General features: G+C 35.2%; 1 protein-coding gene across 1 annotated transcript; it reads right to left on the bottom strand.

Moving 5' to 3' along the window:
- Positions 1 to 28,310: 28,310 nt before the first annotated feature.
- Positions 28,311 to 106,347, bottom strand: LOC115222473 (AT-rich interactive domain-containing protein 4B). The gene is made up of 25 exons (XM_036511618.1): positions 105,833 to 106,347; positions 74,716 to 74,826; positions 61,965 to 62,030; positions 57,823 to 57,916; positions 57,014 to 57,093; positions 56,523 to 56,617; positions 55,199 to 55,423; positions 53,652 to 53,731; positions 52,612 to 52,718; positions 51,348 to 51,420; positions 50,731 to 50,825; positions 49,482 to 49,576; positions 48,539 to 48,710; positions 47,062 to 47,463; positions 45,332 to 45,582; positions 43,451 to 43,619; positions 42,918 to 42,985; positions 41,431 to 41,533; positions 39,724 to 40,513; positions 37,996 to 38,055; positions 34,984 to 35,741; positions 33,513 to 34,917; positions 33,018 to 33,182; positions 32,242 to 32,388; positions 28,311 to 28,606 (listed from the first exon to the last, which is right to left on the bottom strand). Exons 1-25 carry the CDS (start codon positions 105,833 to 105,835, stop codon positions 28,509 to 28,511), a joined length of 5,712 nt encoding a protein of 1,903 aa, XP_036367511.1. The 5' UTR covers positions 105,836 to 106,347; the 3' UTR covers positions 28,311 to 28,508.
- Positions 106,348 to 116,043: the final 9,696 nt, after the last annotated feature.

Genomic DNA, 116,043 nt, shown 5'->3' with positions numbered 1-116,043 from the left:
TATATATATATATATATAATATATATATATATATATATATATATATATATATAATATATAATGGGCATTAAATAATGATGATGATGATAATGTTGATGATATATATATCATCAACATTATCATCATCATCATCATCATCATCATCATCATTATCATCATTTAACGCCCATTGTCCATACTGGCATAAGTTGGACGGTTTCACCAGACCTGGCAAGATGAGGGGCTGCAAGAGACTCTACTCTGATTTGGCATGGTCTCTATGGCTGGATGCCCTTCCTAACACCAACCTCTTTACAAAGTGTGCTGGGTGCTTTTACATGGTACTGCACAGGCACTTTTACAAGGCATCACATGGATGTTTTTATGTGGAACCACATGGGTGCTTTTGCATGGTACCATTACAAGTGTTTTTCACCACCAGAGGGACTGGTCTTAATGTTTCTGCTGTTGAGTATGTAATTGACCAGCCTCTTCAAAACTTTATTCTATCATTAGTTTCAGCCAAAGGCTGTAGCCATGTAGGGGCATTGTCATTGGCACTTATCATACCTTTGGGATTGAAAGCTATACTTATTGCTAGTCTGGACGCCACTGCATACTACCAAATATTCCACCAACTTCATCCAGAGTAAGAATCCAATACTGTAACAACTTAGGGTTCAACAGCCCACAACTTTTCAATACCTTGCCAAAAAGCTTTACAAATTTACGAGTGGGGTTGTGTTTAAAAAACAATTAGTAAAGTTTTTATCTGACATACCTGATGAACCCACATCATGACACAAAACAAACTTACTATTTAACCAGGATTGATTCCAGAAACAGACCCAGGACATGAGTCTAAAATAAACAAGCATAAGTGCCAATGACAATGCTCCAGCATGGCTACAGTCTTTGGCTGAAACCAATGATAGAATAAAGTTTTGAAGTGACTCGTCAATTACATTGGTCCTCAGAGCACGACCCAAAATGATGAGAGGTGGAATTATTTGAACTCAAAACGTAATGAACTGAAAGAAATGCCACTAAGCATTTTGACCGATGTGCTAACAATCTTGCCAGTGCACCGCCTTAGAATAATAGACAACTATGAGTTCACGAGAGAAAGTGAAAATTATTCCTAAATAATGCAAGGGAGAGGACTCTTGAAATTTCAGCAGACCAAAACTTAAAAATTACTATAGCTACCGAAAATCAAATTTACCACCTCAACCTCATTCAATATAGTTAAATGAAATTTTACTCCCATGTCTTTTTGGGGGGATTTTGGTGGTTGGTAGGCATTGTGGGTGGAGAAAATTTTTATTAATTCTAATTACCTATTTTCTCATTACAATTATAAATTTCAACTAAGAATAACAAATTATATTTGGTTCATCACCAGCATTTAAATATGCTTACCATGCAGAAACATCCATGGGAATATTTTCCAATATCAATTTGCCTAGCCAGTGAGCTATTTCCATACAAAAACAAATTTATGACCTTGGATGTGATATGCTTTTCAGGGATGTCTCATAATGCTGAATCATAGGCAAAGATGTCGCCTTGGTGACCAAAGTTCAGACTTAATACCTATTTCTTTATGTAAAAATGGGCAAAATACCTATTTCTTTATTACCCACAAGGGGCTAAACACAGAGGGGAGAAACAAGGACAGACATAGGTATTAAGTCGATTACATCGACTCCAGTGCATAACTGATACTTAATTTATCGACCCTGAAAGGATGAAAGGCAAAGTCGACTTCGGCGGAATTTGAACTCACAACGTAACGCAGACGAAATACCGCTAAGCATTTCTCTCGGCATGCTAACGATTCTGTCAGCTCACGCAAGTTACACACTCATCATGTCTTAATTTTATGTTTGAGCAACTAAAATTTATTGAGTTCCCTCCCTTAGCAGTTCTTCCCTGTGAAAAGAAATTTTCATTGAAGCTTATTCAATTTCTTTTCCTTTGCAGTTTATCATTTCAATGGATTAAAAAATATTTCTGATTAACCTCATTAAGTATAGTAACTTGCATATCTTTCTTTTATCTTCTACTTCTTTCACTCATTAGACTGCTCTTTGAAGGATTTTAGTTGAAATCATTTTTTTTTTCTCTTAAGATGTGGTACTTATTCTATCAGTTTGTTTTGCCAAAGTGCCAAGATACGAGGACATCAACACAGCAACACCAGTTGTAAAGTAGTGATGATGATAAACACAGGCAAATACACACATATATATATATCTGACAGGCTTCTTTCAGTTTCCATCTACCAGATCCACTCACAAGACTTGGTTAGGCCCAAGGCTATAGTAGAAGACACTTGCTGAAAGTGACATGCAGTGGGACTGAACCCAGAACCATATTGTTGGGAAGCAAGCTTCTTACTACACAGACACGCCAGAGTGGAAGCAATATTATCGGTAATGGCACGAAATTGCACTTGACCCCTGGCCAATAACTAATGAGGAGTTGGTAACATTTTGTGTTTGTTTTTCTGTTTGTCTGTGCATTTAGTATATGTTTTTCATCTTGACCTTCTGTGTCTTTTTTCCAACCGTTTGTTTATTACTATATGTGTTTGAGTTCTGAAAAAAAAATATATATATATATTTCTTGATGTTACTTTGTCAATAGGCACAGTAGCAGTTCAGCAAAAGAGATCAATAGAATAAGTACTAGGCTTACAAAGAATAAATCCTGGGGTCAATTTGTTCAACTAAAGATGGTGCTCCAACATGGCCACAGTCAAATGACTGAGACAAATAAAAGAATAAAAAGATATATATATGTATATATATATAAGAAATATTGAATTTCTAAATCTCTCATAGAGACATGTACGGTGGTGGTGGGGCGATAGAATGGTTGTATACTGTCAATCTAACAAGAAGTGACAGTAGGGGGTACACCACCGTTGTATAGCCCTAGGAGGCATCGAACGCCTCCTGACAGCTTCGACACATTTTTTTCCCTGTGTCCTTTATACATATACGAAGGGAGACAAACACCCCCAACTGCGGAACTGCATCTAGGGACACCGTGTTTCAGGATCATTGTCCTTCATCGGCCTAGAGTTTACATATATACAGATACGAAGTCCAGCAAATATCACCAGCCGACCGGTGTCTGCTACTCTAGGCCGAGTGTGAAAAAGTAAAAAAACAGGCACAAAAAACAACTGAAGTGCCTCCCCAACAATACCAACAAGAGGAAAAACGACAGAAGAAGAATGAGGAAAAGGAAACAGGAAAAATACAAGAAACAAGGAAAGAACAAGAAGAGGCAGAAGGAAAACAAAACACAGATTACACATTGGTAACTAACAACAAAAAAAGAAAAAAACACCCCCGCCCTGGACTCCCCTCCTCCAAACAGAAAAAAAGAAAAAACAACGCAGAACACAAACAAAAAAACAGCCCCATCCACCTCCAAACCAAACCCTCCACAAGGAGAAAAAAATAGTTGCATATAATACGAATAACATAGTGGTACAAACATTAATACAAGAGAAAAAGTACGCAATGTGGGGACCGATAGAAGGTAAACCGCCACATTTATGGATGGCAAGAGTAAACATTAATGACTTTAAAAGTTTTAAAAAAAGATGTCCGAAAGATATTTTAGATGTAAGTGAGAGCATAGAAAAAGAAAAAAATTGTGCTGAGACCAGTGACTGCACCAGAAGGAGTGGGGAAAGGACAATTGTGGACAGTACCTCCCCAAGATTAAAAAGTATGTACATTTTAAACTTTTACCATGGACATTAAGTTAGGGTGTGTAAATGCCCGTGGCCTGGGATCGAAATGGAAGCAAACATGCCTCCTAGACGATCTCAGGTTGCAAAAATTAGACATATGTGTTGTGACTGAGTCCAAGCTGAACAGAACACAGGCGTTCTCGTCTTTTCTAAATGACTACAAGAACTTTATCTGTCCTAGTCAGGGAGGAAGCAGGGGCATAGTCGTGCTGTTCAAGAAACGCTTGGATGTACAGATAAGTACAATCTTTCTAGACCCAGAATGTAGGCTGGTCGTCGTAGATGCAATGCACGTGAGTATGCAGTCCTTCAGGTTGGTGGCAATCTATGCTCCAAAAGAGAATAGACAAACGGTTTTTTTTCGAGACCTGGAGAACTTTCTAGTAACATCGAAAACTGTAGTTTTAACAGGAAACATCAAAACTCTTCTCGATGCACAAGTGGATAATGTAGGCTCAAACAATAGAAAAGGAAGTCCTGGCCTAAAAAAGCTACTGGCAAACTATAACCTAGCAGACCGGTACAGACTTGACGAACCGCTCGTTCCACAGTGGACATGGTCTAATAACAACGGTTCGCTCAGGTCTTACTTAGATAGGATAATTATAAGAAATAGGGATAAACATATAGTTAGTTGTCCACACTTTTACTGTACCTCCGACACAGATCACAAATTCGTGACGTGTGAGATACACCTGGCTAAGTGCCATAAACAGGAACTAGGATATTGGAAGATGAACAAGTCTATTTTGACTAGTAAAGTCTTCCGTACCCGGGTTAAGGAGTTAGTTCAGAGGGCATTATGCAAAGCCATCGTGAATAATAGATGGTGGTGTGCCCTCAAGTGAACCATTCGTTCAGAGTCTCTTAGATTTAGTAGAGAGCTAAGTTTAGAGAAGACTAGAAAAAAGGGACAGTTAATTAAGGAACTAGAGGAAACCATGGCATCTGGCTCAGCATCCAGAGTATTGGTGGCGAGAATGGTATTACACCGTCATCTCCAAGCCAAACAGGAAGAGGGCAGAGTCAGGGCTAAGCTATGTGCAGTGGGTAGAGAAGGTATTAATGTTGCCGGATGGGCCCGTCATGTGGAGAGTTGGAGAGGCAGAGAAGGCTCTGTACAGTCTTTAATTGATGAACAGGGGCATACAATCAAAGGACAAGAAGAGATGCAGAAGGCCTTTCACCAGCATTTCGCCCAGCTGTTTGAGACAAGCGAGGTGTTTGATCATGGGGAGCCCTTAAGGGAATTCCTGGCCAACGGGCAGTGACTCTCAGGATGCAAGGTGTTGTGAAGGGCCAATTACAGCCACAGCAGTCAAGGAGGTGCTGGCCGAATGCATCCGGGACAAGTCGCCGGGGTTGGATGGTCTGCTCTATGAGTTTTACAGTAGTATGCCAGACTTGTTTGGACACTTGCTGGCTTGCATATACATGAACTAGCAACAGAATGGGAGAATTCCCAGCTCTGTAAGACGGGGAGTAGTGATGCTAGTCAGAAAAGACCCAAGCAAGGGGTATCATATTAGTAACTTCAGGCCCATAACTCTACTAAATGTAGAGTTAAAGATTTTGGCCAAGGTATTAGCATAAAGGTTGATGCATGTCACGGAGAAACTTGTAGGGGAGGTGCAAACATGTGCCATTCCTGGCAAGTCAATCCAGGATAATCTTCATCTCTTATGCTACACCTTAGACAGGGTGGGTAAAGTATCCGGTAAAGGTGGGGCTCTGGTCCATTTAGACCAAAGTAAGGCTTATGATAGGGTTGACCATCAGTACCTGGAGGCAGTTCTTGAGGCGGCTGGGCTAGGCCCAGATTTCCCTGATTGGATCAAGGCCATGTATGGTGGCATCAAATCCACAGTTCAATTGAATGGCTACCTGTCGGAACCATTCGAGGTCAAACGTTCAGTTCGTCATGGATGTCCCCTGTCTTCGCTTCTGTATGTGCTGACTCTCGAGCCATTACTGCTGAAGTTGGAGAATTTGGGAAGCATCCCTATTGAAATCAGATGTGGTAAGAGTGTCTTTGCATATGCGGATGATGTTACCATCACCATATCCAAGATGACTCAGCTACTTCGTGTGTTGGAGGCAATCAGAAGATACAAGGCAGTGGCAGGAGCAAAAGTTAACAAGAATAAGTCCATCGGATTGCAGCTCAGTACCTGGAGTAGCAAGTCAATAACATCCAGTATCGTAGGACACTGGTCAGATGGTCCTGTTAAGTTGCTTGGAGTTTGGTTTGGTTTGGTCTGGACTCCCAGACGGAGAAGAATTTGGGTGAGGTGATGGACAAGATAGAAGCGCTAACCTGGACCTTCCATGAAAGGAAGGGCAGAGGTGGTGCAGATGTTTACTGTGTCTGTTATCACCTACCATTAGACCATCGTCCCTTGCCCCAATTCGTGACTATGCAAGCTGGTGTGAATTCTCTTCCGCTTTTTGTGAAAGGGAAAACCGCTTGTGAGGCGCTCCGTGCGCTGTCAAGAACTGCTAAAGGGTGGCTTAGCAATGCCTTGGTTATTGATGTGCAAACATGCACTGAGACTAAGGCATCTCTAGCTGTACCTGGATGGTGGTCAGGTGTGGAATTTGCTCATGGAGGAACTCTTTCCAAGACTATCCTCCCTTGAGGAATTAACACCCGGTTTGATTAAAAGACAAAAAACAACTGAATGGCAAAAGGAATGCCGACGGGCACTTGTGCTATTTCACAAGGCAGGTAAGGCCAGCAGCAAGAATACCGCCACTACATTTTATAATGGGTTGGTAGAGTACAAAAGTGACATCGTACTAGGAGAGACTTTAGGACCCAATGAGAACCCGCTATTCCAAACTGTTTTGGAACACTTGTAAGAATTAGCACTTCCTTCTCTAAGCTTGGATTCGAAATCAAATCCAAGAATCATTGGTCGGCAAATACCAATGCACAAAAAGGCGCCAAATCAGAATCTCTTTGTTCTGACAAAAAATAGATATATCGCAAGAGAGTTATCGTTAAGTAGGTCGCTGGTCGTTTCGTTAAACTTCGCCTGACTGCTCAGGTCAGAGGTCGAAGGGAGACGATCCATCATTTTTTTCAGAACAAAGAGATTCTGATTTGGCGCCTTTTTGTGCATTGGTATTTGCCGACCAATGATTCTTGGATTTGATTTCGAATCCAAGCTTAGAGAAGGAAGTGCTAATTCTTACACACTTTCAGGGCAGGTTATTTGAATAATTACCAAAGATCCCTGACCTAGCAGTGTTTTAGGAATGCATTACCTGTTCATGACAAATTGCCCAGGCACAGATTGTCAGTGCCACCAGAATGTCCAAGGTGTAAACATTAGAAGGAAACTATCCTGCATGCCCTTGTACAGTGTACCCAATTTTCGGAGTTGATAATTTACGTAGAACACATGCTGTCACACCTAGGAAGAGTACAGCTATCAGCTGAGTCTGTGATTAAGAATGTACTGCCCACCGGATTATCCAAAGAAGGTGAGGCTTGTTTTCTATGTACAGTCACAGTAATGAAAGAGTGTGCATGGAGAACTAGAATGCAAGGGATCCTGACAGGAGCCTTTATCTCTGGCAATGGAATGCTGCTATACTTCAGGTATCACCTGAAAAGCAAGATAAAGCTAGTTGAAATGCTTGAACAGAAATGTGTCGATTTGTGCTGCCTCCAAGAAGTAAGCTGGAGAGGAGGTTCCACTAAGTTCCTCACAGGCAGAGAACACAGGTACAAGGTTTTCTAGGCAGGGAACACTAATAGGGTCAGGGGCATGGGTATACTTCTTGCAGAGAAATGAGTTGATAAGGGAATCAAGGTAGTCAGAGTATGCAACAGAATACTTAAGATTAGATTAGTGCTTCATCATGGGTTAGCAACCATTATCTCAGCCTATGCCCCTCAGTCAGGGCTACTTCTTTTATGACACCCTCTTGCAGACTACTTCATTGACGAATGACAGGGACCTTCTCTTTGTGGCTGGTGACTTCAATGGATATGTTGGACAACATGCAGGGGGCTTCCATGGTGTTCATGGAGGCTATGGTTTTGGTTCTCGCAATGAGGAGGGAACCAGGCTGCTGGAGTTCTGCGATGCAAATGATCTCATGGTTTGCAATATTAACTTCAGGAAACCTGCCAATCACCTAGCCACCTACTGTTCTGGCAGACACACTAGCCCAATTGACTACATCCTCACTAAAAAAAGGGGAAAATGGCTGCTTATAAATGCCAAAACCTTCCTAGATGAACAACGTACCCCACAACATAGACTAGGAGTTAGCAACTTCAGGATCAGGGTTAAATGGATGCCCAGAAGATGACCAGCACGGAGGAGAAGGGTCTGGAAGCTTAAAGATCCTGTGAATGGACAGAGATTTAGAGATGTATTACTCAAAGTTTTTGACAAAATAGAAGGGGATATAGCTTCACACGATGTGGAAGACAACTGGAGGTTTCTACGGGACAACCTGCTGAGGCCCACTGACCAGATCTGTGGATGAGGCAAAGTCCCCTCTCAACCCAAAATAATGTGGTGGTGGAACAATGTTGTTGACAGGTCTATTAGAGAAAAGAAACAGGCTTGGAGGGACTGGAAGAACAGTGGTAGCAGGGAATGGTACAAGACTGCTAGAAGGGAAGCTAGGAGACAGGTTTATTTAGCCAGAGGGGAAGCAGATAAGAAAAAATTTGCCAATGTTCTGCACCGTGAGGACCAAAGACTTGAGGTATTTCATGTTGCAAGACAGTGTGTGAGAAAGAATCATGATGTTGTAGGAGAGAAATGTGTTCGTATGGATGATGATTCACTTGCACTAAATGAGGCTGCAAAGAGAGAGGTTTGGAGACGCCACTATGAAGGGTTGCTCAATAAAGAGAATGAATGGGAGCAAGAGAGTCTGCTGAATGTTGGCCCAATATATATATACACATACATAAATATACATATATATATACACATACATATACATCAATATATATATATATATATATACATGCATAACATCAATATATATATATATATATATACATGATATACATCATATATATATATATATATATATATATATATATATATATATATATATATATATACATGCATATACATCAATATATATATATATATTATATATATATACACATGCATATACATCAATATATATATATATATATATAGAACTAGATCCAGGTCTCCTGTTGAGGTCAAGACCAAAATGAGAAACCACAATGACGAATGGCACATGCAACATTTTAGGTATTTTAAATGTCTTTTCAATAATGTACTTTTATATTTTGCTTCATCTTGTTTTGATGCATATAGGGATAAACATGTTCTGTTCTATCATAGTATTCTCTAAACTATACTTGTGTATAAAAAACTCTATTCCTGTATATGCTCATATGTATGTATAAACATGTATTTGTATATAATAATTTGTAGAATAATGTGATGCAATTTATTAGTCATTCATTATAAGGATTTATCAGTTTTTTTCCAAGATGTTTTTTGAGATTTTTAGTCCTAATTTTTCTTTTTTTTATTAGTATTTTTTAAAGCTAGTAATATTATGTGTTTGAGATAAGCTGTACATAGTTCATATTCAGCTAACACTAACTATTTTTTTTTTAATAAAAGGAATTTCACTTGTATTATCTTTTATCTCTGGATGTTGCTGAAAGGGCAGGGCTTCAGAGATTGGAGGGTGTCAGACAAATGTGATTAATGATCTATCTGAAAAGTGTGTTACAAGACATTTGTCTGGATAGAGACCATAATAGTGTGAAAGTGTTTGAAATAAAATTCTTTCTTGCAGAGATTAAAATTGGTAATGAGAAATAGGTATTACTTTTGTAGTAGACGAGTTCAAAAGAAGAAAGTATGTAACCACCAAGTTTTTAAAAGTAGATACCACTACCATCACACAAAAATCAAAACTAAGTCCTCCAAATAGGATGTAAGGACTCTGGATTGTAACTCGTGTTACTTCTCGGGATCTTATGATGTAATGTTTTATCAAATATAAATTTACTGTATATGTTATGTGTCAGGTGTGTATTAAAATTAAAGGATGAGGGTGAACTAGCAGAATTGTTAGCATGCCAGAGAAAATGCTTAGCAGCATTTCCTACAGTTTTATGTTCTAAGTTCAAATTCTGTTGAGATTGCCTTTCATCCTTTCAGAGTCAATAAAATAAGTACCAGTTGCACACTGGGGTTAGTGTAAACAATGTCCTCCCTCTCCAAAAGAATTAAAAGTAAAATTCATCATCAAAATTACGTTTATTCTAATTGATTTTTTTAAAAAATCCATTCAAACACTTACACAACTTTTGGTCTGATCCTAGAGTTTAGGTTTTGTATAGTATCTAAAAGATTAGGATAAGCTGTACCACAGCTTTTTGAGTTCTGAGACTAAATATTCATTTGAAGATTCAAAGGTTAGTGGTTGGGTGGGAGAGGTAGGCATGGGTAACTGGAAAGTCTTGTAGAGGAGATATGTAGCACTGTGTCACTGGGATTAACAGAAGTGCAACTAATGGGTTTTGGGGTGTACACTCAGCATGGCAACTGAACAAACTTACCATTTATTGCAAAGAAGTTTTGGCTGTCTGTGGTCAGAAGAGAATTTCCTGTCTTAAATATGACAATAGTACTCCATAGTGGGGTGTAGGTGGGATCTGAAGTATTTAGGTGGCACGTAAAAAGCACCCACTACACTCACGGAGTGGTTGGCATTAGGAAGGGCATCCAGCTGTAGAAACACTGCCAGATCAGACTGGAGCCTGGTGCGGCTTTCTGGCTTCCCAGATCCCCGGTCGAACCGTCCAACCCATGCTAGCATGGAAAACGGACGCTAAACGATGATGATGATAGATAATGTCTCTGATTGTAAGGATTACATTTCATGTTGTTCATAAGATATTAGTATGTGTGCTGTTCTGCCATGAAATTGATATTTACGTTTTTCAGTGTAATTAAGTGCTCGTTAATGGTTAAGAGATGTATGAATTAAATTTATATTTGTGTAATCATTGTTTTCAATCAATTGATTTCTTATGAAGCAATATTTATACCAGTTACACTGTTATTTTATAATTGCTTAGTCAGGGTTGAAAAGGCAGCATCCACAATCCTCTTTCAGGGTTCCTAGGTTGGTGTGAGAAAAGGAGAGAAAGCTGTACCTAAGTCCAGTGATGAATTAAAACAGCTATTAGTTCACTTAGTATTGATTTCGGTTGGTAATCACAAAGTTGATAAAAAATTACCTTTTATATATATAGATGTTTTTAATATATTTCAGTAAAAAAAAATCCTACTTAAAAACAAATTGCTTTCAAAAATTTGAAAATATGTCGATTACAAAACCAAAATGTTATTACCACAAGAATTTTCAACACACACAGAACCTTTTTTCTCCCTCTCACTCTCTCTATCTCACTCACTTCATGTACACCCAGTTGTTCAGGCCATATTAATCTCATCTTTAGAGAATAGGTGGCACGTAAAAAGCACCCATACACTCACGGAGTGGTTGGCGTTAGGAAGGGCATCCAGCTGTAGAAACACATGCCAGATAAGACCGGAGCCTGGTGCAGCCTTCTGGCTTCCCAGATCCCCGGTCGAACCGTCCAACCCATGCTAGCATGGAGAACGGATGTTAAATGATGATGATGATGATGATATACACATGCATATACATAAATATATATATATATATATATATATATATATACATAAATATATATATATATATATATATATATACACATACATAATATACATAAATAAATATATATATATATATATATATATATATATACATATTAGGGGTGTGCGATGATGTTTCTGGCTGGGAAACTATAACCAAAATTTTCTGTCACATAGATATTTGAATCAAATTGACATGTTCATATCATACAGCTATTTTTAAAATAAAAAAAAAAGTTGCATTTTATATTGTGTTCTGTAATTTGAAAAAGTAAAAAATATTAGTTAAAACAAACGCAGAATACTATGCACGTTATCTTTTCACCGTTTTTCTGATGGAAGCAGAATGTCAACTTGCTTCCCTTTTCCTATGTGTTACATAACAAGCATTACCACATTATATATTATATATATATATATATATAGAGAGAGAGAGAGAGAGAGAGAGAGAGAAAGAGAGAGAGAGAGAGAGAGAGAGAGAGAGAGAGAGAGAGAGAGAGCATACACTTATGTAAGGGAAATAATAAAATAAGGAATTATTTCCCTTGAAGCCTTCGGGAAACTACCTTCCGTAATTAATATATAGGGTTAATGGAATCAGGATTTGATTTCGAAGTATTCATTATTATTATTATTGAGTGAGAGAGCTGTGCATGTCATCAAAGTGACACTGGGGTACAAATATACAAAGCCCAATATACCCATTTTGACAACCAGTCTGATAAGGGTACACTAGGCACATGCATCACATATTAAGATTTTTAAAAAAACGCATGCCCTTGCAGGCAGGACTCAGAATTTTCTTCAGGTTGAGTAGCCCAGCCTGCTCAAAAGGTTGTTTAAGGATGTTGAACAAAACATCCTTAAAATGTTTCCGGGAGTGAATTATTCAAACCCCAAAGAATCCCCCCACTACTCCTGCTCATGATCAGAGATGCACATATCATCAACCAGTAAGGGTCATGCTCAGCTAGTTATGGTCAAGGAACTGACAAGTAAATCTGTGGTATTGAGTAGAATGCAAGGGGGTACCCAAAAGTAACTGGAATTTTGCAGTATCATTTTATTCACTTAGATTTACATGTTTACACTTATATCTTCAAAGTATTCTCCATTTGAAGTAATGTATCAGTCTAGGTGGGTTTTCCACTATTCGAAGCAATGCTGGAACTCTTGCAAATTAATGCCTTTTAACACCTCCTCTGTTTTTTTCTTCACCTCTTCCACATCTGCAAATTCTGTAGCACCAGTGAATACCTTTGAAAAAAGGTCCAGATAAACTCCCAACTGTTCTTTCAATTCAGGACACACATTCGGTTATGACTGCTTTTCATCTGTGAGCAAGGGTGGCACAAATTTTGCTGCAACTCTTTTTAGTCACAATTCCTTGCTCAAAATTCATTAGAAGGAGCTCCAGGACACACCAGTCATATAAACAAGTTTGTCAATTTCATGATGTTTTCTTTCGTTCGGTGGGTTGATGGTCATCCTGAACGAGGTTGGTCTTCAAACAAATGACCATTCTTAAAGCATGGAAACCACTCGTAAACTTGTGTTTTGCTCATGGCAGCATCCTGTAAGTCGTTTGAAGCATGACAAGTGTTTTGGCCACCATTTTTACCAACAGAAAACAGAATTTCAGAGAAGCACGCCGTTCCTTTCTTTCAGCAATAGCAAAAATCCTCAAACAGAAGAGAAGCACTACAAAACAAATATGCACCACATGGTATAATGACACCACTGAACAACACCAGTCAGCAGACTGATGCCTGAGGGACGCATCAAGTAGCTTCTAGCAGCAGAAGCCTGAACTACAATGGGTTAGTCCTGCAGAGAATGTTTCCGGTTACTATGGGGTAGCCCCTTGTATTTGCTGTAGCTCGTCTTTTATACCAATACAAAATATGTTCATAACATTTCCAATCAGTTAAGATCAGAAGCCACAAATCACAGCCTGGTATTGCATCAGGGCATATATTTTTATTATTATTACACACAGGCTCACATAATTTTAAGCTCACCCCCATTCATACATATACACTCACCCCATTCTTTCACACATACCTGCACACCCCAGTTCAGCCAGGTCATTGTTATTATCTTCCTTTCACTCAGCCCCCCCCCCCTTTTTTCTTCGAGTTATTTCACCATGTTAAACCGTTAATCTCAACACATTTTCTTTTCTCTCTCCAATTTTTTTTCTTCTTATCCCTTTCTGTCAAAGAGCGTCGGCCTGAAACGCCAAAGATTTTTCCATTCTTTCTGGGTGTCAAACACCTGCTTGTAGTTCCCTTACCTGTCTTCGTCTTTTGTTTTCTGTAAATTTGAAATATATGTGCGTGTATGTATGTATATAATATATTTACTAATTTGTGTATTTTTCCCTCACGGGCTACTTTTTACTGGAAGGCAATACTTTGTATTGCATTACTGATATTTTGAAACTTCTTCACCGTTTCTCGTACTGTTAGCGTTCCGTATTTCAGTCGAGTGTGTTAGTATTTATGTGGTAACATCGTAGTTTCGTCTTGGTATATGTTTGGCTGAAGAAGGTAAAGCAAATATGGGTGAGAGACATATCTTGCAAAACCTGAAACCTGCAGGTACCACATTATCCATTTTCCGGGTGTTTCATCTTTCAGATGTTCTCCCTGGAGGTAAGACGGTTTTTTTTCTCTATTTTGTTGCACACACGCATTTTTACTAATACATACGCGGTGAAGCTACACTTTAGCGTCGTATTTTTACGTTCGCTATTTCCAGTAAATATCGGTACTTTGTTGTGCCATTTATTTACTAATTTGTGTATATATATATATATATATATATATATATATATATATATATATATATGTGTGTGTGTGTGTGTGTATATATATATATATATATTAGAGAAAAACCACTATTATGTAATTCAAACAATGATAGACATAAACCAAATTGAATTATATTCCCTAATATTATTATTATTATTATTATACACACATAAACATACACGACTAGCTTCCACAGTTTTTATCTAACCAAATTCACTCACAAGGCATTGGTCAGTCTGGAGCTATAGAAGGCACTTGCCCAAGATACTGCACCGTAGGGCTGGACCCAAAACCACATGGTTGCAAAGTAAGTTTCTTAGCCCCACAGTTATAACTGTGCATGGATTATAACATAAAATAAAATGAAAATAATTCAGTAGTTTTCTTTAAATTAAATGACAAGTGAATTCTCTCTCTCTCTCTCTCTGACTTAGATTTGAACTTAAAGTACATTGATCAGTAGTAATATAATTAAAAATGTCAAACAAGATTTATGTTGCAAATGAGATTAACAAAATATAGAATTCGATAATAAATTTTATTAAAAAAATAATTACATATATATTTAAAAATTTCAAAATTCTTTGAACAAATGTAATAACTTTATAAATATGTAATTTATCTCGTCCTTACAAAATCAGTGAACTACATTGGTGTGAAGTTAATATCATGTAAATGTACATATCTAAAACATCAAGAATAAGTATGGTAAAACGGAGGGGAGAGGGATCAAATTTGGGAGTAGTCGGGAAATCTTTATCTTTTTTTTTTTTTTTCTGATATCAACAATTCGAGATTCATCAAACATTGATATAACTTAATAACAAAGAAATGGCATTAAATTACTTTTTTTTTTTTGTTTTGCAGAAGGGGAAGGTCAAGGAGTATGATGTTCTTCTTGGTATGTGTGTGTGTGCATAGGGGTGCATGTACATGTGTATATATATATATATATATACTTTTTCTTTTTTCTTTATTTTAATTTCTTCATTGTCTTGTTCTTGAGTGAGTAAATGGGGTCACATGCGGATTAGCTCTCCTGATGTTTCTGAGGATGAAGGACTTGTTTAGACAGATGAAAATAAATACCATAACATGATGATTGAAAATTATGCTAAAACTTTAGTTTGGAATTGATAAAAAATATGTGGGGCTCATATCTTCATGAGGAGAGGGGAAGGAGGTGGGGTACAATATTTTCATGACACAAAGTGTTGAGACTTGCAGTCCTTACTCCTATTTATATGAGAAATTGGCCCAATAATGCCCTCGTGCAGTTTGTTGTCACTTCCATAGGAACAACTATGACCTTCTAAATTACCTTAAATTCTTAAGTTGGCAGCAAATAACTCAAGGCTTTGTGACAGAGATTCAACATATTCCTGACCCTATAATGAATTAAGCCTGATAATCCATCACAAAGACACCCAACAGATCAAACAAAACATAATAGTTGATCAGCAAAAGATAACAGAATGTAATATTATAGATTTAGAGAAGAAACAGACCAAGAATTAAATACATAACAACATAGCAACTTTTGGCTTTCAGTAATTTATCATGGCTAAAGTCCAGGATGAATTGTTGGCTGAGAAAAAATATTCTTAATAAGAAGAGACAAGAATTATACTGAGAAGAGCAAAATAAGAAATACCAACACAGTAGAGATGAATGCATCTTTTGGCCGAATACTGATAATTACCATTGTAGTAGATTGATTCTTGTTAACCTGTACAGTTGTGATGAAAAAGAATTCTTTTCCCTCATCAGAGTTTGACAACTGATGAGATGTGAGATGCTAGCAACCTTCAGTGGGCAACTATTCCTCAAGGCAATAAAATAGCCTAAGAAACTAGCCAGTCAGCCACTGAACATAAACATAGAATGCCTGATGTAAAAATTTACCATGTAATGAAAAATGAAATATATATTAAAGAATATATATTAAACCAGTCCAATGGTTGATTCAAATTATCTATGAATGTTTTGGTAGTGCTTGACCAGATCTGTAGCTCTAAAACTTAGAAACTTGGCAACTGTTACGTTATATTTTTCATTGTCTGTAAACATTCTTGTGACCACGTTCTAACTAATGATGATGCAGCCTGAATGTAGTGGGAATTGAGAGAGGAAAACAACAAAGCTGATATTTATGAGGAACAGAGATATATATGATAGTATGTTTCATAAATTAAGTAGAATAAAATGACAGAGTTTGATAAAAATTAAAGATCTTCAGCAGCATACACCACAATAGAAAAAAAAATTCTTGGAATAACATAACAGCTGGTATTGTCCAGTATGTGCAACCCAACTAGATAAGAGGATAGTAAGACACATAACAGTCACATCTAACCCCTTGATCTCTCCATCTTCCTAAACATCTCAACCATAAATTCATATATCCCATACTGTCACAACCATCAGAACAAGTGCTGCAATGTTCATCAAGAATATAGGTATGCAGCTTATAGAGGATACTGGAAAGGAGAGAATGAAGAAGATGAATCCAAAAGAAAAAAAAATCTCCTATCAGGAATTTAAAGAGTAGTTAACTCTACCAGATCTGGCTTGAATGAGTAGATGTATGATTGAAGGCACTGCAGCCTTGACAATTTCATCTTCAATTCAGACAGTATATCTTAGATTGTTATATGTATATATCTCTTGAGTTTTTTAATGACTATGTGACTTGAACATGATTTGTTTGTTGTTACTGGTCAAGAGAACAGACAGACGCTTCCTCGCTGGTTCGATTACAAGGATGTAACGAAGAAGTGCAACATTCTCAATGCTACCTCAGCCAGAATTATTACAGAGGAATCAAAGAGATATCTTGTGGTATGTTCTCTAACATTAAGATGAAAATGATAGATCAGCAGAATAACAGATAACCAAAGCAATTTGCTTATTTCATTTGCAGTGTGTGCCAAAGTACAATATCAGATGAATAATTCGACTGATAAGAAATGGCAAGTATGTTTGGCAGTAAAAAAAAAAGATCCATCTAAATCATATTTTCAATCAATGTACTAATTAATTTGTCATTTAATTTTATCTGGATATTACATTATGTATGTATACATATTATGTATGTATACACATAGCAAGAATAACTCATTTCCTAATTTTTATAAGAAACTATCAACACAGTTTTTATGTGTCACACGATTTTTTTTTTGTTTTTGGTTCAGGTCCCAAACAACCAAAGAAAAAACGATCAACTCAATTACTCAATTATCCTCTTCTTTTTTTCTTTCTTTCTTTCTTTTTTTTTTTTTTGAGTATTATAGCTGTTTCAGTTGACATGGTTCTGGTCTTGTTGCCAAAGCACTGACATCTCTGTCGGGGTCCTAGTAGTGCACTTAGCTTTGAATCGGTAACATGAGTAAAATATAATTGTCTACTGTTATAAATGGTGGAGCAACTTGTAGACGCTAAGTACTTTCCTCAGTTTCCAGAGCTCAAATAATCTACCCAAATAGTCTTGGAATAGGCAACGGAAAAGTATCCAGAATATACAACCTTCCACCTCATCCAACCCCAACCCCAATCCAACTGGAATCACTTCATGAAGAAAAGGGGAGTGTTTGCGATGCCCTAACTGAGTATGGGATATATTTCTATCTAGCATGTTTTAATAATGAAATGAATGACAAATGTTGTCGTTTCTGGAGAAATTTGTTTGTTGTAACAAGGAAGAGTTCACCCGACCCACAGTAATAACAGCATTTCCAATATTTCATTGTATTAACAACTGTTCAATACCTTAAACAGTTTAATTTATCAATTTCATCACCATCACCACCACCACCACCCCATAATGTAAAACTGTTTAATGTTTGTATTTTTCATCCTTTTCTTGTTTCTTGCTTATGCTTTTTTTATTTTACATTTTATTATTTTTTTTTTGATTTTTTAAATTTTTTTAATTTTAATTTTTTTTTTTTTTTTTCTTGAGATGAAATTGTCATTGAGAGCTGGCAACAAAGCAAGCTTTGATAGCTTGGACTGCAATAGTTACATTAAAAAGACATACAATATTAAAAACAAATATTAACAGACTAAAATTTTAATCTAAAAATTCACAAATTTGTAAGGATTATTGCTAAAATAAAAAAAAAAAAACGAAATTTTTTTTTAAAAATTAAAAACAAAATGATGCATATAACGTCTATTTACACCTGATCAAGCTGAATGTCAATGTATGTATATGTGTATGTGTGTGTATATATATATATATATATATATATATATATATATATATATATATATATACATACACATGCACACACACACGCACGCACACACACACACACACACACAAACACATACATAAGTTATGTATAAAATGTATGTATGTAATTATGTATAATAATGCCTGCACAAGAATGACCACTATTGCTCTGTATTCAGTTATATAACAATAGAAATCTTTTAATATTCTCGCAAGTTCAATCCCACCCTGCTTTGATAATTTCATTTTATGTTTGATAATATTGTGCTTCAGGGGCTATTTTCATCTGTTTCTGTTTTTCTTTCCTTTCCTTTTTTTTTTTAAATTATATTTGCTAAAGGAATATTAATTAAGAATTATCTTCACAGTTACTCCAATAGATCAGTTGCCATCTTAGCAACAAATCATACTGCCAACTATGTTGTAGGAATACTTTTAACTGATAATACTCAATCATCGAAAAGAAGACATAACTAAAAATTAGATGTGCATTTAAATAGCTATTTTGAAATAAATGTAAACTTTTTTTCATCAGTCTTTCATATATATATTATATATATATATATATATATATGTATAATATATATATGTATATACATATACATACACTACCTAAAAGCAAAGTTAATTTTTTTTTTCTTATACAACATATATTAAAAAAATAAATAATGTTAATGTATATATATCATACATGTGTTTGCATGTACGAGTATGTAAATAAATAAATAAATAAATCTAATACATTTGGTTTATATTTATATATATAATACATTTGTCATCATTATTTAATGCCCATGGAAAGCAGACATTAAATGATGCTGATGAATTATATATGTGTGTGTGTGTGTGTGTATATATATATATATATATATTATATATTAAGTACTCTACTAGAAGCAGAAACTTGGCAAATTTCCTTGTTTCTTATTTCTGAAGAACAGAAACAAAATGGGTAAGAATTTGTGAAATTTCTGTTCCTAATACAATATAAAACTTTGATGTTGATATTGAGTACTCTCTTTTCTCCTTGCTTACATTCTAGTGTTTACTCACACACACTTAGAAAAGAGAAAGTGTGTGTGTGTGTATGTGTGTGTGTAAATTTGTACACATATATCTATGCATTTGAGTGTGTATGTGAATTTATGTATATGTACTTAAATTATACACTTTATTTATGTACAAATATACATATGATTTTTTTACATGATAAAAACCACACCCACACACTTTCTATCCCTAATGATGCTTACACATACACACAATCTGCACACGCACACACACACACACACACACACAATTTTCATAAATGTACACATACAAGTAGACTGGTAGACAAAGTTTAGCAGTGTCCTTATTTGTGGATTTTCTTAATGTATACACATCACAATAATGGCCACAATTGCTCGGGTATACGTGAATGATATTTTCTCAGTCCTTCTAACCTCATATCACCAGAACCAGAGTCATAAGCTTTATGCGCACTCAACTTCCAAAGTGGATGTGGTTTGTGAATCTACAAAAGAAAAGAAAATTCAATTACATTTTTAACTTAATTATTCCAAATATAAATTTTATAATTTTAAACTTTAAATTAATTTTGTTTTGCTTTTTTTTATGGGAAAACAATGCCAACAAAGACAACACAGAACACTATTTAAATAGGTTTTAAAAATCAAGAGGAAATCATAATAATTATATAATTAGGCAAATCAAATTATGTAGCAATTTCATAATTAAAACACATTTTTACTTATGAATGGATGCTATGAATGCTTCAAGTACCTTTACTTATTAAATTTACAAATTAAGAGAGATTTTAATAAAGCAGTTAAAGTAATAACGTAATTAAAAGTATTGAATCAAAATCTCAGATGCAACTTAATGGTAAAAGGAATTTTTTGCTTTTTAAACATTCAAAGAACAAAAAAATATACACAAAAACATATAAAACACTGTTTGAAACTTTTAAAAAATATATATATAAAAGCAACACTTAGTAGGCAACACCTAAGTAATACACTTTTTTAAAAAATGTATTAATGCAGCAATTAGACCTTTACGTTAAAAAAAAAAACCCAAAAAACTCAAAATATTTTATACACACACCACACACACACACACACAATTTTCATAAATGTACACATACAAGTAGACTGTAGACAAAGTTTAGCATTGTCCTTATTTGTGGATTTTCTTAATGTATACACATCACAATAATGGCCACAATTGCTCGGGTATACGTGAATGATATTTTCTCAGTCCTTCTAACCTCATATCACCAGAACCAGAGTCATAAGCTTTATGCGCACTCAACTTCCAAAGTGGATGTGGTTTGTGAATCTACAAAAGAAAAGAAAATTCAATTACATTTTTAACTTAATTATTCCAAATATAAATTTTATAATTTTAAACTTTAAATTAATTTTGTTTTGCTTTTTTTTTATGGGAAAACAATGCCAACAAAGACAACACAGAACACTATTTAAATAGGTTTTAAAAATCAAGAGGAAATCATAATAATTATATAATTAGGCAAATCAAATTATGTAGCAATTTCATAATTAAAACACATTTTTACTTATGAATGGATGCTATGAATGCTTCAAGTACCTTTACTTATTAAATTTACAAATTAAGAGAGATTTTAATAAAGCAGTTAAAGTAATAACGTAATTAAAAGTATTGAATCAAAATCTCAGATGCAACTAATGGTAAAAGGAATTTTTTGCTTTTTAAACATTCAAAGAACAAAAAATATACACAAAAACATATAAAACACTGTTTGAAACTTTTAAAAATATATATATAAAAGCAACACTTAGTAGGCAACACCTAAGTAATACACTTTTTTAAAAAATGTATTAATGCAGCAATTAGACCTTTACGTTAAAAAAAAAAACCCAAAAAACTCAAAATATTTTATACACACACACACACACACACACATATATACATATATAAAACAGAGGAAAAAAGCAAAACACAAAAGTTTTTATTAATATATGAGAGATAGCTTATTGTAAAACTGTAAAGCTAATAATTATTATATGCATATATGTAGTGTGGATTTGCGTGTGGCTGTGCACATCATCAGACATACTCTAGACAATTTTCACCACAAACTTAGAATTTTATTTTTTTTTTAGGAGAGAATAATTTAGTTTTAATAAGCTCAATTTTACTAAAGATTTTTCTTTTTCTTTCTTAATGTTAAAAAAAAATTTTATCATTTTATTTTTTTTTTTATCTTTCTCCCATATAATTTCTATTTTAAACTTAAAAATCCCTAAAATATGAATTATAGAAACGAATACCCCAGATATCGATGCATTGAGGCAAATATAGCAAAAAATGTATTACAGTATGCATATTTCCGATGACGCTACAGCGTGCAGGCAGGCAGAGACATATTGTAAAGAAACGAAGAGAGCGGTGAATTTGACCTACATCGCAGTCAGGCAGCAGTTGGACAGCCATCAGGTGTGACGCTGTCAGAGTCAGCTGTAGCAACCATCTGCCAAAATTCTTGCCTAGTGCTGCCAACCAGCTCCATCTACCATAAATGGAAGTTTCCGTTGCAGACCCCGCTCTGGTTTGACATATCAAGTAAAATGGAATAGCCAAATAAATTAATGAACAGGGCTTGTCAAACATAACAAACAAACAAAAAAGTGCAGATATCACACAGCAAAAAAAAGATACATCTCTAACGATTACAGGGAATGAGAATGCCAACTTTTAAATATTACAACTGTCATATTCCAAAATACTGAATAATAATAACAACAGAAAGGGAAATGAAAACAATATTTCGACCAACAATTTAACTTTTGACAATTTCTATGGAAAATTTACAATATAAAAAACTCATTCATTTAATTGAAGAATTAAAGAACATAATTTCTTTTTAAATTTTAAATATTATCTAGAATTACCATAATATATTGTTCTTAATGTGTTTTTCCAATACACACACACACATGCACGCAGCCAACAAAGGAGCCACTGTTCAGCTGCTTGCTTTGTTAATAATAAAAGATAAATCTCCCTCAAATCCACCCTACGGTCTTAAATATGTAGTCCCTGATATATGAAAAGATGCGATGGCTAAGGAAAGAACATCTTTAATCGTTGTTCTACAAGACTAGAGTTGACCAGACATCAAACGACAACAAAATATTTACACTAACACACACACGTGTGCATGTGTGTATACATATATACACAGCAATACACTATTTGGTTGAAAAGCTACATAAGTGATTCAATGCCTAAGAGGTTTGTGTGTAGCAATTATCAAAATCTTGGCTCTCAAGTCCCTTTGTAACTTCTCAACCAATTAGACAATATATATGTAAACTCATGTATTCACATGTATTTTACCCCTTTCTCTTACCTGTAACACACACACTCCAATATGGCTGATTTCAGCACCTTTAACAATATTGTCCACAAACAATACTAAATTACATTCATACTACCAGAGTTATATCCTAGTTTTTTTGGGGTTTTTTTGGCTTACACTGTAACAAACTCCCCAACAAAAAAAACACCCAGACAGCTTAAACCATTCCAACTACAGAACAACTATTTTGTTTTATTGTTTACTGGGGTATTTCCTTTGTTGTCCTCATTTATACCACTGCCATAACTATGGCGAAGAGCTCCCCATGTCTACTCAGCAAAAGTTCATCAATCACTAATCTGCTACCTTATCTAATTCAATGCCAACCATGTAGGACGTTATGGTCTGCCTAACAACCCACAGCATCCAACTCCTACTGGAAGCACAATGCACTGCCATCTTCATGTTTTAGACAATTCCTTAAGCTCTCTCTCTCTCTCTCTCCCTTTCTGTCTGTCTGTCTCTCTCTCTCCCTTTCTGTCTGTCTCTCTCTCTCTCCCATTAATCCTTTAGCATTCAGATTATTCTGTCAAATGTAATGCTAGTTTATTCACACTGTTTTCAATTAATTATGCATTATCTTGTAGCTTCAATGTTTTAACGATGTGGTCGTATATTTTTAGAATGACATTGTAGGGTAGGTATGAGAAGCTGGATATAGCCAGTTTGAGCATAAAACAAGTAGTAAATTTGGGCAAGATATGGTCAGTTTAAATGCTAAAGAGTTAAAAACCATTTCAGATTTGTCTTCTTTACTAATGGCTTTTCATATTTTTATGAGTCTCCTACAGTTGTTTAGAACACAAAAGTTTTCACAAAGCCTTATCAATGCTTCTAGACTTTCACTGCCTCATCTTCTGAACAAAGTGCTAGTGATAGGTATTGCTACACAGAGCCAATATGATTGGTATTAGCATTGTTTAGTTTCTGGCAATTACATTTATACATCATCAGTCAGTAAGCATTTCATTCTAATTAATGATTGGTGTATATTAGCATTTAAAAACAAGTCATCCAGAGATATGCACTCCTAACAAGTGCAATTGCAATCAACTAGACCACACAACACCAAACAAAACTAAAGAGGAAAACATTAGTAAACAACACATCTATACTATAAAGAATTCCACACAAAAATAGACGATTAACGATAGGAGCAATACTTGCAGCGTAGTGCAATGTGAAAATAAACATAAAGATATATATATATATACTCTGGCTGATGATGTACATATCATTGTCAAATATTCAAATTCTGGGAGTAATGTTAACATAAATCATATTGGCCCTTCAATGCAGCAACACATTCCAACACTACATCATCTTGAAGATGAGATCATGAAGCAGTCTAGAAATGCAGCTGATGGATTGAAGCAAAACTTATTATGGCAAACAAAATGGAAGTGACTCATGAATATATGGGAGAAAAATAAAAAGGTAAATAAATGCTTAAAGGAAAAGCATTAGTATGTGTGAGTGTGTGTGTGTGTGTGTTTGTGTGTGTGTCTGCACATGTGCACACATGTGGGTGGGTGCTTGCACACACACACACACACACACACACACACAAACATGAATCTGTGTTTGTTCAGACAATAGTACTTACAAGACTTCATAGATGTGGATGAAGTAGAGGTGATAGGGTCGAATAAAATAAGGTTTTGTTGTGTTGTTGAAACTGCATAAGAGCTGAATAAAGTTTGTGAATGAAGCGAGCATGTGAGAACAATGACCTTTGACGGTTTGGCCAATTTCAAACAACAGTCATTTTTCTTGTTCTCGTTCTTTTCCCTCTCTATCTACCAGTCAACTGTTCTAGATTCATCCCCAAGACATTGACAAAATAAACATCACAAACACAAACAAGAAAAATGAATGGTACCACAGTTATTTTAGATTACAAAAAATGGTAAACATTAGCAGTTTTCCAGTGGACCAAATAATTAGTTCACTGTACTTATGACAGCAAGTATGACAAGCATCTGTAACTCATGATTAAACCCCATAGTGAGCTTCTTAACTGCACAACTGTTTTGACATAAAGATAAATGACTTAACAGAACATATATATATATATATATATATATATATATATATATATACAAGATAAGAAAATGGAGAAATACATATATATATATATATAAATACATATATATATATATATATAAAATGTCATTAGTATGTCACAAGCTATTATATTTGTACAGTAAATAAAAGTAAGAGTGGGTGACATTTCATGACTTTTGTAATGCCACTGATAGAACATGACGGAAATAAAATAGCAAAATTCACTTCAGGATGTATCGTTTATTCATTAATCCAGTATGACATAACACTAAGTAATGTAACCAAGTGAAATACAAGTTTAGTGATACAGCTCTTTAAATTAGTAAACCTATCTGTCATGTACACAGTACAGGGAATTATACCACACTGTGGTACCTACTTACAGCTAGGTAGACTGGAGTGTTGACAGTTCAGTGTGTTGCTCATGTACATAGTACAGGGACCTATACCACACCATGGTACCTATTTACAGCTAGGTAGATTAGACCATTGACAGTTAAGTGTTTCGCTCACGGACAGAGTACAGTGAACTATATCATACTACTTAGAGTTAGGTAGAATGGAATGTCGACAATTGTGTACCTACTTACGGCTAAGTAAACTGGACTGTTGACAGTTAAGTGTGTTGCTCATGGACACAGTATAATTTATTGGTCATTTGTGTGTGCATGTGCACATGTCTTGAACATTCTTAAATTATTTACACTTTGCATGGGTTTATTTGACATGAATTCAGCAAAACAGTGATGACAACTTTATGTCTCTTATATTCAATATGTCCTGTAGCTCTGTACTTTGGACTTGTGAATATCTGTGACCACAGTAATTTTAACTGACCACTTTCCATACAGCCACAACTATAGACAATGTTTCTCCAAATACTAGTTTGGAAAGTGTATACAGTACAGCATGTAGATGGCAATCCAAACTACAACTTCATAGCTTTGTTTTATTACTCTCAACAATTGTATTCTTTCAATTACTCCTTTACTTATTTCAGTCATTTGACTGCAGCCATGCTGGAGCACCACCTTTAATCTTTATTTCAATGTCAGATTTCACCTTAGAATTTGTTTTCTCTGTCTCTTGTTTATATATTACACTTGTTAAAAACTCAAGAAAACATATAACATATTCTTTTACCTGTTTCAACCATTTGACTACCGCCATGCTGCAGCATCGCTTTAGAGGGTTTTTTAGTCAAAGAAATCAACCCTAGGACTTATTCTTTGTAAGCCTAGTACTTATTCTATCAGTCTCTTTAGCCAAACTGCTAAGTTACAGGGACGTAAACACACCAACACCAGTTGTCAAGCGATGGTGCATGGCAAACAGACACACACACACACACGACAGGCTTCTTTCAGCTTCCATCTACCAAATCCACTCACAAGGCTTTGGTCAGCCCAAGGCCATAGTAGAAGACACTTGCCCAAGATGCCACACAGTGGGACTGGGACCTAGGACCAAGTGATTGGGAAGCAAGCTCCTTACTATACAGCCAAGCCTGTGCCTATATCCATATATTGAATGTAAATGAAAAATTGAATGGATAAGACAACAAAAAAAAAGAAAGAAAAAACAATAAAAATGTTGCATGAGGTTTGAACCCACTTTTCCAGGTTATCATTGAAGTTGTAGATTTCAATGCTACTTTGTACTGGTTTTTTAACCTTCTACACCCCTTCTCCCCATTTCTATCAACTGTTCCTATTTACATTGACAGTGCAATCTTGATAAAAAATACTGTGGTTTATTAGGCCAGAAACAGGCATACTTTGAATAGTAGATTTGATGTCAGCTAGTTAACACCGCCATTTAACCATTGCGTATATTAGTTTAAACTGCTGCAAATATGTGGACCAATTCTCCAAAATTCCACTCATACACCCATCACTACCACCAATCTCAGAGAACCTGCATATATTGTGTGCTATCCTCTCCCTCTGAGTAAACCATAAAACTACTCAAATATAAATAAGAATTATACACAAAGGAATTCAATAAGCTATTATTCATACACCCACATGTTCTTTACATATTCAGCCAACACTGAATATGTAACTAAAAAAATGCTAACTCCATACTTCACAATGATCAAAATTATTGATTTAACCCTTTTGCATTCAGATTACTCTGTCAACTATAATGCTTATTTATTCAAATTTTTAAAAGTTAAAATTGTATTATCTTGTAGGATAGAGATTTCAAAGATGTGATTGTTTATTTTTAGAATAACATTGCAGGGTAGGTGTAAGATGCTGGATCTGGCCAGTTTCAACATTAGGCAGGTAGAACATTTGGGCCAGATACAGCCGGTTTAAATGCTAAAGGATTAACTCTTTTTTTTTTTTTTACTATATTTCTAACTTAAATAATTGTGAACTTAGACTGGTTGAATGAACCGAGTGACTTTATCTCATTTACATATATATTAAAGTGATTTTAAATTACAACTTAAAACGTTCTTCCATAAATATTTTCATGGAATCTGTCACAAAACTACCCTAATTACAGGTAAAACATGAAAGAAAGATATTTAAATATTTTCAGATAGCCTCATATAAAATGAAACAATATCGTATAAGCTTATTAAATGTCCTGAATATTATGTTTATGGCAAAAAAATGCCTTCGATTTTTATTCCTTTGCTTACAATTTACATACTACAATTATAACATGGGATTCAAATAAATAGATGTAAATAGGGAATGGGTTTTTGAGCCATGAGGATCACTGAGTGGATCTAAATTCTGATAATTGTTGAAGAAAAATATTTCTGAAGTTTTTTCCCACCTCTCCACTCTCTTTTTGGAAATGAGCTTCTTCATATTTGCATGGGATGGACTGTGTTTATTGAGACATGTTTTCTATGGTCAGATACCCTTCCTGTTACAAACCTTCACCTGTTTCCAAGCGAAGTAATATTTCCCTATGGCTAAACATATTTCCACAGAATATTGGTAAATGAATGACACTGCTTATTTGCTTATTTGACAGTCTCACTCTCTCACTCAGAGAGAGAGAAAGAGAGAGAGAGAAAGCAAGCTTCTTTCAATTTCTGCCTACCAAGTCCACTCACAAGGCTTATATTAACTGTGGGCCAAACTACCATGCGGTGAGACAACCTGGAACCATGTGGTTGCAGAGCAAACTTCTTAACCACAAAGCCACGCCTGTATGGTTGGATACTAGAACATCCTTTCAAAAGTTCACAACTTGCTATGCTTGATACATTTTTTTATTCCCTGCATTCCAAGGCCACTATAACTAAATCTGAAGCTTATATAATTAAAAAGATTTAAAAAGGCCAGTATCATAGCAAGTAATTAAAATTTTTATTTATTTATTTACTAAACAATTTCTGTGAGTTATAATTCATTTAAATGAGGAGTTGAGATGTACTCTGAGCTCTTGTGAGTTATTACAGCACCCCTCTCACTCCAGCACTGTATCTCTACCATTATTCTTTCATTCCAATCACTTATCCCGAATCTTCTTGCAAGACATTCCCTTATTTCACCTTCTTGGTCATGCTGCTTTGAACAGAGACAGAGTAGTGAAAACTCTTCTCGGGGTAGAGAGCACAAGGAAACTTCAATAGTGTTGGCACTGCAATAAACTGCACCCAGTGCTCTATAAAATAGTTAGCAAATGAGCAAAGACAATGTAAATTCAATGTAAAGTAGTCTGTGTGGAGACATTACAGCCTCTCTGTAATGTCACACCATGATAAAATGCACCCTGTACATTCTGTAAAGTATTATAAAATACTATCCAAGTAGGAAAATATAATGTTATGAGAAAGACATGGTCTTCTGTCCCATCTAGAAAGACAGTCCAAATAAGAATCAACTCTGATTGTGATGATCAATCCAATTAATGCCAGTATGGAAAACATGCAAAACTGATGATGACTGATGTATATAAAAGACTTGCATGTATTCATATGTAAAACATCTAAGCATAAAATCTGTCAAGTGGATAAAAAATAATGCTATCCAACCATGATGTAAAACTGCTAACTGTTCTAGAAATTAAGCAAAGTACTTCATCTTATATCATGACCAACAACAAAGTAAAATTAAGAAACATATAGCTTGCAATGATTTTGAACTAATGAAGTACCAAATGAAATTTTATCCATTTCAAGTATTATTCCTCAAAAGAATTAAAAAGATATTCCATTGACACTAAACATTTCAAAAGATGAAATCAGATTGTTCTCTTCTTTCTTGTCTTGAGACAGCATTCACCCAGCGTGGGTTGAGATGGCTTCATTCATCCTCAATGCTGCATCTCTCTAAAGTCCAACCCCCTCCTCATCATGGTAAGGGGGTGAAACTAGAGTGTCAGAGCTATGCCGTCAGAGACTTCGGTTTCTGGTAGGGCCACCCGAGGCAGATTGTTCTGACACCCAGCGGTATCAGGGCCGCACCCGGCTAACAGGGCTCTGGTGGACAGAAGCATCTGATCCAGCAACTGACGGCTTCAACCCGTCCTGTCCCTGCATCTGTGGAAAATCTACAGCAAACAAGACGCTCTCCCAACAGGGATATACTTGCAGCTGGGGACCGCTAGCGAACTTCCTATTCCCAAGATCCTTCAAACATTCCTCATGTACAGATTGTTCTAGAAATGAAGAAATTATTGTCTTTGTAATGTGATGTAGGAGATAAATCTAGATTGAAAAAGTTGTCATACTGAGATTAACATTAAACCTTAAATTAGTGGAGATAACAACAAAGCCTCCTACAACTTAGAAAGAAGATGGGATGTTCATGCCGGAAAGCCTTCGATCATATGTCTGTATAATCAGGGCTGACAAATGGAACAGAGCAATAAACAACCAACACAAACAAATGCAACAAAAAGCCTCTAATTGATGGCTTAACTTGGAAGAAATAACAGCTAGGTTCTCCTTAAATCACACCCTACCATCTGAAAACAGACAAAGAGGATGTATTGACAAAATAAAAAAAAAAAAGACAAAATGGTCACAGCTGACATTGGGGATCAGAGTTCTCTTTAATCAGAATACACATGGGGCTGAACAACAGCAACAACAAACTTAAGTGGGGTGAATGATGATACCACTCTTGTCTTTTCATTAATATTCATTACAAGGAAATCAAAATATAGAAAAATTAAATTTATATCAACAAGTGCCAACACTATCTTGACTAGTCAGTAAAAATAATACCAACTATGAAATCATCAATACAGTAACCAATTGGAAATATTCTAAACAGATATTGATAAAATTTTTTTTAAATATTCCTAAAATTTACAACAATAAATAAGAAGTATTTTGTAAATGTAAAAGGGAAAATGCAGTTGCTGTAATAGGATTTCTGAATAATATTTGCACATCTACAATAGCAGGACACTAATCCAAAACAACAAACATTTTTTCATTGTTTAGGTTTATTTACTTATTATATATATATATATATATATATATACACACGCACATATATATAGACATATATATATATATGCATATATACACACATATATACATGTGTGTGTATATAGATATATATACACATGTATATACATATATATACGTACATATGTATGCATATATACATATGTGTATATATATATATATATATATATTATATACACACACACACACACACACACATATATATATACATACACATATATATATATACAAACATATATACACATATATTAGAAACTAAAATTATATGTAAGATCTAATTGCCGTTATTTATTTAGAATATGCATAATTCATATACATTTGGAAGTGTGCGTGTATATGTGGTTGTGTGTGTGTGTTTATATATATATATATATATACACACACACACACAAACATATATATACATACATGTGTGTAAGATAAAAATGACGGATGCATATGCACCACACACAAGCACACAAAAGGTGCGTCAGGCACTTGTAAACCACCAAATTCAGTGTGTCATCAAAGTTAAACATTTTTTATTTCTCTTTCACACGTATCAACATGGCAGGAGTTAACTTGGGACAAGAAATTTATAATAAAAAAAAACGAAAGAAAGAAAAAAAATCAGCACGGTGTACTCTTGACTCTAGCTACTCTAATTCTGTGACTCAAAAATTGATAGCTTCTTGAATGTTGCCAACTTCTTCAGGTTGAGAAACAAAAAAGAGATGAGGTCCCAGACAGAGGTGGGTGTCTTCTGTAACTAGGCAAAAGGACATTCACAGCAGTCAGATACTGTCAGGGTGAATGAGTTTGTACGGTAGGTCCAAAATATCATCCAACAAAGACCCCAGCAAGTCGGTGAAAGGCAATATTGAACAGCATGAGAAGACACCAAAGTACAAGTTCTATATGATTTAAAAAATTTTTTTATTACTTGTTTCAGTCATCTGTCTGCAGCCATACTGGAGCTCCGCCTTTAGTCGAGCAAACTGACCCCAGGACTTATTTTTTGTAAGCCTAGTACTTATTCTATCAGTCTCTTTTGCCAAACTGCTAAGTTACGGGATGTAAACACACCAGCATCAGTTGTCGAGCGATGTTGTGGGGGAGGGACAAACACAAACACACACATATATATATATATATACACATATATACGACAGGCTTCTTTCAGTTTCCGTCTACCAAATACACTCACAAGGCTTTGGTCAGCCCAAGGCTATAATAGAATACACTTGTCCAAGGCTATAATAGAATACACTTGCCCAAGGTGCCACACAGTGGGACTGAACCCGGAACCATGTGGTTGGTAAGCAAGCTACTTACCACACAGCCACTCCTCAGTTCATATCTGGTAGGACTCCCTCCAACCACAACATAATGTGGCCCCCTAATTCTCCTGGCTTTGGCTCCCTTGCTTACTGCATCTTGGACATCGTCAGATAAGGAAGAACAACAAACAGACCACTGTACTCAAGACACATCGAGGAACAGCCATAATAAACATGAGCAAGAACTGCTTAATCCTGACAGGCTGCAGGAAATTTTTTTGCATTGACTCATTTCTTTAGTATATCTAGTTGAATATGTGCATACCATATTTCTCAAACAGTTGTATTTTTCTATTTAATATGCTTGTTTTTTTACCTCACAAAGCGTTTTGTTCTCAAGTACCTGACACACTCTTTATGTGAGTGCATGCATATGCATGTGTGTGTGCATGTCATGTAACAACCAAAAAAAATATAAGTTAATCCTAATATCATCTGCAGACAGTAAGATAGCCACAAGGTAAAAATAAACTCACTTTCTCTTTCTTTCCTCTTTGCACGTTTTCTCCGCCTGTCGATAGAGGCTACTTCAGTTTTAAGGTTCATGTACAGTCTCCGTATATGTTGTATCTTTTCCATCAGGAATGTGATTCGTTTCTCTCCGTCAAGGTCCTGAGCTTCTTCTGCAAAAATAAACCAATAAACTTTAAAATAGCCCTGTAAGCATATGTGCAGTTAATTCTCATTCAAGCTGCAATGATTCAGTCATGTGGAATAATTGATCTGAACGGTTTCTAACAGAATAGTCCTAGAACAAATGGTATCTAAGGATGATAAATGAAGCTGAAATATGTGTATGTATAGCGATACAGAAACATGTGTTTTATATACACACACGTGTATGAAGATAGATAGACACACACACACAGATATATATAATGTGCATGCATGGTATGTGTGTATATGCATTTGTCTGTGTGTACACACACACACCTATATATGCAAGTACACAAACACACATGTATACATGTAAGCGCATATACACTATAATATATAACACTACTACTGCAAACCGTATACACTCCCTTTTTTTTTTTACTGTTATCACAATTTCCATGCCAGCATCTCCTCCTTTAGTAGACACATACCTTTCTTATAACACCAAACACCACACACTGTATAGAATATTTTCCAGAACATTTGAAATTTCAAAAGTATAAATCTTTAGACTGAATATTCTGTATTATTAAGTATACAATTTCACATTGAACAATTATTGAGTAGTAAATCTCTTCCAGGAATAAATACTTACCTAGGTTAAAATTGTATTTAGAAGGTCTTGGAGGTTTTGACGTGATAGAATTTGGTTTAGGTAATGGTGGGTGTGGAGATAAAATGTGTGGTATTGAAGACACTTCATATTCTGGACTTGAAGTTTCAGCACCCTTGTCTTCTATGCTATAGTTTTCTTCACATTCTAAATTACAAAGAAAATAAACAGCATTAAATTTGGTATTTTTGTTTGGCCTCCCTAATAATTTTTAAAATTACACTCTTAACTATTATTGTGTGTGTTGTTCAATTCCAATTAAAGTGAATATATAACAGTACATTTAAAGAATATATGTATATTAGTATATTATAGGTACATTTAAAGCACAGCATTGCAGGGAACTACATAAAAGTTTGAAGAATTCTAAATTACAATAAAACTTTAAATTGAACCCCATATAGATATGTACATCAGTACTAGTTTAACTACCCTTAAATTATGTAACAACTAATAATGGATAACTCCATGTCCTACCTGATGGTTTAACTTCTCTCCTCCTCTCTAATGAAGTTTTGTTAGTTTTATTTGTACGCTTTTTCTTCTTTGTAGGGATATAATCAAGATCATCTCTTTTCCGTTTTGCAGTTGGAGCGACATCATTGCTACTATCTGAACTAGGTATATTTCCACTGCTACTACCACAACTGTCATTTGATATTGTGCTTGCATTGCACTCATGTGGAGATTCACTCCCAGGAAGTCTGTCCCTGTTGATTGTTTCATGATCATCATCATCCTCAAAATCCCCATCTTCATCTTCCTCGTGATCAAGATCTCTGCATATACCACCCTGATGTTGAGGCATTACATCTTCGGCATCTGATGGTATTAGATCGGTTTCTGGAGAATAAGGTGGAGTGTTTGATAATACTACCTGTCTTTGGTTTTGTGAACTGGTGACATCTGAACGCGAACAGCTACTTCCGACATCTATACCATAATCATCTACAATAGAGCGAACTGTTTCCAGAAGACAATGAGCCGAAGCAGAGCCTGATTTAACTGATGGTTTCTCAGCAGGTGCAATATCAGGGCCAACAGACTGCACATGGACAACTTCTTTTGGAGCCATGCTGTACAAAGATTCAATATGAGCCTCAGACTTGGCATTGGCAACAGCTACTGCGGCTGATGCTGCAGCCGCAGCAGCGACAATTGTAGATTCTGTGTCATTTGTACTAGAATATGTCTCTTTGCTCTTTTTGCTTTCTTTCACCTTACTGAAAGTAGGTTTGTCTATTTTATCACATTTTTGCGATTTACTACTGACAGGTACTGCTACAGTCTTCTTCAGGTTATCCTTACTTTCAAGAACAGAACTTTCGAAATCATCAGATTCAGCAGCTTTCTTTTTGATCTTCTTTTTAGCTGGTTTCTTCTTCACAATATCGCCAAACTCTTTAGGGACTTCTTCACTCCGACAGAACTCTTCTTCAGTTTTTATATCAATGTCTCTCATCGCATCACTAACATATACGGGTGGTCCCTGTTGGCAAGGACCGTAAAGGTTATACACGTTGGACTTTAACTTTATATGATGCAATGTACTTTCATCTGGAACAGCTTCTTTGATGTTACTTAAAACAGTTTGTTGTTTTGGTTCTTTACAGTCTTTCCGCTTTGGCTTCGCCTTTTCTTTCTTATCTGCCTCCTTCACAGGAAGAACACTTTCTACACATGACAGAGGTGTTGGTTCAAACATCACCGACTGTGATTGATACATGTATGGGCCCATTATTCTTGGCAACATCTGCAGCTGCTGCTGCTGTTGTTGTTGTTGTTGTTGTTGTGGATGTTGCTGTTGTGAATGCTGTTGTTGCTGTGGTGGTGGTGGTGGTAGCGGCGGCGGTGGAGGTGGTGGAGGTGGAACTGGTGACTGTTGTTGGTGTTGTTGCTGCTGCTGTTGTTGTTGTTGCTGCTGCTGCTGCTGTTGTTGTTGTTGTTGCTGCGGTGGTGGCGGCGGCGGTGGTGGTAGCGGTTGGTGTTGTTGTTTCTGCGGTAACTGCTGTTGTGGTTGCTGCTGTTGAGGTTGTATCTGCAACTGCGATTGTGGTGGTTGTGGAGGATGAGATTGTAGTTGCTGCTGCTGATGCAACTGATGTTGTTGCTGATGTTGTTGTTGCTGTTGCTGCTGCTGCTGCTGTTGCTGTTGTTGTTGTTGCTGCTGCTGTACGTGAACTTCACTTTCTTCAGAATCATCAAAAATCTTCTCATCACATTCTAAATTAAGGACATCATCGGTATCATAAGACTCAGGAACACGCTCCTTTCTAGCCTCAAAATATTCAGCAGCTTGTTCCTTTAAATTATTGCTGTCCTCTTTTAGCATTTTGGAAGTTGAATTTTGGGCTTTTACTATTTCATGACAAGTCACAGTTAAGTTTTTAAAATTAGCACTTCCATCTGTAACAGTTAAGACCCTTTCTTCTTTCACTTCAGGGACTCTATCCTTAGGCTCTGAAGCAAGTGGAACAGAGTTTATTTGTGGTTCTTCTGGCTGAGAATGAGACACGTTCTTTTCTGCTTGATCACAGCTCACAATTTTTTTGCTTTCAGCCACGGAATTCCTTTCGATATCATCCATTTTCTTCAGCATCTCTTTAACAGCTTCTTCCTTTGTTGTATCAATAGTAACTTTGTTTTCTTCTTCTGCATCTTCATTTTTGTATTCTCCATCACTTTCTCCACTATCGTCACTTTCTGCTGGATAAAAATAAAAGAATGGTATTAATTTATTTAAATAACAACAATAACAATTAATCATAATAATAACAACAATGGTTTCAAATTTTCGCACAAATCCAGTAGTTTTGGGGGATGGGACAGTTGATTACATCAACCCCAGTGATCAGTAGATACTAATTTTACTGACCCCCTAGATGATGAAGGCCAAAGTCAACCTCGGTGAAATTTAAACTCAGAATGTAAAAATGGGCAAAATACCTATTTCTTTATTACCCTCAAGGGGCTAAACATAGAGGAGACAAACATGGACAGACATAGGTATTAAGTCGATTATATCGACCCCAGTGCTTAACTGGTACTTAATTTATCGACCCCGAAAGGATGAAAGGCAAAGTCAACCTCGGCGGAATTTGAACTCACAACGTAACGGCAGCCGAAATACCGCTAAGCATTTCGCTCGACGTGCTAACGATTCTGCTAGCTCGCTGCCTTTATTTGCCACAAAAGGTAACAGATGCGTGAATATAATATGGTCAAATTACAAAACTGGAAAGAGCTTACACAATATCTATTACAAAAAAACTGGCATAGTAAAAATAAAAACAGTATAACAAACATATGAAAAGAGGCCCCCAATACAGGAACAGATATCTTGGCCCAATCAAGGAATCCTACAGATCCAAGATTACCTTGTCTACTAAGAACAAGTGCCTTCTTCCATTTGTGTTCTCTAGTTTACAGGCATATGCTCAAAATAAATGAAGCTATGTCCACCACTCTCACCCACCTTTCAGTAAATTTAACCCGTTACCATTTAAACCAGCCATTTCCAGCCAAAATATTCTACCTGCTCTATGTTCAAACAGGCCAGATCTGGCTTCTCATACCTACCATACAATGTCATTCTGAAAATAATCTATCACATTATTAAAATCTCTATGCTAGAAAATAATTTATGTTTAGTTCAGAGCAATTTGTACAAATAAGCATTACATTTGACAAAGTAATCTGAATACTGAATGGTTAATGGAAGGCAACAACAAGCCGTCCACTCTCACCAATCTCTCAAAGTGGAAACTCGAAGAAGTTTATGTAGGCTTGTCCAAAAACATGTCTGTTCTCAGTTCTTTCAACTTTGTTTCTCATACAATCTATTTCAACTTAACTACAAGATTAAAGAAAACTACACATACTTTCTAGTCAGTTGAAAGTGATGTAGCAATTCTCTCAATGAACTCAACTGGTTGTCAGAGTTACTGTACACATAACAGTTATTCAATGTTAATCCAGAAGTCAGTAATGCTCAGACACTGAATGCATACAGAACGGTTTTGTTGTCTTGCACACATCTTAGAAAAGGTTAGCCAATGGTGCTACTATGCTTGTAAAGTTGTTATTTCAAACTAGCAATGTCCCCCTTCCTTCTTTAATAGCAATGCAAGGCGAGGAAATCCTGGAATAATGTGAATGAATGTAAACATTTCACTTGACATTGTTTGAAAGAAACTGTGATGTTAACATTTCTTGTTGACAATACAAATGTTCACTTGATGCTTTTAAACACCAGTGGAACAGGAAAATTTCTGGTCTGAAAAACAGGTGAGGGTTGGCAACAGGAAGAGCATCCAACTAGAAAATCCTACCTGAAAATCAATTCCCATCCAAGCTATGCTAGCATGGTAAAATGAGCATTAGACAAATGAATTCTTAAAACAAGAGGGGAAAAAGAAACCAACAGCAACAAAATACTGCACGTATACAATGGTACAGAAGAGCTGCATTTGGTTATGCAGCCAACGATTTTAACTAAAATATGCCTTCAGAAATGAGGATGATAATATCTAATTTTGTTGGCACAAGAGATGTAACTGAGAAACACGAGATATATTTGTCCAGTACTCTACAAGTTCTGCCATCTACGATTAGTAAAAATAACAATGAGAAAGTGTCTGAGCTTAAGAATGAAAATGTTAGTACCTTATCAAAATTGGAGGCAATTCTGCACAGGAGCTCCACAAAAGCTCCATGTGTTGCACCTAGTCATTTAATTGAATACCCATTAAACATATGTTTTTCTCAGTCAAACCTGATCCGGTATTACACAACAACACAAGCAAATCATACTAAAGCAGATATATTTGTTATCTAATATTGCCAACACCAAAATGCATCATAAATGTATATGAAACATGTTAATATCCAATACTAAAACACGCACACACACATACACACACTTGTAATACAAAGATAAGTGTAAATTGATGTTTCTAACCTGGAGATTGAACATCAGAAGATTCTGTTAATCCAGAGCTCCTCCGTGGTCGGCGTTTTGCTATTAAGAAGAATAAGTGCCACATATCTAGAGTAACAATTACAACAATGATGACAACTTTTAAAAATTACTTTCTTTTGACTAGAAAGAAATACAATCAATATAGCACTGACTGACAGTATGTTTATTTAACTTCACCATGAATACACAAGAAGATTGGTAAAATATATGTAATGTATTTAAATGACAGCATGGGTTTAAACTTATAACTGTGATACACCATACTAAATATCATAATAGATCAGCTTTATCTCTCTCACTAAAATCTTTAACATCATCACAATAAAATAACGATCTCTTTATTAGTCAGTAGTAATAAGGAAAGTAACCTTAAGAATTTAACCCGAAGAAAAATAACAAAATGCTATTTGTTTCATAAATCTTATAGTGGTGGTGGGGTTAAGTCATGATGTTCATGCCTTTTCTAAGACTACTAACAATATAAGTGAAATTAAATGGTTTGAGCTCGGGATCAAAAGTAAATGAAATTGACTTTATTTATTCTGTAGAGTTCACTAACCACAGACAAAAACAAAATATGAAAATCCAAACAGCAGTGAATCAATTATTGAACAGAAATAGTAGGAAATTGATTAATGCATTTGACTAATATTTGAACCTTTTTGATACTAACTGAGACCAACCCTGGTTCTGTGATGAGATCAAAATTAAAACCTTCCATTGAAATTTTATGTTTAATGTTCCAAACATCAGCTTTAAAGTGACTAAATTATTTTACTAAATTTTTCATTATTTTCAAAATTAATTGTAAAAATAGCAGTGAATTTTAACAGAAATATAGTAACAGAAGTTTTAAAATTATCAAAATTAAAACCTTTCATGAAAATTTTTACATTCATTTTTGTTCCAAACAACTAAGTAATGACAATGTTATTTTACTGAATTCTTCATTATTCTTTTACTTATTTCAATCATTTGACTGTGGCCTTGCTGGAGCACTGCCTTAAAGGGTCTTTTAGGCGAAGAAATTGACCCCAGGGCTTATTCTTTGAAAGCCTAGTGCTTATTCTATCAGTCTCTTTTACCAAATTGATAAAATTATGGGGAACATAAACACACCAGCATCATTTGTCAAGTGATGTTGGAGGAATAAACACACACACACACACACACAGACACGATATACATACACAGCTTTTTCAGTTCTGTCTTCAAAATCTACTCACATGGCTTTGGTTGGCCTGAGGCTGCTATAGAACACATTTGCCCAAGGTACCACACAGTGGGACTGAAACCAGAACCATATGGTTGGGAAGCAAGCTTCTTGCCACACAGCCAGACCTGCGCTTATGTTCAAAATTAATCGAAACATACGCAGTGAATCAAATCTCAATAGAAATTTGATAATGAAAGGGTTGTCTCATAAGACAAATTATTAAAAAAATATTTTTTAATCAAAGTTTATATTTTTCCTTTTCTAATTTTTTGATCCTTTTCTCTCAAAGCTGGCACAAGAAGAACTGTTTGCAAAACAGAAAACAAAATACTAACATTTGTAAAATGTTGTTCCATAACAGTTGTTGCTTCTCATTTGCCTCTGACTAATGGCATATATAAATGAAGTACTCTTAAAAATGTGCCTATGTGGTAGTTTGATTTTCAAAATATAGAATTTAAAATTAAGAAAAATTAAATTATTCTACTTACGAGGGAGTCCTTCTAAGACAGGAAATTCCATGCTATTTGATCGTGTGGGCCGCACTTTGGCCTGGTTGTCTTTTATGGCGCGAGGTGAAGAGCCCGACAATGGAGGCGTTGAGTTGACTGCTGCTGGTGTGGTTGGCATAGGCGTCACAGGTACAGAAGATACCTGGGTTGGTGGAGCAGTCAGTAATTTTGTTGGCACTGGCTGTGTGATCGGTGATGATGGGGGTGGTGAAGGCGGAGGAGGAGGGGGTGGCGGTGGCGGAGGTGGCGGCGGCGGCGGTGGTGGTGGAAGGTGCAAGGGAGGGAGCGGGACAAACAATGTAGATGAAGGTAATGTGGTGGTGCTGGAGGTGGTTGAAGTGGTGGCTGCAGTCGTGGTGGTGGCAGAAGTTGTGGTGGTCGTGGTTGTCGTGGTGGCAGCAGCTGCAGCAGTGGCAGTGATGGTAGTGGTGGTGGCTGTGGTGGTCGTGATTGCAACAGTGGCAGCTGTGGTGCAAGATGTTAATAACGGCGACGACGATGATGATGATGAGGATAAGGAGGATGAAGATGTTGATAATAGTGATGACGAAGAAGACGACGATAATGTTGGTGCAGATGATGGTAGTACAGTAACTGATAATGCAGAGGATAATGCTGTTGTAGCAGGTGAAGATGAAGTTGACGAAGTTGTTGACGTTGAAATAGTTGGCGTCCTGCCTTTAACAGGTCGGTTTTCTTCTTTCCCACAGCTGGTTGCTTGTTGAGAACGATTCTGATTCTGGACACGCTTCTTGGTTGCTCCAGGTCCCTTAAAAAACAATGAGGAAATACATAAATATATACATTCACAGAGGTTTAATTCAGTCAGCATCTTTACAATTCAATAATGCTGTGTATAAAAGTTACAACATCCCTGTCAATTTGAAAATAAGTCTTGATTATGATTATTACATTATGTAATTAATAATTAGGATATTCTTATGAACTATATGTAAAATGATGTAACTAAATATTGCATAAATAATCTCTCAGGTGATGTATGTAAGGTTTTGTGTGCGTGCGTGTGTATGTATGTATGTATGTAAAAATGCAAAGAGAGAGAGAGAGGGAGGAAATAATTGCTACACCAAAAAATGTTCAGGTCTGATTATACCTTCTACAGGTATAATTAGACCAAACGAAAAAGGATCATCTACATTTGCAAGTAGAGAAAAAAGGGTATTCAGGAACTGGGAGTTTGTATGCATGCGTTTTCATTGTCGTTCAGCACCTATGGATTTGAACAGGTGTTATTTGACCCAGGGTTTAACAACAAAATGTTCTTCCTGTAGCCAATTATCACTTGTTTTTTTTTTTCTTGTTTTTTTTTTAAGTAGGGATTTCCTTATTCTACAGGTTTTGAAAACATAGAATGAGAATGACCAATGCTGATGTTCATATTCAACAAAGAATGTCAACAACAGGACCAGTTCACTCAAGTAGTGCTAAGTGCAGAATATATGCATGCATGTATTGCATTACATTACATTGCTTAACATTACAAAAACTCAAAAAATTGAAATAATGACATTTTTTTCTCCCTTTTTTTATTGATTTTTTTTTTATATAATTCAATCAAGATTTTATTTATCTAAAAATATTAGAACCTAGTAATTTTAAGTAATTAGTTTTATAAAATTTCCTTAACAAAATTGAATGAAAGGACAGCTATGCCCATACATTTACCTTTGGAGATCTTGGTGAATGACTCTTCGCTTTCTTTTTTGTTCCCAATTCAGGCTTACCAAGAACTTTGACAATTCTTTCAGGCCTGACCCATTCATCATACCTAATGAAAAATAATTGAAAGATAAAAGAAAAACATCAGATATTAAATTTTACAAATACTTAAAGAATATATCCTCTAACTTTTATCTAACGTAATATATCATTATCACATTATCAATAACTTCTGTGCTGGGGTGTATATCACAATTACAGGTTAACCCTTTCGTTACCAACCCGGCTGAAACCAGCTCTGACTCTGAGTACAAATGTCTTGTTTTCACAAGTTTTGAATTAAAATCTTCCCCCAAACTTTAATCACAATTTATGTTCCTAACACTAGCTGAATGATAACTTAGTTATATTACTAAATTCTTTGTTATATTTAAAGTAATTGAAAGAAACACAGAGCATCTCAAAATAAAGTAATGAAAGGGTTAAACATAGAGGAACAACATCAACCATATTTCAAATAACATTCACCTTGCTTGCTTTTGACAGAGTTCCCTATTGAAACTTATATAGGAATAATAGTCCAGACAGTGGATAAGACATATATATAAACAGCCCAATGCACATCATCATCTAAGCATTCATTACTGAAGTTCACTAAGCAAAAGAGTTGCTACACACTAATTACTGAACCAGCTGCTTCAGCTACTGGTTTCTTCCTGATGCAAAGTTAAAAACTTCATTAAACCTAAATAATATCATTAATTTATGAAATGCATGTTGTTTCACAAAGCTCCTCAGTAGCTTTATGATTGTGAGTTAAAACGGTAGCCAGTGGTACGTATGGTCTTCTTTACTTTAATTCTTTTATTATCTCTCTTGAAATACATTTTATTTGTCTCCAATTAAATTTGAAAAAGGAATTTACAAAAATAACCTTGTCATTTTTAAGCTGGAGTTTGGAATATAAATTAACATGAAATTTTAATGGAAATTTTAAATTTAGATCACTTTAAAACAAGAAGTTTGTTTTATAGAACCAGGTATTAAAAGGGTTAATATAAATTATACCATGAACCACTACTTGCTGTAGGTATTGTATAGTTGACCAATAAGCTAGGGCATAATGTATCTGGAGTATTGAATCTGTGGGGTCTAACCCAGTTGTTTGACCAAGTACCTACATATAACATAGGTGAAGGCAGCAAACTGGCAGAAACGTTAGCGCGCCAGGTGAAATGCTTAGCCATATTTCGTCTGCCGTTACGTTCTGAGTTCAAATTCCGCCAAGGTTGACTTTGCCTTTCATCGTTTCGGGGTTGATAAACAAAGTACCAGTTACGCACTGAGATCAATGTAATCGACTTAATCCCTTTGCCTGTCCTTGTTTAGGCCCTTGTGGGCAATAAAGAAATACACATAACATAGATTTTCTCAATTAGAGCAGACCTCAAGTTACACAACAACAACAAAAACAACAATAACACCATATTTACCTAGTGTTCCACCCTGCATAATGCACTAAATATTGTTCATGCCCACCCTCAGCACCAAATTCAACAACCTGGAAAAGTAAAATAAAATATAATGCAAGAGATGAACAACAGGGATTAGATTTTATTATTTTAAATTTTAAAATGACACAGTGTAAATTAAAAAATGCCGATAATTAGCCAGCTTTCAAATGTATTTAGAAAACAGGTGAAAAATCAGACATTTGTATTTGTTTTAAGCGTTTAGCATTCAGATGATGCTGTTCAATTATATGATTGTTTATTTTTAGAATGACATTGTAGGGTAGGTGTGAGAGGCCAGATCTGACCAGTTTAAACATAAAACAAGCAGAATATTTTGACTGGATAAAGCTGGTTTAAATGCTAAAGTGTAAATCTTTCTAAAATGGACCTAACTAGCTGTTACATGCATACCAAGATTAGTAACTGACATTTTATAGAGCAATTATTAAACTTAAATATATATATATTTTATATATGCATTATCAAGAAGTTTTAAAGAACAGATTACTAACTTTTGCCTCATATATTTTCTGATTCCTCCCTCTTCCATACTTGACTCTGAGTTTAGTTCCTGTAGGATATTCACCAGAACCACCTAATCCAACAGATTTTCCTTCTTCTTCCTCTTCTTCATCTTCCTCGTCATCATCATCATCCTCACTATCAGCAGGTTCCTCATTTCTGTGGAGAGAAAAAAAGCAAATGAAAAATAAAGGGATTTTTTTCCGTTAAAAAAAAAACTCACTCTCACTGATTCATAAAAATGGTTGATTTTCTCCATTTATAATAATTATCACAATGTTTTATGGCTTAATTCAGAAGCCTTAATGTCAAGTAGAACAATGACCAAAGGTATTCCAACCATAAATCATACCAGCCATAATTTTAAAAGTATCTAGAATTTTGAATAGTGAAATGCAGAGCAATATGAGAGATGTAAAGGCCACAGACAGATGAGAAGTAAACAGTACAGACTGTCAAACCTCTAGATATATGGTGGTGAGATAAATATTCTTTTTAAAGCTTTGTCAAAATGGAAGGATAACAACTATGTCCTTTATCACGGACTCTGGGACTACTTGAAAGAACGAGTATCAACCATGGCCTTTTCTAAGTACAGCAGTAATAATATGAGCAAGGAAGAAAGTTATTCTTAACCATTTTGTAAGCATATTTCTGTTGAAATAGTGCCTTTGTTTCAAATGATTTTGAAAATAATGAAGAATTTAGTAAAATCTGAGAACCCCTTCAGTCACGACACAGACCATGGGATTGCACCTAGAAAGTTACCCTCCCAGGCACAAGTCCGGGCAAGGTTGTTTATGGAAGACCAGCAGTCACCCATGCATACCGGCCTCCCCTCTCCACGCCGCCAGTGTTATCCAAAGGAAAGGCCGATACAGCTTCGCACCTGTGATGTTGTATCTCATTTCTACAGCTGAATGAACTGGAGCAATGTGAAATAAAGTGTCTTGCACAAGGACACAACATGCAGTCCGGTCCAGGACTCAAGCTTACAACCTCACGATCGTAAGCTTGACGTTCTAACCACTGAGCCATGAGCCATTTAGTAAAATAATACTGAAATCTCATAGGAAGTTTTAACTGAAATCACTTAAAAGCAATAAGTTTCTATCATAAAACCAAAGTTGGTCTCAGGCGGGTTGTTATCAAAAGTGTTAAACCAAATACTCAGCCCCAAATGTTTACAGAATATAAGAGGAATGTCAGGTAAAAACAACCAAGGACCAGATGTTAAACCAAAGTGACAGATTAAATCTACGACTCAAGATATTATGAAAACCACTGCATTAAACAAAAAGTCCTTGTAAGTGTGAAAAAGATAAAAGTTCCTCAGAGCATAGCAGAGAGAAAAGAATAAGCTAAATAAAATCCTGTTGATATGAGGCCAACAGATCTCAAATAATTTCTTTCTATCATCATCATCATCATCATCGTTTAATGTCCGTTCTCCATGGGTTGGACGGTTCGACCGGGATCTGGGAAGCCAGAAGGCTGCACCAGGCTCCAGTCAGATCTGGCAGTGTTTCTACAGCTGGATGCCTTTCTTAATGCCAACCACTCTGTGAGTGTAGTGGGTGCTTTTTACGTGCCACCGACACGGAAGCCAGTCAAGGCGGCACTGGCATCGGCCACATTCAGATGGTGCTTTTTGCGTGCCACCGGCACAGGGATAACAACTACATTTTCCATTGATTTTTGATGTTGGTGTACTTGACTCAATAGGTCGCCTCAAGCACAGGGTCGAAACAGTGCATGCATATATTCAGACTAAATCATACATAACTGTATATATACACTCACACAAGTACATGTTTGTGAATGCATCTATACATGTGTATGCATATACATGTAAATATATTTATATTTACCTCTTAGAATCACCCTCTTCATCGACTTCAGCTTTAACTTTTGTTTCTTTCTTGTCTTCCCGACTGTCTTTATTTTTATCTTCCTTGCTCTTTTTCTCTTTTGTACTTTTCTCCTCTTTTGCAGATTTTGTCTCTTTGCTTCCTTTTTCATCTTTTATAAACATATCAAATTTGGATTTCATTGACTCTGGTGTATTTTTAACATCGGTTTCTTTTTTAACATCATCTCCTCTAGTTGACCGTTTTCTAACCTGTAAATTACCAATAACATGGATTTTTATACATGTTTATATATATATATATATATATATAATATATATATATACACCAAAAAAATTAAAGACTTGTTTTAAAATTTGGGGACTTGCACCAGTCAATAATTACTTTATTTACACTTTAATTGTAAAATGGATTATGAATTACTGAAGAATTTTAGCAGGTATTATGAACTTTAAGCACAGTCTAGTGCCATTAGGAATTACAAACAAAACAAGCACTATTTGCTCTCCAAAGCTAATAATAATCAGTTTCAAAATTTGGCACAACACCAGTATGTTCAGGGGAGGGGGGGAGTCAATTACATCAATCCCAGTGATCAATCAACTGGTACTTATTTTATCTACTCCACAAGAATGAAAGGCAAAGTCAACCCAGGCAGAATCTGAACACAGAACGTAAAATTGAATGAAATGCCACTAAGCATTTTGTCTAGCATGCTTATCAATTCTGCCAGTTTGCCACCATAAAGTTGAGTAATAATTAATAATAGGAATCATACCAACATAAGATGTGAGAATATTTTCAAAACTAAAAAACAAAAAATTGATTAAAGAATAAAGAGGACAAAGATAAAATACCCTCTTCCCTTAAATTAGTTAGAATTTGTATATTACAAAATAAATGGAATATTCTTTTCTATCCTAGGCACAAGGCTTGAAATGGGGGGAGGGGGCAGTCAATTAGATCAACCCCAGTACACAACTGGTACTAAATTTATTGACCCTGAAAGGATGAGAGGCAAAGTTGACCTCAGTGGAATTTGAACTCAGAACGTAAAGACAGATGAAATACTGTTAAGCATTTCACCCAACGTGCTAACATTTCTGCCATCTGACCACCTTAAATAAATGGAATATTGTAAAATGAAACTATTTCTTTGTTGATGTATGTCTAAACTACAAACAGATAAATTATTATATAATTAGCTACTGGTTTGTAGTGATACTTGTATGAAGAATGCTTTACATAATGTGTATAGTCGTGTTAGCCTGGACCAGCACCCTGTAAATTATACCCCCACTATAATTTGAACTCAGAACTGCAAGCTAATAAAACATTATTAATTATAGTATTTACTATTTTTCACAATGAACATCAGTCCCATCCTTAAATATCCACTTTCAGCTACATAGACTGGACCATTTTTGAGAATCTATCCCAACCTTATGATACCAACTTTCAGTTAAATAGACTAGACCATTTGAAAATCTGTCCCAGCCTCATGTGGTGAAACCCAATTTCAGCCAAATGGATAGAATCATTTGAAAATTAAGTGTTTTGGACTTGCACAAAACACAGTGTTGGTGGTAGGATAGAAACTAAGGAATTTTCAGTCAGTCAACCAAGAAGAAACATTAATTTATTGATTTGATAAACTGGAGACTCGCCATCATTATTATAACACACACACACCACACCACACACACACACACACGTTTATATAAACTAACCCTTTTCTTTGGGAGTTCTTTTTTAACATCTGGTGTTTTCGCTTCCTTATCTTTCTTGGTGGTTTTCCTTTCAGCTCCTTTTGATGACGAATCTGCCTTTTTGTCATCATCCCGCTTTCTCGTGTGCTTTGAATCTTCTTTCTTATCACTCTTCTTTTCTTCTTTTGTATCACCATCGTCTTGTTCTTCTTTCACTTCCTTTTTAACTCGTTCTTTCTCTCGTTTCACTTTATCTTTCTTACTCGTCTCCTTTTTCACAGGTTCTTCATCGGCTTTCTCTTTGGGCTCTTTCTTGACACAAACTTCATTTTCAGATTCTTCAACATTGGTGGCAGACTGAGTATCAGAACTACTTTTGGCATTGTCAGAATCTTTTGTTTTCTTGTCATCATCATCTTTATTCTAAATAAGAAACAGGATGGAAAAGTAAAATACATTAGGCTACAAGTCACCTTTAGATTACCAAGTACTACAACTGAAACTTTTATCCCAATCTATCTAAGTAATTAATAAACAGGCTATTGAAATTCTGCATCATTAATAAACCAACATTACTTATACACAAACACACTGTCCTACAATTAATAGCTGAATGTCTTTATACCTTATATATTCTTTATTCTTTTACTTGTTTCAGTCATTTTGATTGCGGCCATGCATGAGCACCACCTTTTTAGTCGAGCAAATCGACCCTAGGACTTATTCTTCGTAAGCCTAGTACTTATTCTATCGGCCTCTTTTGCTGAACAGCTAAGTTACGGGGACATAAACACACCAGCATCGGTTGTCAAGCAATGTTGGGGGGACAAATACATATATATATATATATATATATATATATATATATATACAACGGGCTTCTTTCAGTTTCCGTCTACCAAATCCACTCACAAGGCTTTGGTCAGCCCGAGGCTATAGTAGAAGACACTTGCCCAAAGTGCCACGCAATGGGACTGAACCCAGAACCATGTGGTTTGTGAGCAAGCTACTTACCACACCACCACTCCTGCGCCTATATGTGTATGTGTGTGTGTATATATATATTTATATATATAATCAACATATAATGTTTGTTTTGTTTTCCATGCCACAGCAGGTTCCATAATCTGCTTTGGCTTGGTTTTTACAGCTGGAATGCACTTCCGAATGTCAACCACTTTACAGAGTGGGGCTTTTTATGTGGTACCATCACCAGTGACTTTTACATGGCACCAGCACCCATACCCAGGCTTTTTAAAAGGTACCTTGGTTTTAAGGCATAAAGACATTTATATGTGACATTAAAGAATCACTCAAATTTTTTTTAACATTTGACTTCATTGTTGATTAGTAATTACTGAAGTACCCTGGTGATTAGGTCAAGAATGTAAAAAGTAATTATTTAAAATAACATCAGCTCTACTGTATTATCATTAAATGAAGCTATTAAACCAACCATGTTTAAAACAGAATTTTCCAAAAGAACATAGAAACTTACCTTTTCTTCTTCTTTAACAGCATTTTTCCGATCACGTGGTGAACGACAGCTATCTCTAGCTCTTAAAAACAAAATGCTTCTTCCTGTACTGTGTCGACTGCTTCTTGGACGGCTAATTGTTCCCATTGTACTTCCAAGTTTGCGATAAAAATCTTCAAATGCATGCAAGTATCTGAAGAGGAAATAAGAAAAGTTTCATCACAAAAATATATTGTATTTATTCGTGTATATAATATGCATATGTATACAACATATCACTGCACCTTCTAAGCCATGCAAACAAGTTTTGTAACCAGTGCACAAAAGAAATTTAGGTGTACACAAGAAAATAAATATTTCAGATTTAAGCACAAGACAAGCAATTTTGAGGTAACGGGGGAAGTCACACACATCAACCCCAGGACTTAACTGGTACTTCATTTTATTGACCTCGAAATGATGAAAGACAAAATGGACATCAGTGGCATTTGAACTCAGAGTGTAAGGAGTCAGAAAAAAAGCTTGCTAAGCATTTTTTCCAATGCATTAATTATTTTGCCAGCTCATCATTTTCACACAAGAAAGTAATGGTTGCATGAAGGGTTCATTAACTAAAATAATGTAGTAATAGTAATTAATAATTATGTATATTATTCCTTCATTGTACACATAATTATGTCCGGCAACAAAAAAAAATAATGATGCAACAAAATTTTTGTACACTGAAGGCCAGAAAACTTAGAAGAAACATTGCTCTCATGTGACCTTTGAACTTTACCAGTACAAGCCATAAAATATTTACCTGGTATAAAGTAATCATTGTGGAAATCATCAAAAAAAATTAGAACTAAATTTTTAATTGTTTAAATAAGCTACATCAGTTTGTTTACTGCTATTGGTAAAAACAATCATCCTTCAAGATTTACAATATATAGCATAAATCCAAAATTTAAAAGGAACTTACTTCTTATATGCATTCTTTATCTGATGTGAGCCATTATTGGATGCAGGCATTTTCATTTTTGAGTAGACCCATCTCCATTTCATTGTGTTTGTAACCTACAAGAAGAAAAGAAAGAGAAAAAATGGATATAAAATGATAGACAGGAAATAAGGAGATATTTCTAACCTCTTAGGTATGGCTGTATATTTTACTTCTAAAACACATGATTCTGATCTTAATCTCAATGCATGGATGGTGCCATGGGTAAGTGTTTAGATTGACCAATATTCTATAAGTGGAATTTGCTAGATGGAAAATGTACAAACCCCATCATGTACACACAAAAACATATTTTTGTGTTATGTATGTTAATACATGTAAATAAAAGAAGGTCCTCTTCCAATTTCTCTGAGTTACAGGCACTCCTCCTATCACTTTCAGAAATGCAGTGAACAATGATTCAAAATAGAATCCCAAATAAAATGGTTTCAAATTTCATAGATTTCTCAGTTTTTATAAATCTCTTTTGCTTTGTTTTTTGTTTTTAATTTGATCACAGTTTCATTAGATGTAAGTGCCAGTGACCATTTTGCAAAACCTCAAAGACTGGTTGGGAGTAAGTAGAAAACAACAATTGATAGGTCACTACAGGAAGAAGCAGTGCAGCAAGAATTCAACTTTATGCTGGACACCTATTCAGATATAACATACTATACTTTGCTAAAGGTACCCAAAGGGTTAAGTGGTGGTGTTAAATTGTTAAATTGTATAATGAATCAAGTCTGTCACACAGAAACTAATTCAATCCATAATTCCAATTCTGATAGGCTTCAATAGTTTCAGTTTATCCAATTTCATCAATGTGCACAGGCAGATGCACAAACACACATCATTACTGCACTGTTTATTTTTTTTTTTTATCGTTATAGTGAAGGTGTACAGTCTCACTGGTGAAAATTATGGTTAAGCGGATCAAGATCATTAATATTTTGATTTCCTGGTATAGATATAATGAGAATTAGTATCATGAGTTGAAACTGACAAGAATTGACAGCAACATTTGTGGAATCTCTGATCCTATGTATAAGTGATGGCTGAGCAATTTAGACCTATTTCCTACATAAAGCAGAATTCATATAAAAAAATAATTACAAAAAGAAATATTTATCAAAGTGTTAACATTTCTCATCACTCTCACTCTCTCTTTCTCTCTCCCTATCTGTTCTAAAAGGCAGATAGGAAGAAAAAAATGTAAATATATAAACTGTACCTTATTATATCCTCCGAAGTTCTGAACAATTTTGAAGAGCTTATACAAATTCAAATCTCTGTTCCCTAACGAAGGTCCTTTATTGATTGGTGTTCCTGTTTGGAAATGTAAATTTGATTTTGATAATAGGCAAAAAGTATTAAGTCACAGACAACAACACAAGGAGTCAAATTTAAAAGCTAAAAGGGTAATCAATGCCAGCTAAATTCTCTAATGTTCATATAAAATATTAACAACTTGCCATCTTCAGTTTATTGTCCATCACTGACATTGTTAAGAGAATTTAGTAGTAAAACCCCAATACTAAAGTTTTCTGTTACAACTAGACCCAAGTCATGAAATCTATCCTGTCCTATTAATGCAATAACCAACAAAGGCAGAACACCACAGCCAAAAATGTTGGCTTAACATCAAAATTACACTGAAACCAGTGTAGACAATCAAAGACACACTAAGCTAAGAAATTATAGAAAATCAGCTTAGCGTGACCAATACAATAACTACATTACTATGATAATTAACCAAACATTAAGTTTTCTCTGCTGTTTGAAAATTATCATTTTAGTTACATCTGACAAAGATAAAGAAAAGTATCAGCAAATAAGTTTAATACACACCTCTGTCGTCCATAAATTTATACAACTGAGCTACAAATCGATCTTCTTCTTCACAAGGTTCATCATCAGAGGACTGGAAACGAAGAAAAATAAGAGAAAATATAACAAACAAAAAAAATATAATATAACACTTGTTCTTATATGATTGTATTTGTATCTTTTATAGAATTTTATTATTTTTTTAAATTCTATAACAATTTCAGCCATAAAACCAGGTTAGCAGTACAGAGGAGTTCCCGTAATCTACCAATCTTAAATTCCTCCTTTATGGACTGGAGAACTATGATAACAGGAAGGGCCTCTCACTAGCCACTCATCTACTCTTAGCTTCCACAATGACCACCAGATCAGGGAGCTAAGTACAGTAGTTTACTTTTTGCTAAAAATTTCTCCTGCAATAGTACTTCTTCCTGGCACAAAATCAAAAAGTCATTAGCATCACAGAATTCCTACAGCCTTATTCTATCCTTGCTTGAAGAACCAAAGCCATAAGGTCTATATACACCATGAATTCTATTGGAGTATTATCCAACATGCCGATTGAAATCACCAGCCAAAATAAAACAGTCTGTCATCCATCATCAAGGTAATCTGCAGAAGGGACTCGTAGAGATGTTCCCTTTGTTGCTCTGTCAGTCCTGCTTGCATAACATGAGCCAAGACAAAGACCCCTCACCTAAGAGGGTGAGTAATATTGAAGGAGGTGGCTTTGTACCAGGTGATGAAATGTTAAACTATGAAAGGACATAAACAGGTGTCTTGCTGTAGAGAAACTGAAATGAAAAACTAATTCCTAAAAAAAACAATGTTACTCTGAACATCTGACCTTATTAAGACAATCTTCACTTTATATGCCACACTACTACAAAAATTTTGTTTCTATTCAAGCGAAAGGTTTATTTTCCCTAGCTGAACAATAATCTATAAATCAGAAGCTTCAATCTGTTAACTTTCTTGAAAGTATCCCCTATAGCTATACATAAAATGGAACAAAACTTTTATTGCAAGGAAAAGCACCATTAAAATAATAGATATTGAAATATGAAGTCAGTACTAGCAAGACCACATCTCAAAATTTGATATTCTAATACTGCTAATTTCAGAACTGAACTTAAAATAGATTATATAAGTAGATAACATAAAATAAATTGTTTTATAAAGTTACATGTTTCCTTTAATTTATTCTCAAATTTACAATTGAGATATATAGATAGACAGATAGAGGTGGGGGGAGATTAAATAGAGAGGAATTTTGTTTACTTACATCTTCATCATCATTTTCACTATCATCATCAGTCCCAAGTAATTCTTCTTTAGTCCAGTTCTGTGGAAGTTCATGACAATCAAAGTATAATAATGCTTTCTCCATAGCTTGAAAATGAAAATATAAATTGGAAATTATGTAATAAAATAGCCAACTGGTGGGCTCCTTTCTTAATATAAAAATATGAAAAATATCAAAATTGCAAAACATGGGACTTGAGAGGGAATGAAAATGAAATCTCACACACACACCAATAGAGAAAACATATAAGAGAGCTGTTTTTCCAACTCATATAAACAAATATACATGTATATTATAGCCAGTGCTAAAGATAGCATTAATTTAATAAACTTTACATCATATAAGTTTTCTTTTTTTTTTTTTTATTTCAAGTATGATGGAATATATTGTATGATATCTGCTTTTCAACACAGTATGCAACAAACCAAAAATTTTTATTTCTTTACGTCAACAATATCACACTAATACTAAAAAATATCACCATTCTTCTCAAATCCTTTTAGAATCTAATCCTAAATATATCCTGATATTGCTAAATGTATGTAATAAAAACTTGGTCAATACTGTGGCTCTTTATATCAGTTAATTAAACATTTGACTAGATTCTCATCTCCACATAAATTTTACTCTTTGTAACGAGAATTCCGTTATAAACTTTCTATCTCCAATTAAACATAACATGCCACCAGACATATATTGGTGTAATAAAAATGAATCATCATCATCATTGCTATTTAACTGCACGGGTTGGACAATTTGGCGGGGGGGGGGGAGCAGATTGCACCAGGCTTCACTGTCTGTCAGGGTTTTTACAGCTGGGTGCCATTCGTAACAGCAACCACCTTAAAGTGTGGGCTGAGTGCTTTATAGAAAAATTAAATGCAATAAAAACTAATATATATATTCATTTTGTAATCAACAAAATGATTGTTTTCAAGAAAACTTTTACAAAAAAAGTAAACATTAAACTTGAGATAGCTAAAATTCAATGAAATTAGAAATAATTGTTTAAATCTTACCAGCTTTCAATCCTTTGTCTTCATTTTTCACAGCTATTTCACGAGTAAAGTCTTTCAGATCTTTCTTTGATATTGTGATACTGAAAATCAAGATTTTAAAAAATGTTAAAATCAACTTTAAATTCATATTCACACTCTCTTTTAAACAAATTAAATTTAAATTAAATATTTATATAAAATAATTTATAAACCATAAATATATTTGTAGAGAAGAAAAAACAGATAGTTAGGTTACTTGTACATAGCAAGTTGAAATCTTGTTGAGGATATTATAAACAAGTAGTCTATATAAGGAAGACTATCTAATGTAAAATATTTGACAGTCAAATATTGTACAATGACAACATCATGGTTGGCTTTATCATTTGGAGTATTGAAGTACTGCTGAACTGTCCATATTTTGTATCCTATTATCAACAGTGTACTACGTCCATATCTAAATCACATAACTATTTACAGCCTAGTCTAGTTAACAATAAAAACAGCATCATGCAGTGAGTCTGTTCAAATAACAACTTTTTCCTTAAACTGCATTATTCATATCAAATGTTCATATTTAAATATAAAATTTTTCATCATAGTTTCATGTACAGCAAGAATACAGAAAGCATTTCAAATGTTAAAAACACTTCTGGAAACGTTAATGTATCTTTACACTTAATCACAGAAAAGTAAAATTAAATAATACTCTTCTTTCAAAGGGAGAGACACATCATAAAGTGTTTGTTCAACACAAAATCAAACTGTAAATTGTCGTTTACCACAGAAAAGTAAATATGAAACTTCATTTTCACAATTCTTTATAATTTTTCAATAGAAGACCTGTGCTTTATGTGTGATGCTGTGGGACTGAACCCAACAACACATTTGTAAACAGATAATCACTTACATATCATTAAAATTCATTTACTGATATCAGTCATTGTGCCAGTGACCAATATAATGAGTGCAATGCATTAGTCATTGTACTATGGCCTACACTGGGGGAACAGGCTTTAACAATATAGTTGATTACATCAATCCCGGTACTTTGACTGATGCTTATTTTATCAATCTCAGAAATCAGCCAAAGGTGATCTCAGTGGGATTTGGATGAAGAACATAACAGGACATAATCAAATAATACAAGGTATTTTGTCCACCATTCTACCATTGACTACCATTTGATAAAAATATTTTAAAACATGATCACAAAAACATAAAAAAATTTTTTTTTATATTTTCAAGCAACTGACAAAGAGAAATACACTTGCTAATTGGCAGAAAACACAGTGGTGTGTCTACAAATACAAAACCATGGATTTAATTATATTTTTATAATTATTTTATAATTATATTTTTGGCCATCACACACTCACAAGCACAACACAGACAACACACATTTGAATTGAGCAATTCAATAAACCACAAAACAGACACACGGCACATGCAATTATCTTCCAAATACAAAAGGATTAAGAAATGTTAAAAGTTTGCAAAATATTCAACATTTTCTATATAACCCATACATTTGTCAACATGTCTTATATATTCAAGGTTTCACTTACAATTTTCCATCTTTAAATGACCGCACAAGCAGGTGATCTTTGTTCTTCAGTTCAACTTGATGAGCATCAGGTAAAACAACGAGAACAGGTACATATAAAGGGGATTTTCTCTTATCTCCAGTTTCCATACACATCACTTTTCCAACGAGTTCTTGAAATCGTCCTTTGTACGATGCTCTTTTAGGTGGACTGTCTTCGGAGCTGCTGTCTTCTTCATAATCAGCCCTGAAAGATGAAGACAGGCTGTTCGATAAATGTTAATGCTGCTCTCCAGAACAAAAGACAATTATCAAATCATCAAAACTAAACATTGTCCTTCTTTCTGACTAGGTATGTAAGCCCTCTATTTTAAGGGAAGGGAAATGCCATAGATTAGGTTTATGCTTTCCCAAACAGCATAAAAGAAATGAAATTGCTTCAATGAGAAAGGGAAAATATATATCTATCTTGTCATGTTAGGATCTTTTTTTCCTTTTTTCCCCTATTAAAATAATCCCAAATAAACCTGGGACTATACAACAAATTAAATTTACTGTGTGTAAATTAACACCATTATGCATGAACAATGGTTGATATCAAAGCAAGCGTATTATTGCATGTCATCTTATGTTTGCACTATTCTGGCTCTTTGATGCCTTTAATAGAGTGCATCTCAACAGATATGTTTTACTTGCTGGGTATGGACAAAGGTACAATGCCTTTGCAAGCTCTCTAAGACCAGTGAGGTACCATATATGTTTCTCTTGAACATATATGGTATCAAATCAAACTAAACCAGTGAGAATTCCAGAGGGTCAATGTTCAGGAAAGCAAAAACTGGGATTAGCAATTAGTGCAGGATGAGGGCTGAGCATAACAATAGTAATAAAAGAAGGAAAGAAAAGTGTGATAAAAGTGTTTGAATGGAGATGGCTGGGTTAGCCAGCTCTAAGAAGCAAAGGCCATTGTAGCAGTAGTAGAAAAAGAGAGAAGAGACAACATTCCCATGGACCAGAGGTTGAAAGTGACTTTATACCAATCAGTTTCTGGATGCAATGTAGGATGTCTGTGTTTGCAGCAGCACTGCCCCAACAATATCTCATTGTGAGCATTGCTTGAGGTTTGTAGAGTGACAACAACTGTGCTTGAGAAGATTCATACAATCCAAACAAGCATGTGCCAACTTTTGGGAAAACAGACATAAAAATAATGATGCTTATAAATTAACATTCATAAACATGTATTGAGTACTATTTTTTTGTTTGTTTATACAATCAGGATGGAGAGGGGTATAAAGTTATACTAAATTTAACAATTATTACTCCAGCTATATAAGATTACTTACCCTGAAGCAGAATACCTTCCTCTTTTCCCTTTCTTACTCTGCATTACTGGAGTCCCGAAGTGTTCTGGGTGAGACAGAGGCAAATGGTCCAGAGTCTACAATACAAAGACATATAAAAGTTAAATATGTATTTTGTATTCTGATAGCATTCAAAATGGAAAACTGATAAGTACAAACAGACAAAAGATTTTATACATGGAAAATACTCAGTCACCACAAGAAGACTGAGGAAATATTCATTTTCAATCAGGAAAAAGAAGTTAATTAATAATAAGTTATCAATTTACTATCACATATTCATGTTCAGATTGATAGTAAAAAGTGACTGCTAACCTGTAATATTAATCTAACAGCATACTATATACTTTCAACTTCACAAGCTATGTGATTTATACAATCATATGCTTCGTTTGTAGTTACTCAATCTTGAAAACACTTATACACTCACAAACACACCTTTACAACATCAACATAAGTATAAATGTCCTTACTTCACTTTCTACAAAGTGTTTCTCTCCTTTTAAACATAATTGAGTTCTTCTGAGTGTCCTCTCATCTCCATCATCAAACACTACAAAATAAAATTTATATTATTATTATTATTATTATTATTATTATTATTATCATCATCATCATTATCATTATCACTAGTATTATTATCATTATTACTATTATTAAGATGTCAAGCTGGAAAGAATCAAAATGCTTTGTGACATTTCTTCCATCTCTTTATGTTCTGAGTTCAAATTCTGCTACAGTCAACCTTTGCCTGTCATCTTTTCAGTGTCTATAAAATGAGTACCAGTTGAGTACTATGGCTGATATACATTATTTACAATGGACAGATAGGTATCCTCACTTTTTTTTATTATTTCCACAATGTTCATCAGGTGTTCTGGTGCAATTTCTAATCCAACCCGTTATTTAACTAACAGTGTACTTTGTACTCCTTCCTAAGGTAGTCTTTTTTTGCTAATATTATTTCCCAAGTCCCTGCCTGGGATTTAACTCAGGATCCAAGGATTAGTAGCCTGCACTCTTATCCACTATGCTATATGCCTGTGGAAACAACAAACAGGGTGAGGACACCTATCCATCCATTGTAAATAATGCACATAATTCCTCATCACAAAAATATAGAATAGTATGGCTGATATTTATGTATACGTATGTGTATTTTTGTGTATAGGTGTATATTTTTTTATATATATATGTGTATATATTGTTCCAGAACAAAAGTTTCTCAGTAGATTGTATTACTATAGAAATTGAAGCAATATCAGTTGAAGACAATACTCACCAACAGTGTACATGCTACAGTCATTGACTTTGTTAACAACACCTTCAGCTGAATGATTAGTCTCTGACATGTTAACCAGAACAGGAGCACCAACCTAAAAGTATTTAGTAATAATTAAAAATTGTATTGAAATATTTAGAAAATAAAAACACACTGCAAAATAAGCTAATACCAATTAAAAACATGACTTTTGGAATTAATATAATAGAATATTACGTTTGTAAATCTCCTTGCTTTTAAAAACTTAAAACTACTCTTAAAATTTAACATTTCAAGAGAAAACAAAATTAAATTGAAATAGGCCACTAAATTCAAATATCACTGCCTTTTTTATTCCATAGATGCCCATGGAAATTATATCTAGAAATAGTTTTATACATAAAGTGGTACCATGGCTGTTATTTTCAAGGGGATTCAACAACTGATGATCCTATAGATTCTATAATCTCTTGAAGAAGATAAAAAGCTCCCCATTGCCTGATTCATGTCCATCTGAGGATTTGAAATCATTACAGTTGTTTAATAAAATAGTCTTAGAAATGGTCTGCTTCAATCCCAAAAGTTCATTAGGCTGGAATTTATCCTGGTTCCATGGTATTTAACCTTTTAGTATTCAAGCCAGCCATATCCAGCCCAAGTATTCTATCTGTTTTGTGTTCAAACTCACCAGATCAGGCCTATCACATATACCCTACAATATCATTCTACAAAAATAAACAATCAGATCATTGAAATCTCAAAGCTATGAGATAATATATGATTAATTCAAAACAATGTGAATATATAAGCTTTGCATTTAACAGAGTAATCTGAATGCTAAAAGATTAAGTAAAATGAAAGTACAAGACTCTCCCATCTATGAAGACATCTGTGCATAACAATGTTACCCAAGTAAACCAACCACTGCTGCTGGTACACATTTTCAGCAGAGTACACTGGAGCAATATGAAATGAAGTGTCTTGCTTAACAGAACAGAACATGCTGCTTAGTTCAGTAATTGAACTCACAAGTCTAATAAAAATACTTGGTAATCATCATGATTCTGAAGTTGCAATAATGAGCTACAGCTATCAATGGCAGCTTCTATTTCTAAATGAGATAATTCAGAAAAAGTTATGTATCTAAATGATGATGGGATATTAATTGTTGACTCTTTGACTATTGACTCAACTAGTTTTCATTATTTCATAAGCCGTATACTTAACTAACAATATTTAGAACAATCATAGAAACTGTCATTGTTCTCTGTGCAACTTTGAACATTTTTATCTTTCACTTGTTTCAGTCATTAGACTGAGGCCATGCTGGAGCACCTCATTGCAGAACTTTTACTCAAATGAAACCCAGTACTTCTTTTTTTTAAGCCCAGTACTTATTCTATTGTTCCCTTTTGCCAAAACACTAAGTTACAGGGAATATAAACACACCTACACCAGTTGTCAAGCAGCGATGGGAGACAAACACACACACACTAAAGATGGGTTTCTTTCAGTTTCTGCCTAGCAAATCTACTCCACTTGGGTTGGCCCAAGGCTTTTGTAGAAGACACTTGCCCAATGTGCCAAGCAATAGGGTTGAACCCTGAACAATGATGTTAAGAAACATGTTTTTTTTTTTACCACATAGCTACAACTGAACAGATTTTCTTTCACCACAACTGAACAGACTTTCTTTTTATTATTATATGGGGGAAGAACACCATCCATGACCCTTGAAAATCCTTCAAATCTCTGAGAGTGACGTTGATGTTTAGTTTGAATTTTTAATGGTCAATGTCTATAAGGGAAAAAAATATGGGTTAGGAAAACATTAGAGAGCTCTAGTTTTGGGATGATTAAATGTGAGAGCTGGAAGGAATCACAAGACAAGAGTTGAGAAGCATTAGGTACTGCAGATCTCACAAGATCAGAAAAGCAGGAGTTACTGAGTAGATAAAGAAGAGGCGGAGAAAACCATGTCTACAAGCCAGTATCTGGAGTATGAGTTTTCTTTCAGATGTGGTCTAAATTTTTCCCTCATCTCTGAAAATCACTCATTTGAGCTTTTTAAAGGCCAGCAATTCATCAAGAAGTAAAAATTGTTTTCACAAAAATAAAACCTTTATTGACTGACTAAGAATTTAGCATATCATATTAAATTTTAATAAAAAGTTCACATGTATAAAGTAGATGAAATTGGATACTTCAGTGTCTTCTGAGCTACACTTTAAATGCTACTTATGACTTTTAAGTTCAAAAGTCAGCAATGTCCAATGTAGCATTTTATCTGCATATAATAAGATTTGTATCAACATCCACTGGTGCACCTATTGTACTCAAATGATTTTATTTATTACTACTTTACCATAATAGTGATGACTGACTTTTAGAAAACAGTTTGAATAGAAACAATTGCTTAGGCTGGCAGATAATAAAGTTTCTGCACTATACTGGTACTTCTTCAATCTCACTATAAAGAAATTTCCAAAATCTATTTTGGGTTTTGATATGTCTATTCACCCATGAAGATTTTAAACAGATAAACAAGTTCATTACAGACAATGTATCCTGTGGAAGGAATATTTGCTAAAAAGATACAAGGAGTATATTTTTGTTCGTGACCTTGCCAAAAGAGGTTTGTTCATATATTATACAATGCTGGTAACAAGTGCAATAGGTTAAAAAGAAAGCTTCAATAAGCCACAACAACCATTATGGGCTTGAATCCCAAGTTGAAAACATTTTAATTCACATAAGACAATTCTATATTGCTTTTTAGCTTTTCGTGACTAAGAATATCATTGTTTGAGGGCACTGATGGACAGATCACAGCAGCGAAAGTAACAATGGATATCTAAACAACTGAGAGGGGACACCACATGTTATTTTTCTTTGAAAGCACCTATTCATCATTTTTCTTAAGTAATGTTTATGTTAGAAGCCAATTCACATTAGTGTGTGCGGGTGTGCTTGCATCATATATATGCATGGCTGTGTGTATGTGAGTTGATATCCATTACAATAGCATTGTTCATAAGAAATATATGTACAGTCATTGATCATTGGTAGACAGTCTACAAACAGACTTCATGCTGTCAAGTCAATTATTATATGTTTTCCTATGGTCTGTTAGAATGGCTCTGCAACTTTTACAATGGTTGACAAATTTACGAAATGTACCTACATAAAATTTTGCATGAAGATCAGTAAATCCGCAACTGGTACTCTTAAAGTGCTTCATCAGGATTTTGCTAAATATTATCTGGGATGAGTGCAAGTTTTTAAGTGGCATGCTCACTTCTTGCTGGTCCAAATTGATGAGCACTCGAGGTAACCAGTCACAAGCAAAACATCACAAAATTCAATAAATTCATCCTTAAAGATTGTTAATGAATAATCCAAATGGAATCAGTTAGAGAGTCTGCCACAAGATTTTTAGAGAAAACCTGAATGTGCATAGCACTGCTACAAAGTTTGTCCCTTCAACTTGATCAAAAGCTGCAGCAACATCATGACACTTATGAGAAGATTAACATCAAGATGAACAGGCACAAAGAGAAAGCTCAAAACCTGTTTGTAGAAGATGGACTCGGGAGGCTGGTTACCAATCTTCATCACATGCACTTGCATTTTCATTGCATTGTATAATCCCAACATGTACAGATCAAAATTTTCTCATAACATTCCACATGTGTGCATGCACGCACACACAGACACACACACACAATTGTTTGCCAAAACCAACACACAAGGGATTGGTTACCCTAAAGCTGCAATAAAATATAAGGTATTGCAAAGATAGATTGAACCTAATAACACATGGTTGTAAAGTGAACTTTACAGTGAACAGAGATAATGACGATTCCAATCTACTAATTAGTTTTATGATTACAAACTGGATATCAGAATGAACAAAAAAGTTTTGAAATATGATCACAAAGAACTAAAAGATTGGACTCAACAACCCAATTCAAAGAATAACAAAGTAGTTCTGCCTGGCAGTGATCATTAAAGCAGGTTGTTAGAAATAAAGCTGACTCTTTCAGGTCTTCCCTGCACCCTAAGTCATTGGCTTCACTAGAAACAAATGATTATCATTTGTATATGAAGAAGAGATTAATTACAGCATCTGAATTTAACAATAAAAAGTAGAGTGTTTTTACCTTAAGAGGGCCCTCAATACAGTCATCGGTAACAATTACAGATGTTTGACTTTCCTTTAAGAAAACCTATAAAATAAAACAAAGATAGCATAAATATTTATTCTATGGAAAGAAAAACACAGCAGAGTGTTCAAAGACATTATAACAAACAACAATAATAATACATATTCATATATTACTGCATTTAGTATGTTCTGTTAATGGTTGCAAATGTAATTACTTTCACAATAAACATGTTAAAAATATGGTATATGTTCATATGTGAGTACATTTCAATGCAATTTTTTTTCTATGACGAGAACTTAAAAAAAAAAACTTACACACACATGCATTCTTCCAGTTCCTTCAATAATCAATTTCTAGTTGTCCTGAAGCCAACCTGCCTGACATCAACCCCTGACTCTGTATGAACTTCCTGATTTAATGTGATCTAAATTAAAACCTTCCATCATAATTTCCTTGTTAATTTATGTTCCAAATACCAGCTTGATAATGAGAAAGTTATTTCTCTAAATTCTACATTAATATATATATTAACTGAAATAAAGGCAGTGTATTTCAAGAGAAACATTATAACAACAGAATCAAGTCTGTTACTTTATTCCCTGGGTGGCACGTAAAAAGCACCCACTACACTCACGGAGTGGTTGGCGTTAGGAAAGGCATCCAGCCGTAGAAACTCTGCCAGATCAGACTGGAGCCTGGAGCAGCCCTGACTTCCCAGACCCCGGTCAAACCGTCCAACCCATGCTAGCATGGAAAACGGACGTTAAACGATGATGATGATGATGATGATAGCAAACCAAATTTGAAAGTAAGGGATATTATTACTACTAAACTGAGATCAAGAAAGTAACAAAATTAACTTCAAAGGTAGAGTCTCAGATTAAGTTTCCTCCCCAAGGACAGCAATGATCTCTGCAACAGGCTTCCAAGATATTTTCCAACAAATCTTACAATGTTTTGGTCACTTGCAAAAAAGCAGCAATTCATCCAATACAATTTAACAGACTCAATACATTCTGCTAGACCTAAAAATACACAACAGGTGGCTCTCGTTTTATAATGGCTCAAATAGAGACGTTATAAAATTATTCAGATTTACACCAGCCAGTTTAGAATTTAGACCATCCACTCAGTCCACATGGCTCCTCCTTTCCTCACTTTTGTTTTATTCACTCATCTTGCACTGATTGCTTGTGAATGCCATGATAGATGCATGTTACAATTAACGGTAATAAAAGGTTTTACAAATAAGTATACCCATGTGTGATAAAAGAAAATTTACTAGTGTGCATCCAACACTTTGGATTGAAACTTTTCAGTGAGTACTGACACTTTAAACTGTATGCGTGTAATAATTACATTATTACTTATTATCTTAAGTAGGTCTAAGAAAGTATGCAAACATTTTACATAAATTTTAGTCGTAAAAGCTTATATCAAAATGGTTTACATAAACGAAAACTATATTTTTAGACGCATAGAATGCATCACCCGTCTCCCACCCACCATGTACATTATGTAATGGTTTTGTTTCTACATCAATTTCATTTACAATATCACTGAAGGAATGCAACACTGGTATAAAATGAGGGATCACCTGTATTTACTTTGTTTCGGAAAACTGAAAGAATAGCTATTTTTTTATTTTTTACCAATGATTCTAGTAGATTTTTTCCTGTGAATTTAGTTGTTCTAAAGATTGACAAGTGGGGGGGGGGGGGTTCTTTAGCACCTGATTGACTCTATAATCAAAAAAGCACTATGATCCTCCTGTTGTTTTTCAGACATGTAGTATGAAGGACTACATTATCCAATGGGTCTTCTCATTTTTAATTTATAAGAGAGTAAGTAGAATGTGATTTAAACGAGCTTTGACTACTACTTATACAGATCAAGATACTATATAAAGTCTGTTGCTTGAATGATATATCAGTTGTATAAACAATGAATAGAAATGCACTGATCCCAAAAATGACTCCTTGGGTGCCAGCATGTTGATGACAGCGTCTACTTTAGGACCTTTTGAAATGCCTTGTTTGGAAAGTATGTGTCTCAAATATTCCACTTTGGGTTGGGCAAATTGACACTTCTCTCTGCAACATCAAAGCCCTTTTCTTGTAGATGCTGAAGTAAACATTTCAGGTTCTGTGAGACTCTGCATTCGGACCACTGACCAATATGTCATCTAAGTAGACACCAACACCTGACAGATCGTTCATGATGTCATCCATTATCTTTTGAAAATACCCGGAGGCTGAAGAAATTCCAACTGGCAACACATTTTGAAGTAAAACTCCTCGGTGAGTGCTTAAAGCTAGACATCTTCGACTCCCTGGAGCAAGCTTGATTTGGTTGTAAGCACCCACGAGATCAATTTTTATGAATCCATGACCTCCTCCTAATTTTTGCATCAGATCTTCTGGTGATGGAAGTGAATGTCAATGAGTTTCCAGCTGAAGATTTATTGTCACAGAATAATCACCACAAGCGTGGATAAGTCTGTATTAAAACATAACAATAGGAGAGAGAAAACTAACAACCAACTGATTGTTCAATCAACACATTAAACAAACCAATGAATAGTTAGCTGGTAAAATAATGAAGTGATATTAAAATAGTGCTTGTGTTTATGTTAATTTTTATTTCATAATGACCCCTCTAGACACAACATATATAATATATTGTTTTCCAATTTTCTTCAAATTTATTAATAAAAGATACAATTATTTCTCATCACACAATCAGGCCATTAACTATGGGATGTGATAGAGTGAACTAATTCCACACATGTATCATAATATCAACAACTTCTTTCAATTCTCTATTTCTTAGGCCAGTTATAATCATCATCGTTTAGCGTCCGTTTTCCATGCTAGCATGGGTTGGACAGTTCAACTGGGGTCTGTGAAGCCGGAAGGCTTCATCAGGCCTAGTCAGATCTGGCAGTGTTTCTACGGCTGGATGCCCTTCCTAACGCCAACCACTCCGTGAGTGTAGTGGGTGCTTTTTACGTGCCACCCGCACGTAAAATAAATGGGGGGGGGTGTCTCTCTCTCTCTCTCTGTTTTTTAATAACTCCAATAAAATAAGTTGTTTCAGTTATAAGACTTGTGGCCGTGTTGGGGTACCACCTTGAAAGGATTCCATTCATCAAATCAACCCCAGAATCTATCATGTTAGGTACTTATTTTATCAGTCTCTTCTGCAGATATAGGGTCGTTAATAAACCAACATTGATTGTTAAGCACTGAGAGACAAACACAAACATGCCATATACACAAACATACATACAATGTGTTTCTTTACAGTTTCCATCAACCGGATTCATTCGCAGGATATTAGCTGGTTAGGGGCTATAGTTGAAGACATTTATCCAAGGTGCCATGCAATGAGTTAGAACCTGAAACCACATTGCTGGAAAGTGAATTTCTTAGCTAAACAGCTATATCTGTACCAACATAACCAAGCTAATATTCTAATACGAATCATCATTCATACTGATTTGAAGAGAGTAGATTTAGAAGATACTGAATAAACAAGATACTAAATACAAAAAATAAACAAGACACTAAATATGGTTCCACAACCTGCTAGAAATAGCAACCAAATCTCTCTCAAATCATACCCATACTGTCACCCTTTTGTTACCATATTTCTGTTGAAATACCCTTAAATTAATTTTGAAAATAATGCAGGATTTAGTATCTAACTTTGTCTATATTAAGTACTTGGAGCATAAATCAATACCAAATTTTAATGGAAAGTTTTAATCTAGATAACTTTAAAATAGGAAGATTGCATAACAGAACTAGGAGCAGCTTCAGGTGGGTTGGTGTCCAAAGAGTTGAGGAAAAGACAGATTGGATAAAGCAGTTCTTGATATAATGTTTTAAAAAGGGGGGAATCTTAAAGAGCAGAATGCCTTTGATCAAGTGTCTGCTATTCCAGGTCTGACCTGGGACATAACAGCAGCAACTAGACATAAAAGAAAAATTCCTGAAATAACCAGTGGTACTACTAAAGAAAATAAAAACTGTGCGGTTGAAAACTAAGTTTATTATACACAGATAAATGAAGGTATTCTAATAAATTAAGAAAAAGAGAACCAAATTCACAGTAACAAAAGAAGAACCCAAAGCAGTTTTGTTTTCATGCTTGCAAAGGAACATAGATGTTAAATCACCACTAAATCAACATATCCTCCAGCTCTATTCTTGAACCCAGTCTTATGATGATCAAAAATCTATACTTCAGTATGACCAATTTTGTCTATTAAGTATATATTTTTAATATGCTTCATCAGAAAGATCAGTTGTTTGCCAACTACACATCAACAAATGCTTTGTCATCATCTAACAACTTACATAAAATTTATCCTTTAAGTCAGGGGACTTGACTACAAATTCTGAATGAAGAAGCCATGTCATATTGATGCTAGTACTTGACTGGAATGTATTTTAACGACTTACAAGATGAAAGGCAAATTTATCCCAGAGATAATCAAACTCAAAATGTATATAGAATATAACTAAATACAACTAAGTATTCTGTGGTTTACAGCCTTCTTCATAATGAACAGGCAAGTTTATCTGTTTTAACCAGAGTTAAGAGTCTTGGTTTTTGATGTCAATTTCTCAACCCATATATATAAGTGGCTATAAGGTATAGATTTCATAATCAGCTTTTCAAAGACAGTTGATGCTATTTTATTGTCAATGTTGACTACACATCATAATGCCTGCTTCAGTTTGAGACAGTTAATTTAGTGTGTTTGTCTCACTTCATCATTGATTTCCTAGTTATAGGAAAGGCCAGCAAGCCATAAAATCAATATCATTCACTTATAGGTTGTGGCATGGCAGTGTGGTTAATATGTTCACTTTGCAACTACCTAGGCTTCAGGTTTGATCTCATTGCAATGACACATTGGGCAAGTGTCTTATGAGTAAAATGTGGAAGGCAGAAAGTAGACAGAAATCCATTAGAGGAACCATTCATGTTCTTGAGTGGTAGACTTAACCTGTTGCCCAATTTAACACCATAATCTAATTATAGAAAAGCTGTCATACTAGTGATCATTAATACAAAAGGGAAATCCAAGTTGTTACAGAAAACTGTTGTTAATGGCTGTCTCCATCTGAGATACTGTGAAACCAATAGGATGTTAGTTGCCAGAATCCGAGGTTTCCTTAGATCAGGATGTATTTTTTGAGAGAAAGAAATAATTTCTTTCATTCCTGTCTGTATCTCTCTTATCTCTCATTGCAATGGCTACTCCCTGTTATTTCTCTTTGAAGCCTAGGGCTAAGGTTGCATTCTTCGTTCATTTCCACCTGTTGCCTCCACATCTGCCCCCCCCCCAGACTTTCATTAGTTTATTCCATGTGTTCGGTGGCAGATGACACTTGAGAATATGCACAGCTAAGCTAAGAATCTCTCGTTTGTTTGTTCTAGCCCTTAAAATGACCTTTAGTATCAGTGGTTGCGCTCACCCTTTCCCATTGCGCCACCAATACCAGAAATCGCTTTCTCTCTCTCTCTCACCAGAAAATTTTCTCTTTCTCTCTTACCGGAAATCTCTTTCTCTTTCCCTCTTACCGGAAATTTCTTTTTCTTTCTTTCTCTCTTACTGGAAATTTCTTTCTCTTACCAGACCTCCATTGCCCTTCCCCTCTCTCTTTTTTCTCCACAACCACCCACCTCCCATCTCTAGACTAACTAAACCACATAGTAGCCCATTTACTTTTTATTTATTGACACATTTATATCTGCAGCATCAGTAATGCTTCATCCACTAGGCTCATAGTGCTTATATCTACAATGCCCCAAACACTTTCATATACAATGCTTACTCACCCACCTGCCCCCAGTACAGGTAACAACCTTAACAACTCTAATATGTTTGAATGATGGAAGGTGAAAAGCAAGAACAACTATTATGATGCCTGTTACCAAACATTCAACTGCTGAATGTGGAGAATGAATGGAGAAGGAGAGTCTACCAAAGGTTGACCTAATTGAGGGGCCAGCTATCCGAATCAACAGCACTCAGGTAGATAAAGCAATTAAGGATATGAAGTCAGGGAAAACCCCTGGCCTATCAAGAATCACCACTGGGATGCTTAAAATATCAGGCGGTGTGGGTTATGGTCTTGTAAATCAGGTAGTTCATGAAAGAGTCATACCCAATGACTGGTGTAACAGCACCATAGTCAACTGCTACAAGGGTAAAGGTGATGCTTTAGATAGAAATAACTATAGAGGTATCAAATTATTGGATCAGGTGATGAAAGTTACAGAGAGGATCATAGCCCAACTAATTAGGGAGAGAGTTAGCCTAGATGAGATGCAGTTTGGTTTTGTGCCAGGCAGAAGCACCACTGATGCTATATTTCTGGTAAGGATCTGCAGGAGAAATACATAGCCAAAGATAAACCTCTGTACTTGGCTTTTATTGACTTGGAGAAAGCCTTTGACAGGGTCCTCTGATCCCTTATCTGGTGGTCAATGCGGAAACAGGGGATAGACAAATGGTTGGTAAGAGCTGTACAAGCCCTGTACAGGGATGCTGTCAGTAAGGTGAGGGTTGGCAACGAGTATAGTGAAGAATTCTGAGCAGAAGTAGGGGTTCACCAAGGATAAATCTTCAAAACAGGCTGCCCCCGGGAGCTCCTCTATGTTGATAACCTAGCTCTAATAGCTGAATCACTGCCAGAACTGGTGACGAAGTTTAGGGTTGTGGAAGTAAGGTCTAGAATTGAAGGGCCTTAGGGTTAACCTAGCAAAAACCAAAGTCTTAGTAAGCAAGAAGGCTGTCAAATCACAACCCCCTTCAGGTAGATGGCCCTGCTCGATCTGTAGAAAAGGCATGGGTAGAAACTCCTTACGATGTACCCAGTGTAAACTAGACATATAAAAGGTGCAGCAATATCAAAGGAAGGTCAACTGGGAAATTAGTTTTTGTATGTGACAGATGCACTGGGGCAATAAACACTGAAGATGCTCAGAAAACAGATTCCATCACATGCCAAGGGAAGAAACTAGAAGTAGTTAATAGCTTCCAGGAAGACATGGCATGAGGTGGTGAAGCATAACCTTTGAACATTGGCCCTCACAGAGGCAATGATGGGAGACCTGGATCTTTGGAGATATGATGTGATTGAGAAGAGCCAGCAACTTAAGTGAGATCGCAGCCACGCATGTCCAGCCCTCTTAAGAATACCCCTGATGCGTCGGGCGATATGATATGCTTGAGAAGACCTGTTGAGTCAAGTAAAACCAATATCATAGCTGTGGCCAGTGCCCCCTGACTGGCTCCCGTGGTTGATGCCAGGACCACCTCACTGGCTCATGTGCCAGTGGCACATAAAAAGCACAAACTGATCATAGCCAATGCCAGTAACCCCTGACTGGCTCTTGTGCCGGTGGCACATAAAAAGCACCATCTGAACATGATCAATGCCAGGTCCACCTGACTGGCTCCCCTGCCAGTGGCACGTAAAGAGCACCCACTACACTCCCGGAGTGGTTGGCGTTAGAAAGGGCATCCAGCTGTAGAAACATTCCCAGATCAGACTGGAGCCTGGTGCAGCCGCTAGCTCTCCAGACTTCAGTCAAACCATCCAACCAATGCGAGCATGGAAAACGGACATTAAACGATGATGATGATGAAAGAGAGGGAGAGTTATTAAAGGATTTTATGAGGTTAGCAAAGAAAAGTTGTAGAATAAAAATATTAAATAGCCATGATAACCTAATTACATATCAAATAACCAAGGATGCACTTGCTGAGTTACATTCTAATCTTTCCCAATATGAAACTTGTCAGTTTTATATTCTGATCTCTTAGAAATTCAGAGAAAAATTCATAGAAACATCTATCCTCACATTGGCAAACATTGCATCAAGATGGGTCGATAACAATTGATTTACATGGTGCAATAAATTATTAATACTCAATCCATCATAGAGTAATAATATATTTCAGATGAACCAATTATTTTGTGATCATGCAGTCCATTCCCAGGAGACAACCATCATAAAATAATAAAACAGCCCAAACCAATGAATATGGTAAACATGAAATTAGGCAAATAGTTTCCAAATCAAACTAAATATGAATGAAAAAAAAATGCCTAAATGATTGTTTCAGACAATCAAAATTTAAAAAGAGCAGTTATTCATTTGTTCAACATAAATTTTCCATAACATGCAAGAAATGGGGAGTTATTGAAGGCATGATTTTACAACTAGACATTCATCTTGCTGCCAACACTTACCTAATTTTCAAGGTAAGAAATTTTGTTTAGATTTTTTTTTTTTTTTTTTTTTTTTGCTTAAGAGGCCTTTGAAAGTACTGAGTGACTGGCCATATTGTAAACAAAGAATGTCAACGTCAACAACACTTCACTCAAATGTTGACAAGCATGGAACATCAACATTCAGAAAGATATGTGCACTCATACACATGACAGGTTTTTTTTTTTTGCAGTTTTCAACTATTAAATTCACTTACAAGGTATTAATAAACCAAAAGGTTGTGGTAAAAAACATTTGTTCAAGATGCCACATGGTAGGGCTGAACTCAAAACCACGTGGTTACAAAGTGAACTTCCTAACCACACAGCAACGTCTGCCCCTTTAAGTAATTCTTAACGTGTTTTAATGGGGAGATGGGTGTCGTAGCAGCAAAGCCCAACTCATTACTTATGAAATGCATTGCTAACCAATATAATATCTAATGCAAAGACTTTCAACTAGAAATCCAAGTTTTACAAACCTTTCTTAAGTTTGTAACCTGAACTATTCATAAAAGAATTTTTTTTAAAGTAAAAACAGAGAGAAAACTTGCACCTTTAGTTCCCACAGTTAATAACCTTTCCAATGTATTTTTGTTTAACTTTATTATTTCATTCTAAACTACTTTTAAAACAAGACTAAATTTACAAATTTATAAACTTTTCCAATTACTCTGTGCTTATCAACACAGTAAATGTACCATCTTTAAGCTCTGAATTTTCTAAGTTATTTTTAGATCACAGAGACCACGAGTAGAAAATTATTTATACAAGAGATGCTTGGAAGATTTCCAGACATTGTGTAAGGTTATAATGTGCCCAGACTGTTGAGCTATTTCAAAATTGTTATTATGATGCAAATGTGAGGAGAGTAAGAATGGTTGTTGTCTATGACTTGAACAATAAAAGAGGACAACTTCAATTCTCATTGAGTAGAAATTGGAAGGAAATATAAAAATACACTATATAAATGAAACTATGACCATCTCAAACAAACCAAGAGAAATCAATAAGTTTGTTATAGATTTTTAAATGTTAAAAACTAAAAAAAAGTGTTTTATTCTATTATTTATAAAACAAAGCAATTTGCCAAACCTTTTCCTCTATGTGTGTGTGTGTGCTTGTGTGCATGCGTGCATGTGTGTGTACACACACATATATACAAAAAACAATTTGGTATATATTAGTATTGTTGGTCAAGAAAAATAATAGAAGAGATAGCATTTATAGAAATCTATATATAGATACATAGAAATTAAGTAATCTAAAGGATTCATGTGTTTGAAATGTACTACTGCAACAAAGATATACAAATGTTAACATGTTATGATGACAAGATACTAAGAGAATAAACCTCTCCTTGTGCTTTAAAAAGTACAAAATTATGCATTTCTGATTATTTTGTATTGATACAACAGGTTGGAAAGAAGTTCCTGTTACACATTTGAAATTATCACTTTGAGTGTAGTTTTTCAAACTTATGGTAAAATAACCAATGTGTTGTTTTCTTTTTCATTCTTTCTTTGCAGTTACTTTATAACCAGAATGGTTAAATTCATATCAATTTCCCCTCATTAAAATGAGTTATGATCAGACCCATATATGCTTGCTCTATGAATTCCAAAGGGGTTTTCAGTAATGGGGGTGGCAAGAAATACTCATTCTGAATTTGAGAATGAAACTTTATGTGTCCAAACATACCAATAATGGTTTGGCCAATTTTGCTCCAGCAGATTCCCTTTGATCTGAGGAATTAAGATCTGTCAATATTGAGCTTCTGAAAATCATAGTTTCAATTCAAGATCACACTTTGATCATAAAATACCTTCATAAGTTATGGAAAAATGTCTAATGCTTAGTAGGTCCCTCATCATCCAACTGCTTCTCAGCTTAAACAAAACATTGAATGAGTAGACTTGCTACTTAACCTTTCCTGGGTAGAATCATCACAAGTAATGAAATGAGAGGTCTCTATAACCATATCCAATGTGAGTGACAATGAAACAGGAAGAATCATTCCCGAACCAGGACTACACCAAAAAAATGTTTTATGTTTAATGTTTGGTAGGATATGAAGAGTGTCCTCTATCATGAAGTGTTAAACAAAAATGGAAGTTAATGCAGAGAAGCATTGTCATCAATTAGAATTTTTTTTTTGTTCTTTTACATGTTTCAGTCATTTGACAGTGGCCATGCTAGAGCACCACCTTAAAGAGTTTTTTAGTCAGAGAAATCAACCCCAGGACTTACTCTTTGTAAGCCTAGTACTTATTTTATTAGTCTCTTTTGCTGAACTACTAAGTTACAGAGACATAAACACACCAACATCAGTTGTCAAATGATGGTGGGAGAATACAAACACAGACACAAAGATACACACATAAATATATATATATACATATATCAACAATCAAGGAACGGCCATAATAGGCCATTCACCCACTAGAAATAACAGCCAAGGCTGTTATTTCTAGTGGGTGAATGGCCTATTATGGCCGTTCCTTGATTGTTGATGTTGAACTTAAAAATGGTCTATGACTATTTAATTTTTTCCCACTAGGCCGCTGGTGGCAAAAAGAATTCTACAAAATTTTTTTTTTTTTTTGCCACCCTATATTGATTATATATACATATATATATATTGTCCCACCCATGCCAGCATGGAAGGCAGATGTTAAACGATGATGATGATGATATTCAACGGGCTTCTTTCAGTTTCTGTTTTACCAAATCCGCTCACAAAGCTGCCACACAGTGGGACTGAACCCGGAAAAATGTGGTTGGGAAGCAAGCTTCTTACCACACAGCCATGCCTGCACAAACATTTGCAGAAAAAGCACCCATAGTTAGTCAGTCATAAAGGGGTGTTGATCTTACACAGTAATGCAAAACTACATATTGCTCAAATCACTCAGAAAAATACTACAGTACTAAACATCAAAGTTTTGCCTCGTCCTCCTTACTTAACTGAACTTACTCCATCTAACCATCATCTTTTCAGATCATTGCAACATTCTACAGTTTATTAAATGTGAAGAGGATAAAAATGATATTGAGTGTTTCTTTGTCTCAAAACCTGAAGAATTATACACCCATCAATATTATTTTCATTAAATATACCAATTAAGACCAAAGGAGCATTTGTTTCTTTTCTGTTTGAAATGAGACTGGACTTTCTTTCCAACCAATTATTTCATGTTATTGGTACTTATTACAAGATAATCAATAGTTCTTCTCGATATGAGATGTATACTAAAACAGCTGAGGTATGATGACTGTGAATAGAAAAATCTGTACCTATAGTAGTTTTAAAGGAATAAATGAAGCTAAGTCATTTATTCCTTTAACAAGAAGTCAAATACAAATATGGGGAAGAGACAACTGGGCTAGTTTGGAAAGGTAAATTAAACATATGTCAGTTGATCAAAAGAATAAACATGACAGTGGTAGGTGAAATACAGTATGAAAATGAAGATTCAGAACAAAAGTGGTTAGATCAAAGTTGAGAACTACTATCAACCCTAACAAAATTTAAAGCAGCATCTATTATGATTTATTTATAAACAACTGGTTTAACCTGTTATAAAATTGTTTCTTTTAAGCACAACTATTTTGCCTTTTATAAACAGAATGTTAATATCAAGGGAAAATAGTGTCAGGAAATTACCAGAAGGAAAACAGTAATGGATTTTCAAGATTTAATAATGATTTAAATGAATAAAACTGGGAACAAGAGCTGAAATTTGAGGGATGAAAATTATCAGTTAAATTTGATGATACTGCCTTATTTTATCAATCATGATTAACCCTTTAGTATTCAGATTATTCTGTCAAATATAATGTTTGTTTAGTTACATTGTTTTGAATTAATGATGCATTATCTTGTAGTTAAGAGATTTCGATGATGTGATTGTTTAGTTTTAGAATGATATTGTAAGGCTGAGGTGAAGAACCAGATCTGGTCAGTTTCAACAGAAAATAGGCTAAATATTTTGGCCTGCTATGACTAGTTTGAATGCTAAAGGGTTAAAGACAAAGTTGAAGTAGGCTGGTTTTCAATTCAGAATATAAAAGAGGCTGGAACAAATACTGCAAGGCATATTGTCTGGATACCTTAATGATTCTGCTAAGTAAACTGCCCTGATTTAAATAAGTAAAATATAATATTAGCCCTTTTGAAACCAACCACTCTGAGACTGCCCCTTGACACATGATACAAACTCTATTTTAAAGTGATCTAAATCAAAACCTTCAATCAAAATTTCATATTGAGTTCCAAACACCAGCTTAATAACAACAAAGTTATTTTACTAAATTCTTCATTATTTTCAAAATTAATTCAAGCGACAGCATATTTCAATAGAAATATAGTAAGAAAATGGTTAAGATCATGATCATCTTCAATTTATAGAAAATTATTTTGTTATAAAACTTAATTTCTTTCTTACCTTACACTTTACTGTTCGCACAATCTTTTTAACCTTGGCTTCGCAAAATGCTCCACGGTATTTAGCACTGACATCAGTGCCAACACTGAGGAATGGTGGTTCATCCCCAGCCTGCAAAATAACAAAATAGAAATTCCATTTGAGAATCAGACAGCTTTGCTTTTTATTTATTTTTTTTTAATACAAATCATTATATTTCAAATATAAAAATGGATCCCTTTTCTCCTAAATAAAACAAATTCTGTAAACAAATGTGCAAGTACCAGGGAATTGTCTGTAACCAGTAACATTTTGAATTCTTTTACAGGGCTTACAAAAACTGAAGGGCTGCTGCAATAAGTGTGTGAAATTGAGAGGTGAGTATGATGGATAAAATTATAATTAACTGATCCTCTTGTATTTTCTTTTATCCAAAGCCAGAAATTTTTCAGCACACCCTATTGTGTGTATGTGGGTATATGTGTGTGTATATATATATATATATATATATATATATATATATACAAGAGAGGGTGCTGAAAAGTTCTATAGATTTCTGCAGCTGGGTGCCCTTCCTAATGCCAACAATTCCGAGAGTGCAGTGGGTGCTTTTTATGTACCACCTACACAGGTATCATTGACCTGACACCAGCATCAGCCACGACTATGGTCTCACTTGGCTTGACAGGTCAACTCAAGCTCGGTATATTGCCAAGGGTCTTGGTCACCTGTCACTCAGCTTGTCATCACTGCTTCCATGAGGCCCAATGCACAAACGATGCTTTTTATATGCCACCAGCCTAGGTGGCACTGTCATTGGCCACAATTACAATTTCACTCTGTTCAACAGATCTTCATAAGCACAGCATATCACCCAACAACTGAAAGTTGCTTTTAACAAGCCAGTGAAACAACACTGGCATCAGCCATAACTACAATCTCATTTGGCTTGACAGGTCCTCTCAAGCACAGCATATCTCCAAAGATCTTGGTCACTTATCATTGCCTCTGTATGGTCCAACACTTGAAGATCATGCTTCACCACCTCATCCCATCTCTTCCTGGGTTTACCTCTTCTACAAGTTCCTTCCACCATTAGAGTGCAACACTTCTTCACAAAGCCTTCCTCATCCATATACATCACATGACCATTCCAATACAGTCATCTCTCTTGCACACTACATCTGATGCTTCTTATGTCCTACATATCATGTAAAAAGCACACCTCAAACATTGAGCCTAACAGAGGTAGTAACAAATGACCAAGACCTGTCAAGCTGGCATTGTGCAACTGGCAAACATGCTAGTGGTACGTAAAAATTACCCACTACACTCTTGATTGCTAGAGTTAGGAAGGGCATCCAGCTGTAGAAACCATGTCAAATCAGATTGGAAACTGGTGCAGCTCCCCAGTCAAACAATCCAGCCCATGCCATTGAAATTGGATGGTAAATGATGATGGTGGTGGTTAAAATAGAATCAAAGGAAATTGGTGGAAGGCTGCATCAGCAAGTCATATTATTTGGTAAAAGCAAAACAACAGAAATAGTACAGTAATGCTGAGCAGAGTGGATTATCCAAAGCTTAAGACATGTTGAATACTCCTCTCCTCATGACAATTTCAATAAACTATATCTGTTGCCTCATATATACTCACATATCCAAGCATGTTTACATGTATGTGCACCTGTGTGTGTGCTTTGTTTATGAATGACTTTTGGAGCAAATGTATTTATTTATGTGTTTCTGTATCTGTATGCATCTCTTTCCATGCATGGCATTCATTATTGTGAGTGTGTATATGCACATGTGTGCATGGGTGGATAGATGTGTGCATGCGTGCATATGTGCTTGAATGTGTACATTCATGCATGTATTCAGAATGAATTGCATTTACATGTTTTGTGCATGTATTTGTACTTTTAGCGCATTCCTTCAGTTTTCTTCTCTTTGATATTTTAAATTGTTGAGATAATAATAAAAATTCTTCAGTTTTGAGATTTCCAGGGGTCAGATTCCTTTGAAATTCTTTTCAGGCTCAAGGGGTTACAGCTAAATGCATAGAGATCAAAACATTTTATCATGCCAATGCATAGTTTTGTGTAAAAACAAGGAAGACACCTACACACAACCAGAATTTGATTTTTAGTATTAGATACTTTTGAATACAACCACACACACACGACATGGTTGTATGGTTAAAAAGCTTGCTTCCCAAACATGTGGGGTCTTACGTTCAGTCTCACTACATGGCACATTGGGCAAGTGTCTTCTATAACTCCAGGCTGATCAAAACTTTGTGAGTGGAGTGGATAGAAGGAAACCAAAAGAAGCCCATATGATGGGCTTCTTTTGGTGTATATACCATTGTCTTGGCATCATACAATAGTTGAAAACGAGCAGCACTATCATACAAGTGATACTTGTTTGTTTCCAGTCTTCCAAGTAAAACGTCCTAATATGGGGAAATAGTGAGGATTGGTGACAGGAAATGGCCTGCCCCTCTCATAATTCCTTGTCTTGTGAGTTACTTGGTTACCCTGCCAGTGCTAGTGCCATGTTAAAAGCATCCAGTCCACACTATAATATGGTTGGCGGTAGGAAGGGGATCCAGCCATAAAATCCCTACCAAAACATATACAGTAACCTAGGGTAGTTTTCTACCTGGCTGGCTCCTGTCAACCATCCTACCCATGCATGTATGGAATATAGATGTTAAACGATGATGATGATGATTATTATATATATATATATATACACACACACACACGCACGAGGGTGTTGAAAAATGTTTGGCTTTAAGCACATCGTGAAATGCCTGGTTGGAGACCCAACCTTCTTTCTTTTACAGAGTCTAGAAAAACCGAAGGACTGCTATAATAAGTGAGAATCTGTAAGGGTAAATATGTTGAATAGAATTAACATATTAATTGAGCCTTCTTCATTTTTTTTTACCTAAAACCAGGAACTTTTTAGCACACCTTTGTATTAATATATGTATATATTAATACATATATATTAATGCCTACTCATGGTGGAGTGCACATTTGGTGTGGAGTGATTAAATTGGGATATGGGACAAAAAGATTGAGACACATTGCTCTACATAAATAAAGAGATCTGTATAAGAAATTGCCATGGCTAAACAAATAAATCAGTGCATTTTCCAGCAAATCACTGATATAAAAATCATAATAATTCTTAATGTAAATGTTGCATCAAATATTAAAAGTAAACAATATCGGGACTGTGGAAATTTAAAATATTTTAAATAGAAAAAATATAAGCATCAAAGGTGGGTTTTCGATTTACAAAATCAAATCAGAGCAAAACAAGCAAGTCAATTTTCCTTTACAAATGAAGCCATTTCATTCCAACATTGTTAATGTCCTTAGGAGATGGCATCAAATTTAATCTATGTTCCTTTTTTGAAATCTACAGAAACTGGTTTCTAGTCAAAAGAGACTAGTTTTAGAATTAAACGAATTTGGAAAATGCAAAATGGTTTGATCTTGAAAATCGTCATCATTCATCACTAGTTAACGTCTACCTTTCTATGCTTGCATGGGTCAGGCAGAAGTTGTTGGAAATTTTCTAAAGCCAGATGCCCTTTGTGTCACCAACCCTCACTTGTTTCTAAGTAAAGTAATAGTTCCCCATGGCCAGACATGTTTCTGCAGAATATTGGAAGTAAATAACATAGCTTGCTATGTCAGTGACACTCATTTAAAATGATTGCATGATGTCAAGACAAGGACACGGGGGGGGGGGGGGGACATGCTCACTGGTCTTCTTTTCATCTACTCGATCTACTCACAACACTTTGCTTGGCCCAGGGCTATAATAGTACACATTCACCCAAGGTGTCATGCAATGAGCCTGAACCTGAAACCATGTGGTTGTGAAGCAAACTTCTAAGCTGCATAGCCATACCAGCACCTATAAAATTTGCAGAAAAATTTTATTTTAAATATTATCCCAGTAGAACTGCTGGATTTCAAAAGCTAGGAGAAGGTGATTAAACTCATGACTCAACACTTTCCATACTGTTTCTCTAACATGAACTAGTTGTAAGTCAAGAAACACTCAAATTAGAAATTAATATTATTCACACATTGAAAGTAATTAATATTCAATCAAGTCATTCATTTAGAAATAAAGCATGTGTAGATTTAATTCATAATCAGATTTCAGTGACAGCTCATCATAGCAAAAATAATTACTTTGAATCAAATCACAAGAATAAAGGTTACATTTATAATTATATTACCACACGACATGCCGAATGGAATACTATTCCCACTTAATTTTAATTTATTAAAGAATTGCAATGATTCATATTTCAACATGACCTTTCATTATCATCATCATTGCTATTTTCCATGCTTGTATGTATTGGATGGCTTAACAGAAACTAGCAAGGCCAGGGGTTGTGCCAGGTTTTATAATCTGTTTTGATTTGGTTTCTACAGATGGATGCCCTCCCTAACACCAACAACATTACACAGTGTACTGGGTCACTTTTACACGGCACCATCACAAGTGCTTTTTACATGGTTACCTTGGTTTTAGGGCTTCAATCTGTTGTGCTGACCAGATCTTTATTGATATGATAGATTAGTATTTTATTTAACAATTCAGATGACTTCATTTTAAGTTCTTTACTTGCATATGAACTTAGTGTGTTACTAATATTACAATGAACCAAAATGGGAGATACTGAGTAACCATTTGGCCTACTAGTGAGAGCAACCAAATCTCTCTGAAATCACACCCTATTGATATAAAATAAAGGGTTATATCAGATAATGTAGTCCTGGTAAATACATGAGGCACAGGCATGGCTGTGTGGTTAGGAAGTTTGCTTCATAACCACATGGTTTCAGGTTCAATCCCAGTGAATGGCATTTTCTCATAAACATAGGCATATTTCCACACATCTTTCCACTGTCACCAGCTGGGCAGTGATGATGTTTGTTTATGACCAACATAAACAATTTTCTTTCAGTGCAGCATTTCAACATGTGAAAACCAGTAGAATAAAGGACCCTAGGTGAAAACAAAGGTTCACATCAGGAAGGGCATCCTGTCATAAAATACTGCACCAGGAAGTCTCAGTCAATCCATACCAGCACAGAAAAAGTGAACACAAAAATGATGACAATGGTAATATCTGTTCATGATATAAGGTAGCAATGAACTGGCAAAATCGTTAGCATGCTGGACAAAATGCTTAGTGGCCTTTTTTCTCACTTTACACTCTGAGTTCAAATGCCACCAAGGTCAACTTTGTCTTTCATCCTTTTGGAGTTCATAAAATAAACACCAGTTGAAAACTAGGGTTGATGTAATTGGTTTACCCACTGTCCCACAACTGTTGGTTTTGTGCTAAAATTTGAAACCAATATGTATTCATGATATATGTATAAACATATGAGTACATATTGATATATAATATATATATATATGTGTGTATAATATATTATCATCATCGTTTAACCTCCGTTTTCCGTGCTAGCACGGGTTGGACGGTTCGACCGGGGTCTGGGAAGCCAGGAGGGTGCATCAGGCTTCAGTCTGATCTGGCAGTGTTTCTACAGCTGGATGCCCTTCCTAACGCCAACCACTCCGTGAGTGTAATGTTATATATATATAATACATACATATAGATATATGGCCAAAAGTCACCTGACTGTAAATCAAACCCATTTAATTCCAAGATTTATTTATGATTAACAACTGAATGAGACTTCATTAATGAATAGACAAATGTTGGGGGGGAAAACAGTGATTTTAACTCACAGCATTCAATTAGTAAACATTCACAATTGGAATGAATAAATAAAACTGAATATTAAGTATTTATGGAATTTTGATATACTGTTGGGTGAGGTCTGGCCAACTCTGTATATAAAATATATGTATGTTTTTGTGCATTTAGGCACCCATAGACCATGTGGTTGTATTCCACTGGTCAACAGTTTAAGTATACCACCTAAAGTGGCCCAAAACAGGATTAGAACTCCAAATGAAAGCTTGCTGGAACCCATGCTCTAGCATCCTTGTCAATCAATGCCCACACACATACAAATGTGTGTGAATAATTGAATCTCTTATCACCACTTTATCCAACTATCATCCTCCTTATGCATGACGTCTCCAGTCTTGCACAGTACAGTGATTCCACTTAGATTTCTCTTGGCTCCTTTGTGCTTGGTAATTCATTTACACTCACATTGAACATCCAGTAAAGCACATGCTCAGCTTTGTTTTTCTAACCTTAACACACCATCAGCGTTCACGGCAAGTATTTCACAACCATGCAATAATGCATTTTGCACACAAATATCACACAACTTGCTTAGAACATTCCTTTATTACCAATGGAGGTAATGTAACCAGATAAAATGGTTTTCTGACACCAAGGAGAGAAAGCAGAAAACTTTATCATAGACATTTGAGAAAGCTTTTGTTCACTATATTCCTCCCAAGTTCACATCAGCTTTCTTTATACAATTTTGTCAGGTGATATATAAAGGTGGATGGAAAAGTTCATATGCTGACCATGAAGGAGTGAAGCTAAAGCTGTGAAGTCTTGTATGAATTTCAGCTCTTCTAATTAATAACTGCATTGCTTTTTTCTGGGTAAACTGACATCTGTCTGTTCAAAGAAGACTTCAAAAGTAACTAGTAACAACTTATCTAAAAAGTAGACAAAATTTGGCATTTTGGTGATAAGTACCAGCAGAAAAAGTGTTTAGTCCCCAAGGACACTATGCTGATATGGCTGCTACAGTAGATTTCAATCCAGATTTATCAGCAATGCAAAAGTGGGCAGCTAAATTTATGAGGGAAAGGGAGAGTCTTGATGATGACCCAAGGTTTGGACTTCCTGCAACTACCACCACTGATCATGTTCACCACATGCTGATGAATGTCAGGCAACTGACTATAAATCAATTAGCCAATACTATTAGCATATCTTGTGAGAGAGTTGAATATTCTACATAATGAATTTGACATGACAAAGGTTTCTGCTTGGTGGCTACCATTACTGACACCTGATCAAAAATGCATCGAATTGATCGCCTCATGGAGAAAATCTGATATTGTTTGAAGTAAATCCAGTAGGTTTCCTTGAACGTTTCCAAACCCAAGATGAATGTTGGGTTCATCACTTTGAGTCAGAGACAATGAGACAACCCATGCAGTGAAAACACCTCTCCTCATCTGCTACAAAGAAGGCCATGGTCATTTCATTTGCAGGGAAGGTAATGGCCTCAGTTTTTTGGGGTGCAAAAGACATTGTATTTATCAACTATCTTCAAAAGGGCCACACCATCAATGGAGTGTACTAAGCCAACTTGCCAAGGCAGTTATGAAAGGCTATCAAGACCAAATGCTCAGGAAAACTGACAAAAAGGGGGTCTTGTTTCTTCAAAACAATGCTCCAGCCCACAAGTCTTTGGTTCCAATGACTGCTGTGCATGACTGTGGCTTTGAGCTGGTTGATCACCATCCGTATTCTCCTGATTCTCCATGTGACTATCACCTGTTCCCCAACATGAAAAACACTTGGCTGTGAAGCAGTGATGATAATGTCATATCTGCTGTTTCAACAGGATGAAAGCTTTTTCACCAAAGGGATCCAAACACTGCAACACCAATGGAAGAAGTATGTGGAATGCAAGAGAGGAACTATGTTTAAAAATAAACCTCATTTGGTCATATTCCATGAGAATATCTTGGTCAGCATATAAATTTTTTAGCTGACCTTTGTAGATTAGTAAACAATATACCTCATTACCAAATGCTGATGGTGATTCAAGCTCAATCCCATTCCCCAGTGTCAGCAAACAAGATATTTAGCACAAAAAATAGCAGGCTTTTCTGACAAAAGTTTTCCAGTCAAACTAGTGTGGAAATCCAAGCTGAGAATTCTGCTCTATTCTATGATTAAAACCAAAGTTAAACACATAATAACTAAAAACTATATGACATTCACTAAGAGATTAACTTTTCATTTCAATTCATCAACAAGTTTTACAAATAGCACAGCTATTATCATCATTTTAACATCTACTTTTCTCCTCTTGAATGGATCAGACAAAATTTGCACAGGCAAATTGTCTACAGTTGTATGCCCTTCGTATCACCAACCTCTTCACCTATTTCCAAGCAGCCTAATATTCTCCTATGGCAATGTTTTCACAGAAGACTGGAAATGTAAATCATTTGTACAATGGTGACATTATTTACAACAGGAATTCTCAACCATTTTTTCTTATCTGTGGACCTCTTTGATTACTGTTTAAATCTGGTGGACCCCTTTAGTCATTCAATGTTTAAAAACTAGTTTTATAGATTCTTCTTTCAAAATTTCTATTTTGTTTGCCACACATTAACTTTTATAGGCTGAACTATGTAAAATATTAGAGAAAGAAACCTAGCTGTTTCTTGCAATCCATACCAATATATACATACAAAATGTTTTCAAGGGCCTTCAAAATTCTATTGTGGATCCTCAATTACTATTTTGTTGTGTGGACCCCAGCTGAGAAACACTGATTTACAACTATCGCATTACGTCAAAACAACACACACACGCAATCACACAACAGACTTCTTTCAGTTTATCTACCAAATCTACTGACATTTTGCTTGGCCTATAGCTATAACAGAGATACTTACCGAAAATGCTACAGAATGGGAATGGACCTGAAACTAAGTGGTTAAGGAGCAAACTTCTTAACCACATGGTCATGCTTGCACTTTTATGTGCATGTGTGTATATATGGATGTATTGGAACACTAACTGAAAAAAAAAAAACTGCAAGTGTAGAATTAGATATATTTTTAATAATTCTATTGACAAATGACATCAAAACTACACCAGAAGTTGGTTTCTCCAGACCATTTGACAAGGCCAATAGAATTAAACAAGTGTACACTTACATATAGCATTGAGTACTTTGTTTTCAGTAACATGTTGCACTACATGTTCATGTATCCTGTTAAATACTTGATTTATATAAGCCTCATCAAGATTTTAATTTAAATTTTAATTTGTATATAATATTGAGCCCTTTCTTGCCCAATGAAAAGAATAACAAAAGAGATGTGATAATTTTGGTCACTTCACGCATCATGGTGACATGTAACTATTTACCAAAAAGTACAGCTTTTCTACCTTGTAAATTTCATCCAGTTACAACATGGACTTTCTTAGATTAGATTAGAAGCTTACATATTTACTAGGCAATATCAGTTCTTTTCTTTGAAAGATGACTGAAACAAGTATAAGACAAAGGATCATAATAGGAGAAAATATGGCCCAAATGTATAAGTAGTTGACAGGTTCATAGAGCTATTGATAAAGGTACAGCAAGCTTCAGACTACCAAGATTAGAATTATGGTGTTCAGTAAATTCTTGATCTTTTTTGAAGAAAAATTAGCTGTTTTTCTCTGTAGCTACTTATATTCTTTTACTTGTTTCAATCATTTGACTGTGGCCATGCAGGAGCACCACCTTTAGTCGAACAAATCAACCCCAGGACTTATTCTTTGTAAGCCTAGTACTTACCCTATTGGTCTCTTTTTATCAAACTGCTAAGTTACAGGGACATAAACACACTAACATCGGTTGTCAAGCAATGGTGGGGGAACAAACACAGATACAAATAACAAATACATACATATACATATATATATCATCGTCGTTTAACGTCCGTTCTCCATGCTAGCATGGGTTGGACGGTATAAATACACACACGACAGGCTTCTTTCAGTTTCCATCTACCAAATCCACTCACAAGGCTATGGTTGGCCCAAGGTTATAGTAGAAGACACTTGCCCAAGGTGCCACATAGTGGGACTGAACCTAGAACCCAGTGGTTGGGAACCAAGCTTCTTACCACACAGTCACTCCTCCACCTATAATTATTTCAATAGTTAAGTTTATTAATTAATTTTCAGTATCCTTAATTTTCTTTATTGTATCATGAAGCCATATCATTTGAAAAGACTCCTTCACAAGCCAAAGTTAAGTTACAAAGACTAACTTAATCCGGAATATTTATGTGGAAACAGAAACAAAATATACACAATACAATCAAGCATTTTGAAGAGTATCACATTAACACACCAAAGTGAAATAAGATGCAAAGAAAGGAAACCCAACAGATATAATCTATACCCATGTAAACACAGAGCACCCCTAGAGCTTCATTTGAAATAATCCCCATGACTGACTGCAGGATACATAAGGATTGATATGAACATATTTCATATGCTTGGGACACCAAAACATCCTTGTCGGTCCAAGTCTAATAATGATTACCTAGATCAACATTTTTTGCCTATGAACCCCTTTGATCCCTATTTTACTCAGGTGGACCCTCATAGCTATTTGATGCTTTAAAAAAATCTTATATTTTTATAACTAAATATTTTTTAGGAATTGTATAAAAAATTGTCAAATTATATTATGTATTATAGAAATATAATCAGTTTATTACAGACAAATTTTAACAACTAAATGTTATATGGGCCCCAGTTGAGAACCACTGGTCTAGATGAATGCTGACCACCTTTGCATCTCCACTCCTATCTTGACAAAAAAAGAATGACTCACGCCCACGCCTGAAACTTGACAAGTAAAAACCAGCTGCCATTAGTCAAATACAACCCCAACTAGCTAGTTTACCACTAATTCTCCTTACACTTCTCAAAATTTGTACACCCCGTGCAGACCCCTGCAAACTTTTCACTCCTTTCCATTACCACAATGTCAGTACTTGTACCAGCATTATAGAGAAGAATGAGCCCTAACTTGGAAAGCAATGACCGATTAAAAACTAAAGGGAACACTTTAGTCTTGGTAACCTATCTAGTGCTGATAGTATATATACATCATAAATTCCATCCAACAATTATTATTATTATTATTATTATTATTATTACGGTATTTATCCTACATTATATAGGCACAGCTCACTGCAATTCCAACAAACTAGCATTGCCAGTTGGCATTCATTAAGTTGTAGCTGACATAATAGGAGCTTTTATATGCATATTCAAAGCATTTCCTTAAAGGAGATGTGTGTCTGTGTGAATATGTATATGTATATATATATATATATCAATTACTAGCAAGAGCACAGTATTTTGCTTTGCAGCCATAAATAACTAATATGTGTATTAAAGGTTTACAAGTCAATATTGTCTTATTTTTTGTATTAGCAGTATGATATTCTCACTTCTATGTTTATCTCTACCGATTTTCTATAGAATTCAAAACCAGCACTCTAGGTTACAACATTTCATTTCATATTACAGTGCTGGCTATGAATTCTACAGAACACCTATAGAGATAAACTTAAAAAATAAATCATCATTGTTTAACATCTGCTCTCCATGCTAGTATTGGTTGGACAATTTGACATGAAGCTGGTTAGCAGGGAACTGTCCAGACTCCAACTGTCTGTTGTGGCTTGGTTTCTACAGCTAGATACCCGTCCTAACACCAACCACTTTAGCAGAATGTGCTGGGTGCTTTTTACATGCCACTGGAATGGTTGCATTTACACTGGCACCTGAAAGGACAAGCCTGTATGTGTGGAAGACAGCAATTTTACTTAGATTGACACATCTTATGAAGTACAGCAAATTACCACATTTCCTGGTCCCTTGTCATTTCCTCAGTGACACCCAGCATCCAAAGATCCTTTTATTCATATATATATATATATATATATATATACACACACACCTCAACTAACACTCATAGCAAGCACTATGGCTAATACCACCACCAGACTACCAATACTAGAACCACCAACACCAACAGTTCAACCACTACCACATTAACTACAACTTATACAGGCGGTTATGCTCTGTTATCAGCTTGCATTGTTTTATGGAACCTTGTGAGATTTTTTAAAAAAAGCATTTTCTTAACATCCCATTGCAGTCTTATGTGCTTAATATGATTCTCTTCTAAATACTTGGATACAAATACAAGTTCTTCTTTATGTTGCCCACTCAACTGTATTTTGTCCCAAGTTTCCACACGAATATTATCTATTTTTTTCAGATGAGATTTAAGGCAATCTTAATATCTGAAGTATTGTTTGTAAAGGAGTCTTTTTTTCAGAACACAGCACTCCATTTGGTATATTTCCATATGAACTATAAGGCTTGACCATCTTAGTCTGTTTTGCTGCAAGAGAGTTTCTAAGCTTACAACATATACCAACTGCAAGACCTCCACATCATAGATATAGTTTCAAGTTAAAGGCAAAATTCTTCTACAAAGAAAACTTATGCTGAAAACATTCAAACTATAGTTTGTTTTGAATGTAATATCCATGTTTTGCAGTCATACAACAAAACACAAAATGCAGGTTTTGAAATAGATATTTTAGTGTTATCCTCTCCATATTATTGAGACCACAGTAAAGATTGTACTTTTACAAAGCTGAATTCTACTTCTAATTTCCCCATCAAGATTTACAGCCTTTTCCAAACATTCTGCCAAGATATTTAAAGGAAGGTATGTTTTCCAATGTTTTCCTACATATACTTCATGCCATAATTTTAAGATCCAGGAAATTATTGATACAGAATGCAAGATTTACTGAGAGGCTTAATGTTCCATGCCAACGAAATTTTATCCATAAGAGTTTGAGACCTTTTTCATTGTATTCAGCAGTATCACAATCAAGAACTTTCTTATCGAAGATACAAAAGTGCCTGATAAAGAATTAAATTATTTGCGACTGAATATGCCAGCATATGGTAGCATATATGTATGAGGTGGTATTGTAAAGTTCCTGGATTAGGTATGTTTAATATAACTTATTTAACTTAAGTTTTGACATCATCTCCTTCGAAATAGTTGCCTTGTACGGCAGTGTTCCTGCCACTTTTGGAATCCATAAGCAAGTCGAGGACCTTCTGCAATTCACTTTTGATCTGGACAACGGTATTAAAATGCCAACCTTTGAACTGCACTTTCATCCTGGGGAAGAGTTGAAAGTCCTCAGTTGCTAAATCTGGTGAATAGGGCAGGTGTGGAAACAATACCATGTTGTTTTTGGTGAGAAACTCACAAGTGGAGAGAGCTTGGTGACAATTGTGAAGAATCCAATTCTTCATGCTCCAAACATCTGGTCGCTTTCATTGAATGTCTTCCCTCAAATGCTTCAAAATGTCACAGTAGAACTCTCGATTGACAGTCTGGTTCAAGGGGATGAATTCTCAATGCACAATACAGCAGATGTTGAAAAACAATAAGCATGCTCTTGATTGAGCTGTGGCACTGTCATGTGCCCATGCCACTCAAAACATTACATACAACCCATTGCCTCATTACCATAAGCTTGTCAAAGTATGCTCAATGTCTATGTAGTACACTTCTCAAGTTTAATGCAAAATTTCACGTTGGCTCTTTGTTCCAACTTCCTGTGGATGACAAAAGTTGCAGACTACAAAAACATAAATTTAAGAACTTGCAAAGTAAACACTGTGCTGTCACTCAGCACACTGTCTCATGAATGTCACTGCTAGCTCTCACTGCACACACACACAAACATGTGCTGCCATCTGTTGCTGCTCTACAGAACTAGTTTGGGAACTTTTTGATACCACCTTGTATATATATATACTCTTTACTCTTTTACTTGTTTCAGTCATTTGACTGCGGCCATGCTGGAGCACCGCCTTTAGTCGAGCAAATCGACCCCGGGACTTATTCTTTGTAAGCCCAGTACTTATTCTATCGGTCTCTTTTGCCGAACCGCAAAATATATATATTTAAAGGAAGGAAAAGAGAAAACTGAGATAAGGAAGTTAATAGTTGTTTATTATTAACAAATTGGTCATCTTCACTTCTTACAGCCGTTTCAATTAATACTCAATAATTAAATTACAAATTTGTACATTAAATTTACATATATGTGACATGAGTATAATTTCATCAGAGAAAAAAAGATGTACTTTGGATGTTAAATGTGGACCTATCAATTCATTTCAGCAGTCTGCTGAAATGAATCGATAGGTCTACAATCCAAAGTACATCTTTTTTCTCTCTGATGAAATTATACTCATTGTCACACAAATGTAAATTTAATGTGCAAATTTGTAATTAAATTATTGAGTATTAATTGAAACGGCTGTAAGAAGTGAAGATGACCAATTTGTTAATAATAAACAACAATTAACTTCCTTATCTCAGTTTTCTTTTTTCCTTCTTTTAAATGGATATAAACTATATGCTTAATATATATACCCATTGTTTTAAGGGAATTTCATTCCCCAACAATACTAGGTATTAAACCAGTATTTCCTTGGATGAAACCATCCCTTCACGAGATTAACATATCCTCTAATTAAATTTATATATATATATATATATTATATATATATATATACTCTCAGAACAAAATTTGAAAACATTTAGAAAGAAACTATTGTAAAGTATAAAAAAATTGTTATTGGTGCCATACTGTGAAGTTTAAGACAAAGTAAGCATGTCGCCCTGTTCTACACCACAACTGACTGAAAACAAATCTGAGCATTCTCCAAATTATAACACACGTTCTCATATTATTATCACATAAAATATTATCAGGAAAGGCCATGATATATTTGTGAATTTAACAGAACAGCCAGCTGTTTTGCAAATCACCCATAACACATCATCATTCACTATATCAAAGGCCTTTGTGAGATTAATAAGGCTTTTGACAGAAGTCAAGCCACTTCTGTCCAATGTAATTTTCTGGTATTTGACAAGCTAAAAATATGTTATGAGCTCCACAAAAGAATGGGACTTGAGTGCAGAAAAATGGAACTCAAGAAGAAACAAGGTCCCAATGTGTTGATTAAGCCTATCAAGAATAGTACTACTCAATATTTCTCCAATATCAATTCCATAGGAATTACCACATTTATCTTAACTAGCTTTTCTTTTGTAAAAAATATTCAACCATTTTCCCACAGATCATATATAAGGTAGTGTAAGAGATACAACTTATTTCCACCTAAGCTGAGCATGTCTGCTAGAATTTCATCAATGCCAGGAGCTTCTCTATTTTTTAGTTTCTATTTGTTACTTCATTGAAAGTAGGGGGATCATCATTTGTTTTATTAGAATTTGGTGGAAATGAGTTCTGCAAATAAACTAACCAGTGTGATGAGTGATTAAGCAGGTCATTAAAATACACTTGCTACTGTTGAAGAATCTAACTTGAATCTTTTATTAGTGTTTTGATGTCCTTAGCCAAAATTAGAATACAGAAAATTAAACAAAAACCGTAAATCTGATTTATAAAAAAGTAAAGCTATTTAGTATCTCATTTTGTTATAGGCTTTCTGAAATCATAACCGCATTAAATCTATTCTTATTTTTCGCACGTCAGACTTCTTTCTGAATGTGTAACTTAACAGTTTTAGACTTGGTCCAGTAAATTTACATTTTGACAGTGTTGCAGTAGAGTTGCAAAGATAATAAGCTTTGTATATACTTATTTTTGACAAACTAAACTTTATTTTTGAGCTTTATGATCTACAATACTTCTGAAATTTGGTAAATCCAGATTTGTGTAGAGACATAGGAAAACTTACAATGAACGAATGCAAAGACACTGGGAGAGACAAGCAGACTCAAGCACTTTTAGCCATAATGAAGGCAGCTTGACAAGAAGATCACTACAAATAAAAACTTGGTGAATGAACCCAAAACAATCTTTCATTTGAAAACATTTGTGCTTCAATTGTGGTATAAGACACTTTGGTTTTGTGCAAAAAACATAATTTTTTTTTTGTTTATAGATATCTTAGATCTTATCCATGCACAAGTATTGCTTTTTAACACAATCATTCTATTTAATTGAACTATCATAAAATTACCTGATAATTTTGGGATAATATATTCTTATATATATTAAATATCCTTGTACATACTAATATGTTTGAATAACCTTGCATATATTGTACATCTTTATATATATATATATATATATATATATATACTTTATTTAAAAGCAGCAGAAATTTAACAAAAGCTGTTACTCGGAGTTTCACGTTCCCATTCGTCGGACAGTTTTGTTAAAATAGAACCGAGATGACAATCCTATCAAGACTAGTATAAATGTTACTAGAATTGTCATCTCGGTTCTATTTTAACAAAACTGTCCAACAAACGGGAACATGAAACTCCAAGTAACAATTTTTGTTAAATTTCTGCTGCTTTTAAATAAAACATATTACTCTACCTCTGGTATTTGAGTACTCTTTTTTCCACCTTGTTTCACATTTGTGTTTACTCTGGTATATATATATATCTCACAGCCGGGTCTACAAACTTCCTTTCGCTGGCGGCCTTATTCAAGTAAACATGTTTCTTCCTGCGCTCCTGAAAAAAATTTTTTTCCTCGTCTAGGCTTATAGGCCCTCTTTATTTGTTTTCCTGTCCTGTTTCTATTCCTTTTTGTACTGTATTTCTTGTAATTGTATTTTTATTTTGTATTTGTTTTTAATTGTATTGTTTTTACGTCCTGTTTTTGTCACATTTTTTTTCCTTGTTTTTACCCCTCTGCAAAGGAATTTTATTTAATTCTTTTGCAGGAAGGACTAGTTCGACGAGACGTGTTCTGTCCTCACCTTCGAAACACGCTGGAGTTGAACTAGGGACGGCTGATGAAGGGGATTTTTCCTTGTGTAGTTGTCTTGTACTCTGTTTTTTCGTTGTTAAAGAAATGGTCCGTTCCATGCTGTTTTTACGTTTTCGTTTCTCGTTGAGTTCTACATCTATTTGTGGTGTCCTGTACACACGTATATATATTTATATATGCATGTATATATATGTTTGTATGTATGCATATATTTTATTTATTACACTATTATATATATATATAAATGTATTCTTTGAGTAATGCAGTCTTTTGAGCCAATAAATTACTGAAAGTAGCCTAAAAACATTAGAAAAAAAAGTAATTGAAATTATGAATTGCGTAAGTAATGTAAATGGTAAAAAAGAGCTTGCATGTTTGATGCAGTAAAGGGTCTAAGGAAAAACAGCTTAGCTTAGGCCATCATCAATCAACTGCCAGAAAAGACCTACAAGATTTTCAGTTGACAGTTGGAATGTAAAAACTTTGTGATAGAGAGGTATCGTATCTACTGAAAAACAAGTTGGGACCTTGTTGCTTTATCTGAGAAATGAGTTTTGCAATTAGGACAACTTTAAAACCATATCTCACTGAACTGCCATCTGGTAGCCTTGTGTCAATGTCTCCATCTTGTAGCTGTTCAGTGACATACAGTAACTCTTTACTCTTTTACTTGTTTCAGTCATGTGACTGTGGCCATGCTGGGGCACCGCCTTTTAGTCGATCAAATCGACCCCAGGACTTATTCTTTCTAAGCCTAGTACTTATTTTATCGGTCTCTTTTTTGCCGAACCGCTAAGTTACGGGGACGTAAACACACCAGCATCGGTTGTCAAGCGATGTTGGGGGGACAAACACAGACACACAAACACGCACATACATATATATACATATATACACATATACGACGGGCTTCTTTCAGTTTCCGTCTACCAAATCCACTCACAAGGCTTTGGTCGGCCCGAGGCTATAGTAGAAGACACTTACCCAAGGTGCCACACAGTGGGACTGAACCCAGAACCATGTGATTGGTAAGCAAGCTACTTACCACACAGCCACTCCTATGCCTATGCAGCAAAAATGAATATTTCTGATGGAGGAACATGTTTTAAATGTAACTAAAAAGTATTATTCATAAAATTCTAGTTGGAGATAAAGCTTTAATTCTTGGGGAGTTCAATAAATGAGTTGATGAAAAGTCTGAATTATTTTAGATCATCACAGGAAGAACTTATCAAAGTCAAATTTTAATTTTTTTTTTTTCCCAACAAATGGGCACATACTTAACTTTGACTTTTTAACATGTTCTTTGAACATAAAAACACCAACTAAAATAACTTGGGTAAACCCAGATTCCAAGAAAAGGCATATGACAAATTATCTGATTAGAAACAAAGATTTAAATGATGAAAGAGGTGTCCAGGTATTAAAATGAACAGTGCATTAAACATGGATCTTAATTTTATAGAGACTCAACACTTTGTAACAATCTTAATGATGCAAAGTTAAAGGAAAGGTCTTGTCAGGCACAAGTTGGAGCAAGATTTTAATACATCCTTTAGGAGATACTACTAAACAGGATGTCTTAAAAAGAGTGTGCCAAATATTTGTGTGTGCATGAGCATGTGTGTGTGTGTGCATGTAGTACGTTGGGCAAATGACTTCTACTATAGAATAAATCATTATCATCATTGTTTATCATCCACTTTTCATGCCGGCATGGATTGGATGGTTTGACTGAGGGCTGGCGAGCCAGGAGGCTGCACCAGTCTCCAATCTGATCAGGCAGAGTTTCTACAGCTGAATGCCCTTCCTGACGCCAACCACTCAGAGAGTGTAGTGGGTGCTTTTAACATGTCACTGGCATGAGGGCCAGTCAGGCAGTACTGGCATCAACCACGCTCAAATGGTGCGCTTTACATGCCACCGGCACAGGTGCCAGTCAGGCGGCACTGGCAAGGATCACACTCAAATGGTGCTTTTAATGTGCCACTGCCATGGGTGCCATCATGCAGTACTGTCATCAGTCACAACGATTTCACTTGCCTCAACAGGTCTTTGCAAGCATAGTTTATTGCCCAATGATTGAAGGGTACTCTTAAATGAGCTGGTTATACTGAAGTGGCATAAGCTACGGTTATGGTCTCACTTGGCTTGCCAGGTCTTCTCAAGCATATCTCCAAAGGTCTTGGTCACTAATCATTGCCTCGGTGATGCCCAATGTTTGGAAGTCATGCTTTATCATCTCATCCCAGCTTTTCTGCAGGCTCCCTCAACTGCTAGAGTGTGACACTTTTTCACACAGCTGTTCTCATCCATTCGCAACACATGACCATACCAGTGCAGTCGTCTCTCTGGCACACCACATATGATGCTTCTCAGGTCAAACTTTTCTTTCAGGGCGCTTACACTCTGTCATGTATGCACACTGACATTACATATCCAGCGGAGCATACTGGCTTCATTCCTTGCAAGCTTACACATGTCCTCAGTAGTCACAGCCCATGTTTCACTGCCATGTAGCATGGTTGTTCACATACATGTCATACAGTCTACCTTTTACTCTGAGTGAGAGGCCCTTTGTCACCAGCAGAGGTAGGAGCTCTCTGAATTTTGCCCAGGCTATTCTTATTCTAGCAGCTACACTTTCACAGTATATATGTACACACACACACATATATATACAGGTGACAAGAAGGACATGCAGATGATAGAAAATCTACCTCAATAAACTCTGACCAATCTGATCATGGAAAAGTGGATGTTAAAATGATAACAATGATGATACATAGATATATGAAGACATATACCATAAATTGTAGTATACAAGTGGACACAAACACAAAACAGGTTCCACTGCAGTCATTTTAAATGATGTCATAATGATTACCCAGAATGTTGGATCCGTGAAAAATTAACAAAATAATTTTACAGTTACCTGACTAGGAGATGCAAAAACACACTAGGTGGGCAAAAACACATCCAAATGAAAGCAAAGGTGTCAAAGAAACAACAAATGGTTTTCTCTTTTTATGGAAAGGAAAGATCTAGTTTCAATATAGAAGACAAAAATTACAGAATTTTCCAGAAACCTTGAACAGAAAATTCCAAATTTCCAGATTGACAGAAGAAGCAATACAACTGCCTTGTGTTAGATTTATTAATATAGATGACACATCTTGTACTTTTTAAATACATTTAAAATTGTTGATACCAAAGACAGAAAAAAGGACTATTCTAAAAGAAAGTTCAGTCATATGTTACTTCACATATGGCACCAAATTGAACTCAATGTTAATTCTAAATGAAAAATAATGCCAAATACAAAATTACTTCCAGCTGTTCATGTTGATGAAAACAGTTGATTTATGGATTGAAAAAATGCAGAGTAGATAACCATGTGGTTTAAGAGAGAAAAAGAGTTTGCTGACTTAGAATAAGTTCGAAACCTACTTAACAAAACAATAGCATATTTAGTCAGTAATTCCAGAAGGATTAAGGACTATGCTCCAGCTTCTTACTGTAAGCCTATTACAAGAACCTTCCAAAGACATTCTTTAGGAGTGGAACAATTAGATGGTTGAAGAAGAAAAGTCATTCACAATAGGTGGCAAAAGTGTTATGCTTTATCACTAGATACATTGCAAATAAATAAATGGTAAGAAGACAGTAAAGATTCCAAAGAATTGGTTCAAGTAATTCAGAGTCATAAAAACATTTTCTTTTACACCAGATGGTGAATGGCATTTACATAAGGATTTTAAAACAACCATACACATTTAAAATTCAATCATACACCATCAATAAAATATAGATAACATAATTAGCCATCAAGGTTTTTTAGGTGCCAATAAAATAACTTTCAAACAACATATATTTTAACAGGTGTACTAAAGAGTGCATCTATAATGTCAATGTGTCTATATTCAATTAAATTGCTACTATTAATCATTAAGTAGCTATTTATGCCATAGTCTATATTGTTATCTTTCTCTATAGATCAGATATATAATACCTGTCCTACCCTATCTTATCTTTGACGTAGGTGGTCACTGGTGATCCAGATTTCACCACTTCTCTTGGTCTTCTGCTGCTGTGAGTTAATGAAACTGAGGCCTGTCCCCTCTTTGATGATACAAGCCCGTCTTCTCCTTGGCTGCCTTGCTTTTTGTCCACTATTCACTGTCTTTGCCAGGTCAGAACTTCTTGTGACATAACTGTACCGTTTCAGTTCCCTTCACTTTACAGTTTTAACCAAGTCCTTGTGTGATACAATAGCCTTCTTTGTATGAGGTGCATCAGACACAAATGAAAAGTGAAAGACTTGCACATAAACCAAATGTAATGGTGAATATTTTCCATGACACCCAACAGCTATATAAACCTAACAAGTCTATTATAAATACCAGACATTTTCTTCAACTCAAGTGGTATTCCAGTCAGGGATTTTACATTCAATGTATCAGTCAGCTGTTGTAAATAGCATGTGCTTTTATGCTGATATATATATAATCATCTCCATTTAATAGTCACTTTTCCATGCTTGCATGGGTCAGATGGAATTTGTTAAGGCAGATTTTCTACAGCTAAGATGTCCTTCCAATTACCAAACTTCACCAGTTACCAAGCAAGGTAATATTTTTTCCACAGAACAGATTTTTCAAGGATGACTGACAACAACCATGCTTGTATGACAATTATGCACATTTACAGCAATAACATGTCTACACAAGGGTACACACACACACAACAGACTTCTTTCAGCTTCCGTCACTCACAAGGCTTTAGTTGGCCTAGGGCTATAGGTTGAAGACACTAGGTGCCACAAAGTGGGACTGAATCAAAGAACCCATGATCAGGAAACAAGCATCTTAACTGCACAAACATGCCTGCACCTAGTTATATATTTTTTTTAATTTGTACACATATTACCAGCAAACTATTTGGTAAAGATATTAAATTAATTCAGAAACTGAAACTTTAATTAGAAATATGTATGGCAACTTCCTGAAGTTAAAGTAACTGATGCACAGATACTGTTAAGAGCTCTGCTCCTTTTTTTTTTTAACACTCAGCTGCAAACATTCGCATGTTTTCTCCAACTAATAAATCAACAGAGATCATTTTCTTCACTGAATACTACTTATACACTTAAACCTACACTATATGTATGAATGTGTGTGTGTGTGCGTGTATCTATATATATATATATATATATATGGCACATAAAAAGCACCATCCGAATGTGGCCGATGCCAGCACCGCCTTGACTGGCTTCCGTGCCGGAGGCACGTTAAAAGCACCAACCGATCGTGGCCGATGCCAGACTCTCCTGGCACCTGTGCAGGTGGCATGTAAAAAGCACCCACTACACTCGAGGAGTGGTTGGCGTTAGGAAGGGCATCCAGTTGTAGAAACACTGCCAGATCAGACTGGAGCCTGGTGCAGCCCCTGGCTTCCCAGACCCCAGTCGAACCGTCCAACCCATGCTAGCATGGAAAACAGACGTTAAATGATGATGATATATATATATTAATATATATATATATATATATATATATATATATAGTATATGTTTTTATGTGATACTAATAGTTTCATATGTTGAGAAATATACCTCAAACATATTCATCAGGCACAAAACTACATATAACAAATTAAAAATTAAATGAGAGAAGAAACACAAAAAGGAATAGAAAATGTGTAGAAGGAACATGTGGAAAAGATAGACCCAGGAAGACATAGGACAAAGTAATGAGAAAGGATATACAGACATTGTGACTCACAGAGGAGAAGACAGGAACTGAGACTCCTGGCGGTTTTTGTGTGCTTGGAATGACATGTCAAGCTAAGTAAAAGTGTGATTATCCTTGCATACAGGCTTGACCCCTGCAACCCTCTCCAGCTGAGCAACCCTAATCTTGCAGGCTCACGGATGCTGCTGCAAAGTAAAAAGCATCCATACTGGTGCCACATAAAAAGCACCCATACTTGTGCCACATAAAAAGCACCCATGCTGGTGCCATATAAATGCACCCATGTTGGTACTGTGTAAAAGCACTCACTACACACTGTAAAGTGGTTGGTGTTACAAAAGGCATCCAGCCATAGAAACTATGCCAAAATGAACATGGAGCCTGGGCAGCTCGCTAACTCCTGTCAAACCATCCAAACCATGCCAGCATGAAAAAAGGATGTTAAATGATGACAATGATGATGATGATGACACACACACACATGTATGCATTTATATATACATATCATCACCAGTGCAGGTGGCACGTAAAAAGCACCCACTACACTCACGGAGTGGTTGGTGTTAGGAAGGGCATCCAGCTGTAGAAACATTGCCAGATAAGACCAGAGCCTGGTGCAGCCTTCTGGCTTCCCAGATTCCCGGTCGAACCGTCCAACCCATGCCAGCATGGAGAACGGACGTTAAACGATGATGATGATCATCATCATCAAATGCATGAGTTACATACAGAGAGGATGGTATTATGAATCAATGTCTCTTTTGGAATGCTTTCTACACCTGGGTGCCTTCCTAATGCCCACCACTTTACAGAATGTATTGGGTTCTTTTATTATGACACCAGTACTATTGAGGTTACCAAGTAAGTTGCAAGACAAGACCCTCAACTGAGCGGGAGTGTAGTATTGAGGAAGGGACAGGAACAGATGTCTTGCTGTAAGAGATACCCCCAGTTGGAAAGGAAGATGAAGGTGAATGTCAAGGCACACCCTCAAGGTACAAGGTGGGTTTAAAAGAGAATAGGGACAGAGAATTGTAGATAAATGGATGAGAATATTCACAAGAATGTGAAAAGAGAATAAAGAAGGCTGGAGTTGGAAATAGAGGTAAATGCAGTGAATGGTAAATAGAGAAGATGTAATCAATGGTGAATCTCAGTTTTCAGAGGGAAGATAAAGAAAAATAGCAGGTCAAGGAAGTGGTGGTAAGTAGCAGTGCACAAAAGGGGAGGGTGAAGAGCAACTGTATAATTAATTTGTAGGTAGCTGAGAATTGTGGGGTGGAAGGAGCAGGAAAAAGAGACAGAGCAGGGGTATGCAGGGTTGGAAATGGTGAATGATAAACAATGGTTGTGGTGGGGAGGTATCAATAGCAGATATGAGATCTTCAGGGGAAAGGTGTGTTCAATAAAAAATAAAGTGGCAAAGGATGATATTGGGAATGCAGGAGGAGTGACAAGGGAAGTGGTTTCCCAGGAGAGGGATAATGGGTAGCACAAAAAGGGAATGAAATATGTGTAGTTCTGCATCCATTTAATTACAGCAACCAAATAAATAGTGCTGGAGTGTTAGGAAGATGAGTTGTGGACAAGGCTTATGCATGGGGCATAGACATAAACAACATGGAGAACAGTGGAAAGATGACTCAAGAAAAAACAAGCTCAAATGACCAAATGATCATCAGATGAGTGTGTGTGTGTGTATATATACACACACACGTAGATGCATACATACACATGAAACATTCCTAACAGTACATTTGTAGCCTTTTGAGTAGAAGTATATATATATATATACACACACACATACAAATATATAAACATATACACACACACACACACACACATATACATACATATATATATATACATACATATATAGATTCAGTTAAATTAGGCACGTAAGTTGAAGTACCAAGTCAGCCCAGTATTATAACTACTTGATATTATGCTGCTTTGATTATATGTATGTATGAGCATATATATATATATCTATTATAAAATTCCGTTCTGTCTGTGTGTCTTCTCGGATCTCGGGCATCCTCCATCCGATCGTGCTCAAATTTGCTATGTAGATACCGACGGTATCAGGGCGTGTATAAGTCTTGTAAAGATTACAAAAATCGATTCCAGGTGAGAATGCGATTGATATAGCCGTTTTTGTCCTGCTTTTCTTCCATCAACCTGTACATAACTGCACCTTCCATTTTTTTGTGTTTTTGTACTGCTTAAAGGCACATTTCTTTCCTGCCAAGCTTACTGTTTAAACCATGTTTGTGTTCTCCCAGTCAACAGCCTTATCATTACTGGTACTTTAAACTCTTTGGTTGCATATTTGTGTGTTAAAATCGTTTTTCTTTGGAACAGAAAAAAAGTCTATCTTTATTTCTTCTTTTGCTGGTGTCTCAAATTTAGGTTAAATTAATGTTTCTCAAAGGGGAGGTCTATGGGACGGTCGGGCAAGTTGTTTTGAGAAAATTTGGTTTAAATATTTGACAACTCTGCACTGTCCATTGGACGGGGATGGGGGTGCGTTTTGCTCGTATATATAAATATATATATACACACACAAACATACACGCACATACAGCCCAAACATACATATTTATATGTATACATATGAACATATGTTTATAGATACATGTACATATATATATGTATATCAATAATATAATAATATGTGCATACCATATGTGTGTGCGTGTACAGGGTGCAGTGAATAAACTAAATACCACAGAAACGAAAATAACACTGACATCTCATTTTAACAGATATATTTACCAAAATAACATAAAAATATCCTGCAATACTAAAGAGTAAATTTATTCAATAAAATTGCCATTGGTTTCAACCATGGCCTCCAGACAACTTTGGAATCTCCTGCAACTCCTCAGGAAAATCTCCTTGTTTAAGTTGGTGAATGCTGCCATAATCCTTGCCTTCAGTTAATCTTTAGTGTTACAAGGAGTTTTGTTAGTCTCTTGCTCAACTGTGCCCCACACATAATAACCAAGGGGGTTGCAGTCTGGGGAGTTAGGTCGCCAGATATTAGGGGTGATGTAGTCACAGAAATTGTCTGACACCCATGACTGGGTTCCCCTGCATGTGTGGAATGGTACAGAGTCCTGTTGCTAGACATAGTGTCTTCCAGCAGCCACCCTCTTGAACTAGAGCAGCACTACCTCCTCCAGGCACTTGATGTAGGCCTCCATGTAGAGTCTGAGGCGGCGTGGGGAGAAGGATGGAGGCATAATGTCACCATCACTAGTTATCACTCCAAACACCACGATGTTGACTGGATGTTTAATTTTTATCATTCTCAGTACATGTCCTTTGATTGCACTGTCTGCAGATTAACACCCAAATACACTGAAATGTTCGTATTGGAGCTTCTGGTACAAATGCCAAGCGGTACAGCATGACATTTCCAAATTTCTGACACAGTGAATTGTGTCATGGTGCTGTTTTTCTTACAGTGAAGTTGACTCTGGTAAGATCTGAACTCAATGCCACAGTTTTATATATAAATAATTATATACATACACATATATATATATAATTTTTCATTTACTTGTTTCAGTCATTAGACTACAACCATGCTAGGCACTGCCTTGAAGAATTTTAATCAAATAAACTGACCTCAGTTTAAGAAAATTTATTTTGAATGTGCTCTTAGTGTTTATTGCACCTATGCATCTGCCACAAAGTCTATTTTCTCTGCTAACCTTCCAGTGATTCTACTACACCTCTTATGCGTCCAGTTTGCACTGATTACACTGTATGGAATTTCTATGAACACATCTTCCACAGATCTAACAGAACCATTTACCTGAAGGGATTAATGTCTTGTCTGTTTTCCTGTTAACTTTAAAGGCCCTTTGATTCCAAGTTTTGCTTCCACACTTAGAATTTCATTTCTAATTCTGTAATAGCTTCAGCTCAAGAACAGGGTTATCAGTGTAGAAGAGTCCCAATTGCAACTAGTTTTAAATTTATCTGATATCATCTAGATGACAATGATAAATAAAACAGAACTGATAACTGAACTGTGATTAACTCCTACCTGCACTATAAATTCATTGTTGTACTATTTTCTAATGCTCACCTTACCGATAACATCCCTGCACGTGGCTTGTATGGCTCTCGCCATTTATTCATCTACTCCTAGCTTCCACAACAACTTCCAAGTGAGGGAGCAAGCACCCTGTCAAAGACTTTCTCTAGGTTGATGAATGCCAAATGCAGCAGTTTACTTTTAGCTAAATACTTCTCCTGCACAATAGTAATTTTCCCCAGCACAAAACAAAACTGCATCTCATCTAGGTTAACTTTCTTCCTAATTAATTGAGCTATGGCTCTTTCAGTGACTTTCATAACCTGGCCTCTGTAATTATTTCTAAGTCAATTAACTGTTTAATTACGAAGATGCTACAACCTGAGTAACTATATATACACATACATTCATACAGATATATACACACATACATACAGATATACACACATATATACACAAATATATATATACACACATATATAAACACATACATATATACACACACATATACACTCACATACATATATATACATACATAAATGCATATATATATATACATGAATATATACATATGTATACACATACATGCATATATATACATATGTATATATATATACATGCATATGTGTATGTATAAATATATATATGTATGTATATATATATATATACATATGTATATATATATATATACATATGTATATATTCGTGTGTATATATCATGATATATATATATGATGATGATATGTATATATTCATGTGTATATATATATGTGTATGTATAAATATATATATGTATGTATATATATATATATACATATGTATATATTCATGTGTGTATATATATATATATATATATATATATATATATATATATATAACACTTGCCCCAACTTAGAAATGTTTTCAATTGCAATTTAATACTGAGTTCCTACCAGAACAAAGCCAATGAACCTGGATTATTATATAGCTTGTATGACTTGCATATTCCAGTTACCCTGAAATCCACTGGTGGCAAAATGTGTTTGGGGACAAAAATACAATCCTCACATTTTTGCACAATTCCCTCAGTAGGAGGATACCCATTATCCAAAACCAACAAAGTTTTCAAACAATATTTCTTTCGCAATTGGGCAGAAACAAGTCTTAAACCAGGCTTCAAAAAGGTGTTTTGTCACCGTGCTATTTTACTGACTTATGTACAGCTGATAACCATTGGCTTTAGTTTAAAGTTGTCACCAGCATTTCCTACCATTAAAATTCCTATTCTGTCTTTTGACACTTTATAATCAGGATTGGTATGATTGATTGATTTTAGTTTCAGCTCATGAGCTGTGGCCATGCTGGGGCACCGCCATTTAGAATGGGGTTTTTCCTTTTTTTTTTTTTTTTTAAATCTTCCTCAGCAAGGAAAGTTTAAGGGAATACACTTCCATAAATAAAACAGTCTCAGCAACATGCTTTTTATAATGCCTTTAACAAGGATGGTGGATTTGCTTTAAATTCTTACATTGTATAAGAAGCCTTAAAAACTACCAGAGCTGCCTATAAAAATTTGTTTTTGTTACTTCATTGCCCCTTTTCAAGATCAGTAGTAGATTCAAAGCTTTTGTTCAATGCTGTATCTGCTCTAATTAATTTTCAGTCTATTTCTGTTATCTTGTTCCAATTTCGAGTTAACCGCATTGCTAAGATGTAACCATCTGTCATTTTTTCTTATAATTTTCGGCTTACTTTCAAAGGGTGCATTACCATTCCTTCGTCCAGTCTAAATGGGCACTAAAGTTACTTCCCTGAAATAACTTTACATTTTTGCAGTCATTCTCACCTTCGTTTTCCCTCTTCTCAATTACTATACAGAAAAAAAATGTTCTAAATCAAAAAAAGAAGTGATGTCACAGAGAAAAACGGAAAAAAGGCTTCTACAACCAGCTAGCAGCGGTTGCTATGACAACAAAATAGGAGATTTAAATTTTTTCACATGGGATCATGTGGTATGGAATTTATCTCCTGTTAAGACAGGCTACAATAAATAAACCATGTAAATCAGGAATTATTATCAAGTCAGGGATTCCTGTATATGAATACGTGTGTGTGTACATACACGTATTTATAGACATATGTAAATTTCATATATATATATATACGTGTGTATAACTATATATACATACACAAATATATAGACATATGTATATACACACTCACATGTATACATATACGGATGCATATGAATATACATCTACATCTGTATATACTATATGTACATATACATGTAGGTACAAATGTATATAAGGACGCATGCTTATAGATATGTATATATACGCATTTGTAAGTATGCATATTATACAGACACATTCATATATATATATATTGCGTGCATATTATAAATATATATATATAATACATACGTACATGCAAACACACACATACACAATGTGATCACACCGTATCTCTTTGTCGTAGACGGTAACTTGAGTGGTAACAGACGGGGCATCTAGATTGAAACACTGCCCCAGAAAATGAATACTGATAATCATACAGCCCACACAAGCTAACGCCGTTTTGTGACAGCAAATGTCTGTAAATGTGTATGCGTGGATATAGTGTCAGCAAATAGAGATATTTAAGTACATGGAGGCACAAGAGTTTATGTTTTGGTGGTTTTTAAATAACACAATAAATCATTTTCCCTCTAAACACTCACGTCCAAAAAAATAATGTTTTTATAAACTTCATTTCTTTTATAATGTAAGAAAAATTATAATTTTCTCTAGCCCATCCACATGTTCACAGATACACACATTGTGGATGTAAGGAAGAATTAGCTATTCCATCTACATTTATTTAATTTCTATTTCTACGTGTCGCTGCCACCCTCCTTCCACATATCAAAAATGTCGAACATTGATGATTCAAATAACCTACAAGAACGTGCAATGTCGAATTATTATTATTAACTGAACTGAAAATAAACTATTTACCAACACATCATCATATAACACAGGCAGAGAGATATTTCGGCCATGTATTTGATGAAACAGTGGAAGGGTGAAATGAGAGAGAGAGGGAAAGAGGAAAGCAGAGTATGTGTGTAAGGGAGAGATATGGAAGGGGGGAGAGAGAAAACAGAAGTAGCAGCAGACAAAACATCGCCAGAAGAGCCTAATCCAATGCAACTAATTCAAGATGGCTTGAGAGTTTATTGGTTATATCATAGAGAAAGCGGGCATCAGTCAGTCTACTACATCCAAACTGTAAAACCATCATAATAAATATTCGTTCCTTTTGACGAGGCATGACACTGAAAGTTAATTTGACTGTACAGTTTGAAACATAGGTATAAAAAAACCACAAACAAGACTATCATCTCTACTTAGGATAGGTGTTTCTCCTCCCACCATTAATTTCTTCCTTTTTTTCCCCTCCTTCTCCCTGTGCCAATCGCTTGGTTTATGAGAAAAGATTCATAAAGCACACTAAAAAATCTACCGTTACAGAAAAAAAATACGTGCTGACGACAGGGCAATGACAGTTTGAAATATGAGATTAACTACAACTCCACAGTAGAAATAACAGCGCTTCTCTTCATCCATCACTCATTCCATATATATATATATATATATTTGGTATGACTAGTTGCCTTTAGCATTAAATCTGCAGTTGATCGTTAGAAAAATTAACATTCTGATTCGAAACACACCATGCCGTATAAAAAAAAGTTACAATTTTCCTCTTCCATTTATTAAATTGTTTTCTCTCACATTTGTTTTAATATGGACCATAAAGCAAACTTGTCAGGTAGTGCTGATATTGAATCTAAGCTTATACACCACCTACATTTGCCTTTTTTTCTCTTTTTTTTTAGTGTTCCTAGCTAAAGCACAGTTCAAGGCAAGAGCAGTCAGTCAGTTTGCACACCAGACTGGATCCTTCTTCGATCGAAAGAGACACACGTAATATAGATACAAAAGACAAAATATACCCTTCTGAATTTCATTAAGATAGTGTAAAAACGTTTAATCTTGTGGAATCGAAACATTCTCACCGTCTCCTACACAAATCTGCTTGAAATAATTCAATAACAATGGTGATAAACTGGACGGAAATTTTTCGAACGAAAATTAATGATTAATAAAAGAGAAATATGGAAAGCTAGTTTTAGGGAAAACGTTAATATCTCTAAACGTGTGTGAGAGTACATATTTAAATATATATATAATTCCAGATACATGTGTAAAATTTAAATCTGTTATTTTAATACAAAACAATGTGAATTACATGTGGTCCATATAATGTACATATAGCGATCAGAAAGGATAGCTCTCTAAATTTGCATTTTCCTCTCGTTAGCATAGATTATTTGTCCGCGAACGGAAATTTGAATGTCTTACAAAACAAATTAAAATGATAGTAGTTAAAGTGTGGGTGTGTGTTTGTCTTTTTAACAAGAAAATAGAAATGATCTGCACTGAACTAGCAATAAAAGGAATCACTGTGAATACACACATATGTACGCCAACTCGACTTTCTCTCTTCGACATTTAATAACGGCACATCGTTTTAAGATTACACGATCCGACACGGATATATTATCAGTGAAAACTACATAAATATGACTTTTAGTAAAAGAGACCAAAAGAAAATGTTTTAAAACACTTACCATGATGAAATTTTACGAATCAATTCTGTAAAAGAGTCTTAAATTTATAAAAAAAAAAAGCCTCCTTGACCCGTCTGTGCCTATCCAGCTACTATGCTGCTGCTTTCAGTTAAGCACGCTAAAGCTATATTCCACTTTCGTCGCCGCCCTTAGTAGCGGAGTGAAGATATTGTATTCAAACTAAAAAAAATATTTCTTCAATACAATCTACTTAAATGAACGGGGAAAAAATAAACTTGGAATAATCGGATTCATTTAAAATGGTCATCTTCGTTACTGAGAGGCCTAGTCCGTTAAACATTCTCATTATCTCGAAAGAAACATGAGTAGCTGACGAGAGCAGCCTGAACATGACAACTGTAACAATGCTGATTGAAAAGTAAGGGGAGTTAGATGTAAGTGTGAGTCAAGTGTAGGTTTGAGTAGCAGGTTTGGAGTGGAGTGTAGCTGTACGAAAGAGGTGGAGCATATGAATGCTCTGAAGTCGTTTACTTGCTTGTTGGTCTCGATTTCATCATTTAAATTGCAACCCAATGCGTTGTGTATTTTAATATACAAAACGCACAACTCTCACACTCTTTGCTGTATCATAGATCGTTTGGCCTGCCTGTCTCGCGACAGGCCGTATCACTTAGTTATATTGGGGTCATTATGTAATTTAATAACTGATAAACATATGTAAACAAATACAACTCAAGAAAATGTGCGTGCATGTGTATATATATATATTCGTTTATTATCTTGTGTGTGCAGGCATATGTGTTTGTATTTGTGCGAGTTTTATTTGGAAATGTTATCTACTACATCTCTTAAGCTAATCCCTCAGGTTGGCGAAAGGTAGTAACTTGATGTAGAGTACTAGTTTGGTTACATACGTTATATAGTGTTGTTGTTGATGGTGTAGTATATGCCAACTCAAACTTAGTCGAGCTTGAAGGTATTAAGAAAATAGGGTGTAATATAACAAAAATGTGGTTATTGTTTCTAGCAGATCGAGTGGCCACGTAGAAACTCTTTCTTTGATGCTATATATATCTATGTACATATATACTGGCTACTTCTGGCTATTTCCTCATGTTGAACCGTTAATCCCTCCTCTTAATCCGTAGGCTCGAAGCGTATCAGTCTTTTCCATTCTTCCCGAGTGTTAAACTAATACACCTGCTTTTTGTTACTACACCTGTCTTCGTCTTTTGTTCTCAGTAAATTTGAACTACATATATTTATATATTGATTTGCGTAAGATTGTTCATCCATAATATGTGGTAACGACTATGTTCATTGATGAATGTGCATCCCAACTTTGATGTGCTTGCTTCGGTTCGCAGACGGGACATGTAAATGCCTGGTTGAAAAGATCAAGTACTACTTTTAGCATACTTCTCTTGGTAGTGCTTTGTATCGTTTTCCTCCCTATCTTCAGTACCATTCCAACAGTGAGACTACCAAAGTGGATAGCCAGTAAGATATATTCTCCTCGTTTTGTATTCTGCTAATCTTTGAACTGTCTCTTTGATACACCAACTAGAAATGATTATATGTTAAGTGCCACAGAGACAACAGAATGTTCCATGTGCTGTTCTAACCCATCATGGAAACTATAATGAAATATTTTGTTTTGTTTGAAACTAATAAAATATATGTAGTTGTGAAAATTTGAAAAAGTAATAACAAAACTACGAAAACAGAAGCAACACTATAACTTATATTGAATAAAACAGTTACGCGCTTAAAAATTGAAGTTCCACTACCGAAGCCGTTGCAAAAGCTTAATTTATAATAATAATAATAATAATGAAATTATTGTATACAGTGCTTGATTAAGGGCATCTAAGTTGGGGTGTCACCACTTCCCTTGGTGCCATGACAAAGGGAAAAGTATATACTCTATCACATCGGAATAAAATGATTAACTCACTCTTAAAAATAACTTTATTCACACGAAAACTTTAAACGTAGGTTTAATTGTTAAAAGATTATGACCAATTACTGTATCTTCATTGTATTTAAAATTACATACTTGTGTGAATATGAATTCAAGTGTCTTTTATTAAGACAAATCTAAAACTCTCCTGAATCTACAATCAGCAAATAAAATCTGTTTTGATAAAGTCAGGAATAAAGTCATAGAATTTTGCTTCACAGTTGTAATTGATTTTACTGTTTACAATTTTTACGAATAGCTCAATTTACATTTTATGAACTGAGCCAAAAGCATTGGAGGGAGGCAAGGTCTTCACCCACAGTACTATATTTTATTCAATTTTTTTTTTTTATAAATAGTTAATAGAAAATTGACTTTTACATCTTCGTGTGACATTAGCTTTGTAGGGGATGCGAAAATTAAACATTTCATGGAGGTACGGAACAGAACAGATTGAGAACCACTGCTGCCCTAAAAGGCCGAAGTTTCTCAAATTCAGTAAATGTATCACGGCTGCTATTGCGGCAGGTTAATTGCAGGCAAAATGCATTGTCAGTCACAATCGATGGTTGCAAGCAGCTAGCAGTTTATTTTAATATAATTCACCCCACTTATCAAGAAATCGATAGAATTACTTTATTTCAATTATACATTTAAATGGAAATTGTAGTTTTAAAATATCTAATGAAAATAATTAATTTAAACAGATATTTAAAGCTGACTTATAAAGTACAGTTTCAACTACAAAAAAGTTTTTCTTTTTTAAATAGAGTTTACATCACACACGCACACAGGAAACAATTTACAAACACATGGCAGAAATGACAGACAAACTGTACGACGCAAGAAACAAACCTAAATATCAAAATGTGAACACAGAAACAAATCTGTGCTTTTTAAACTAGAAAGAAGTTTCAACAAATAATTATTTTTACACTGGTTGAAGCGATGATCGTTATTAAATATCATTTATCGGTAAATCACGTAACAGGAAGCTAAGTTCCTATTTGATTGAAAAATTACAGAGAAAAACAAAAAACACCACTGCAGACTGGTTCATCACATATACAACATGTAACAGAAATAAAAACCAAGAGGATAATTGGTTAGAAATTAACAGATATGACCGAGCAGGTACGCGCATGATAATGTCTCGTTACTTCCGGTCATAATGCTATGTAACAGGAAGTCAGCTGCAAAGCTAGAAGTCCCCGCCTTTACAGTGTCTCCTCTCCGCGATATTCTTTTCGTCTTTCACTTCGATTCGTGTTGCATTCTACTTATTCTCTCTTAGACTTCAGCAATTTCGTTTTCCCCCTCTCTATTTATGTTTGTTACATGGAAAATAAAGACACTGATGATAGTTGCGGTTTTCATACTGGATGGGGATTTTCTGGTGTTTTCCGAAGAATTATTTGCGAAATTACCATTTTCGATGTTGGATTTACAATTCTTCGATTCCATACTTGATAATAAATTTATTGAAACAAAAATAACAGATTTACATATAAAATTATATATATATATAAAATAAAATATCAATTGTTGATTTTGCTGTGCATGTTTTGTTTTTTTCTTTTCCTTTCTTCTTTATATGAAAGATTTCCCATCTGTAAAATTCAGTGCTGTTGCTATCAAAGTGGGTGGGCTGCATTTTAGACATGCCACCCCCCCCCCCAATAAACAAACAAGAAAAATGAGTTAGCCATTAATTCACATCTTGTAATCAATTTATGGGTGAATTAATTATGATTATGGATTAACTGTCATAAGTGTAAAGATATCTGCAATGAAGTGCTAATAAAATTATATATATACATACACACAGACATATATACAACGCACACATACACACACACACATACATACATATAAAGCTGAACTTCTTTCTGAACAAAAGCATTAAAAAACTAATCATATATTATAAATAGAATGGATACCATGAATTTACATGTTCCACATTTTCCATGCATTAACGATAATAATGGTTTCCTTGGCACAAAGCCATAAATTTTGTAGACAATTATAGTAGTAATAAAAGTGTAGACATTTAATATCAGCTTCTATCTGTTATGTTGATTATTGGTGTAAAACATGAAAGAAAATAGAGTAATCATCTGGAAAATTTTAATTATTATTGCAATAACTCATTTTAAAAATTTAGATATATATTTAGCTCCAAATCAGCCATGACTGATCAGGCAAACCTATGATCAAGGGTGTACCTAACTATGACTATACTGTCCCCATGGACATTGCATATCTTGAAGTACATTACCCAATGTGCCTCCTTTTCTTTTCAAGAATGCCATGTGTATTCAAAGGGGGATTTGGTGGCTATTTCTAGTTGGTCAAGCAACTATACAGAGGTCCACGTTGTTGTTAGGTCAATTACCAACCTAATTAGCCGGTGTCATTATATCTGTAGTGAGGCCTAGACCTCACTTCCTGCATATCTAATGCAAAAGACATGTTTGCTTTTGCACAACTTCTAATTCTATTTGTTTGTGTGTAGCAAATGATGAAATTATATCTTCAAATGATAAATGGTTACTGTTATGGAATCTGTAACTTAAAATAGATTTCATAAAAAACTTTCCCATTTGTTGGACATTAGTCTAAAATAGTAAAATTGAAGCATTAAACCATTAAGTATCCTCAACAACTTGGAGCAGTAAACATACACATTGTTAAGTCGTTAATTAAATATTTTATCCATTCAGCTATTTCACCACCAAGACTCTATTAAGTAAGATGTCATTCCTAAGAAAGGACTGAATGATAGAATGGAAATTTCTCAAAAAATTTTATTGTCTCTTAGGAATATCATCATTCATAACTTCCTTTCAATCAAAATTCTTTGAAAAATTTTTGGCAAAGAAGGAAGTTCCAAATATAACTTATAGGGTAGTTACAGAACCTACCCTAATGGTGCTGGTACTCCTGGCAATATGAATTTTGGTACTCTTAAATTTTTTTTTTTTTTCATTTTCATTAGCAGTTGAACATGTAAATACCAGACTAAAGTATTTGTTTTATTTTCATTTTGTCTTTTTATTTCAGAAATCTCAAACACAAATCATGACACCTAGCCAAATGCCCAAGTAATCAATACTTAAAGCAAGCTCTGGGTAGCACTGGTCAGTGATTTGTGTCTTATGTTTCAAATAACAATTATATGCTAGCTTTCAGTCTTGAAACACTTCCTCGTTGCATAAAATTCATTCTAATGTTTGACTTCTTTATAGTTTCATGAAGTTTTTCTTGAAATTCTAAGATTTAAAAACTGTTGCATTAGTTTTTCTTTAGAATTTTTAAAGATCTTGGAGGTTACTAAGAGACTGGAATGTACAAAACTTAATGCTTCCATTTCCTTATAACAAAAGAATCAACCTTTCTTTATGGTGACAGAATTTTTTCATAAGGATTAACAAGATACTGGATGCAGATACACAAGTATACTTATTATTGCTATCCCCACCTAGGTGATTAGCAACCATCTTTGGATCGCCAATCAAATATATAACCAAAATTATAATCACAAGGATATATTTTGCTATTTACTACAGAGAGTCTAACCAGAATTGTATTGTCTAATTCAGCACTCAATGACACTCCATGAAAAATAGAACGCTCTGAACGTGAACACTTCCATTTCCTAAAACTTTATTGACATATAACTTTGGATTTGACACCTCGTTTATAGTCCAAAATGTATGTATTTATAAATAAATATTTTAAATCTGTCAAACAAAAATTTTTTATGTAATTCAAATAGATTTTAAGTGTCTAACTTTTCCTACTTCCCTCCCCATATTTTTTATTTGGTAATTCAAGACAAAAAACAAAAAGAAATCACTGAGTGCAGAGAATACTGCTGACCTTCACAAATACATAGAGTGGTTTCTGATACAATGCCAGGAGGTTTGAAGGGAGAAGTTTGGTTGATGCCACCATCCCAGTTTCTTCACTGATACTTTAATTTCAGGATGGTAGGTGAACTTGGAACAAATACTGCGAAGCATTTTTTTCTGATGTTCTGATGATTCTGCCAGATCACTACTTTATGATTTCCAATTTAGGTGTAAGGGCAGTACTTGCTTGGTACTTTACTTTATCAGTCTTTGGGGGACAAAAGGCAAAATTTTGTTCAGCATGATTTGAACTCAAAACGTAAAGAGCTGTAAGAAAACCTGCAGGGTATTTTTTACTTGTTTCAGTCATTTGACTGGCCATGCTGGAGCACCCCTTTAGTTGAGCAAATCGACCCCACAACTTATTCTTTGTAAGCCTAGTACTTATTCTATTGATCTCTATTGCTGAACTACTAAGTTATGAGGAGGTAAACACAACAGCATTGGTTGTCAAGCAATGTTGGGGGGACAAACAAAAACACACATACATATATATACATATTCATATATACGATGGGCTTCTTTTAGTTTCCGTCTACAAATCCACTCACAAGGCTTTGGTTGGCCCGAGGCTATACTAGAAGACACTTGCCCAAGGTGCCACGCAGTGGAACTAAACCCAGAACCATATGGTTGGTAAGCAAGCTACTTACCACACAGCCAATTGCATATATTGATTTAAAATTTTGGCTCACTGTCAGCAATTTCAGAGAAGGGATAAGTCAATTTCAGAGAAAGGAGCATTCAACTGGTACTTATTTAATCAATCCCAAATTATTGATTAAATTCACTGAAGTCAACCTTGTCTTGATAAAAGGCAAGGTTGACTTCAGTGAAATTTGAAGTCAGAATGTAAAGACAGACAAAATACCGCTAAGTATATTGCCCAGCATGCTAATGATTCTGCTAGCTCACTGCCTTCACAAATGCATTTAACATCACTGTGTAGAAGCACAGCTTAAAGCTTTAACCAGTGAAAGGAAGAAGGTGCAACATCTATAGAAAGTTGAAATGATTAACGAGAAAGACTACCAACTTAAAGACACCAATAATTCTAACACAGGTTCAAAGGAGCAAACTTTGGTGTGGAAGCATATAATTCAAACGAATTAACCCCAGTATTTCAGTGGTACTAATTCTATTCACTCTGGAGGGATGAAACACAAATCGTATATGGGGGGATGAAAAGTGACATATATTTGTGTCAAATTAGCAGAATTATAGAATGTTGGATAAAATTATTTGCTGTATCTGTTCCAGTTCAATGCACTTTGAGTTCAGGTTTCATCTAAGTCTACTTTGCCTTTTATCCTTTTGAAGTAGATAAATAAAGAACCAATGCCAGTCTAGATTGTTGATTGACAGAACTCTAAATAGCTCAGTTAGGATTCTTTGTAGTACCTGTTTAGACCCTGTACATTTTGAAGTAAAATTCTGCCTCCTGTCACTAGCATAAACAGTAAGAGTCAAGAATTTCTTAAGCACATGTCCAAATAATCCAATTGATTACTCTCAATGCAAACATACAGTTTGCAGGCAAGAATATAAAGTCCTAAGATACTTTGTACTCAGGAATGCTGTGTGATTAAGAAGCTTGCTTTGCATCCATGTGCATTCAGGTTCAGTCACACTGTACAGCACCTTAGGTTGACCAATGCTTTATGAATGAATTTGCTAGATGAAGCACATCATATGTACAAGGAGGTACTGAAAAGTTCCTGGCTTTAAGGGTATTGCAAAAGACCTGGTTGGCAGCCTAACCTTCTGAGATCTCTTACAGAGCTTAGGAAAACTGGAGGACCGCTGCAATAAGTGTACAAAACTGAGAGGAGAATATATCGAATAAAATCATAATTAACCAATCTTCCTGTATTTTCTTTAACCCAAAGCCAGAGAATCCCCTCCTCTCTTTCAGCATACTTCTCTGCTGCCTTCTGGCCGCTACTTTACACTCTGCCGCCGCCGCCGGCACTGTTTCATCCTGCATGCCAGTACATATATACATACATACCTTGATATCTGGCACCTTACCATCCTCAAGAAGACCTGTCCTCCACAGCAGAAGTTTTAAAGCTGCCCTCACCCCAACTGCTGAAGAGGATTGGCCTGCAAAACCCCTGTGCCGGTGCCACATAAAAAGCATCTGTGCCAGCACCACATAATAGAACTTTTGCCAGTGCCATGTAAAAGTATCCATACTAGTGTCACATAAAAAGCACTCAGCACTCTCTGTAAAGTGATAGGCATTAGGAAGGGCATCCAACCATAGAAACCAAGCCAAAAATAGACGGGAACCTGGTGCAGTTCCCCTGCTTGCCAGTTCTGGTCAAACCGTCCAGCCCATGCCAGCATGGACAAGACATTAAATGATGATGATATATATGTGTACATATATATTTATATATAATGGGCTATCACACAATTTACATCTATTATGTTTACTTACAAAGCATAGGTCAGCCCAGAGCTATAGTAGAAGACACAAGTGGTAGTGGTGGTGGTGCCTCTTGACAACCACTTCTAACTCTTTCTGGAGGTATGGCAAGGGTCAAATCCTGCTGCTACACACATGTAATTTTCCAGTAGCAATCCTCTCCAGCACATAGTCATCTGAACAGAGCTTCAGGCCCTGTTCAAATATGTGGAGATGAGTTTCAATGTTCAGCTGCAGTCATCCCTTCCTGCTGGTCATGGCTTTGAAGTTTCTGTTGCAGCTGTCCCTGTCATGTCTTATAGCATTCACTATGTTCACTGAGCATTGAGCAGCAGTCCTGATATTGGCATTTTGATACCTGGCATGAATCATCAGGATACAGGTAACTTTTTATCAATATTCAGATGGCTTCAGTCCTCAATGTCAGCTAACTTTTTCTCAACTACAACCTTAATCTTTATATTCTCCAGTGCCATTGACTGTTTGCCAATACATCAAGCAGTTCCTGACAAAAAAGAAATAGACATAAAATATAGTCAAATTTAGCCTGAATACTCTGTGTATATATAGATATGCACCCATCCACTGTTCCCTCTCTCTCTCAGATCTTTACTTTGAAGATGTGAGTCTTTAGTTGTAAAATGTTTTGGAAAGACTTCCTTCCATCCCCCCACTCATTTCCTCGCAAATTATTGTTTTTATTTATTTATTTTTTGCCAAAAACCCACATTTTTGGATAGAGAGATTCCGGAAAATTGCCAAAAATCGAAATTTTGACATTTTTGCCCCTCCACCATTTCTTCATTTTTCACTTTTTTCCATAACCCTAGCCCTAATCCTAACCCTAAAACCATAACCCTAACCCTAACCGTAACTCTAACCCTAACCCTAACTCTAACCTTAAAACCCTAACCCTAACCCTAAAACTCTAACCCTAACCCTAAAACCCTAACCCTAACCCTAAAATCCTAACCTTAACCCTAAAACCCTAACCCTAAGAAGAAAAATTTTTGGAAATGTTTTTCAGAATCATAATCTCCGTATTTTTACCACATATTTTGAGAAAAAAATTTGTGAAAAAAGAATTTTACAAAAATTTTTGGAAACTTTTTTCAGAATCGTAATCGCTGAATTTTTCCGTATATTTTGAAAAAAAAATTCTGAGAAAGTTAAAAATGAAGAATTTTTGACAATTTTTTGCAGATTTGTATTCCCCATAGCCAAAAATGGGGGTTTGTGTAGAAAAAAAAATTAAATAATAAAAGGTGGGTTTTTGGTGGGGTACAAAAGGAAGTCTTGCCAATGAAATTTCAACTTGCTGGGTAACATGTCTTTTCACCTAAACAACACAGAGCAGAAGAGGTTGATCCTTGTTGCCAGTCCAATGAAACCCCAATTTTAAATAGTTATTGCAATATTTATGATTAGGTCGAGCTTTCACATTATTATCACTATGCTTAGTTGCTTTTGACGAACATTCACTTTCAAATTCATAATCATCACGGTTATGTTTCCTGTTCATAAACTTTTCCATTTTATGGGTAATTTAGTTTGTTAATATGGATTATCTCACACAAATAGTACAGATTACTAACAGAGTCAAACTGAGACTGAGATAAGTTACCAGTAAGCTGTGAAAAGTGGCAGCGTATCATATCGGACTCTTTTTCAAAATTAATTGAAAAGATGTAAATTCTCGCCACTATATGAATGAAAACAAATTGAAATACAGCTGCAATACGTGAGGTCATATTAAAAGATTTAGTTTAACTTCATATATTTTCGTTCAATAGTTTATTTTTCACATTTATTATTGAAGTGAAAACTGCTGAGGATACGGCTAAAATAAACAGAAACATAATCGAAATTGAACCAATCCTATGACTGGCACCCGGCAGATGCCAGGACCCCTGGACTGGTGGTACGTAAAATGCACTAT

The sequence above is a fragment of the Octopus sinensis genome, linkage group LG20 (assembly GCF_006345805.1).
Source record: "Octopus sinensis linkage group LG20, ASM634580v1, whole genome shotgun sequence".
NCBI classification, from domain to species: domain Eukaryota; kingdom Metazoa; phylum Mollusca; class Cephalopoda; order Octopoda; family Octopodidae; genus Octopus; species Octopus sinensis.
This window is presented reverse-complemented; position numbering and strand designations above follow the sequence as displayed.

Excerpts from the sequence above, each read along its gene's own strand:
- LOC115222473 (XM_036511618.1), bottom strand. Across the intron at positions 52,719-53,651 it reads AGACAAAGGATTGAAAGCTG|CTATGGAGAAAGCATTATTA; the intron begins GTAAGATTTAAA and ends TTCATTTTCAAG. Across the intron at positions 28,607-32,241 it reads AAAGAGGAAAGAAAGAGAAA|TGCCAACACTATTGAAGTTT; the intron begins GTGAGTTTATTT and ends AGTTTATTGCAG.